At 40.1% G+C, this 144,179-nt stretch overlaps 2 protein-coding genes across 3 annotated transcripts in view; both read left to right on the top strand.

Moving 5' to 3' along the window:
- Positions 1-37,676: 37,676 nt before the first annotated feature.
- On the top strand, positions 37,677-116,852 carry ACVR1 (activin A receptor type 1). The gene is made up of 11 exons (XM_032216867.1): positions 37,677-38,186; positions 66,308-66,473; positions 80,879-80,952; positions 90,732-90,992; positions 92,895-93,112; positions 100,843-100,942; positions 103,285-103,431; positions 106,890-107,165; positions 108,897-109,094; positions 113,192-113,322; positions 115,066-116,852. The coding sequence occupies exons 2-11, from the start codon at positions 66,430-66,432 to the stop codon at positions 115,198-115,200; spliced, it is 1,584 nt and encodes a 527-aa protein (XP_032072758.1). The 5' UTR covers positions 37,677-38,186; positions 66,308-66,429; the 3' UTR covers positions 115,201-116,852.
- Positions 116,853-131,131: 14,279 nt separating this feature from the next.
- ACVR1C (activin A receptor type 1C) overlaps positions 131,132-144,179 on the top strand; it is a 51,503-nt gene continuing 38,455 nt past the window's right edge. The window contains exon 1 of one of the 2 annotated variants that reach the window (XM_032211257.1): positions 131,132-131,395. In XM_032211257.1, the coding sequence (XP_032067148.1) occupies positions 131,320-131,395 (76 nt within the window). In that variant the 5' untranslated portion in view covers positions 131,132-131,319. Of the gene's footprint in view, positions 131,396-132,002; positions 132,077-144,179 lie in introns of those variants that run through there. The other variant, XM_032211266.1, reaches the window with a different exon arrangement.

Below are 144,179 nucleotides of genomic sequence, written 5' to 3' on the forward strand. Positions count from 1 at the left end.
TGGTTGTTACTCGATTTATAATGTTTCTAGCAGAAAAGAGGGAAAACAGTACAAAGAGTTGCTACTTCTAAAATATCTTCTAGCTAATATCTCTGGCACCGAATGACAGCTCCTTTATCTCAAAGATTCTAGTGATGGTCCCTTAATACCAAGAGGCTCATCTGCCATTATCTTCTGTGGAACAAGACTTTATTTTGACATTTCTTGCATATTTTTTTTGGCATAAATGACCTTCATCTAAGATTTAGTCTTCTCCATCTGCAAGAGCTGAATACATCCTGGCTGCCTACAAATTTCTCAGCAGACTCTGACTCATCAATTCCAAAGTCTAGGGATGGTTGGGGTGGCCAACTAATTCTTGACATCCCTCAGACATATTCTGGTTCTGTGAATAAAAGAACAACAGCTGATAAACTCCTTCCTGCTGGACCATTTTTTACTGCTTATGGTTTATGGCAGTATCTGATCTTGTATATACAGGAGCTGCCCATTTGCCTTTCTGTACTGTTTGTTATCTGATAGAAGCGTATCAACTTATCCTGCTTTAGAGATTGTCTCCACTGATGCACAAATTCTTTGGCTTTTATTCCTTCAGATTTTTTTTTAATATCTTCTGCTTTTGAAGATCACTTCTATCTGTTATTCTATCTGAGTGCAAGGTTACGGTTGTCTCACCTCGCTCATTGTTTAGATGCTTCACAATCTCATGATTATTTGCTTTCCCCTCATGGCATATAATCATATCATCTACATACCTGAGAATAAAGGGCCATCTGTCGCTTCAGTTTTGAGTATAGATAGGGGACAGATTTCATGTTACATGATTACTTCTCAAGCAGCAATTGATTCAACTTCTCATTCAAAGCCCTTGCTACTTATCTCGGGCAATAAAGTGATGTTTGCATAAATGTCCTTCCTTTCTAAGCCCTTCAGACCCTGATCTATAGTTACTCTGTTTAAATCTCTTTCATAATGTCTCCACTCAGAAAGGCAGTCTTCACATCCAAGAGATCTATCAATCAGAATAGAGCTGGAAGGGATCTTGGAGGCCTTCTAGTCCAATCCCTGCTCAAGAAGGAGAGCCTATACCAGAGGTGGTATTCAGCCAGTTCTGACCGTTTTGGAGAACCGTAGTGGAAATTTTGAGTAGTTCGGAGAACCGGCAAATACCACCTCTGGATGGCTCCGTCCCCATCTATTTGCTCTCTCCTGAGTCCCAGCTGATCAGAGTCCCAGCTGATCAGAGTCCCAGCTGATTGGCTGAGTCTTCTTCTGTTGCCCTGTACAGGAGAACGGAGCTGGAAAGCAGGTTAGAGGGGTGGGGAGGCAATGGGGATTTACAGTATTCTTCCCCTGGAGAGAGGTGAAGTGGAGATTATGCAGTTTTCTTCTCCTGCCACAGTCCATCAAACCATACCCACCAAGCCAAACCACGCCCATAGAACCGGTAGTAAAAACATTTTGAATCCCACCACTGCATACCACTTGCACCTCTCTTACTGCTGTTCTATGCAGAAAGAGTTTGTGAAATTTTTGAGCAAATCTCCCATCATAACCTTTATTTTATTTAGGGAATATCCTTTGGCTAGTAATCTGACTTCTAATTGCTGGATGTCAACTCCACCTCAATATGATTTTAAAGAGCCATTTCCCTATGAAGTCTGTCTTTTTGTAAGTTCTGTAAGTAATATATGATTTTTTATGCTAATGATAACATCATTTGGGACATATCTCTATTTATGAGTGTCATTACCTGCATTCCTCTAATGGGTTTTGGGGTTTGGGGTTTAGTTTGGCAATAGAGGATGCTACTTGGGTCTTCTTCAACATCTCTTTTCAAATTCAGCTTTATATTTCTTTCTCATTCAATGCATTGCCTGATTCAGGACTTATCATGAATTATTTGTTACTGCTCTGATTCCCCTTTTAGTTAGATGTTTGGGTCCTTTCATTTGCTTCTCCTTCTAAAAACTAAGCAAAACTATTCATTCTGGGGTTTTTTTGTTGGCCAGTTCTAATATTTTCATAACATTCTGGGGGACCGTTTAACATCAATCCATGTAAGACTGCTTCAGGTAGAGTCACCCTTGGGCTTCCACCTGGCGTGATAGCTTTAATAGCTTGTTAAAAAGTACGGACAAGCACGTCACACATAGATTCTTCTTTGCATAGATACTTTTTAAAGGTTCTTATTCCAGACCTTTTTAACAAGGTGCATTTTAGAAATTATAGACTGACCCAAATCTTTTGCTCATACCTGAATTATACTGATCTCTGGCTTTGGAAGCACTGCTATACTAACTCTTTAGCTTCTCAAAATAATTGCTACTTTAAAGGATCTCACCGTGGATTCAGATCCTCCCAAGTTTTCAACCACCTGAAATCTCTTTCTTATCTTCTTTTACAGCCACGACAGTTATAAATCCCTTGGAGAAGGGAACAGCTGGTCTGGAGGCAGAGAAAACAAGAAAGGAGCAAGCAAAGAAATAGGACAATTCTCCATTGCAGTGTTAAGTTGTTTCCAAGGGCTAAACTCTTTGAGAGGCCCAGAATTTCTACATAGAGTAAAGCACTGAAATATTCAGTTCTATAAACTAGAAGTACTATGTGAGATATACACTGAAGTTTCTTCTTATGGTAAGAGTATGGCAGTAGTACAATAGTACCATTGGGCTCCTGGGATAGAATAGAACTTCATTGTTTTGATCTTGCATTGTGGAGATTCTCAGTCATCCAGGTCATAGTTGTCTCAAAGATGCTTTTTCAAAAGCCTTTTCCTTGAGGAGGAAGAAGAAAACACTTCGCTATGAAGCTTCATTGGTTCTGGGAGGATGGTACGGGCTATGGAGAGATTAGTTGTGGGGTGGGGGGGAGAAGGTTATTTCTTTGTAGTCATCTGATTTAGCACTCTCCCTGAGAGCTCCACATTCTGGATAGGGAGGACCAATTGGTTTGAAAGAAGGGTAAAAGAGCCCATTTATGTTAACACTAGCCAATAACCCAAGGTTGCCCTGGTATTTATTTATAGGGGGTAAATGTCCGGACCAAACATAATTTCTAATATTGGATTTTCCCCCTTACCAGAGGGAGCACCCTTGTGGAGTACTGTGAAGCTCTTACCGTGGCAACTCCACTGTGTTGTACAGTAGAATCCATTTTAAGGCACAACAGGCTGTATCTTAACAGAACACACACCTTGAGCGGTTTTAGGGGTGTATTGCCCACACAGTATTTGTTTACAGAGAGTAAGAAATCTCTGTACCAAGTTTGGTTGAAATTGCTCAAGGCGTTCCAGAGTTATGCTGGAACATACACACACACACACACACACATATATTGAGCAGCCCTCTCTCAACAGAGGGGGAGGGATAAGACAACACTTATCTCCTTTCTACAAGGCAGTCCTTTCAGCAGTTCTATTCCATCTTCTTTGCGCTCTGATACAGGTGACCCTGAGGGTACAGATAAACCCCAAAGTGGCCTCAAGAACTCTCAGGAAGAAGGGCTGCTTGAAGGTAAATTGAAGATGCTACATCATGCATTCCTGCCCACCAGAAACCATGGTGGCTTGTGTTTACCCTGATGTGAATTGGAAGTCTGAATCTGCCCAGAGATGAAAAGCAGTTTACCTAAATATAGTGAAACTGGCCCATATCAAATTCTTAGTACAAGGGGAAAAAGGGTTGGTATGTGTGTTTGTGTATGTGTAATAAAATAAAGGCATCATTCTTTACTCTTACAATGGACATTCAAGAAGCACTGGACAAGGTTTTCAGCAGCAAGCAAGAATCAGAACGTGTACTGCAAGCTTGCTTTTACATCTGCAATAGTAAGTGTTCCCAAGCAGGTGTGCTTAACTCATTTGAAAGCCTTGCTTCAGCCAGCTCAACTTCAGCCATATATTTGCAGTCAGAGGTGTTTCTCCTCTAGGCTTGAGAGGATAGGAGTCAATATTTTCTCATTCCTAGTTGTTTGCACACCTGGAGAAAGTTGTGTCCAACAATTCCAGTGGTGTGAGTCCACTGTTCTCAGTGGTTCTTGGTCCTAAAGAAGCAGCAACTCCTCCTTATCTAATTATGTCTTGGAGGTAGTCTTGACATACTGTATCCATATTAAATATTGTTGACTTTCTCTCAAAACTGGTCTCCAAACATTGATATCCACTAGCAGTCAAAAAGGGATACGGGTAATTGGTGTCAGATTTTTGTAGTCTGAAGACAATAACCCTGTTCTCCCACTTTTTAAATAATGTGATCAGATCTCTCCTTCACTGGACCCTTAATGGTTTTGTAAATAAAATATTGAGGTAATCTTGGTTAGAATCTTTAGGACTAGGACTCCAAAACAGTTTTGGTTGTCTTTCACTTTGCACTGAGAAGGAAAGGAAAAAGAGAGAAAGAGAGAAATGGGCCAACTATCAGGACATACTGGCCCAGTAAACAATACTTGGAATTATGTTGAAATAAGGTTCAGTTTTAAAATATGCTGTACTTGAATGAAACATGTGCTGCTCTGGCACATAATATTAAGCCATGACCAACTATGGTTACTTCTTCTTATTCGTTTCTATATCTAAACCCATTTTAAGAATGTTTTTACATTACAAACCATACTTACATAGCCTGTTTTTTTAATCTAGAATATTTGCACCATAATTAATCATGATAGATCAGACTAAAGAAATTCTTTGTCCTTCCTTCTATTTAAAATATTTTATTTTCATTTCCATAACATATAATCACATGTATATTATTACATAGACAATATCATGTTGTAAGAGAGGACAATATACATATGCAATCATACTACTTTAAAATCAAACCTGGAATAGTTCCCCCCCTCCCCCCTCCCCCCACAACCTACCCCCCCCCGACTTCCCATAACCATACACGGTATAGATATTTAACAACCACAGTCTAAGATATATTGATAAAAAATAAAAGTAAGAAATTAATAACCTCTTTACATTGAACTTAGCTCCTCCTTGCTAAATTAACTATAAACAGTTCAAATCATTCCTAGTCTTAAGCATAGGCTATCTGGAATTTCTTAATTCCATATTTATTTTGTATATAATCGATCCATTTTTCCAGTCTTGTTTGTATCTCTCATTTGAATGGTCTTTAAGATATGCAGATATGTTCGCCATCTCAGCTAAATTTGTGACTTTCAGTGTCCATTCTTGGATTGTAGGCAAATCTTCCTTCCTTCCAGTATTGCGCCACCAACAGTCTTGCTGCTGTTATTAAATGCAGATCAGATTAACCTCTACCACGTACAATCAGTATTATACCTAACAAAAATAACTGAGGAGTAAATTTTATCCTTTTTTTTAAAGAATATTTTGTATAATCCACCATATTTTTATCCAACATGCCTTAACCTTTTGTCCTTCCTTCTAGAGAGTGGGTCCATTTTCAATTATTCCATCTCCCTTCCTTTAAAAGGTTTAGGAGATAGGATTACCTATCAGTTTTTAGATATGTACGTTTATTTTATTTTTTCCCTCCTGTTTGATCATCAGTTATCTTAATCTTGTTAACGTGTTACATGTTTAAACAACTGAATTTGTAGGAAGAATACCTTTCTATTGGGCAGTTCTGGAAATACATTCAGAAACTGAGGCATACACTATTCTAATCCTACAGGGAACATAATGCACCTTACTTAGGAATTTGCCCTGCTTACCAATTGTTTTTCTGGATTCAATTCAAAATATTGATTTTGGATTTGGATTGATTCAATTTGTAGGCCGCCCTATTCCCCGAAGGGACTCAGGGCGGCTGAACAAAGCCAAGGGAGGGGAAATTGCAAAAAGTGAGACAAAGACAAACAAACAATACAAACAGTTTAAAAGCACAACAAACACAGCAAATTCGAGTAGGGGGGGGGACTCAACCCCAGGCTTGCTGGGACAGCCAGGTCTTCATGGCCGTCCGGAAGGCCTGAAGGGTGGATAGGGTCCGAATCTCCACGGGGAGCTCGTTCCAAAGGGCCGAGCAGCCACAGAGAAAGCCCTCCTCCGAGTAGTCGCCAGCCGACATTGGCCGGCAGATGGAATACGGAGGAGGCCTAATCTGTGGATCGAATGGGTCTGTGGGAGGTAATTGCAGAAGGGGGTATCTCAAGTACCCAGGTCCAATACCATGTAGGGCTTTATAAGTAATTTTGTTTTTTTGGATGACATAAAGGATAACCTATGGCTAGGTCATACTAAGAAATGACTGTTCCCACATCTGCTTCATGAGCTCAGATGCCATCAAGGTGTAGGCCTGCTTAGAGTTCCTTTATGTATAGATAGTTCTTGCCTTATGACCACAACTGAGTCCAACATTTCTGTTCCTGAGTCATTTGTTAAGTAAATTTTGCCCCATTTTATGACCTTTCTTGTCACAGTTGTTAAGTGAATCACTGCAGTCGTTAAAGTTAGTAGCATGGTTGTTAAGTGAATTGGCCTTCCCCATGGACTTTGCTTGTCAGAAAGTCACAAAAGGGGATCATGTGACCCCAGGACACTGCATAGGTACATGCCAGTTGCCAAGCATCTGAATTTGATCACGTGATTATGAGGATGCTGTAAGTGTGAAAAACGGTCTTTTTTCAGTCCTGTTGTACTTCAAATGGTCACTAAATGAACTGCTGTAAGTCAAGGACTACCTGTACTACATTAATGTTGAGCTGTGGATGAAATAAGGCAAGCTTTCACTGTGACTGAATTTTCTCTAATATGCTGTCTTGTCGGTTTGGGAAAAATGGATCGCTTGTTGAGAAAGCTTTTGGAGTCTATTTTAATCTTGTCTGTTGCTGCTATTTGCTACCTTGCCTTTGTTGTACCTTCAGTTCTCTAGCTTTTGTGAAGAGTCTGTCTTCTGAGCAAGTTGCTTAAGATACAAACAAACAAAAAAAAATCCAAAATGGGATTTGGAAGTTCATATAACAAGAGACAAATCACAATGGAGTTCATGGGAACACAGTTACATTTGGCTACATATATAATTTGGGGCTAGAGTTCCATAGATCTCTTGAATAACATCTCTCTTGAAGAGATAGGTATCATATAGATAAAGAAAATACTATCCTATGAGCTGATGGGTGGGCAACTTTTTTTCCAGTCATGGATGGTGCCAAATTTTGACAGTCCCCATTTCAAATTTTGTCAACAAACTTGTGAAGGAGCTATATGCCCTGTATATGACATTCACTTAAATATGAGCCAGCAGTGTGCAGCGGCAGCCAAAATGCTAATACATTCCTGGTCATATAAACAGAGGCATAGAATCAAAATAATGTGACGTATTAGTACTGCTTTATAAAACCTTAGTAAGACCACACCTGGAATACTGCATCCAGTTTTGGTCAACACATTACAAAAAAGATGTTGAGACTCTGGAAAAAGTGTAGAGAAGAAAAAGTGTAGAGAAGAGCAATTAAGATGATTAAAGACTTGGAGACTAAAACATATGACGAATGGTTGCAGGAGTCGGATATGGCCACAAGTCCAGGGAAAAGAAAGACTAAGGGGTGACACAATAGCAGTATTTCAGTATTTGAGGGGCTGCCACAAAGAAGAAGGAGGCAACTTATTTTCCAAAGCACCGGAGGGTAGGACAATGGTTGAAAACTAATCAAAAAGAGAAGCAAACTGGAATTAAGGAGAAACTTCCTAATAGTGAGAATAATTAACCAGTAGTTGTGGGTGCTTCCAGAAGTTGTGGGTCTCCATCACTGGAGGTTTTTAAGAAGAGACTGGACAGACATTTGTCTGAAATGGTTTAGAGTCTCCTTCTTGAGCAGGGGGTTGGACTAGAAAACCGCCAAAGTCCATTCCAGCTCTATTCTGACAATATCCTATATGTCCAGAAAGTGCAATCTGTGGATTAGCTACTTCTTTACTAGCTGAAAATAATATTACACCTCAGATAACAATCTTATGCTCAATGAATCAATAGTTTATTGTTGCTGCCTGAGAAGAAAACATCGAGCCAAAAACAAACATAGCCAGTGCTGTTTATTTGGTCCCTCCAGAACACTTACCCTAATTATCTCAACTAGTATTAAAATTTTTTCCATTAACTCGAGTACCCTCTGAACAGTCCAAAATGCTTTTGGGGGGAAAAAACACTTCCCCCTTGCTTGGAAGCAAGGGTGTATGTGCTTCAAGGATAACATAAATATTACAAGAGATGCATTTATATTCTCAAACTAATCCAGATGCTATAAAATTACTCCTCCTCAGGTCAGTGAGGGGTTTAAAAAGCCTGTGGTATGTGCCAAATGGACTGTACTGAAGTGAACACGCCCTGGAATGTTTCAAAGGAAAAGAGGAAAGAGAGATAAACGTAGCCTTTCAGCCTTTAGTTCCATTGTAATAACTGCTGACTTTCTCAGTTCTTCTGAAGGCCACCCACCAGGTGACCTGAGGAGAGGATAAACAGCTTATTTTACAAAAAGGTGTTTCTTAAGCAAACGGGCTTGTGATTGATCGGGTTCAAGCTCAAGAACTTTTGCAAGTGGCTTATCCTGTGAGTGTGCCAGTTATGAGTATTAATAACTTCTTAACTCCATAAATCAAAGCCATGCATCCCGACATATGCCTACACCCATGCCGTTAATAATCTTGTTTACCTCAGGTGCTTTATTAGGGATTTCTGAGGTTTACATCCAAAGTAGGAAAGTTGTGTGATGTCAGGAGGACACCCTCAGGGCACTGCCTTTTACTGCAAAGCTTCCCAATTGCAGCAAGAAGCAAAACAAACTTGCAGCTGTCCAGATTCTACAGCAAAACAAAACAAAAAGATCTTCTCAAGGTTGCAAAACCAGATTAGGCCAATTCTGTTGATCTGGGTATTATTCTGTTACTGATTAAACATACAGACATCAAGAATGAAAGAAAAAAACAGAATGCTTTTTGACTGCTTAAGGAATGTATCAGATTATTATCAAGTAACTCAGTATATTCCACTGTGGAATAGCGGTCACTATTTTGATACTAGTGAAAATCTCTTTCTGTCCAATTTCCAGTAATTGATTCTAAGCCTGCCTCTGGAATTAGAATAGAATAGAATAACAGAGTTGGAAGGGACCTTGGAGGTCTTCTAGTCCAACCCCCTGCTTAGGCAGGAAACCTTACACCACTTCAGACAAATGGCTATCCAAACATCTTAAAAACTTCCAGTGTTGGAGCATTCACAACTTCTGGAGGTAAGTTGTTCCACTGATTAATTGTTCTAACTGTCAGGATATTTCTCCTTAGTTCTAAGTTGCTTCTCTCCTTGATTACATAGTTTCCACCCATTGCTTCTTGTTCTACCCTCAGGTGCTTTGGGGAATAGCTTGACTCCCTCTTCTTTGTGGCAGCCCCTGATCTCTAGAGAGACCAGCTCTCCTCTGTTTTTTGCCCAATAGTCTTTTTAAGACCAGCTCTAATGTTAGATAAATTAAAAGCCTCAGGTAGTAGACTAATGTTTTTCAACCTTGGCAACTTTAAGAGTCATGGACTTCCATTCCCAGAATTCCCCAGCCAGCATATCTGGGGAATTCTGGGAGTGGAAGTCCTCTTAAATTTGGCTAAGGATGAGAAACCCTGCAGTAGACCCTTGTGCGCCTTTGAGAGATTTTCCTAGAGAGGCAAATACCATAGAATTCTTCGTGATGGCTGCACTCACTCTTGCTACCTTTACATGTAGGAAGACCCTTATCCTATTACCAGCCCAACTGACTTCAGTACAAGATTGATCAAAATGGGATTTTTCTCCCCTTTCTTCAGGAAAGAAATATGGTCAGTTGGCTTAGTCCCTATTTAATTTATCCATGCTAAGTTCTCTTGGACCTTCCAGGTTTCTTACTCTCCTGTGGTCTGCCTTGTATGCCCTGCAAATGATCATTGTCTCTATTAAGTGACATTCCAAAGTGAACTCTATATCTCAACCACATGCTAGGCCAGGGGTTGGCAACCTCAAACACTCAAAGAGCCACAAAGGTCCTAACCAGAAGCCCCCCATTCAATTCTGGAGCCAACTGGAAGTCTGGTTCCCCTACCATAGAGTCTCCTCCTACCACTGCGTTCTTTTTCCTCTGCTGATCGGAAGTCTGGTTCCTCCACCAAAGTCTCCTCCTAGCGCAATGTCCCTTTTTCCTCTACCTGTCCTAACCAAAAGTCCTATCAATTGTGGAGCCAACCGATGACAAGGTGCTGCAGCAGCAGAAGGTTGTTAGAGCCACATGCAGCTCCAGAGCCGTGGGTTGCTGACCCCTGCGCTAGGCCAACTCATTTTGACTGACCATCTTGGTATGATTTGAAAAAATGAGCTAAAACAGTAAAAACCATCATTGGTTAATTTATTTGTGATTTACTAAGCTATTACGGAAACTCTCCGGGCGGACTGGGCTAGTCAGCTTCTCAGCCTAACCAACCTCCCAGGGCTGTTGTGAGTAGAAAAAAAACCCTAGGAAACAGAATATTGTGTGTGCTGTTTTAACCCCCTAGTGAGAAATAGTATATAAATTTAAGAAAGAAAGAAAAATAATAACCATCAGTTTGCTAAGTATATAATAAGGAAAGAGCTTGCAGGATGCTTGGCTGAAATTGAAATATAAGATGCCATCCCCCATTATTTTGAGCTGGGAAATCAAAACAAAACAAGTAGTATAAGGCCTCAAGTATGCAAGTCTCAGTTAAAAAACAAACTACCTTAGTTCCCCTTGATACAAAACCCACCCACATGTGTGATGGGGTCCTGGTGCGTTGTGTTTTTGACCCCCACCAATACTAAACATGCTTCTTGGCCACAAAAAACCTGACCACTGCTCTCCCTATGCCTTTCACGTTCCCAGGGGCTTAAATATAGAGGTGGCCGTGGTGGCAGCCTCTAAGTGTTCATAGTCCTAAGTGACATCACATCTGAAATGAGCAATTAAAGTGACCTTTCTCCTCCGATTTGGTCTAGAGCTATTTTAATTTTAATTGAATATAGTGATAAATATTAGAGACTGTTCCAGAATCCGGAGATCAAAGTGTGGTATTCATCATAAGACAGTATCCAGATTTTTTTTAAAAAAACTTAAAGCTTAAGAATTGCTAATGAGGCAAATGTTTGGGTTTTTTCTGGAATATGATGATGAGGATAAGATTGATGCAATATAGATGAAGTGATATGGTATCAAGCTACCAACTCTATTCCTTTCACATTTTAATTGGGATTTGTGACTTGTTTGGCATCTCACCTGGGATCAATAGATAGGACAATCATTCTTCATCATTTCCTCCTGGCTATGGCTAATACTAATTATCCTGGAGAACCACATAATGAATTCACAATTGACTTTAGTTGTGTTCAACCTGAAGGTGAGGTTGGATCAGGGTGAAATGCTACCGGTTCAGACCAGTTAACCCAAACCGTAGTAAAAAATGCTACTGGTTCAGGCAAACTGGTATCTCCGACGATCAGCTGTGACATGCGATTTATATTAGCTAGAATCGTTGAAATTCCTGCTTTCTAGCTAATTTAAATCACGTGGCACAGTGGATTTCCCCCCCCCTCCTGTTCTACTTACCTTTGCAGGGACGCTCGGTAGCAGGCTCCGCCTACCCACCTGGACATCATCACATCCCGTTTTTGATGCCTCCGCACGAACGGAAGATCCTGCGCATGCGCGTGCACACATTTGCGAACCAGTAGCGAAGGTAAGTTGATTTCACCCCTGGGTTGGATGAGGGTTTTTTTTTTTTAATTTCTTTCAGGAACTGTATTGCAATTGTTGCCATGTGAATTGCAATTAGAATCTCAGCAGCAGTGCTGTTTTTTAGGACAATTGCTGTTTAGATTCTGTACTACGTGAGATTTCAGTTTTAATTTAATTTAAATCCCCCTTCTTTTGGTTATCTGAGTTCCCTCTTCTACATTTTTTCTTCCACATACTGGATCCTGATTTTTAAAGACAAATCAAACAAACAAATCAAACAAGAGTGCTGAGCCATAAATTAATCCCTCAGGGTAAAATGTGTTCTCCAGCAACACTTTTTCACTGAGACAATTTTTATAAAAATGGAAAGAAAAAAAAACAAAAACCCAAGGAATACATTTAATGCTATAAAAACAGTTACTTATATTTAATATCTCTGATATTGCAGAGTTGAATAAAAGTTGAACAGAAAGCTTAAACTTCTTTTTCTATTTTTCAGTTCACGTTCTATCTCTACTGAACTGTTTAGGCTTAAAGCAATTTTCACAGCCAAGTACAATTTTAATTTAACACCATTCTCTTCTGATAAGCAAAACTGCTTTTCTAAACCATGCTAAAGTGCGCCATCATGTGGTCAAATAAAAATTGCTATAATATGTTCATTCTGCAGAGTGAAGGCCTTTCTTGCATTTTGAGAAATTCAACTGAATAATTTTAGTTTTGTTTAGTTTACTTTATTGTCATTGCACATCGTACAACGAAATTAAATGCCATCTTAAGTGCACATTATAACTATAAAAACACAAACACAAACACACATAATGTCAATAAATGTACGTGTAGGTAATGAATTGTATTTTATGGTACGTAATAGTAAAAGAGTTCTAAATCCTTGTAATTCCTTTGAGTACGGAAGAGCAAAACAATGTTGCACTGGTGGCTTCTTTAAATAAAGTGCAGTTTAACATGGGGAAAAAACCCTGCAATTTTTCAAAACCTAGTCTGGGAATAGAATGAACCCCCAAATAAAACATAGGTTGGATCACCTCCAGATTCTGTATATCATGATCTATTAGGACAACAACTTGGCATGTGTTACTAAATGACTCAATGGCCATAAACGTCAAGGAAGTTCTTGAGTCAAGGAATTTGTGTTAGATAGAGCAGTACATGCCTGCCTGTATATGCTCAGACAGAGCCCCATTTAATTCAGTCTTGCTGTAAGCATATATCATCTTTCAGCCTAATGCTTTTGGGGTGAATTCCAAGTCAGATCTGAAAAGGAAAACTGCTGTCACAATTATTTCTTACCTCTGTTAATGAGCTTAACTATTTTCAAAGTCTATTCCAAACACAGCTGCAAACATTGATTTTTTCTCTTATCTATCCATACCACCCAGGACTGGATTCTTTCAGTATATAATTTAAATCCTATTCCATCAGTTCCAAGCTTTGTCTTTCATCTCCTCAATTCATCAAATGTCTTCGGTTATGTTTCCCTTCTCTGTGGTCTTCCTTTAACTTTCTTTAAAAAAAAAAAAGTGTGCCTATTATTTAGGCATTTCTTCCCCTCCTTTTAACCCATACCAGCTTCAAAGCATCTAATAAAGAATGAAGCATTAAAATCAGCAAAGAGCATTTATAAAAACAGCAGACATGAAAAAGGGTTAGGAGCTATTTTATTCTTCTTGTCTGTTAGCAATTTCTTGCTTCTTTCAAGCTCCTGATAAATTTTCCTCATTAAGTACGCATAGATGGCAGCTATTTTTACAGACATCCTTACCAGTGGTGGGATTTACTTACCTTTCCTACCGGTTCACAAATGTGAGCGCACGTGCCGTATCTGTACATGTGCACTGCCTTCTGCGCATGAGCAATGCTCGTGCATTACATCGGGGCGAGTGGGTTCGCCCGAACTGGAGAGAACCAGCTGAATACCAACTCTGATCCTTACCCATGGTTAAGTTAAGGATGGTTTCTCAGTAAAGCTAATCTTCTGGGCTTCAATGTCACGCTGAACTAACCTAACTACATAAGACATTAAACCAAAATATGGAGGGCCAGCTTATGATTCAATATATTGTAAGAGCAGAAAGTGTTGGGTTATACTTTGACTGAGGAGCCTGGCTGAAAAATGATCTGGACAAATATAGGAATTCATTTTCCACATTCTTTGATACAGGTAGTCCTCAACTTACAACCATTCATTTAGTGACCATTTGAAGTTACAACTGTGCTTTAAAAAACGACTTACGACCATGTTTCACACTCACAATTGTTGTAGCAATGCCATGGTCACATGATCAAAATTGAGATGCTTGGCAACTGGCATGTACTTATGCAGTGTCCTGGGGTCATGTGATTACCTTTTGTGACTTTCTGACAAGCAAAGTCCATGGGGAAGCCCGATTCACTTAACAACTGTGCTACTAACTTAACAACTGCAGAGATCCACTTAACAACTGTGGCAAAGGAGATCATAACATGGGGCAAAATGTCTTAACAAAATGTCTCACTTAGCAACATACATTTTGGGCTCAACTGTGGTCGTAAGTCAAGGACTACCTGTATGGTATTTGACCATCAGAGTCTATATTAAGTAAGCTCTTCTGCAAGCATTTTACTTCTTTGTTTCTTAGAGTAGTAATACCTACTGAGAAAATGTTAGGTGCACTAAAGAGTAATTAAACAGAGGGTGGTGTTGGCTAGGAGGAAAACCTTGTTGAACAAGCTTGCATTTATCAGATCTAGCTGTGCCTCTGTAAATAGGGACTATTAAATTACTGATAATTGCCAACTCTTTTTCCTTGAACATCACACAGCTTGGCTCCTACTACTACTTTTTAAAAGCAGCCTTTTAAAAAAAAATTTAAAAAATCCACCTAACTTTTGATAGCCTCTCTCTTCCAGAAAGCCAATCCTGCCTATGAGTCATGGATTAATGGTCTGTTAGGAACGTAACAGTGGTGGGTTGCAGACGTTACACCCGGGTACAGGCATAACAGTGCCTGCTGGGAGCAACAGGTACCGTTCCGGTACAGTGCTCCGGAGGGCCCACCCACCCGCCCGCCCTCCTTACCTGTATTTGCGCTCTTTGGTGCTTCTGCGCACAGAGCGTATGGTGCCTGCATGATGCTCCACCGAGCAGCTGGAGCATCGCAGAGGCGTCGCAGGAGGTACAGACACATGCGCGTGCTGCGTGTGTGTGCTGCGCGTGTGTGCATGCTGCACGCGTGCTGTGCGCATTCATGTGGTGGACGCTGGGCCCCGTTGCGCCGTACCGGTTGCAATGGGATCCAGAACGCACCACTGGAACATAACAATGCTGTACACCCTGTTGGAGCAGGGCTAGGAAGGACCAGAGCAAAGGGATAAACTGGTCAGCCACCCCCAACAGGCGAGTTCCTATTCATAGGTGAAAGAGGTCTGTTCAATCCAGCTGAGGGGTCTTTGGTGCTCTCTGAATTTGGTTGCAGACCTTTCATTACTCAAACTAGGTAAACCATCAGTGCTAGCTCAACCAAGCTCAGAGAATACCAAAGACGTCTCATTTCAACCTTGAGTTACAAATATTCTCCTTTATTGGTTAAATCCAGCTTGCAGATGTATCTTTTTTTAAAGCAGTTACTAAATATTCCATGCAGATATGAAAAGAAAAATTAATTTAAAAACCAATATGTACCGGCTAAGAGTAGATCATCCTGTCAGTTCACACTGTATTAATTAAGCAAGTGTCACTGTGGTTCCCATGGGAGAAAATGAGAAAGAAATATAGAACATTGATATGTTGGTTAAAAAAATAAAAAATAAAAAACTTGGGGAGAAAAAGGAATATAGAAGACAAATTCCCACTGCCTCTGTATTATAAAGCTGGCATTTGCAGAAGAGTGCCCAAAGGAAGCACAAATTACAAAATCCAACTTGGAGTAGTTGGATTCTTGCCTTGTCTCAAACCAAATCAATAGCAATAGCACTTAGACTTATATACCACTTCACAGTGCTTTGCTGTCCTCTCTAAGCGGTTTACAGAGTCAGCATATTGCCCCCAACAATCTGGGTCTTCATTTTAACCCACCTCAGCAGGATGGAAGGCTGAGTCAACCTTGAGCCTGGTGAGATTCAAACTGCCAAATTGCAGTCAGCCAGCAGTCAGCAGAAGTAGCCTGCAGTACTGCAATCTAATCACTGTGCCATCACAGCTCTTAAAATCAAGGCCTTTTCCTGAAAGACAATAAGCTCAAACTGCCCAAGGAGCTGCTGATACAGTTCTACAGAGGAATTATTGAGTCTGTCATCTGCACCTCCATAACTGTCTGGTTTGGTTCTGCAACCCAGCAAGACAGATACAGACTTCAGAGGGTAATCAGAACTGCAGAAAAAACCTGTCTTCCATTGAGGACCTATACACTGCACAAGTCAAAAAGAGGGATGTGAAAATATTTACAATAGCAATAGCAATAGCAGTTAGACTTATATACCGCTTCATAGGGCTTTCAGCCCTCTCTAAGAGGTTTACAGAGTCAGCATATTGCCCCCAACAACAATCTGGGTCCTCATTTTACCCACCTCAGAAGGATGGAAGGCTGAGTCAACCCTGAGCCAGTGAGATTTGAACAGCCGAACCGCAGAACTGCAGTCAGCTGAAGTAGCCTGCAGTGCTGCATTTAACCACTGCGCCACCTCGGCTCTACAGACCCATCGCATCCTGGACATAATTTTTTTCAACTTCTACCTTCAAAACAGTGCTATAGAGCACTGTACACCAAGACAACTAGACACAAGAACAGTTTTTTTCCAGAACGCCATCACTCTGCTAAACAAATAATTTTCTCACCCGTGTCCAACCATTCACTAAGGCTGCATTACAACTAATGTTAGTTGTCTCATCGTTTCTATCACCCATCTCCTCCCATTTATGACTGCAGGAATATAATTTTGTCGTTTGTATCCTTACAATTTATATTGATATTGCTTGTTTCTTGATTGCTTATTTGTACCCTATGACTGTCATTAAGTGTTGTGCCTTATGGTTCTTGACGAATGTATCTTGTCTTTTTATGTTCACTGAGAGCATATGCGCCAAAGACAAATTTCTTGTGTGTCCAATCACACTTGGCCAATAAAGAATTATATAGCAATAGCAATAGCAGTAGACTTATATACCGCTTCATAGGCCTTTCAGGCCTCTCTAAGCGGTTTACAGAGAGTCAGCATATTGCCCCCAACAATCTGGGTCCTCATTTTACCCACCTCGGAAGGATGGAAGGCTGAGTCAACCCTGAGCCGGTGAGATTTGAACCGCTGACCTGCTGATCTAGCAGTAGCCTGCAGTGCTGCATTTAACCACTGCGCCACCTTAGAATTCTATTCTATTCTATTCCTAGGAAAAAAGGAACAACTGTTGTGATTAGAACTTTCTTAAAGATAATGATTATGCAACCACCCCAAAAGACAATTATCTTGGATTACAGGCCATATTTCAACAAAGAGTTCCTGACTTTTTTGAATGAGGCACATTACTTAGACCCATTCATAAATGTTGGATTTTGTTTTAATCATAATGTACTGCTTTCCCTCCTGCACTTGATGACTGATGCTTCCTGCCTCTGCTCTTTTTCAATCAGCCTTTACCAAGTATGATTCAAAACTGTGACGCTTTCATCTAAACAGCTTGAGCATTCCTCCTGCATGTATCTGGATTATCTCCAGAATCGAGGCTCTATGGCAGGACTTCTAGTAATGACGAAGAGATTCTTCTAGAAACATCCAACCACCACCATGCTGGCAAAACAGCAATAAAACAAGGTCTACATTGCCTCCACAATGTGTGAATCACTAGCAAGGATATGGACCAGGTTTTTGTGCTTCTCACTATTGGCAAGCTGGTGTCATTTTCTATTTCAGTGCCTCAACCGTCTTTTAGACAACTGGTATCAATGTCTTTAGAGTGGTGGTGGCACAGTGGTTAGAAGGCAGTATTGCAGGCTAACTCTGCCAACTGCCAGTAGTTCAATCCTGACAGGCTAAGGGTTGACTCAGCCTTCTATCCTGCTGAGGTCAGTAAAATGAGGATTCAGATTGTTGGGGGCAATATGCTGACTTTGTAAACCACTTAGAGAGGGATGTAAAGCACTGTGGAGGGGTATGTAAGTCTAAATGTTATTCCTTTAGTGTTGGACATATCATCTCCACCTACCAACTTGTTTTTTTCCATGATGTAGTATAGGAGAAGGATCACCTAGTGTCCTACTTTTTGCCTTTATTCTTTGTCTGCTATGTATTTAAAAGGGTTAAAGTTGGCATAACCAAAGGCCCCTCAGTATTATTTCCAGTGGTTCTGGAAAGTTCTGTGCCTTTTGATAGATATAGATTGATCATATTAACTCCTCAACTTTTTAATATTTTTGCTTTGCTGTCCACCTCTCTTTCCTTGGTTTTTTCCTGTTGTGCCAAGTAACTGATTTTGAGGTTTATAAATAATAAATAAACAAACTACATTTTCTGCTAGCTGAGTTGAATAGCATCTATGCTTGCTCTGATTGAAAGTAGAGATTCACTGGGAGCACTCTGGATGCAAATTAAACTGGAAACTGCCCATAGAGATTTTCCATCACTTAGATGTCTGCAATGGCAGAGAATGTTTTTTTTTTCATTTGTTCAGGCCTTTTAGACCTGTTCGAGTTTTAGACTTTTTCCTTATCATTCTGCTGAGTTCCTTTGTTAACAAATTATTCTTCAAAAGAATGTGTGGATTCTTAATTTTTTTAAGTCCTTGAAGTTAAGATGTTTCTGTTCACAAATGGTAACAGAATTCAAGTACCATTCAAAAATGGTACTTAGACATTTAATAAATTTTATTATTTATATTTCATATTTTTAACCACCCATTTGGAGAGGGACTCCAGGTGGTGAGAGGAGCCTGTACTGTACAATAAATACATTTTTAAATTAATGATACTTTTTTATATAATGTTCATTATCTACGCTTTGATATAGTTTATGGCTTTTAATATATTGGGCTGTATCATGGCTACTTAACATACGTCATGCCCAGAGGTGGGTTGCTCCCAGTTCGGCCTGGTTCAGCCAAACTGCGTGTGGAATTCAGGCCTGGGTCACAGAACCTGCAGCAACCAAGGTCTACCATGCCCTCGCCGCCACTGGGCCACCACCATTTTGGTATTTAGCGTGTGCAGTTCACTGTAAATTGTTCTGCGCATGCGCAAAGAGCAATTTACATTGAACAGCGCACACAATAGCAATAGCAATAGCAGTTAGACTTATATACCGCTTCATAGGGCTTTCAGCCCTCTCTAAGCGGTTTACAGAGTCAGCATATTGCCCCCAACAATCCGGGTCCTCATTTTACCCACCTCGGAAGGATGGAAGGCTGAGTCAACCTTGAGCTGGTGAGATTTGAACAGCTGAACTGCAGAACTGCAGTCAGCTGAAGTAGCCTGCAGTGCTGCATTTAACCACTGCACCACCTCAGCGCACATGTGCAGTGCGCATCCGGCGTGCGAGCGAGTTGCCAACCAGTAGTAAAAGCAGCAGCAACCCACCCCCTGGTCATGCCATAGTTTATTACTAAAGCTACAAATGGCCGAGTTTGCACTATCTACAAAGCCTTAAGCTGTGTTTACAAACCACAGTGGTTGGGTTATGCAATGTGCTAAGGCAAAACCCAGCAAACCACAGTATGTCTTTGCCCAATATGGATGAACTCAGAAGTGCACATCAGTCTGTAAACCCAACTACCTTTTCTTTCCTACTCAGATGTAGAAAAATATTGTCACCTGTGCTTAGGTTCCTGAATATAATTATGTAACATCAGTCTTTGTGAGGCTGTTTGGATGAGTTATCAAAGTTCAAGACAGTCTTCCTGCTCTCCAGAAGCCACTTTAATCAGCTGCCAATATTGGTCATTTTTGTGATATGGGGGAGTAGCAGAAGAGAGGGGAGGAAATGCTTTGGAACCAATGCTCTAGGCAGGAGGGAATTCATTTATTTAAAACTGAAGTCATAGGAAACACTCCCACCCACTGATGAGTCTAATCAGAAAAAAAGAGAAAAACACCAGAAAGAAGGTTGCATGGCTTGAACGCCTCCATTCGTACTGTATGTATTATTCCACTGCTACAACCAGCCAGCCACCTACAAACAGCCTAACTTATCTAAGTGGCTGGTGGCAACCATAGCAACTATTAGTTTAGGTATCAGTTTTTGTTCTCTGATTTCATCACCGTCAAATGGCTTAAAGGCAGTACCCATTCCTCCTTTAAGATGTGTGTGCCTCACCTTGCTAAAAGCAGGAGGGAGGGAATGGCATGCAGCGGTCAGTCGCAGATCTGATCAAAAGCATTAGACCTCCGTTTCTGAGGTCTGGAGCCATAATAAAATGGCAACAGGTAGACAAAAAGTGAAATAATTTGAATGATTTAAAATGTTCCATATTGTCTGTCTGTCTCTCTCCCTCTCCCACCCTCCCTCTCCCTCTCCTTCTCCCCCCTCTCTCTATGCTTGTGTGTGTTTGTGTGTGTATCTTTCTCTTTCTGTCTCTCTCACACACACAGGGAGATACCTGCTTCAGATTTTTGGACAAACACTTTTTCTGACTCCTACACCAGTTCTTGGCCCTGGGTTGACACTGCTTTCTTGATACACATGATTGCCATATTTTTTGGAGTATAAGACATACTGGAGTATAAGACCCACTAAGATTTTGAAGAGGTAAATTTTTTTTAAAAAGTTTTTGCCCTCTGCAAACCTCCCCAAAATGCCAGTTTTTCGTGAAAACGGGCCTGTTTTTTTTTTCAAAAAAAGGGCATGTATAGCCCTTAGGAGGCTTGTAGAGGGCTGCTGAGGGGTGACCCCCGCAAAATGAGCAAAAAACGGTACATTTTTTGCAAAAATTGGCTCATTTTTTTGTCCCAAAAGGGGCATGGATAGCCCTTAGGAAGCTTATAGAGTGCTCTTGGGGGCTGGGTGTTTGTGTGGAAATTGAACAAAAAAGGCCCTTTTTTGCTCATTTCTGCCCTCCCCACCCCCCAGGAGCTCTCTGAAAGCCTCCTAAAAGCTATGCACGGCCATTTTGGTGAAGGGGGCGGGGTTTTGGGAGGCAAAAAATGCTGCATTCAGTGTATAAGATGCACCCAGATTTTCAGCCTCTTTTTTGAGGGAAAAAGGTGTGTCTTATTCTCTGAATAATAGTCTAGAGCAAGACACTTGTATGAAATAGTCCTATATTGCTGAATGTTTATTGGTTTTGAAAAATATTTGTATAGATGGCTACATGAGCATTTCCATCCTCTCCGTTAGTAAAAACCACAAATGCTGGAAGGCCAGGGTTGTTAAATGAGTTGTTCCTGATTTATTCAGTAGTTGCACTAGGAGGAGGAGGGCCAGCAAATATTTGACAAACGAATTTTGTCTGGTTCACACAGCCACTTCTTCTTTGCCTCCCTGTTATTATCCTGTGGAAATCTAATCACTCATGAGACCATACTGGACAAGGCCTCCTGTGCTTAAACAAATTGTGACCTTTTCTCTTTTTTTGTACTTTTGGGTCACTGTTGACTCCTGGCAACTCCTTGGGCAAGTCTCTGAAGTTTCTTTGTCAGGGATTTTCAGAAGTGCTTTGCCATTGCCTCCTTCCTAGGGCTGAGAGATAGTGACTGGCTCAAGGTCACACAGCTGGATCACGCAGGACAAGAACTCACCATCTTCCAGTTTCTAGCCTGCTGCCTTGACCATTATATTAAACTAGCTCTTAAATTATTGTTTCAAATTATTGAAGGTATTTTTGTTTTTAAAAAAACCCTTCAAATCTCTTTAGAATGTGTACTTTATAATATGGGGACTGGATTGGCTACATTGCTAGAACTGCTTGGGATGCTCTCTCAACCATGAAGAGAAGATGCTAATAGAGAAAGATAAACCCATTTTTGTTTTACAGAGATTTACATTCCTGGAAAAGCCACTAGGGAACAAGATAGAGGGACCTTTTCATTCACATAGAATAAAAGCCAGGGATTTCTTAAAGATAAGAGAATGTGCACTTAGGTATCCTGGAGACCCAAGATGAAAGGCTGCCCTACAGTGCCCCACTGCTTATCAGTTCCAGGAGCATATCCCCATATCATGCCAGTCAGAAGACAATCTTAGCAACTTTAAGACCCATTGATGTCTTCAACTCCCAGAATGAGGGAGTTGAAGTCCACAAGTGTTAAAGTTGCCAAGTTTGGGAACTCCTCTTTTAGAACATGGAGCTCAGGGACAGGAGATGGTCCTGTCCCAAGAAAGAATTAATGTGTCTTTGGTCACTTTTTGTATCTTTGTGAAAACTTTCCCTCCCCAATAAATGCTTCTTGACGATTTAGCAGCAAATAGTTGCCCATTCTTGATTTGGGCATTGCAAACTTCTGCTGAAGCTTTTCTCAGAAGAGCATCAGTTTAGGAATGTATCCTAAAATGAACTTTAAATGTATTTTTATAAAATGGTGAAAGCTAACCAGTGCTGGAATTCTCTGCAAGAGACTCATGTAAGAAATAATGAACTGTGAAGTGGTACTTTGTCTTCTCACTCAGCATTGCTTTGGAATTTGGAAGCATCATTTTTGGATAAAAAATAGGATTCAGTTCCTGACCATCTGTGGCTATTTAATATTCCATGTTGTTTTTGAGTAATGAGAGATAGCTTAGCAAAATGCCAGTATGTTTAATTATTAGCTTCCTGCCTACTTAAAACTTGCAGACCCTTTAACGCAAGTTGAATTACGCTTGAGTTGTAATGTACCGTGCAGGGTAAACACTTTAGAAATGTTTCTTTCACAGCAAGAAATGATATGTGATTAAAATAATTATTAAAGTAGCCATTGGTGTTGTTTAATGGGAAATTAGTTTAAGGAACGAATACTTCTGGGTGGGTAGCCCTAACACTTCCAGCTAAAAAAGATACAAGCTGGTATTTGGGGATTTGTTTTTCTAAAGTAAATGGCTCATCTATTTATTTATTTCAAGGGACACGGTGGCTCAGTGGCTAAGATGCTGAGATTGCTGATCAGAAAGGTTGGCAGTTGGCGGTTCGAATCCCTAGCGCCGTGTAGTGGAGTGAACTACCATTACTTGTCCCAGCTTCTGCCAACCTAGCAGTTTGAAAGCGTGTAATAATGCAAGTAGAAAAATAGGAACCACCTTTGGTGGGAAGGTAACAGCATTCTGTATGCCTTTGGCATTGAATCATGCTGGCCACATGACCAGAGATGTCTTCGGACAGCGCTGGCTCTTCGGCTTTGAAACGGAGATGAGCACCACCCCTAGAGTTTGGAACAACTAGTAAATATGTGCGAGGGGAACCTTTACCTTTATTTATTTATTATTAGATTACATTACATGTGCTTTGAATTTAATACTAAGTGACAATTGCCTGCATTAATATAAGAAATAATCCAAGGTTTAGGACTGGTTCTGCAGCACAATCCCCAACTGGTTTGGGGATTTGCAGACCAGTGCTACATGTGTGCAGGAGGAACTTTTTTGCCTTCAAATGCAACACTGTACACAGTCCAAAAAGCACTACAAAATGAAATGTCTATGTAGCCCATTTTGCAAATATGGTTGCTGTACATTCCACACGCACACACAGACACACATACCACCTCCGAAAATGATGATTGGTGTAAGCTGTACTGAAGCATTATTATCTTGTATTAATTTATTAGCCTGTGTAAGCTTAGAGGACATGCTGGCTGGCGAATTTTGAGAGTTGAAATCCGCCCATCTTCAAGCTGCCAAGGTTGAGAAACATGGAGCTAGGACCAAAATTCATTCCCTGCCCTCCAAGTAACATGCAGTTTAAACAAAAACAACAGTATCCAGTTTTCAGCCCATTTGTCTCATGATATAAACCAGCTTCTTCCCTTGCTTTGTGAGATTTGGGGCACTATTTTGTTTTAAAATTCTTTTTAGCCGTATTCCTGCATGCCATTTGTGTAAATCCTTTCTAAAAAAAAACCTTGTGAAAAGTCAAGATAACTACTGAAATGTTAACTCTAATGTGAGATTTTTTAGAAAAAAATGGCAAAATACTTTGATACCTCACCTTCTATCAGTACATGGCATTTTTTCAGTTTGTTATATTAATTTACTAACTTAAAAAAACTCTATAATGTGGGGAATAAAGCATCCCAATGTTGTTAGGTATGCTGTTCTTGAACAGTGTGAAAAGTCTGCATGTCCAGAGTTTGCATAGCCACAAGTATGGGACATACATACTTACATATTTGTATAGGACATACCTGTATAAACCAGAAACAGACTTGGCATCACGATCTCTTGATTTTGTTAAAATCTTGGCTAGTTGCTACCTCCCTTGGGGAGAGGCCAGATGGGAGCCAGCAGGCAGCCTTATCACACTGTGTTGACAGAGTTAATGTCCTGACATTAATTGATCCCCTCTTCCTCAATTCTAGTGGATAACTCTTGGTTATACGCTTATTAGGCAGCTTACTTATGTTATGACAGTAATGAATGCTCCACAGAGGCATCTAAAAGGTCAAATTGAAGACAGATCACTCTAGGGAGCTTCGTACCATGTGGTTGCTCAAACCTGATGCCACATAATCAAATCAGGTGTTTTACTCAATTGAAACCATTCAGCCTAATCTTATATACAATATGTTTAATCAGAAGAATTGGAATTTGGCTTAGTTTGAAGTATTCACAATATTTGCTTTTATGAACTTGTGTCTGGGGAAGGCCTGTATGCATGTATCTATGTAGGGGTGTGTGTGTGTGTGTGTGTGTGTATTTGAAGGATCAAATCTGTGTTTGCTACCTGAAAAGTTCCAAAATAATCTATTTTATATAATCACATAATACTAAAAGTAATGGTAGTTGAGTAAGAGAATGTGTAAGTAAAAGAAAAGTCAAAGTCAAAGAAAAAGAAAAATACTAAAAATAATGGTAGCTGAGTAAGAAAATGTGACCTTGAAAATAGAACATTGGGTTTTGTTTTATTTATTTTTTACATTATTTGATCTACAAATATTGTTTCAGTCCTTGGCTGTAAACTTAATAAATAAAGGAGCCACAAGACAAAAATATAATTGCCATAACACTGATTATTCTCATTTACCATGGGAGTTTTAATTGTTGATTTACTATTGTAAATCTGCTGGAAATCGTAGGCAGATTTAGGGTTAAACAAATGGAATCATTAAATAATCAGTAAACAAATTTTAGTCAGACACAGGCCCTTCCCTTCTACCCACAATCAAAAGAGCCTTTGTAGTTCTTAGTCAGCTGGAATTTACTTTTTAAAAAAAATTACGGTAAGGTGCTGTCCAAACTTTTGTCTGCATACTTTCAGAGTGAAAAGCAAACAGGAGGAGTGGAGATATTCCTACAAGCTACTCCTTCACTGCACCTTGCTTTCCTGGAGAACAATATATAGCTTAACTGTAAAACTGACATCTAGACTACAGTTAAGGCCTGTTACTGTAAAGCAAATCATACAAGCAAACTGTGGTTAACAGCAATTTCACCTATGGGCTTGTCTCAGGTAATGCAATAAGCACAGTCCTGAAATTTTGTTTGACATGTATAAGGCTGACTGACTTTACTGTGACTCTGGATGGCAGACATAATTAAAACAATTTAAAAATAACAAATAAAAGAACAACAGACATCCAGGAAAACACACACACACACAAGATGTGAAAAAACCCACACAGAAGGCCTGGGGGAAGAACCAGGATTTACAAGTTCTTTGGAGTAAGATCAGGACGCGAGCCAAATACATTGCAGGGATGATGTTTGATCCAGAGATCATGCAGTCAACAAAAAAGTTCTATTTCCTGGGTCCCATTAGATGATCATCATTTTAACCAACAGCATCATCACTATTGACAAACTACCAAATGGCTCTATATTATCTGCTGTTGTCCCTTGTCTTGCCAAGGGCGCTCAACACAAACACCAGGCCTCCGGAGCCTGGGGGAGGCAGTTTTCAGCCTCCCAGAGGCTGGAGGAAAGCCTCTGGAGCCTGGGGAAGGTGAAAATAGCCCCCCCCCCATGGTGCAGGAGGCCAACTAGGCCACACCCACCCAGCAACCGAGCAAAGAACCAGTTGCTGAAATTTTTGAAGCCCATCCCTGACATGCACCCTTTATTTTAAGTTTCTCAAGAAAGCTTATAGGGCTGTTTTGGAGTCCAAAGATATTCTGGGAAATAAGGCTGGTACTTGATTTGGTTTGTCAGGTACTCAGTTTTTTTTTAAAAAAATGTAAAAAAGGAGGAAGAGGAGGGAATATGCTGAGTACCAAGAGTAATACACATCAGGTCTTGGAATTCCTACACAGCACATCAGGATGCTAAGATTGAATTAATATTAGATACTACATTGTGCTTGTCTATATGTCACCAGTATGGTGTCCTTTTGCCTTTGTTAAATATGCTGATGCAGCCAGGCTACATAACTGAGAGATATTTATTGCAATTAAAATAACAATTCATCAAGTTAGCCACAGAGTTACTCAGAGGTTGGCTCTTTCAGCAGAGTTCTTGGCTTATGATAGTAAGATTATTCTGCTGTGCTGACTTTTGGCATTCTGTAGTGCTTCTCTTAGTACCTTATTATGAGCTCACCTTCCCTGCGATTTAGCAATGTTATTTTCAATGGTCTCAATATACCATTCAGGAAGGGTTGCTTTGCACAATGGTCCTTATGAAAAAGGTGGCTCAGTGACTAAAGAGACTGAGGTTGTCAATCAGAAAGGTCAGTAGTTCAGCAGTTAGAATCCCTAGTGCTGCATAATGGAGTGAGCTCCCATTACTTGCTCCTGCCAACCCATGAAAGCATGTAAAAGTGTAAGTAGTAAAATAGGTGGGAAGGTAACAGTGCTCCATGCACCTTCGGTGTTTAGTCATGCCAGCCACATGACCATGGAGACATCTTCGGACAGCTGCTGGCTCTTCGGCTTTGAAATGGAGATGAGCACCATCCCTAGAGCCAGAAATGATTAGCACGTATGTGGGGAGGAACCTTTACATTATGAAACAAATGACTACTTCCCCCTACTAGAACTCTAAAATATAACTATAAAAAGTTTTGGCAGTCCTGAATATTGTCCTGTACTATGTAAAAACTGGAGTCACTGTAAAAGAGCCTAATACTGTGAACGATTGATGGCAAAAGAAGAAGGAAACGACATAGAATGAGATGGCTGGATGGAGTCACCGTAGCAATAGGCGTGAGCTTAAATGGACTCCAGGAGATGGTAGAGGACAGGAAGGTCTGGAGGAACATTGTCCATGGAATCGCCATGGGTTGGACATGACTTCACAACTAACAACAATAAAATGTAAGAACTGTTTTATTCACTCATAGTTTAAACAGGACATACAAATGGGACCCTGAATACTTTCTCATACCTGAAGATGCTTCTCTTCTGATGTCTTGTCATCTGTAAACAGAGATGCAGGAAGGAATCCTGGCTGAGAGTCAGAGGTGAAGAACACTCCTTTTTCTGTAAAATAAGGGAGAGAATAGACTTAAACCGCAAATATAGTCCAGAATTGGTCATCCTTTAGATCAGGATTCTCCAACCTTGGCAACTTATGACTTGTGCACTTCAACTCCCAGAATTCCTCAGCTGGCTGAGGAATTCTGGGAGTTGAAGTCCACAAGTCATAAAGTTGCCAAGATTGGAGAGCCCTGCTCTAGATGATGATGGATTGTAGTTTAATCATGTTTAGTTTAATCTCTCAAACCCACACCTGAACTAAATTGTTGCATAGGAGTCTCAGTTGTTAATGCTTGTTAATACTTGTACCTTGTTAGTACAATTGGTAAAAGTAATGGATGAATTCCAAAGAGATAGGTAAAAGATTTCCTTTTTTAAAAGTTCTCTGCCTTAAAAAAAAATCCTGCAAGTAAAATAATTAGCACAAAAAGGAGAGAGCTGAACTAGAGCAGTTCTTCCAGGAAGAAACTTATTTGGATTTTCTAGCTTTGAATAACTATTCTCTTTACCAATTTTTGCAACAATTTGGGGCAGCATCTAGTAGTCAGCATGGATGGCCTGGCTTAATTTTGTGGTCCAAGCTTGTCTATCTGAGCAATTTCAGGTTTTCTTCTTAGAACAGAGTCAATTTGAAATGTTCCAAAAAGCCTGTTTTATCTTAAACTTGAAGCAAAATATATTTCCTGTTTTGTGGGCATGCCTAAAAAACGATTGCTGCTGAAATACAAGTCCTTTTGTCCGGGCAATTTGGAGGATTCATAAATCAACAATAACATATTCTTATGTTAATGATTTTACTTATTTTATCTTTTGAAGCTTAGACTCCCAGAAAAATAGTGCTGCATTGGGCGGGGGGGGGGGGGAGGGAGAGACACACTGAACATAGTTGTTCTTAAACTTGCGTTCATCATTAACTATATAGAAGCCCAACAGAGCTTCCAATGAAACGAACAGATGCTGCCTGACAGTTACACTCAGTGAATCTTGAGCAATATTAGGACAGGAGTAAATTAATTCACTTTTCACGATATGACTAAATTGGATGTTCTTTGCTGGCATAGATCAGAAGCAAATATGGCAATTAATTTGCATTCAGCTGTGCTCCTTGCCAGCAGGGCATTAATAATGTGTTTTAAAATGAACTTTGGAACCTAAATGATTTTGCTGTTTGAGGAGAAGATCAAGTGCAATGTTCAAATGCTAGATGGCAGAAGCGGTAGCCAAGGAAAGTATTTTCCCTAGCCAAATTGGAGGAGATATGAGTGGAAGTAAGCCAAAAGAATCAGTGATGTACAAACATCCCATGGTTAACTGGCTAGGTGGGGGAAATGCAGAATATATACAGGAACAAACAAGGTGAAGACAACTGCATTCTGGTCAATGCCCTCCCCCCCGCCCCGTTTCTTTTTGGGATTTGATTGTATATATCGTAACTGAAGGGACATGATGGCTCAGTGCCTAAGACTCTGAGCTTGTCAATCAGAAAGTCAGCAGTTCGAATTCCTAGCGCTGCGTAACGGAGTGAGCTCCCATTACTTGTCCCAGGTTCTGCCAACCTAGCAGTTCGAAAGCATGTAAAAAATGCAAGTAGAAAAATAGGAACCACCTTTGGTGGGAAGGTAACAGCACTCCGTGCACCTTTGGCATTTAATCATGCCAGCCACATGATCATGAAGAAGTCTTCTGACAGTGCTGGCTCTTTGGCTTAGAAATGGAGATGAGCACCACCTCCTAGAGCCAGAAATGACTAGCATGCATGTGCAGGGGAACTGTTATCTTTACCTTACCTTAACTGATGTGGGATGTAACAATCTGTACAATCTTGTACAATCTGCTCTTGGCAAGGTGAAGTGAGAGCATGCAACTTTCTTCTTGCCCAGATAAGTCAAACTCTGCCATGCTATCTTTCAAAGTGCCCTGAAAAATGCTTCTTTCCTATTACAGCTCTCCACCTCCATTTGTAGTAGCAAGCATTTGGGTGGGAGTGTTGTCATACTGAGCTGCACAAATCGTGACTCAGATGGTTCTAGGCAAAAAGTACTGTGCCCAAAAGTGACTCTCCCCAAATTTAACGCAATATGAATCTGAACTACTCATGAATATTCACACGACATGAACATGTTTTTAATTAAAAACAATTACCAAGAACACAATATGTTTACTGTGTAGATTGAATGTTTCTTTCTTTCTTTCCCAACCTTACTTTCCAAGTACAGGTAGTCCTCGACTTACAACAGTTCACTTAGTGACCGTTCAAAGTTACAACACCACTGAAAAATGTGACTTTTGACCATTTTTCACAGTTATGACCTTTGCAGCATCCCTGTGACCAAAATTCAGATGTTTAGCAATTGGATTGTACTTACGACAATGGCTGTGCCCCAAGGTCATGTGATCACCTTTTGCAACCTGTTGACAAGCAAAGTCAATGGAGAAGCCAGATTCACTTAACAACCAGTTTATTAACTTATCAACTGCAGCGATTCACTTAATGACTGTGGCAAGAAAAGTCGTAAAATGGGGTATAGCTCACTTAACAAATGAATTTGCTACTGAGATTGGAGGAAATACAGTAAGCTTCAATGCAGCGGAAACAAATGCCCGTCTCTTAGTTTTCTTGCCTTAATCTCCACTATCTAGAAGAGGGTATAGAGTAGGACTAGCAAATATATTTATATTTACTTCAACACTGAGGAGCTAACATTCACAGAAATGATTGTTGGGGAAGGGGAGGGAGAAATAGGCAGGTATTTTGTGGTACAGTGGTAGAAAAAACGACACAATTTAGCCAGTTTGTTAGTGAACTTTTGAAATACAGTTTCAGTTTCAGACACATTTTAATTTTGGATATCATGTTTTAGCAAATTTTTCATAAAATGGCCTTGAAAATCCACACTCCACATTTCTCATTCAAGTTCCCCTTGTTTTGGTTTAACACTGATTGTGTCTCCAGTGACTGATATGGATAACTCCCAAATGTGTGATTACTCACTGCTGCACACATTTGGGGATTTTGTGAGTCATATGATCATCTCCAGGGCTTATTTTCACCATGCATCCAGTAAGTGGGATAAGTACTTCCTCTTAACTTCAACAAAGCCCCCCCCCCCATTTGCAAAACAGAAAGGTGTCATAACTGATAAGGTTGTCTTGAAAACTAAGGAGATCAGTAAATAATTCACATTGTTTCATCATATCTGAATTAACAAAAGAACCTCCCAGTAGCAATGGGCCAAGGGCCAAATAGACACATTTTGTCCTGAGGTTTCAAGTAAGGATTGCAAAGGTAGATGAGCTTAGTCCCCACCCCCACCCTCTATATGTGCATAGCCATTATCTCAGCTTTTATAATGCAGACAACAACAGTAACACCTTCTTCCTGGAAGAATGGGGTTGATTAAGCATTTGTAAAGTGGATTATCTTCAAAGGATATTGGCAAGGCTGTGGGATCCCAGAGTTGTAATTTTGCATCACTTTTGTCATTGATTTTCCAAATGCTACAAAGGACTGCTGGCAAGAAGCAGATGCCCTCTTACAATTCACATCAAAATCTAAATGAGTTACATTCCAGGGATGTGCATATCACAAAAGTGCTCTGTGGCCAAGTTAAATCTCTCTCTGCAAAGTAACATAAAGAGCTCTTCGGAAAAAGCCTTTCATCAATTATGTAATCCTTTCTTGATGATTACCAACCCCCCCTCCCGGCCTGCCAAAAGAAATCCCAAAACCACCAAGCTTCCCATTTTAATAATAAACTTTCTTTGTCAAAGAAAGGATTCCTGTCACTTTAAAAACAATCAGTGCCCTGCTCCAGAAAACCAGAACAAAAACCCCACAAAAAGTGAATTTGCAGTTTGGGCTAGGCTACAAGGGAAGCAGAAAGAAGCATCCATAAAGAAAATGTCTGCAGCTCAGAGAAGTCCTTTTTCCTCCTAAGCTTCTTTGAATTCGTTTGTTTGCTTTTCCTATTCTTCTCTTTCCTCGGAAATCTCCAAGGCTAACATGAGAAGAAATAGGTAAGAAATGGCAGCCTATGGGTTACACATTACTGCTCTTAATTCTGCAATGCCTTTGTTCCAAAATGAACTACCTCCCTCCCTCCCTGGCAAAATGTTCTGATGGATTTCTGATTGTTTTTGTACAACATATTGAAATGCAATGTATCAACATGGCAGCAAATCACACTGTTCAGCCTTGGTCACAGGCTATTTTGGATGCTACAAAAGAGATATGAGAGAGAAAGAGAGGGGAAAGGAGGGAGTAAACTCTGTCAGATGTCATAAAGTATGTTTGGCAGTCCTACTGGGCATCTTGCACTTTTTGGCAGTTTTTAAGATGACAACAAGCAGAAAGTGTGGTCATGATTGAACAAAAACATCACATTGTCTGTCTGCCTGTCTATCTTTCACATCTACCTACCTACCTACCTACCTACCTACCTACCTACCTACCTATCTATCTATCTATGTATCTATCTCTATCATCTACCTACCTACCTACCTACCTACCTACCTACCTACCTACCTACCTTCTATCTATCTATCTATCTATCTATCTATCTATCTATCTATCTATCTGTCTATCATCTATCTATTTATCTATTTATCTATCTATCTATCTATCCATCCATCCATCCATCTTTCTATCCATTTTTCTTATTACGTTTTCATTAATTCAGCTGTCACAGAATGAAAGTCTACAGTAGAAGGTACTGATAGTTAGAGTTGTATCAATCTCAATGAATCTGGCCAATGTCTTTTTTTTTAAAAAAGGTATTGGTCAATTTATCCCAAAGAATTGTATCTACCAGAAGATACACCATAATATTCCAGCACAAACTTGCATAAATGTTTAGATCCCTTAGAAAAAACTAATGATACTATTTTAATTACAACATTTCCAGTTGTACAGATTCTCATATGTCCAGTAGATCACCTTCCTTTTTATTTTTTCCAACCCAATGCAATGCAAGTAGTGGTGGGCTACAATGTAACTTTCTCATGAATCCATCTGGTTGCCATAGGATAACTCTTCAAAAACTAAAAAGATTTGGACCATATTTTGTGTTGGAGGAGAAGCCAAGGGTGGCGGTGGAGTTTGAGGTTCAAAACTGATTGGGAATTGTCTTGGTGCTTGGGAGAAAAAAGCACTCCAGAAAAAAATCCCTCAAGGCATCCCTTTGGAAAAGGCTGCTGGGTGATGGCTGGGAATATTGCTGACTATTCCATCCTAAGACCCCCTTCCCTTCTGGTCACATGACCCAGAGAAGAATGCACACTCTGAATGCACACAAATAAGGAGAAAGAGGAGCACATACCTTGTTTATGCTGTTAGGATCTATAGGCCTGGCCATGTCTTTTCACAGAAGTTGTATGGTTAATGATCAGTTTCAGCTGAAATCTAAAAAGATTGATACAATTTAATGTGAGAGGAAGACCAACTTGTTCCTGGAATGTTGACATCAGATCCGATTAAAATAATAAAAGCAGAAGGTGAGAGTAGCATTGTAGATATTTTCCACCATGAAGATTATACAAATAAGATCCTAAATCCTGTAGTTTTCTTGGCCAGATTTCTTCGATGGCCATTTCTTGTTTCATAGGGTTGAGAGAGAGAGACTAGTCCAAAGTCTTCTAGCTGGCTTTGTGCCTTAGGTACAATGAATTCATGGTCCTTTGGTTCCCCGCCTAATGCCTTAAGCACCCCACTAAACTGGCTCTGTAGGTTATTTCTCAGTTAAAAGATAATACATCTGTTAGGGTAAGTCCAGATAATTGAACAAAACAAAAATCGAAACAGAGGTTTTGGAGAAAAATATCTTACAAGACACTGCATTAACAGAACACAGTTGCCTTTCAAAATCCACTGTGAGATTTTGCTTGCACCATTGTTTGCTTTTACCAAAGAATCATTAAAATGTTTACCCCTCCCTCCCCCACTTTCTTATCCTATTATCTCAGGAAACAGCTCTCTGCGGGAGCTTTTAGCTCTACACTTGAGGTTTTCCACCATTCCTTTCTTTTATAGAACTCTGTACATTTCATTCATAAAATCCAATCTTTCATTCTAATCATGATAGATGCTCCTTATATCCTAGTAGTCTAAGGAGGTGTTGCTTCATACCATGAATTACCGAAAAGAGATGGAGTCTGTATGTTTTGCCATCTTTAGCAGAAATAGTATTCTTCGGGAATTATTTTTCTTTTGAGAAGAACTATTATTGGCAAATCAACTTGCACCATGGACCGTGAAGCAGCTCAGGAATAATTTACTATTAGTACAGTTTCTAAGAAACTAATTCAAGTGCTCTTAAGAGGCAGAATTCTTATTGAGTTTAGGAGTGCTAAAGCAAGAATTATTAAGTGGAGGCTATCTGATCTGATTGGGGGATACCAATTTTGAAAAAGCAAAGGGATGATCCAGTGAAGAACTTGCAACTTGGGTACAAAAAGGGAGACATGGGTATAACACAATTGTTCAATGAATGCATTGCAGTTTGTACTTTTGGAACTGTTTAAAAATATACCTTGATGTGGTAAAGTCCTCTGTTTTGCACATAGAAGAACCAAGAAAAGGAGTACTTGTTAGAAGTGATTCAGTTGCAAGTAATGTTCCATAATAAACTGAATTATCATAGGATCTTCTCACCCATGTGGTCATTGTACTTATTTTAATTGAAAGTTTGTTAAGTATACAACAAGCTCCCCCTCACCCCCACCCCACAATCTAGAGAATGGACAAAGGTATTATTTAAAATAGTATATTCCAGTCCTGGCAACTTTATTTTGTGTGGACTTCAGTTCCCAGAATTCCCTAGTGACATGGGCATTGCTAAGAATTTTAGGAATTGGAGCAAGTACATCTTAAAGTTGCAATTAATGGGAAACATTGTCTGGAAGAGTTCATCACATGCAAGATTATTAATGTTTTGCATATAATTTAATTGGGAGCAACGGTTTGTAAGAGGACAAATGGACAAAATGACTGCACCGGAACCCTCTTTCCACCTTAGAGACTCAACTTTCTGGGGAAATTGGTCCTAGATTTAGAACAGGAGATATGTGTTGCAAAGACTATGTTGATGGTATTTAGCAGCAGTCCAATCTGGCAATCAGTCAGTTCTTCAAGAGTACAAAATGCTAGTGAGTAGCCTAGGTCTCTAGATGCAAAATGGGAGATGGGCCAAGGATGGGAATGGGGACTGGGAGATAAAATTAAGACTACTGGCTTCTTCTGCTGGTCGGGCCTGATGACCTGTTTTTTGAGTCTCTCCAGACAGCTCCCACTACTGAAGTGACAGCTGTCATGGGAGAGACTCAAAAAACAGGTCATCAGACCCGACCAGCAGAAGAAGCCATTGGGTTATGAGAGCCTGCTAGAGCAGTCTGCTGGAGAGACTACTAAGAGCCACAGCAATGGAGGCAGAAGGAAGGAAGACCAGGTGACCCAGAGAATTGTATCAAGAAAAGGCAACCTATAAAAAAGAGCTTCTAATCTAGACCATCAGGAGTTAGCGTGGATGAAAGTCCATGAAGGGCAACCTGGCTGAGTAAAGGTATTGAAGTGCTCCAGATGGAAGGCACCAAGGCAAGTATCAGTAGCCTGGGCAGAGGGTTACCCAAATCCCAACCCTTATAGCCAAATGCTTTCAGTAGTCTGAAATGAGGGAAACTTTGGAAGGACTCAAAGTTCTGGTTACAGGAAAAGTGTCGAGCAACACCAGAGCAGTTCTGGCACAAATTGGCCAGTTGCAAAGAGCCAGCTGGCAGCAGAGAGTAGCTTCAATTCCAACAGCAGTAACTGCTGGTGGGGAAGACAGTTGGAGATGTGAGGCCAGAGGCCAGGAGAAAAGAACATAGGATAGGATAAAAATTGGAAAAAAACAGAGAACAAAGTTCTAAGATGGAATTGATATGTAGTAATGACAGGAACTATAGAGATTCTAGAAAGGAGGGGAAAAAGCCTACATAAATTTTAGAGTAGGTAAACAGAAATCTTAGATTAACCAAGAATACTCTGTAAAATAAGGCATTCATCAAGAAAGTAGGATATACAGGTAATTCTCAATTTATAACCATTCATTTAGTAACCATTTGAAGTTACCACAGCACTAAAACGGCACCTACAACTGGTCCTTGCATTTATGAGCATTGCAACATCCCCATGGTCACATGATCAAAACTTGGACATTAGAAGCCAACATGTATTTTCGATAGTTGCAGCACCCTGAGGTCATGTGATTGTCCTTTATGACCTTCTCAGACAGTATCCAATAAGCAAAGCCAATGGGGGGAGCTGGATTTGCTTAATGACCACATGATTCACTTAACAACTGTGATAAAAAGGTTATAAAATTGGGCAAGACTCACTTAACAAGTAACTTGCTTAGCAACAGACATTTTGGTCCCAATTGTAGTCATAGGTTGAGAACTCCCTATAAAATAGAGATATCAAAAGAAAAGAAAAATTAGGGTGCAGGTTCATTCTCCAAGCTTGTGGGTTGGTGTTTGAAAGTTTCGTTACCAGGCTACGTAACTTCTTCAGTGGCATTTAAGCAATGTCAGTGTCCATGTTCTTCTGTTTATAACTTTGTGCCCTTTATAAACAGAAGCCCTTATAAACAAGAACACTGACACCCCCTAACTCTGCTGAACATGTTACCTAGCCTGGTAATGAAATGTTCTGACCAACCCACACGCTTGGAGAACGAACCTTCACCCTCATCCTACACCTGAGCTACAGCTATTCGCCACTATTGCAGAAAAAAAAGGTCTGAGGAAATAAACAGAAAAACAGTGAAACTACTGTGTAAGATTATAGGCAGAGTAAGTAAAGAGAATTGATAAGCAGAGTGATACATAATAATTGATGGGAATAATAGAATACTGTATACAGGAGAGGTAAGGGTAGCCTATGATATTAACAGGAAAAAATAATTTTGTGTTTTCACTTTTATTTTCTTATATTCTTCTTATATGTTGAACATGTATGTCCTGTCTGCCTTTACATCATAGCTGAACCAATGACAATATCCAAAGAATTTATACGGATGAGGCTATGATACCACTATAAATGAGGACATATAAGAAAACCAGAGGAAATTCTGTAGAGAAGTATTTAATGGGAGAAAAAAAAAAGACACCCGATTTTCAGAGTTACAATAAATGAAGTGTTATAATAAAAGACATTTACAGTATTAAGAAAGGGAAGAAAATTGATAGCCACTAAAATAGCTTAATCCCCTCAGGACTAAATGAAGACATTTAATATGGCAATTTGAATCCTGGATGTTTTTCCTCCCCCAACTTCTCCTAAGTATTTACCACAAGAAAATAGTTATCTGTACTTTTCCCCAGGCTTATTATTTTGTTCAGCCAGATATATTAAATTCATTCCCCCTTGAAAAATAGAACACTTTTTCATTGACTAAAAAAAAAAAAGCATTAACATTAAAACAGCTGTTCCTTTTCACGGCAAGTTTGCTAAGTAAGATAAAAGCATTGCCTAAAATAAACCTTTTATCTCTTGCTTTATTCTTAATTAGAAAAAGAGCAAAACTATGGAACTGTTGTAGAAATTGTGGGTTTGGATTGTTTTATATTAAAATGAAAATATAATAACAAAAAATGAAGCAAAAGATGTTTTGGAAACGTCAGTTTAATCAGCTTAGCCTTTTCATCCTTAAAGGTGGATGGTTCCCCCCACCACTTTGTAGAAATACTGGCATGAATCAGCTTTCGGTTCTTCTACAAGTTGAATAAAACACTCATTCTAAATGGGTCTTTTATATTTTCTGACAATAATAAGTAATTTCAGGGATGAAATTACATCTATCATTAATATTGCTTGCTTCCCCTTCTCCCCCCCCCCAAAAAAAACCCCGTGCTTGGAGCTGTAACACAAGATTATTTCCTGCTAACATTTGAGTGAGTCTCTCCCCTCCTCACTCCCGCCATTTTCTGTTTGGGTTTTGAGTGCTTATACTCTTTTTTTCTTCTTCTGTTCAACACACATGAATTAGTAGGTTGTATGTTCACACTTTGGCAGGCAAAGCCCGAGTCTTAGGAGATGCTTTCTTGGAGTGAGACAGTCTGTCGCTCCCAAATAGGAGCAATAGGTCATGACTGGAAACAGAAGAGAAAGCGTGGGTAGATAGATAGATAGATAGATTCCAGATATCTTGAACGCAACGGGTGCGCAAGGCAGCCACAAGGGGCTTCGTGGAAAAGACCAGACCACGAGACAGACAGACACCCGAGCCTAAAAAGCACGCTGCTGCAAAATAGAAACAGCCCCCCATCCCACGCGTGTGGGCGGGTCGCGTCGCGCGGGGAAGGGAGGGAGGATGCTGTGCCCCTTCGTCCCTGCAGGGGGCGGGGCGGGGCGGCTTTGCCGGCGCCTGGATTTGCGCCGGGAGGAAATGATGTGCCTGCCGCCTGGCTCATTCCAGCTCCTGAAGCCCATTGGCAGAAGAGGGAGCAGCCACTTCCTCCTCTCTCTCTCTCCGTCTCCCTCTCTCTCACTGCAGCTGGATTCCCGGCTGAGTAGCCCCACCTCCTCCTCCCCCCGCCGGAGTCTGTCTTGTCTCGGCTCGCCCGGCTGCTCTCTGGAACTTTGCGCTCGGCTCGCCTTCCCTTTTGCCAACTTTTCCCCCGCCGCCGCTCGACGAGAAGTTCTTCTCCCGCCTTGGCGAAGGGCGCCGCCGCCGCGGGAGAGCGCAGATCCCGCCAGAGGTGGGGAGGCGGCCCGCTGGGGAGATGCGGTCGGGGAGTGATTAGAGCGCGGGGCTCCTTCGTTTGGCCGCCGCCGCCTGCGCTGCAGCAACTTGGAGCGGAGCGGTGGTCGGCGCCGCTGCGGCAAAACCGGCGGAGGAGAAATTCTTGCTGCTGCTGCTGTTTCTGCTCCTCTTTTAACTGCGCCTGAAGCTCCCGCGCCGCCCGCTCGGTTGCTTTTGCCTTTGTCTGCTAGCAGTGCGAGAGGTGAGTGGATCTCCCTGTCTGGGAGAAGAATCGCCCTCTTGGCCGCCATCTGCCCCTCTCCCCTTCCAATGTTGGGCAGCTTTCTCTCTCCCCTGCGGGTCTTAAACGAGGAGGGGCTTTCTCCACCACCACCCTCTTCCTCTTCGGGACACAACCTGCCTTTCCAAACGGGGAGAGGCGGTCGCTCGCTCGCTCGCTATTTTTGTGGTTTAACCTTGCTCTTTAATCCGTCTCCTCTCCGCCCACCTTGTCTGGACAGAGAATTCCCCCCCCCCTTTTAATATATATGAATCGTGTTTTTTTTTAATGCACACAGCGATCGGAAAGGGAATCCGTATGGGTTGCTTAAAAATAAAAATTAAAAACCAGCTCTCAGACATGGGCGTTTCGGACGTGCCTTTACAGTTCTCCCAGCCAAAAAAAAGCTGGTAAACTAATGCTGCATCTGTATGTCCAGAGGTGTCTTTGGAAAACTTAAGAGATGGAGAGATGGAAGTGGGGGGGGGGAAAGAGAGACATCTTTTAATCGCTTCAGGGAGGCTGCCTTCCCTGAAAGTGGGGGGGGGGGAGGCTGTGTAGAGAGGAAAGAGAATCTGTATAAACTTTCCTTGGCTCCCTCTGGCTGGCTGCAGTCTTTAGGAGCATCAAAGGAAGGCAATGCCCACAGGGCAGCTGTGGTTACAGATGTTACTCATTACCCTGCCAAGTCTAAGCCCGCCCCTCTGTGCTGTAACTCTTGTAGGGGAAGAGGGGTTTTGCTTGGGGAAAGTCAGCTCTACAAAATGCAAAGATGATGGGTAGTTTTGATGGGAAGGAAGGAAGGAAGCCTTGTTACACAACACCTGTCTGGCTTGGTTTGTGGACTTTCCCTGCGCCTATAAAACCCCGGGGAAAGGAAGAAAAGTTGGGGCTGTTGTTTGTTTGCTTGGATTCTCATTTCTCTGTCTGGATATGCAATTGTCATTAAAAAAAAAGAAAGAAAGTTGGAATGTGACTAGCAGACTTGGCTTACCCTCTCGTGAGGCTGACCAATTTTTGAAACAGCAGAGCCTATGAAGGACATTTAATCCGTTCTCTGAAGTTCGTTTTTTTTTGTTGAAATAGCCCTTTGTTGAAAGCCTTTTTGATTGCTGACTTCGGGCTACAAACACATGCTTTTCAACTTGTTAAAGAAATAACTATGCCAGCATGATGTTTTGGCAGAATCCTTTTCCAGCATTCCTTCATTTAAACTGAGATCTGAAATACTTTTGATCTCAAGAGAAATAACTGCGCAAGTCTATTCCAGATACTGTCATGGGGTTCTGAAGGCTTCCTAGTAGTGGGATTCACACATCAAGTAGTGCAAAGATGCAGAATGCTTGGGTTTAGTGGATGATAGGTATTCCCAGTGGCTCAGTAGTTAAAGATGATATTGAGTTTCTCAATTGGAAAGCTGCCAGTCTGGGTTCAAGACCTGAGTGCAGCATATGATGGGGTGAGTTCCTGTTACTTGCCTCAGCTCCTGCCCACCTAGTAGTAGCTTGAAAGCATGCAAATGTGAGCAGATTAATAGGTACCACTTTGGTGGGAAGATAACAAAATTCCGTACACCTCAATGTATAGTCATGCTGGCCACTAGACCACGGAAAAGGCTTCCTGTACAATGCTGGCTCCTTCAGCTAAGAAATGGTGATGGACACCACTCCCTAGAGTCAGATACAATTGGAGAGGGGGAAACCTTTACCTTTATACATCCATCCATTCTGGTTATAACTACTGCTTATAATGTATGATGTGAACAAGGACATTCAGTAAATGAGGGGTCCCCTCCCCTGACCGCTTTTTGGAATTGGCCCGTGCGAGTGGCTGGCTGGAGGATGTGCATGCAGCTCAACTTGTGCAAGCATTGGCCCGGCAAGCCCGCTGTTCATGCAAGTTCAGCTGCACGTGCATGCTGGCCTGCCATTCACACAAGGGCTGCATGCGTGTGCATTGGTGCACTGCTTGCACTCCCAGTTCCCCCCTCCCTGGGCTGCCATGCACAAAGGTTGGGGATCACTGAAGTAAACCATGGTTAAGTGCTCTGAGGTTAATGCACCATTGTTCATAGTAGCTAACAGTTTTGTGTAATGGTTAAGGCAGCAGACTTGAAACTGGTAGATGCATGAGTTCTAGACCTGCCTTCGGCCCAAAGCCAACTCTCTCCAATAGGAAGGAGGCCATGGCAAGCCCCTTCTGAAATCTTGCCAAGGAAGTTTTCTAGGCAGTCGCTAGGAGTCAACACTGAAGACACAACATAAATTATGCATTGGCCACTAGCAGTAGATCTGCCTTTTCAGAAGAACATAAAATGTGTGTGTGTGCACATGTATATTTGTGGGAGTGTATTAATATTTACATGTTACTCCAAATGTTCCAGACACCTGGAATAAAAAAGCTTTCCCCCCCCCTCTAGTATTTGTCCATGTATTTGCATAGTAAACAGTGACTGATATGTTGTGGTATGTGTTCTTGGAAGCAACAGCTCCTTTTTGTCAAGCACACTTCATGCTGACTTATAACAATTGTCTTCAAAACTACCAAGTTTGTATATACTTCATTATGCCATTATTTCTGCTCTACATTTCTTGTTTTGATTTTTAGAAGGGCTCACTAATTTTCTTTTTGCAAGTCTATATTTTAAAGAGCAGTGATAATCTCTAATTGAAAAGGAGAACTTGACATAGTTTATTTGTACGCTTTTCAAGTAGTTAGTCTTGAGCAGGGTGGATAAAAATAAATGATTTTTTTAAAAAAATCAGATTTTTAAAATTTAAATTGGATTTTTTAAACTTTAAATTGGATTTTTAAAATCAAATTTATTTTAATAAAATTCTTTTGGAGTAAAAATCTATCTAAAGATAGTTTTACATTTAAGACACATTAATAATTTAGTTTATTCAGCATGAAATGGAGCTTAGTTATGTAGCATGAGGCTATATATTCTGCAATATTGGGACTGTTGGTGAGTCAACAACGGGTCAGAGGAGGAGCTGCTGCAGGACAGAGGTGACATTTGCTCTTTAAAAATTACAATTTAAATCAAGTTGATTTAAATCAAGCCTTTTTACTACTGATTTAAATCATGATTTAAATCAATTTGATTTAAATCAAATCCACAAATAACATTTAACCTGTTTCCCCAGCAAATAAACATGGAAATGAGCATGGATGTTAGTATAACTGAGAGAAGCAACTGGCAGTCCCTCTTCCCTGTATATTATTCGGATTGTGATGCTCTAAATTTGAAACCAGTGTTATGTTCTGCAGTTTTAAGAAGTGCAGAATTGAGTACGCCCTAATAAACGTTACCACCTCTGTGGATTCATGTTTATGGTTCCGAATTGGAAGTTCTGTTTTCATATACCTGTCTATTTCAAGTCTTTTGTTAAGCCTCATGTTACTGGTCTTTCTTACCTGCTTCCTTGAAGTTGTGGAAATGTTGAAAGGCTGGATTGCACAGCCATCAGTCTTGGTTAGTGCAAGTTTCAGTTGAGCAAAAGATTCTCCCCTTTGAATTGTACGGTGGGTGTAGGAATTTAGGAAAGAAATTTAGGCTTGCTATGAATTAGGACTAGCCTCATATTTGGTTTCAGGGGAAATTGCTTTTCCTTTACTTGGGAAGTGAAAAAAGAAGTCTGTCTTTGGAAAGATGTCTCTCCAATATTGCTGTAGTACACTCTTAACACATTGGGAAGGCACCATTTTGGGTGAAGCCATTTGAGAGGAAAATCTTTAGACACATAGAATTCAAATCTATATATACGGAATGATCTAAGACCAACACACATACCTTCCCAAAATAAAGTGTATTCTGACCATTCTAAAAGTTATGAATTTCCATCAGTTCTGAATGTTTCTTTTCCTTTTCCATCTCTTGCTCTAGTTTAAAAGTGAGGGGAACATTATATTGACATAAACAATAAATAAATAATCTGTGTGTGTGTGTGTGTGTGTGTAGGTGGAGGATATATAAAGTGCTCCTTACTCTTAGCATTGCTTTGTGTATGGTGGGAACTTCTCCTGCAGCGCACATAGAACAAACATTCAGGTAAGCCAACAGTCTTTCTAGACAAAAAAAAAAATGATAGCATACTGGGACATTCTTGTCTTCTATTCTTAGTGCAGGGGTGTCAAACTCAGGGTGCGCGGGGTTGCCCTGGAAACTATGAAGGACCAGAGAAAATGGAGCTTGGGAGGACTGCATGTGGCCCTCCTGAGCTCTGTTTTCGCTGCCAGAAAACATGCAGCCACGATGTGAGTGACACCCCCCCCCTTCCGAGATCAAACACAAACCTGATGTGGCCCTCAATGAAATCAAGTTTGACACCCCTGCCTTGGTGGCTTTCAAAAAGTTTGTCTAAAGCTGCTGCCTTTGCTAAATCCTTTAATGTGGCAATCAGTTGCTACGGGATATAATTTGAGTCTTTTACTTTGTAGGTTAATGGCTTTTATTTTATATATTTATTTTTGTATTTATGTGTTGGAACTAACTTGCTCAGAAAAGTTCTGAGTTTTTTGACTGATGGTTGAAGATCACATGATAAAAGAAAATACACATACAGATGTATATTATTTATATGCTGCATGTTTTCATTTGGGTTATGCTTACATAAAAGGAAAGTCAGCTAGTGCTAATAAGATGAATAATGTGAATTAAGATTCAAATTCCAAAACAACTAGCTGGAGGGTTTCAAGCACGGAACAAAAGAACCATATTCTGGAATTGTTGGGTCCTGAGTTCAGCTCAAATTGGGATATATTGTTCTATATTGCCTGGAGTGTTCCTATAGATTGTAGTTAGCTTCTGTTCTTAAAATTCCTCTAAGCTATGGAGACTTTTAAGACCACATTAGCCAGTAAAATAGCAGAGCTGAGTTCTCTCCCTCCTGCTGCTACCATTTAAATGTGGCTGAGTAAAGAAAGGTTAGTAACGTGAGGGTGAGTTAACCCTACAGTAGGAGGTAGGTAAATTTTGGAAACAGGGAATTTAAGGGATCAAGGCTTATATATAGTCTTTTTGTGTGTTCATTGTGTCTTTTTCAGATAGATTGTTATGAACTGTGCTTTACAGAAAAAGGATATCTCTGCTGGTAAACTTTCAGGCATTTGGGGTATACTGCTTTGTCTGAAGTTGTCTGTATTTGCTGAATGCAGAAATGTTATAGTGACTATGCATTAGGAAGAAAGTTACGGCCATGACAATTTTATCCCCCTGCTGTTAAATTGTGTGGGGGTTGTGCTGTAGTGATTCTATTATGTTTTCTTTTTGCTGGGCTAATTTCTGTGATTATTTGTGCAGACAGGCTATAAAAGGGTATATACTCAACTTGTTTACTTTAGGAACGTTTAAATATTTACAGTCCTTAACAATAATAATCTTTCAGTCAATGTAGTTATAGTTTGAGCAGTAGACAGCAATTAGCATGGGCTACTATTTTGCTTACTTTTATGACCCTATGATGAAAAAATAAGGGGCTTATTTTGTTGCCATTGTTCCCTATGGCAGAGCACTTAAAATGTTTCAGGTTTTGTTCTGTGGGATCACAAAGCACTTCAAAATGTTTCACTGAAACTTTCAAACTCCCTTGTTACAAGTTTCTACCAACACCCCCCCCCCTGCGCGCCATTTTATATACCTGTAGTGGGATTGCATATCATTGATTCCTTTGGCCTCTTCATTCTATCACCAGCAATAGCTAATTGAAAGGATTTCTTTGCACTTATGTAGTAATTGGTTTTGCTGAATCTGCATTCTAGGAATGTATTCTAGAGCACTTAGCGCTTCCAGTATATTGGAAAGTTCAAAGGTTTGCTCCTATTTCATAGTTAAGTTGACATATGCATTCTAATTTGAGCTATGAGAACTTGTATTTCTTTAAACTTTTCATTGTAGTTTGAGCTAGAGAGTAGTTGTAGTTATGGGTGTGTTGTGTATGGAGTATCTCTGAGGTTTATCTCTAGTCTTAATTTATGTGTACCAAAGTAGATTGGATTCAGGTTACTTTATAATTTGAAATTCATACTTTTTCAGAGGCTATTCTATTTTCCTATGGCACATGGTTTCTTATTTGAGTCTGTGTGCTCAAAAGCAGTGTGATGAGAAAATGGTGGTTACTGTATATACTCGAGTATAAGCCTAGTTTTTCAGCCCACTTTTTGGGCTGAAAAAAGCCGCCTCGGCTTATACTCGAGTCAGTGAAAAATTTGCCCGAAATGGAGGAGAAAAAGGGGCGGGGCCATGCCGCTGGGTGACACTCGTGAATGGCCCAGTGCCCCTGTGAGTTTCCCCTCCCTCTGTGTCAGTTTGCCGCGCAGCGCGCACCGCACCATCCCCCCTCCTCACGTTCTAATATAATGCAGGGCTGTCTTACGATTCCCCTTCCTCCCCCTCCTGCCGCTCTGCAACGATGTCCCACCTCCTCCTTGTTATGGCAAGCAGCCATATAGCGATGTCCCACCTCCTCTGGTACAGTGATCCAATGATAGGAATCACTGTGCCGTGTGTCATAGGAGGCGGGACATCGCTCCCGCGGCTGCACGGGACATCATCATCACAGCGGGACATCAGCATCATGAGGTGAGTGAAGTATTTCATTGAATACACCGCTAGTTTACTGTTTTTCTTTGAAATAAATATTCAAAAACATTATTGGTATCTATTTTTATTTTTGAAATTTACCGGTAGCTGCTGCATTTCCCACCCTAGGCTTATACTCGAGTCAATAACTTTTCCAGTTTTTTTGTGGTAAAATTAGGTGCCTCGGCTTATATTCGGGTCGGCCTATACTCGAGTATATACGGTATATTTTATCCCTCCTTTTATATACACGCACACATACGCACATGGGGGGGGGAGGTTAACTGTTCAGCAGAGCTGAAAGTTTGAAGAGCAAGGAGTTAGTGGGCACCACAAATTACAATTGTAAATCAGCTTGTGAACATGTGATTCCCACTGTCTCTTTACCTGACAATTATGTGGCGAGATCATCTAAATATTGGATGTGTGGGTTGACTATTTCACTTGCCATCTATAAATTGCTGTATGTTAATTTTTAGAGTTATAGAGTTGGTCAAATTATATACAGCTCTCTAGAAGTTATTTTTCTTTGGAATAGAACATTTAACTTTCTTAAATGTGAATTTGGAAAATGACATTTTTTTTAAAAAAATGAAAAGGCCTTGACTAATTTCATTCTGAAGGTATTTTTCAGACAGTTATTGTGCATACATTGAAAACATATGGTGGGTATATGTGGATGGATTTGATATGCATGAAATTGAATTGTCAGAAAGTAGCTCCTTCAGGCTTTTAAATGATGACAACTCATTTAGGTAATCTTGTGAATACGTCCTTGATTATGGCATGAAAGTTCATTACGGCAAGCTCTATTTCATGCACGGAATGGAGAGGAGCTACACCTGAAGCCCTTAAATGGAAACAAACCTTACAATTCTTACAGATTTTTAAGTACTTTACTAATAAAAAACAGTTCTATTTAAACTAAATTGTGTTGTTGGAATTTATGGGACAAAATTTGTCCAAATTTGAAAAATGATTGCACTAAAATGTTCTCACGTCCTATCTCCAAATTACCCTTCCTGTCATCTTTGTCTATGCTCAGAATTATCTTGATCTACTGCTGCTTCTGTTGTTATTATTGACAGCCTTGTCACTGGCGTTTCCAGCTTTTTCATTCTTCCACAGGAGGCGAGATATGAATATAGTTCTGTAGAGTTTGAAACAAGAACATTCTCTTAGGGTATGGCAGTCTATACCAAAGCTTTATGTCATCACTGATAATTACTTAAGTAGTCTCAAGGAGACACACCTAGATTTGGTTCATGCTATGTTGATACATAAGGTTGTTCATTTGATTTTCATTTAGTATGTTGTGTGAATTCAGCCAATCATAAAACTATTCTTTGGGATGCAAACCATAGCTTTGAATTATCTTGGAAGTTGATGTAAAAGTATAGACTGGTTCTTTAATCGATTAGGCATATTAAACAACATTTTTATACAAATTGGAATAAAGTAACATAAAACAAAACCACCTGTCCATATTTGCTAGGGCTGTTTAGCACAATAGAAATCTTATCAGAAAACTGAAATTAAAACAAGTTTTGTTGTTTTAGTTAAATATTGCTATGCAGTGTTTGGTTTGAAAAGATGTATGTTTGCCACAGTCTTACATCATGCTAACTCATGAATTGTTAAAGCCCTGAATCATTTCTGATTTGTTTTTCAGACTGAAAATAGTCATACTTTAGTTAGCCAGTTCCTAGTTTCTTCTTCACAGTTGCTCTTACCTTATATTTCTGGATTGGTTTGAACACAAAATCAAATCACAAGTAAGTAAAAAAACTGCAATGTAAGCCATGAGGTGTTACTTATATATATATAGTTTGTATCTATGTTAATTTGTACCTAAATCTATTTTGTGGTGTCTTACCTTTCTGATCTGATGGATGATTGATATTTCTGGATGTTATAGGTATATGAAAAAGGTGAAAGTGATACTGGCTTACCAGTGGCTGATTTGATATTTGTCAAGAAAATGACAAATTTAACAGGAAGTGGTTGTGTGGCCTCATCTCTTAATCATTTTCTCAATTCCCACCAAGAGTTACTACAGGCAGTTTCAGGAACTGCTTTGAGCAAGAAAGTAATGCCAGGTCTCAGCTTTCAATGCTGTTTTCATACTGAGAAGCTTATAAATGTCTGACTCATATACCTGAGCACAAACACTGAGGCCTCAGTTTTATTTGCTCTTTCACTCTTGAATTAAATGTTTTGAGTAGGAAAACCATGTTGCCTGCTTCAGGATTGCAGATCCTGCTTCAGAAAGGAAGTTCTGCTGCATTTCTGGAATTGGTGGCTTTCTTTGGACTCTTGGCTCTTAGGATAGAAATCTGTAGAATCTAAAAATCAACTTCCAGTAGTTCATTTTCCCTTTTATTTTGATATGAAATTACCCAGTCTGTAGAGCATCTTCAGTACTTGCTTGAAATAAAAATGATATATATTTTAAAAAATATTCCTAAAAATATACAGTATCAGTTAAAATACCTAAGCAGTATGAAGGAAACCTTTAAAACTTATACCAAAGTGAGGAAATATCCAAAGCCCAAGGACTATTTTTTTTCATTACTAAAACTTTTGTAGGCGATATCGTTTTACCATTGTTTAAAAACTAAGGATGTGGTATCTATTTTCTCTGAGATGCCATTATCCATAGGATTATTTTCAGTTATCACAAGCCTCCAGATTTGCCCAACTGGCAAAGTAGATTCCTCACTATAGTATCCAAGCATACTCTTCAAAGGCTGATTGCAATTCACGGCTATTTTTACATTTTAAAAATTCCGTTACCATTAAGCAGTTCTTTCGGCCAGGTGACTTTTTCAAAATTAATTTATTAATGTTCATCTGACTGTGCTATATTGATTTCTAATTCAGATTAAGATCTCAGGAGGCACTTCCTTGTACAAACATGTTCATCTAAATATTCGTACTCAAGAATAGTCTCTAATATTAATAATATTGGTTTTTGGTTTTATTGCTTTTATTGAACACTTATAGGCCGCCCTTTTCCCTGAGGGGACTCAGGGCGGCTTACAATAATGAGGGAGGGGAGTGCAAGACAAGACATAAAAGAAAATGTGAGTAAAAATAATTAACAATAAAAGCACAACATTCACTCGGCATTCGGGCAGGGAGAGAGTAAAGTCCTATCCCCAGGCCTGACGGGATAGCCAGATCTTAAGGGCCGTGCGGAAGGCCTGGACGGTGGTGAGGGTGCGGATCTCCACGGGGAGATTGTTCCATAGCGTCGGAGCTGCAACTGAGAAGGCTCTCCTCCGCGTAGTCGCCAGTCGGCACTGACTGGCGGATGGAATTCGGAGGAGGCCTACCCTGTGCGATCTGATGGGACGCAGGGAGGTAATTGGCAGAAGGCAGTCTCTCAAATAGCCAGATCCACTACCATGGAGCGCTTTGTGGATGGTAAGTAGGACCTTGAAGTGCACCCGGAGACCAACAGGTAGCCAGCGCAGCTCACGGAGGATCGGTGTTATGTGGGCGAACCGCGGTGCGCCCACGATCACTCGCGCGGCCGCATTCTGGACTAGCTGAAGTCGCCGGATGCTCTTCAAAGGCAGCCCCATGTAGAGCACATTGCAGTATTCCAGCCTAGAGAGCACAAGGGCTCGAGTGACTGTTGTGAGGGCCTCCCGGTTCAGGTAGGGCCGCAACTGGCGCACCAGGCGAACCTGGGCAAATGCCCCCCTGGTCACAGCTGACAAGTGATGGTCGAAACTCAGCTTTCATGGGATATGTGTAGCTAGGCTTAATGTGTAGGTGGATTTGTCTGCATTGAGAATGTAGGTTGGAAAAGTTTGATTTGGTTGACAGTATACTAATTTTAACTATGGCTAGTGAATAAAGTAAAAATATCTGGATACACCCAATATACTAAGCTGTAAGTAGTGGCTTATCAACTATAGTAGTTGACCTTAGATAAAATGTTATACCCAAATCCATCATGCCATGCAGTATTTGGCTGTGCTCTTTTGGGATGATGAGATTTCTAGTACATCCAGTACATTTGAAAGGCACTGATTTGTGAAAAACTATAGTTGGACAAGAAGATGAGTGACATTTGGGTATATTTGATTGGCACATGACAACAAAAATAGAAAAACTACTTATCATTTGATGTGAGCAGTTTAAATTGAAGAGATAAGCATCAGTGAGAAAGTTTTATTGTTCCCCTTACCTGTGTGTAAAGGTACATTGTTCTCTCTTTTAAACTACTATCTCTAACTGGGGACTAATGCATCTGTTTATTACTCTAACTTGTCTTGTTTGCTTAGCTGGTTCTGGGGTACTGGATTTGAAAACCAGTCTGTCTGAATTAACAGGATTTAGCAAGGAAGAAACTTTTCTACAGGGCAAGGCAGGAATCTGGCTTATTTTAGGAAATGGAACTAGTTTGGTGTAATGGTGAAGGCATAAGGCTAGAAACCAGGAGATTGTGAGTTCTCGTCCTGCCTTAGGCATGAGAGCCCTGCTGGGTAACTTTGGGCCAGTCACTCTTTCTCAGCCCAATTCACCTCACAAGATGGTGGTTGTGGGGAAAAGAGGTGATGAAAAGATGAAAAGAATATTAGGTATGCTCACTGCCTTGGGTTTTTTATAAAAACAATAAAGGGATTGGGGAAAAAAACTGTAAAAATATAGCTGGAGTTACTTGTGGAAAAAGCTTTGTCTTTGCTTATTTTAAAAATATCAAAAGAAAAATGAAAACTCTCTGAATCCAGCTGAGTTGCTTTTCCATTCAAACAAGAAAAAAAACTCAGCTTTTTTCCTATCATCATAATTCGAAAAGGAAAAATTTTCATCTAAGAACAATAAAATTACCTCCCCCCCCAAAAAAAAGCCAGGGTGAGTTTTAATCAACTTCATGAATTGTCAACTCCCCTTTCTCTTAATTTAAAGAGTTATGTGCAGCCATGCTAACTGGGATTAATTTATAGAAAACAATAAAGTAATTGTATTTTTGCAAGAGCTGTGGGGGCTTTTATGGTGAAAAATGTTTAGATATGGCAACCTGATGAACTAAAATGAGGTGACAATCTTTGATGTTGGTGTTTCTTTTGTGGCCTGATGGATACTGACTTAGATCACATAGTGTTAACATTGCACTGTTTTTAAACATCAACCGTTCAAAGATTTTATAGATCATATCAGATGCAGCCTTGAAATAGATTAAAGTTTCAATTTAAATGCAAACCACTTGTGGCATAGGATGTTAAAAATAGGTCACCTGGACAGTCTTTTTCTGTAATGTTTAATCAAGATTCTGTCACATTTAATTTTTGTTATCTTCAATTCTTCTACTTAGAAAAGAATGAGAATTTTAAAAAGTAGCCATGGATTTGTTTTAAATTTTGTTTTTTTCCTGGACAGTAGTGTCAAAACACTTTTTAAAATTTCTGTGTAAAATGGAATCAATTTTAGAATTCTTAGGGTAGAGAAGATTTTTAAACTTTTTAATTTTGTTCATATTGTTTTCTTTTTCCTTCTTCACAGATTTGATACATATTTTTAAAAAGATATTTGAGTTACTCAGAAAGAACCTCCCAAGTGTTTTACAGGGAAATCTAAAGCAATCAGCACTGGGAACAGTGTATTGAGAAGGTACAGCACAGTAATTAAATATATCTTCTGCAGCAGGGTGTCAAACTCGATTTCGTTGAGGGCCACATCAGGGTTGCTCAGGGGGCTGGAGTGGACGTAGCCAGGATGGGCGTGGCCAGCTCAACGTCATTTGTGTCAGGGGTCCATGTGGTGGCTCGAGTGCTCTACCAGTGAAAACAGGCTCCCAAGTTCTGTTTTCGGCTGACCCTCTGCCAGCGAAAACGGAGCTCAAGAGGGCCACCCACAGCCCTCCTGAGCTCTGTTTTTGCTGGCAGAGGCACCACAGGCCAGTCCTTTGCTGTTTCTAGGGCAGCCCTGCGGGCCAGATCTAATCACCCCGCGGGCCGAATCAGGTCCCAGGGCCTTGAATTTGACACCCCTGCTCTGCAGAACTGTATTTTGTGTTGCAAATGTGACTGCAGTACTGAATTTTGTGTTTTAAACTAAGACTAAATATTGGATCCCACTTTGAGAGAGTCCTTTTCTTTTAATTATAGCTTTGGCTCTAATAGCTGCTATGTTATATGACAGAACTGTGCAGAGCAGTGTAGAAGTAGACTAAAAAGTGTGCTGAGGCATCGTTTTTTTGCGAATACAAACATGTTATTGTGTTGACGTTCGTTAATTTTGCTTCCATAGAGCTGAATTGGTGGTGAGAACAGGCCTGAAGGCCTTGTCTGAATTATAGCTATAAAAATGAGTCATGAGATCAAGTTTCAACACAGTTTTCTAGCTCTCTGCGGAGGCTGCTGCTGAGCAACTAAAATGTGTAGAGTCATAGAACCTCTAAAGAGATTTGCTAAACTTTTTTTGTGCTGTGCGTGCACTTTCTTCCCACTTCAGTCTGTTGCAGCCGTCAATTGTATTATGTCTGGAACCCTTGGCTCTCTTTATAGTATGTTTATTCAGTTTAATCCGCTGAGCAGATTTAGAATCTAAGCGTATGCTATTAAAAGTGAATGGCAGGTACCTCAGAATTGATTGGGAAGTCTGAAATGAGGCAGGGCAAATGGGCTTTTAAGATGTACATAGGTCTTCTACCTCTTTTTTATTTTCCTTTTAAAGACTGTCCCTTTTACAGTAGAAACAATGATTCTTGTTGACTTTTTAAATTATTTCTGCAACCAAATAATTTGTAATGTGTAAAACATTCTGGTATTAATTTGAACATTTGACCTGAAGTCTGATTTACTGGATGTAATCTACTTGACTTTTAAAATAAAAAAAAGCAAATATAGGCATGAATTATTTGTGCTCTTTGTACAGAAAACTGTGAAGGTAATGTTGGGAAAGGCCATGAAAAATTCATAATCCATGTTTGGACCTTAGTATCGTTTAGCTCTCCTCTGGAGTGTCAGACCTTGACAGGCTATTTTGCAGGGCAGATCTTCCTGGAAGAAAACAAAAACAAACCATAACATCCTTCATCTGAAGATGCTCATTTGGATTAGACCTGATCCTTTTTTATAGTGGGCCAAGCAGCTATTCAAATTAAATCCACAAAGTTGGTTGGGTTGATAGTTCTGAATACTGGTCCTTTTTCTTTAGTGCTATTCTTGCTATTGTGTTTGCAAGTATTGAACCCAGTTATAAGCTCAGCAAACATGTGCCTGAAAAGGGTGCAATATTTTGGCTATTTTGACCGTGTGCCTTGTTGGTATGAAAAAAAGCCTTCTCCCTGGATCAAACCTTTGCATGTGAAGGTGGTGATGTAAAAGAGAATGTCTTTTGTATTACAGTTGTCCTGGACAGATTGTTTCCTGATTACTTTTAGATTTACAACTAGATTGGCAATTCTGAAAAAGGGAAGGGTTGGTTAAAATTATTCAAGATAAGAGTTGTTTTGTTCTGGATATAATGGAGAGAGAACAAGACAGAGAAAAAAGCCAAGAATATAAGTGGATTAGGGGGCAGGAGGGAGTGGAAGTTGTAGGATACATGTAGGAGAGTAGTGGGGTATTCCTTACTGGGATATTGGCAGCAACTAAAGGGGAGTTTTTAATACCATCAATCAAGTCATCCTTCTGAGTCATAAGGATACTGTTTTTCCTATCTGCTCATGTCAGCACCAGGAGACTGTTTTTGAGCACTTAGGTCATTGGCTTGCAATGTCTAATATTGTCACGTCTCACAAACCAAGGGTGACACATGAGTTACTGGTACTTCTGGGTAGCTTCTTTATTATTGTTTGCCTACAGACAGAATCTTGCCAGACTAAAAGAACTATCTGCACAATATAAACATTTTAGTTAACTCTAAACTGTATTTTGTGAACTACTAGGGGGAGTTGTCTTTGCTTCTAGCCTACCATACATTCCAAAGTCTGCTGCCTCTTTGCCTTCTGAGAAGCAGTTTCTCCCTCCTAGGACTCCAGACTACATTCTACCGCAAGTAGGATACTTCTGTGTTGTTCAAAATCTCCATAAAACTGGAGAAATCCTTTGGAGTTTTGGAGTAAAATGCTATCATTATGGTGATTATACCCAGTTCTACAACTCTAGGTCATTAAATTCCAGGGAAACAATAAGAATCCTTGAATGGTGCTTAAATTCGGTAATCAGTTGGAAGAAGGAGAACATTCCATAATTAAATCCACACAATATGGAGATGCTGGGGGTAAATAGGATATTAAACCTCAGGGAATTGAGGTTCAGCAGCTGGTTGCAGTCTTGTGAAAGTCCAGGTCCACAGTGGGACCTTCATCTTTTGGATTTGCAAATGATGTGAGCAATGTGTTTGCCTAATTCAATGCCAGTTGAAGCCATTCATGAAGGCAATTGAATTTTGGTGACACTTAGTCAGTTATCTAGTTACATCCTGCAAAATACCCTATGTGTGTCTAAAAATTGTGATTGGTGCATGATGTGGGAAAGGGGCTTCCTTGTTGGGCTCAATTGTGGTTGTAAGTTGAAAACTACCTCTAGATGGTAATTGACACAAACGTAAGTTCTTGGAATTGAAGCTCTAAATGACTCAATCTAAACTGTCCAAGAGAATTCACGTCTTTTCTGTTTAGATCTGCAGAAGTGGCACTTTTGAAGATGCCATAATTGCTCATGGCTCATTTTTGTAGTATAGCAGTTTTCTATATAGATACACTGTTCAGAAAATCTGCGAACAGGCATCTGTTCCACCAGACTCTTAACTGTTAATTTATTTTAGTGTTCATTTTAATTGTTGTTTTTAATTTTCTATATACCGTTTGCTAACCTGCTGTTAGCTACTGTTATTTGCCTTTTAAAACGTTTATTTTATTTTAATTTTTGTTAATGAATTCAGAAAGCAGAAAGAAAAAAAATAAAGTTATAAAACAAGAAGGAAAAGAAAAATGGCATATTTCAGGGTCCTCAACCCCAGGTCCGTGGACCGGCACTGGGTTGTGGCATGCCAGAAAACCAGGCTGTGCAAACAACAAAGCTTGCAGGATGAAGGCAGCATGCAAAACCACGCCCCCTTGGGTCCACGGAAAAACCTCTCAAACCAGGCCCGGGCGCCCAAAAGGTTGGGGGCCATTTGCATGCCTTCATAAATGATAGGAGCCAGTTTTGTCAAGTGGTTAAGACTAGAAATTGTGAAACTCTGCATTCTAGTTCCACCTTAGATTTGAAAGCACAGCTGGGAGACCTTGGGCCATTCACTCACCCTCTCAACCCAACCAACCCCATAGGATTGTCATGGTGGGGAATATAGGAGGAGGATGTCAAAATAGTATGTTCTCCTCCTTATTTATAAAAATAAAGGTAGGATGAAAATAAAAATTAAAGCGTGTATGTGTGTATATATATTCTAAACAAGATGATAACTTTCAAAACACTGACTTCTACAGAATTCCATACTCCGTTATAGTTAAAGAGTACTGTATTTTTCGGTGAATAAGACGCACTCCCCCCACCCAAGGTGGATGGAAATGTCCGTGCATCTTATAGAGCTAATATTGCTGATGCCCCACACCCTTCGGCTTCTGCCTCCCAGCAATTTACCTCTTTGCAGCAAACAGCCTGGTCAGCTTTAGCACATCCTAATTTAGCATGAGCAGCTGATTGGCGGTTGGATCTGCCTCCCAGAATACTATCTATCAGCTGTTCCAGGCTGCGGGGATTGCCACCGCCCATTGCCGCTGCCACATATCACCGCCTCCGCATGCCCCATTTTTGGCCTCCACGCATACTGTTTTCAGCCTCTACGCACACCATTTTCAGCCCATTTCAGGCAGCAGGGTTAGGTGAAAATGGGGCGCACAGAGATGACGATGGGCGGTGACGATCCCACAGCCTGGAGCAGCATTAAGCGGTATTCCGAGAGGCAGATCTAACCGCCAATCAGCTGCTTGTGCTAAATCAGGCAGTGCTGAAGCTGATCAGGCTCTCTGTTGTTTGCTGCAAGGAAGCAAATTTCTGGGAGGCAGAGGAAGAGAAAGATTTTTTTTTTTCTTGTTTTCCTCCCCAAAAGCTATATGTGTCTTATAGCCCGGAGCATCTTATAGTCTGAAAAATATGGTATTAAATTGAGGGCTAGTATTCTGAACATTTGTAAATGCATGGTTGGATTTTAGAGGTCTATTTTGAAAGAAACCTGTCAGCCGAGAAATAGCTCTAAATTATTTTAATTTGAACCAAATGAACTACATTTGTGAACATTATAGAATTGTTAAATAAGATTTTAACAGAGGACTATTATGTCAAATGCTAATCCCCATCCCAGGGAATATTTTGCAGAGCCCTGTAAAGAAAGGATTTTGTGAGTTAGATTTTCCCATCAGGTGAGCTGCTGAATCCTGCTTGTTGGTATGTACTTTCTGTTAACTTGGAGTTTTAAGAAATACATATAAAGTATGTCACAATACAGTTGATTTTCATATCATTTGTTCATTTTATAACCTTACAACCATTTGTTTAATGATTGTTTGAAGTTACAATGGAACTTTAAAAAAAACTAACAGGATCATTTTTCACACTTATGACTGTTGTAGGATCCCCATGGTCGTGTGATAAAAATTCAGACATTTGGCAACTGGCATGTATTTAGGACAGTTTCAGTGTCCTGGGGTCATGTGATCCTCTTTTGCAACCGTCTGACAAATTCAATGGGGAAGCCAGATTCATTTAACAACTATGTTACAAACTAAACAACTTCAGTGATTCACTGAACAACTGTGGCAAAACAGGTTGTACAGTGGGGCAAAATTCACTTAACAACTGTCTTAGCAATGTTGAGCTCAATTTTTTGCTCGTAAGGTGAGGACGACTTGTATAAGGGATTAAGTAAATTAAAAGTGCAATTTTGTACCATATGCCTGGGAATATATTCCATTGGACTTGGTGGGTCTATTTCTGAGTCAGTATGTTTACAGATTACATTGAAAGCTTATTAGATCATTATATTAGCAAGGATAAGTGCTGGCTTTGAGTGGCCTATTCAGCCAGAAAATTCACAGGATGACTGTGGCCCAGCTCTGTCCTTTAAGCTAATTTACTCATTGACTGATTTTACAGGCAGAGTTTTACTATATGAAAGCTGTGGTTTTGCTTAACCCTGATGCTGAATAAGTAACAGTGTCTGAAGTCACAAAACATATTAAACTATCAACCATAGTTTAGACCTGAGAGGGATTGGGCTGAAACAATATTCCAAAACCAAAGAAACCACATCATGGTATAGCATATGTATGCCCTTCCTATTGGAAGACAAATGGGGAGAAGCAGGTAACATTTTAATGCTAAGGCAGGCTCATGCAGCCTAGAACCACAAACTATACAGTAGTCCTCGATTTACAACAGTTCACTTAGTGACCTTTCAAAGTTACAACGACAGGGAAAAAAGTGACATAACCGTTTTTCACACTTATGACCGTTGCAGCTTCCCCATGATCAAAATTTAGACACTTGGCAACTGACTCGTATTTATGACGGCTGCAGTGCCTCAGGCTCATGTGGTCACCTTGTGCAACCTTCTTACAAGCAATGGAGAAGTCAGATTTGTTTAACAGAACCATGTTATTAACTTAATAACTGCAGTGATTCACCTAACAATCTGTGGCAAGAAAAGTCATAAAATAGGGGCAAAATTCACTTAAATGTTTCATTTAACCACATAAAATTTGGGCTTAGTTGGAGTCGTAAGTCATTCTGTGTACAGAATGAAAATTCCTTGTCAGGTTATATTTATTGTTTCATGTGCAGCTCCTGGGACACTCCAAAACAGCTTCCATCTAAGGTAGGTAAATAGAAGTCAGCCTTCAAATATCCAATGATAGATTCAGATTACATAGCCTGTCATTGAGGACATGGCATAATGCTCTAAACCAGGGGTGTCAACCTGTTTTCATTGAGGGCTGCATCAGGGTTGTGTTTCACTTTGGGGGCAGCTTGACATCACTTGTGTCGTTCCCGAGCTCCGTTTTCAGCTGTGATGGCCTGCTCCAGCACTCTGCCAGTGAAAACGGAGCTCAGCCCCCCCACCCCGAGCTCTGTGTCAGGGTTCCAAATAGCATCCAAAAGTAAATCAGAGTCCAAGGCAAAGTATCGTCAAAGTTCCAATTTATTTAGAGACCCATGTTGGTGCATCTGAAAAAAACCAAATCTGAAAGCTTCCCAGTTTCCCCCACCCAATTGAAAGTTCAAGATCTTGCCCCCACACCCACAAGCCTATCACATGGTCCAATGTTCCAGTGCCATGTTGGCAGCTTCCACTCATCCAGTTCCGGTCAGGTGCAGAGGTGCAAAGACAAATAATAACCATGGCTTTCTAGAAAGAATTTTGTTATGGCTACATAGCATCTAACTCCATACAATTCCTTCCTCCCATTTTCCCACAATAAGAAAACGCATAGTAGAATAATAGAAAGCATGGCAGGCCTGAGATCCTGCAAATATGGCTACATATGGCCTGATGCTCTGTTTTCACTGGCATAGGCACCCTGGCCAATCCTTTGCTGTTTCCAAGGTGGCCCCGTGGGCCATATGTAAGTACCCTGTAGCCTGAATCCGGTCCACGGGCCTTGAGTTTGACACCCCTGCTCCAAGTGAATGACCATGTCTCTGAATAAAGGTACTTGCAAATCAGGTTTCAGGTTTCCCCACCAAACAATGGATCACAAAATATGTCCCACTCTGGAGTAGTTTTCTATAAACCTGCTTCAAGTTAAAGCACCTTGAAATGTTTATCGATTTGTCCTGGTATGGCTAAGTGACCATGGAGGAATTCTAAGGAAGGATTTTAATTTTTTCTTTCTGAAAAGGAAGAAGTTGAGATGCTTCATACCTCAGTCTCAAATAGCTTCCCTTTGAAGGAGGGAGTTCCCCTAAGTTTAGGATTTTTAGTAAAGACAGGGAGGCCTGCCTTCCTTGTAAGTCATATGGAGTGGGATACAGCATGCCTAGAATTGGTGGGTTAGGGTTAGGGTGAAGCTGTCTTGATGCTGTGGTTCTGATTGCCCTCTTCTCAATTCAATTTTTTGCTGTAAGCTGCTCAGAACTACTTCAAAACGAGACAGGCAGCGAATAAATTTAATACACAACATACATAAACACACACACACACACACACGTACGTTCCTGCTCTGGCTGCTCTTTTGCATTGGTTTTAAATACACCCATGATTTCTAGTTGACTCTGGTTAGCTGCCTGCATAGCTTCTCTATTCTATATTGATTTTACAGAGGCCCTGAGGTTTGATTTTGATAGAACTGACACCGGAGACAGCTGTCTGTTAAGGAGGGTCATGCATACAAGCTACATTGATGAGAAAGATGTCTGGCGCCAGGGTACACATTAATAATAATATTTCAGTAAAGGGCTCTTTAATTTCCTCTTATTAAACTCCCTGACATGGTAGTCAGCATTCAAAGGCTTTTAACTCCTCCCTCTCAAACACTTCTGTCTGTAATGTTGGTGTTGAAGACGGAAGTATTATATTTATCTCTCTGTTTTGAAAGGAGGACAAAAAAGACAGCATATTTTGAGACTCTTATCAAGAGCTAAAAGAGAAATAAGAGTTTCATTAAAAATCTAGCCAGCCAGCAGGAAACGTGTTTATCTAATCATTTGTTTATGTGGAAAAGAATAAAAGTTTTGTTCCCTCTAAGCAAATGCAATTTTTCTCCTTTCCCTCTCGAGGATAGCTATAATTCCAGATGTTGTTTGGATTCATGATAGTGAATAGGGGGGAAAAAACCTTAATGATAATAACAGAGTCAGACTGGCTGGTTCTGTTTTGTCAGGGAAATAGAGAGATAAAAACTCCATTAATGGTGTGTGCTTTGCCTAAGTAGCTAATAAAACAATGCCTTCTTCACTGGAAATACGTCCAGAGATTGGCAGAGATCAGTGCCAAGAGCATAAAGTGACAGCTGGACAGGCTGATGTTGTGTTTGTGAGGCAGAAGTGATGGGTGTGAAGATAAGGTTGTTAATGATGTAAGAACCTTGCAAGTTTTTCTGTACAACCATTTTCTATCCCATTAACTAGTTATTAGTGATATGTATCTATCACTATGTGCAGCTAATTCTCGACTTATGACCAAAATTGAGTCCAGAACTTCTGTTGCCAAGCAAGGTAGTAACTGAGGCCCAATTGTATGACCTTTTTTCCATGGTTGTTAAGCAAATCACTGAAACTCAATGAAATCATGCAGTCATTAAGCAATGTTTGTCAGAAGCTGATTGGGAAGATCATAGATGGTAAATATATAACCCAGGGGACACTGCAACAGTCATAAATGCATGACAGTTGCCAAGCAACCAAATTTTGATCACATGACCAGGGGATGCAGCGATGGTTATAATTGTGAGGAACAGGTGCAAGGTCACCTTTTTTTCTGTGCTGTTGTAACTTTAAATGGCTGCTTTCACAGGACTAGACCCAAAAGTTGGAAACCCTGTTCTTCTAACCTGTATTGGACTAGCATGTTAGATAACATTCTGTAACCTCCTTCAAAGAATAGCCATCCTGTAATGGATTGATTTTAGGATAGCAGTAGCACGTAGATTTACATACCACTTCTAAGCGGTTTACAGAGTCAGCATATTGCCCCCAACAATCTGGCTCCTTAGATTGGACGAAGCTAAAGCAATAGTAGTGTTAATAGTGGCACCAACAGTAATAGATATCTTGGGTGCAATCTCCAAACAACTGAAGCACTACTCAAATACCATCAGCATTGACAAATTCACCACCAGTCAATTGCAAAAGGCAGCTTTACTCAGGATAGGTTATATTCTGTGACGATGCCTCTAGGGCCATAAAACATCAACATCTGCCTATTCCAGTTCTTGGGAAAGACTTGATAGGTGGATAAAAATGCCAATTCCAGTCTGAACATCTGGCTGACTGTGTGACGAACTATATACAAACAAAAGTTGTATAAAAGTAAGCACAGTAATCAGTTATAGAATAAGCTTCTAACTATAAATAGTTGAGATCTTACAACAGTTTCTTTAGTGACTGGTTGAAGTTACAGCGGCATTTAATATAGTGACTTACAACCAGTGGTGGGTTTCAATTTATTTTACTACTGGTTTGCTCGTGCACGCACGCTCGCACGATGCTTCTGTGTATGCCCAGAAGCGTCCCACTACCAGTTCGCCCAATCCAAGGGGAACCAGCAGAAGTCCACCTCTGCTTACAACCATTTTTCACACTTATGACTGTTGCAGCATCCCTATGATCACTAGATTAAAATTCAGATGGTTGGCAACTGACTCATATTTATGACGATGGCAGTGGCCTGGGGTCATGTGATCACTTCTGCGACCTTCTGACAATCAAAGTTAATGGGAAAACCCAATTGACTTAACAACTGTGCTATTAACTTAACAACTGCAAAGACTCGCTTAACAACTGTGGCAAGAAAGATTGTAAAATGGAGCAAATGCATTTAACAAATGTTTCGCTTAGCAACAGAAATTTTGGCCTCGATTGTAGTTTTTGAATATAATTCTATTTATAAAAAAAGCAGACCTAAAATATAAAGCGTCTTTCATGCTGAATTCGACTTCTGATCATTTTATGGATACATCTGTGTAGTTTTCTTGATAGCAATATAAATTAAGTGGCTATACACTATAAATGGCTTTGCCATTACCTGTTTCTGGAATATTTTTGGACTTTACACTTTGCACAATGCCTGCAGCATTTATACTACCAGTATATCATTCCAGTACTAACTAAATCCAATTCTGCTTAGTATTTTGGGGGTCAGCCATCAAAATAATCTTAGATATGCCAGTACAGACCTATATCTAGATTTATGAACTTCCATTAAATGATCTTGGAAGAATTGCTAAGCCACAATAGGTTAGGCTTGGAACATCATCTGAACCCAGACCATTAAGGGACTCTGCCAAGATTAATCACAGTTTATCCTTATGCTTGTGGTGCATTTAACTGAAGCATCACATGGCATATGGCCCAAACAAGAAAAGGGGTGGTAGCTTTATTGCTCAGTTTCCCTTCTCTCCAGACGTAGAGATGGGAGTCAGAAATGGTGTAAACTGTGTCTGCGTTTGTGTGTTTCTGTTTCTAGTATTGCTTCTAACTCATAGTTTTCCTCTACCACATGCACAATTAGTGTCAACTCCAATTAGACTACCCTTAGTTTGGGGGATGGGGGAGGAGTACACAAAGTGATATTAACCATTGGTGGGCACCCAAAGTAAGGTAGCTTAGCATTCATATCTCCCACTTGCTTTATAAAGTACCCTTTTCCCCTGAAAATAAGACCTCCCTGGATAATAAGCCCAATTGGGCTTTTGAGTGCATGCACTAAAATAAACCCTCCCCCAAAATAAGCCATCCCTGAAAATATTGCAACACAGCAGCAGCAACGAGGTGACCATGCTTGCTGCCTCCTGCACCTGAAAAATAATAACGCCTCCCAAAAATAAGGCCTAGCGCTTATTTAGGTGGGCAAAAGAAAATAAGACCCTGTCTTATTTACAGGGAAACACAATAATTGTGAGAAAACATTGTGGAGAAAGAGCCGTACTATATACTAACGTGAACTTCCTTTTGTCAAATGTTTAATATGCAGGTACTCCTTGGGTTACATAATAAATTGCGATTGGGATTGCTGTCACTAAGTGATGCAGTCTAAAGCAAGGTGGGATAGGGAGTGCTGCTGGAGATGGGAGAGACTGGGGCAGGGTCAGTGAAGCCATGTTTGAGTGGGAGAAAGAGTAGGAATGACATATTGGAGTGACTTGTGACCTTTCCTGCTGGCTTCCACATTGACTTCGCTTGGTGGGGAATGACGATCATGTCTTCACAGCTTCTTGCAACATCATAATCATGAACTGAGCATCTGGATTGCAATCACATATGCTGGTGGGGGAGAGATGCTGTGATGCTAGATTAGCAGTCCCCAATCTTTGGGGCTTGGTGGGCCACCTGGGGGAGAGGAGGGAGCTGCATACACGCATGTGTTCACCAGCCTTCTGCTTGTGCACCCCGGCCCGCCACTTGGACAGCCCGGTTGAGACTAGGCCGATATTAAATTGTGGCCAGGGGGTTGGGGACCCCCTGGGTTAAGAGGACTGGTCATAGGTCCATTTTTTTCCAGCACTGCCAGAACTTTGGGTGCTGAGCGAATGGACATAACTGAGGACATGTAATAAAATGTGATGAACTGTATTTTCTTTTGGGAGGACTTGTTTATTAACATTCAATGAAAAATCCAGAGTGAGGCATGCTGGTAGGTTTTCTCATTACTGTATAGGTAGGTCAAGGATTACAACCACAAATGAGACCAGAATTTGCATTACAAGTCGCATGGCTGTAAGTCAAGTTGGACCCAAAATTACAACAATGTTTATGGTAGTCACTAAGAGAATCGTCACGGTCATTAATCAAATCATGCAGTTATTAAGTGAATTCACTTTCCCCAATGGATGTTTTTTTGCTGGAAATCGCATTGTGATCAGATCACAACAGGATGCTGAAACCGGTTGTAAATACAGGCTGGTTGCCAAGCCCTCAAGTTGTGATCATGTGACCATGAAGGCAATGTGATGGTTTTAAGCTTGAGCACAAGTGATAAATCACTTTTTCTAAGGCCACCATAACTTTGAACTATAACAAATATACTAAGTTGTTGACTGCTTGTTGTCAGAACTTGTGAATAAGCATTCTGTAGGGAAGTGTTTTTAAAAAACTTAGCTTGTTTATTGTCTTTTTGGGGACAGTATACTGCCTGCTTCCCCGCTCCCCCCCAAAAGTGGCAAATTGGGCATTTTTTTGAACCAGAAAAACTGCAAGTTGTCTTTGTTTTCTTCCTTTTGTCTGGGGAATAAGATTTCCCAAATAATTTTGAAATGTAGGAAGAAGTTATGAGAACTGGTCATGAACTTTCTGTATTTTGAACACTGGTTCAAGGTTGTTTCCTTGCAAAACTACAAGACAATTTCCTTTGTAATGGAGGAAAAAACATATTTTTATTCGTTTTTCCGAAAACTTCTACAGTTCTAAGATAAAAGGGAAATGAAAAAGCACACATTGATTTCTGGGATGAAGTCCTATTTTACTCAAGTGATAAGTTTTTCATGCCTTTTTAAAGAAGAATTTCAGCTGCTGCCAATTTTAAGTTGTATCTGTTGAAGTCCTCAGCTAAGATAGCACCAGGATTTTCTGCTTAGAAATGGAATTTGTTTATTTTATTTTCATAATTACATGCTTTGTTCCATAGTCAAAAACCAAGGAATTCAATAAAATCTCAATAAAAATAATTGTAATAAAAATATTGAGAAGAGGGGCTGCTTTTTGTACTGTGTTCTAGATCTAATCAAGACTAAAATGACAACCAAAACATTTATTTACTTAAACATAAGTAATTAGGAATTGCTGCTGTTCAAAAGTTTTTAAAAGTCTATCTTGAATAGAGCTAATAACTTCATGGATAAAATCCATGTAGAAATACTTAATGATTTATATCTCCTTGCAATCTGACAACTCATAATGACACATACAATATAAAGAAAAATTAAAACATCTATATGGTATCTTTGTGGTTGCTAAGAGTTGTTAGCACACAATCACATAATGATACATTTAAAATTACACTGTAATCAGAAAATCAATTGACACCAAGAGATTAAGATCAAAACATATTTTGATCTTTTAAGTATGATAGTTATATTTATATTAAACATCAATATGGATATAAAATATGGGCAATATACAGTATCAGTGGAAGCCTCTCCAAAATATCTCAGTTGCCATATTAAATTGAATGTGATTTTTTTATTTAATTAATATCAACTAGATATTTTGGAGAGACTTCTAGAGATGCTATGGATTGCCCATTTTTATATCTGTATTAATACTTTATTTGTCATTTGTTTGTCATACTTAGTTGAGTGAGTTCAATTTCCTAGAGGCTATTAGAGAGGGGCCGGTCTATTCGCCACCAAAGAAATAGTCGAAAGCAGTCAAACCATTATGAGGAGCAATTCCTTTTTTTCTTTGGCTCTCCTCACCTCCTAAAAATATGGAACTAGAATGGGTTTCTCTCGTTTAAAAAAAAATATTTTTTTTATTTTTACAATATAAAAAGAGAGCAACAGTTTCAATGTCTATATAATTAACTGGTTACAGTTAATTTGAGCAATAGTCATCATAATAGAGGAACGCGGTGGTTCAGTGGCTAAGACACTGAGCTTGTCGATCACAAGGTCGGCAGTTCAAATCCCTAGCACCGCGTAACTGAGTGAGCTCCCGTTACTTTTCCCAGTTTCTGCCAACCTAGTAGTTAGAAAGCACGTAAAAATGCAAGTAGAAAAATAGGGACCACTTTGGTGGGAAGGTGACAGCGCTCCGTGCGCCTTCGGCGTTGAGTCATGCCGGCCACATGACCATGGAGACATCTTCAGACAGCGCTGGCTCTCCGACTTAGAAACAGAGATGAGCATTGCTCCCTAGAGCCAAAAATGACTAGCTCGCATGTGCGGGGGAACCTTTACCCTTAAATAATAACAATAACAGTAATGTTCATTAATAGTGATCATATAATAACAGTATTTTCTCATAATATTAATATGTAATTGTTGATATTAAATCATATTAATAATAAACCTTATAGTGAAATTAATCCTTCTCTTATAAGATATGGGATATTTTGAAACATGGGGTTCATTTTATCAATGGTTAAATAACAGAAACAGAAGTTAGAACATTTTGAATGGGTTTCTCCTTGAGCTGTCTCCTAAGATGGGCTGATTCAGGTTAGAAGTCTCTTGGAAGCAACATTGAAATGGCTTGCAATTGATTTCCCTCCCCCCCCCATCATATTGTTTCAACTGATATTGCGTATAATTCAGGTATTAAAATTTGGTGTCCAGTTCCGGTCATTTATTTTATTTTATTTAGAAATTTTATATTGCCACCTCCTCGCACATGACGACTCAAAGATATAAAAACGCCACATTAAAAAATAAAAATAATAATAAAATAAAATGCTAAACTTTTTGACACCAACCAAGTATGAAAAAGACTTGGTAAGGATCCCCCCCACCTTCCTTAATCAAGCTGCACTTTCAGAATGCTTTGAACCGCATTAACAGCAAGAGATTTGTCAGTGATGCAGAGAAATCAGTTGGGCTGAAGCAGTTTGTGGGGGTTTGTTTGTTTGTGATTCTGGTTATCTTCTTTAAATCTCTAAGTCGGTTGGTTAAGCCCAGCAGAGGGTTACAAAAGTTCCGTGATTAATCTTTCAATGGCAGTGAAAGAAACAAGGCAATAATCAGCCGGTTGAAAAAAATGGGGGTTCTCCTCTAAAGTTTGGCAATACAAACTTGAGAGCTGGGGGCTTCCTTGATCGTAAAAAATTAAATTGGGCCATATGGGGCCTGTGGATTGCCGATCCTTTCTCCAAAATAGGAGTTCAAAAAGAGCAGCTTGAGAACCACATGAACAAAACCAGACATTTGTGCTGCATTTTGTGGAGGATAGGTTGTTGCTACGGGTCCCCCCCCCCTTTGCATTTTGTGAAGTAAAATGGTGGGCGGGGAGTCCTTTGCAGATTCACTTTGGGTTCTGGTCCAACCAATTTTAGTTGTCCAGTGTATGGCAAGCATTCAAATATGATGGGGGCAGATCTGAAGGTAACTTTTAGCTTAACAGGTAACTTTTAGCTTAACCTCTCTTTGGAGAAGAGAAAATTCTGCAGTCTGAGCTTAATTGTAGAACAAATTCTGTCTCATCTCGTTTTCTGCTGAATTTCTGCTTCAAAGTTCGCCGGTGGAAAAGCCTGTGATGATAGCCATAAGCTGTAAACAGGCTTGTATGTGCACAAGTATCCCTTCATATAAGAGAGGATAGTGGAAGGAATTCTGGTCACCACTGCGGCTTTTCACAACTTAAAAAAAATTAGCAGAAGTCAAATAAAGTAGTTCAAGAGACATATATAGCTTATGGTACCCTTTATTTAAGGGGACGGGATGGCTCAGTGGCTAAGATATTGAGCTTGTCGATCAGAAAGGTTAGCAGTTCGACGGTTTGAATCCCTAACACTGCATAATGGAATGAGCTTCCGTTACTTGTCCCAGCTTCTACCAACCCAGATGTTTGAAAGAACATAAAAATGCAAATAGAAAAATAGGGACCACCTTTGGTGGGAAGGTGATAGTGTTCCATGCGTCTTCGGCATTTAGTCATGGCGGCATTTAGTCATGACCCCAGAAACGTCTTCGGACAGCGCTGGCTCTTCAACTTTGAAACGGAGATGAGCACCGCCCCCTAGAGTCGCGAACAACTAGCATGTGTGTGCAAGAGGAACCTTTGCCCTTTACCCTTTATTTAAAACAGTGTTCTTCTTTGATTAGTCACTCTTTTATTTGTAAAAGGAAACTATTTGTTCTCAGGGACAATATTGATCAGGTTATATATGTTTTTTGCCTTTGCTGCAGAAAAAAAGAAGCTTTACTTCATGGCAAGGAGTAATATCCTGCAACAGAAATTGCCCCCCAAACTGGGCAGAAGGAATCTTCATAAATTGTGACGTGCAGACCTTCAATCAGATTTTGCTGAAATGGGTTATACAGCTCGCAGTTCAGTCCTGGGATTTATTCTTAAGTAAGTATATATAGAATGGAAACTGCATTAAGTAAACAATACAGTGTGTCAGTCATGTGTGTGTGTGTGTACAGCATATATATATATGTGTGTGTGTGTGTGTGTGTGTGTGTGTGTGTGTGTATAAATACAGTATATATATATGTACATACATACATATACATATACGGTATATATGCTGGTCTTGTTGTATTCGGGTCTTTTCCCATGTAAGACCCGAATACAACAAGACCAGCATACCTACACCCGCGAAAATCTATGAAAACACACACACACACACACATGTATGTATGTTTGTGTGTGTGTGTATATATTTGGCGAGGTCTCACTCGCTATCTTCAGGCTGGGTTTTGGGCTTAAAGGTTTTTTTGGATCTGATTTGCCATTGCCTGTTTCCCAAGGACAACCAATTGCCTTTGTGCCTTACACTAGAACTCAGTCTGAAGTTCTAGTCTGAAGCCTTAAGCACTACACCAAACTGGCTCTCACTATTTCTTAGGGTAAAAGTAAAATATATTAAAATTCATGTCTCAACTCTTGAGATATGTTATAATCCAGGTTTCACGGGGGCTAAAGCAGAAGCAAAAGTATTTTAGCACAATATATCTGAAAGATATAAGATCAAAAATGGTTGCTTCAAAGTGAGATGGAATAAGTTTGACTTTCTATGATAGTCAATTAACCAGTGAAATAAAATCAATTATCCTTTGCACATTATGAGAAATTCAGGATACCATTACATTCAATCCAAGTCAATGTTGAGTTGAATGGTCTTCTGAATCTAATCTATAAATATTTTTTTTATTTATCTTTTAATGTATATTATGGCATAGCAAAATAACAATGAGGCTTTGTAGTGTAATTGTACCCATCTGTACTTTGCTTCTTATATTACTGTGTTCGATCATTTGATGTGTGGGAATATACCTGGGTGTAACTCCTGAATGATTACTTATGTTTCTAATGCCATACTACTATTATAAATAATTGACCACAGTTTGGGATCTAATATGTGCTTCTTCTCTGGGCAAACCTGGTCTTTATTTCAACTTCAGCCATGGAATCCTAATGTTTCTTCTTTCAGGGCCTGTTTTCTTTTTTTCCTGAACACCCAGCTCAAGTTGTCCTTTATGTCACCCCTATCAACATTGTGATGGCTCATTGGCTAAGACACTCAGCTTGTTGATCAGAAAGGTTGGCAGTTCGGTGGTTCGAATCCCTAGCACTGCATAACCGAGTGAGCTCCCGTTACTTGTCCCAGCTTCTTCCAACCTAGTAGTTTGAAAGCCCATAAAAAATGCAAGTAGAAAAATAGGAACCACCTTTGGTGGGAAGGTAACAGCATTCTGTGCGCCTTTGGTATTTAGTCATGCTGGCCACATGACCATGGAGACATCTTTAGACACCGCTGGCTCTTCAGCTTTGAAACAGAGATGAGCACTGCCCCCTAGAGTTGGGGACGACTAGCACATATGTGCGAGGGGAACCTTTACATTACCTTTACTGTTCTGACCCCCCTCCTCCATCCAGGAACGAAAGCCGAGACAAACGTAAATGAGAATGTTTTTAATAAGTCCAGACTCCCGGTGGCTGAAAGCCAAGTACACAAACAGATAAGCACTTTGGCAGCAAGTCCTACAAACCTTGGCAGCAATGCTAACAAACTCTGGCAGCAATCCAACCTGCCAAGTTTGTTTCTCGTTAGTCCCTAACGTTGACTTCTGCAAGAAGGGCGTGGCACAAGCAGTCTCTTTTATAATCTGGAGAGGAGCTTAATGAGCATTAGCTGAGCGTAATTACCTCCTGTAATTACGCAGGTGTTCTTGACGCCCGAGTAGCCCTTCGACGGCGTGCATCCCGGAACAACTCACAGGTGGTTTCTGGATCACTCTCCCCATTGATCCAAGACTCAGGCGCCACCTGGTGGCCAACCAGTCTCTCTACGCCCTGCTCGGAGTCGGAACCCTGTCCAGGGTCCTCCACATCCTCCAGGGCCGACTCATAAGGCCCCTCGCTGTCGGAGTCTGGTGGCAGCTCCAACAGCTCCTGCCGGGCCACAACACTTTACTATCAACATTGCGAGGCTGATTAGAGTCTTGTGATAATTTCAAGGGCAGAGCTCCAAAAGGGTCTCGGTAAGGGGTCTTTAGTTGGAGTTAAACCTGCAAGCCTATGGTTTCTCATCTATTACAGGGGTGGGGTACATTTTATGCCTTAATGGATAAATAGGAACCTGACCAAGCATGTTGAAGTCTCTCTTGGCAGCAAGAAAAGGCACAGCCCGCTATTGGTATGCAAGCCTCCCAGCGCACTTGCACAGATAGCCCTCTCCTGTTGGCATATACTCATATTCCTATATAACAATTGCCTGTGGTTCCCCTTAACAGTGAAAGGAGAGAGGAATCCCTGAGGGTTGCTCATCTAAAGTGTTCTACAATCTAGAAATAGCTTCACTTTCGAATTTTCCAGTTGAATAAAATGTGGATGAAATCTTCGAGGAGTACCGTTTCATGATGATCCAAGCACCTTGAAACCACTGAACGTTAGTTTTAAATTAACTTTAAGGGAAAATCATACGCTGGGAAATGATTGTTTTGAGTGACTGGAGTGGCAGTGTCTCCAGCGAAGTGCTTTTTGGTGGAGAAGCAAGAATGAAGTGAATCCCTGGGACACCTCCTGAACAGTGTTTCTCAACCTTGGCAACTTGAAGACATCTTCAAGTTGCCAAGGTTGAGAAACACTGGAATAGAAGAAATTAGCTTTTTTTTTTTGGAACCTAGATTGGATCCTTGATTGATTGTGGGCCACCAAATTCTCAGTTCCTAGCAACAGCATAACCTAACCTGATCTTTCAAATCCTCCAAGGGTGCATTTAGTGTTACTGTAACTTGAGTCTAACTATCTTGCTATTGGTCATCCTCTTCCTCTTTTTCCTTTCACCTTTCCCAGCATTAAGGCTTCTCCAGAGAGCTAAGTATTTGTATAATGTGTCAAAATAAGATAATTTGAGCCTCATCATTTGTACCTGGTATAAGACCCCTGGGTTGATTTTTTTTTTTTTTTAGTGATCTATTTTCTGGAGTGGACACTGTTCTCAGGAGTCTTTTACAACACCAAGGTTCAATAACCTTCCTAGCTTATTTCTTCAAAGTCCGACTTTCACTTCCATAGAGTGTCACAGGGGATACATGGCTTACATGATTCTGATTTTTATAAAGACATCTTTATAGAGATGTCTTTAAAGACATATGGATATCTTCCCCAAGGCCTTCATAGCTGCTTTACCTATTGCTAATCTGCAGCATATTTCTTGAGTGCTTGTTTCTTTATTATTGATGGTTCAGCCTAAAAGGTAGATACTATCTACCATTTTGACATCTTTATACCTGCTGTCATTACTGTGATATTCTTTATATTGAATTTTAGTCCCATTTTTTTTTCAGTGTAATCCTTGACTTTTATTATTGCAGTTTGCAAAAAGCCAATGTTTTCCTCTAAAAGTGCTGTGTTGGATTGATGGCCAAGCTGTTAGAGAATCTTGTAACTCTTGGTTCAGTAAGCAGTAGCGCCTAATAGTCATTTGGGTTGCTTTACCTAATTTCATGACAAAAGAAAGGCATGGAGATAGCCAGTTAAGATTTGCTTTCCCCCATTGACTTAATGTTGGTAACTGGACTACAAACTTGTATAAAATATATATGTTTGGAATTTATTATGTTCCCATTATACTAAGAAAAGATCTTGTGTTGAGCAGCGATCCTGATACAGTGAAAACTTTAAGCAGGACAGATCCTTGCAATAATGAATGCAATTAATGAATTAGTTAGTAATATTGTTATTAGGCTTATTGTTACTAGGCTTCAGTACTTTTGCAAAGTCCTTAGATAATAGTCTAAGTCCTGAAATGTACTAAATGTTCCTAGGAGGAGCAATACATGCAATACATAAGGAAATTTCTCTTAATTTCTGCTGTTCACTTCTCAAACATTTGAGAAGTGTTTGAGAAATGTTTGAGAAGTGAACAGCAGAAATTTAAGAGAAATTTCCTTATGTATTGCATGTATTGCTCCTCCTAGGAACATTTAGTACATTTCAGGACTTAGACTATTATCTAAGGACTTTGCAAAAGTACTGAAGCCTAGTAACAATAAGCCTAATAATAACAATATTAGGGTAACTTTGCACAGCGTGATGATGGTCACAAGTATTACTAATACAGTATTCCTTTTATTTGTCATGTATATATATTTGTCTCTAACTCTACTGACAAACTAACAGAGCCAAATTATTGTATTGTATAGAGCAGCTTTAAAACAAGCTTACATATTTCTTTCTATTTTCCCCAGGAAAAAAAAAGACCTCCAGAGACTTGGGGATCTTGTACAGAAATTGACTGATGAAAGGGCTCAATATTTTGTAGTTTAAGCACAAGTGTAACAGATATAGTTGAGAGCATTCTTACACCCATATGTGGTAAGAACTTTTATCCAGTGGTGTTTGCTCGCTTTCACTAAGTCCAGGCTGATAGGTTTTTTTGAAAGTAAAATAGCTGGGTGTTTTGAAAGCTTTTGATGGAGTGTCACAGGATTCCTTGTATTACAGGAAAGCTCAATACTTTCACATTCTATCACTGTAGATTGATTCTAGTTTTTTGTATTTTTATTAAAAGTAATCCTAATGTAGGGATTTGTTTAATGCAGAAGGATATAAAAGATGGGTTGAGTGTTACTTTTATGATAGAGTAACCTCACTTTGAAAAGTCTTCCCCATTCCTTATACAGTAGGAGGAAAGTTAGAAACATTGATATTATTAGTGGCTTCTTTGCTTGGATTCAGCCTGTGCAAAAATATGCTTGATTTCATCCAGATCGGGAATGAGAAATTGATATTTTTTTGCAAATTTTGTATACCATTTTATAATACTTCTATATAAAATTGATTGGACTTTTGGAGGACTTTGATCCCTACTTCACCAATGAGTACCATTTTGTTTCTCGTAGTACCCCTCCTGCTTGGTATCTGGTCCAGTGGTGGGTTTCAATTTATTTTACTATCAGTTTGCTCATGGGCATGCTTGCGCAACACTTCTGCGCATGCTCAGAAGCCTCTGGGTAGGTAGGCGGAGCCTCCCACCACAACCACTCTGGTTCATCCGATCTGCGGTGAACCGGCAGAAACCCACCTCTGATTTGGTATTAGGACTTTTTCCTTTTACTTGGCCCACTTGCTTCCATGTACTTAGAATGATGGTCCTTCATATACAGCATTCTCAGCCACATTTTCATTTGTCAGGATTCAAACCAAAAAGTTAATTGTACATAAGGAAGACTGCTGTAACCACAATCTTGTATCCATTATGTAGCATAGCTGCGGTCCAGCTCAGTGCAGCCATGTGGACAAATTGCAAGCTTACAATTGAGTAGTCTCTATTCTTCTGGGAAAATGAAATAGCTAAAGAGCAAACACAACATTAAGAACTTCTCCTCCTACAGTGTCTCTGCTCATCCCCCAAGGTTCTTTTTCAAAATAAGGGATTTAACCTTCTGGCCGGGGCATTGTCCTATACCTGACAAGTTTACTGAAGAATTTTTTCTCCATTGTAGTTAACAAACATAAAAAAGAACTGGTAGTTGACTAGTATCACAAAGTTTGCTGGGCTACGGTGAGAAGAGACAGCTATCAAAATCTAGCTTGTGGCTAGATTGTATTTACTGTGCAGCATTCACTAAGTAAATCTCTTGCCCATTGTCAGTGTTAACCTTACCCTTAGTATGCCGCAAAATGTATATCTATTATAATTCTAAGACAATAAGTTGGTCAGGCAAGGGTTGATATTAGAGCATGGTTATTAATCTTTAATTACAGGCTTAAATGCCATTATTTACCAGCTGAGTTGATTCTATCTCTTCTTTCAGATTAGTCTGAGTCTTCTTGCATTAAAACCTTCTATAATATGGCCTCTCTTTGGATTTCACTCAGGTTAGGAGATTTATTAAAGAAAGGCTTTTAGTCATTGAAGCCCAGGATGAAAGAGGATTCATTCCAAATTCTGTCCAAACTTAGTTTAACCATGTAAGGTGGCAACCAGCCAACTACATCAACTCACTCATCATTTCAACCCAATAAAGTTTCTTCTTCTGACACAGATATAATAGTATACACCCTCTGTGCTTTTACACAGTACATTCAGCACATCCACAATGAAACTCTCCTTATGTTTGTGGTTCATGTTGAGGCACTGCTCCTTTTACAGTGATATTTGAGGAAGACTCCTCTTCCATTTCTTACTACATACAACTGAATTGTCCTGAGGAATTTCTTATCATTTTTCTCTTTTCAAACAAGAAAACTGCTATCATCCTTAAGGTAGCAAAGTTCTATATTGTTGCTATGAATGTGCACAAACAATTGTCTATACTCAGTGGTGAGATTCAAATCTCTTTATTACCGGTTCTGTGGGCATGGCTTGGACGTGGCGTGGCTTGGTGGGCGTGGCAAGGGCAGGATACTGTAAAATCTCCATTCCCTCCCCACTCCAGGGGAAGGTTACTGCAAAATCCCCATACCCTCCCGATCAGCTGGGACTCGGGAGGCAGAGAATAGATAGGGCGGGGCCAGTCAGAGGTGATATTTACCAGTTCTCCAAACTACTCAAAATTTCCACTACCAGTTCTCCAGAACTGGTCAGAACCTGCTGAATAGCACCTCTGACTATACTGCACATGACTGATATCCTTATACCAGGTTCATTTGTCTTTTGGTTCTGTGGATGCTTTGTTGGTTTTCTCCTCTCTTTCTGCGGTAATTAGATTATGTATGTTCTATTTTATTCAGTCCCTGATCAAATAAATATCTCATCCCCTAGTACATCAAGCAGGCTCATCTGCCTTGCAATCCCAAAGCAGCTTTTCCTCTATTCTAGAAAGTAAGCATTCATGGCTGCTCTTTTCTAGCATTATATACTGTGCCTCAAAAAGCTTGTTGTGACAGGAAAGTTACAGGAAGAGAATGATTAAACTTTCTGTTTAATCTTGTGATGTGGCAGAAGTTACAACATTAGGGCTCCCTAGAGATTTCATATAAAGTGTCATGAATTTTAAGGGCAAGTAGAGAAAGCTGTTTATATGAAAGAACTTTCAAGAGTAAATAACCAAATGCCCTTTAGTGTGAGAATGTACCTTTTAGATGGAATGTTCCCCTTCTACATCCCAGGGCCTTTTGTTTTGTTTTTCCTGGTTGAGACAAATAAATAAATAAAAGAGTTTTTGTAGCAATTAAACCGAAAAAAGGACACCCTATTTTCAGGTGCCGAGGAAGAGCGAAGTAGCACGCACAGAGGCTGCATTGCAGCATTTAGATTTCTAAATGTGTTCTTGGCTTAGTCTATCATATTTGCAGATGGCCTACTCTCTGGGGATATGCTGCAACCTTTTTAAACTGGCTTCCCTCCTCCCTTTACTATTCTTCTACAATTAGCTTGCTTGTTGTCTCCCAAGATATTATACTGCTTTTCCCTGCACAGATTTGTATTTTGTGGTGAACATATTTAATGAACAGCTGTGCATCTGAGTCACGCTGCAAATTATCCATCCCCCCCTCCCTTTCCCTCTCCGCCTTTAGCAATAAGGTGAAACGTCTCAGCTGAAGTGTAAGTAAATTCTATCAGCTTCCCCAGTGGGATAGCATTGGGGAAACTGGAAAGAAAGGATGGAATTGCGGCAATTGCATGCATCAAGAGGCTTCTTCAAGTTGAGCTCAACTCCTAGTGACTACATAATACATCCAGATAAGCCTTTTGGCCACATACAGCATTGGTGTGCCACTCCTTCAACTTCCCAGTGTAAACTGCACCTAGGAACTTCTTAGTAGGGTCCCTTCTAAGTTATAACTGACTTTGACTCTGGTTTTCTTTTTCCAACATCAGCCAGCGTCCCTACGTGCTGCCACTTGTGTTGTGTTGCATTCTCTGTAACTTTTTTCTTTTTGACGGTGAGAAGATAGGACATATGAGATTACCGTCTTCCCCCAAACACTCAGGACGCAGAAGTTGTAATTGGTAATTTCTTGGAATGGGTGTTTGTATGTGTGTAGAAATTCTACTGGCTAGAATTGTTCAGGTTTCTATTTATGGCAGCAGTCCTTCTGTAAGTGTGAATGCAACACATTGTTAACACATTTTAAGTATCCTGCTGGCTAAAATAGCATGTCCTTCACTTATGGAGCAGCTATTCCACCAGAACTCAAGAGTGTCTCAGGTTAAAGGATGTCATGGCACCTGATAAAGGCTGACTCGTGTCAGTAGAAAAGCTGCCTTGCCCTTGTTACAGCCTGCCAGAATCTGTGTGCTTTTAAGTTTGTTGCATTACAACCTGCGAGCATTGGGAATTTGAGGGGCTGAGCCCTGAAATGCTCTCTTGGCCAAGAAGAAAACATCTGAGGCACATCTTCAACAGACTGTTTCTTGGCTTAAATATTCCCCAGCCATCAGCACCCAAGGCATGAATGTCTGCATTCCACTATGTGCAAATGCTTGGCTTAACAAATCATTGATGCGTCTAAGTTGTTCACACAGAGGGAGGAAGACCAAGAAGCATTAGCTCATCTTGCAAGAAAAGCAGCCCGTTAAATTCCTCACGTTGATATGGTACTGATAATGCTGATATTTTTTGCAGAAGAACTCATTTGCTCTTTTTTCAGACACGCTGCTTCTATTGCTATGCACGTCTTCTTGTATTGGAGGATGTAAAGAATTCTGGCCCCATAGATTTTAAGAAGCAGGAGTTGTGCATGAAACAAGTGTAAAAACACTAGAGAGTTATAATTAACATAATGGTGCAGACCTCTGTAGAGTCAAATATGTCCCTTTTTAAAATATATTTTTTATTTTATTTTAATACAAACAATCCATCTTCCATTAAACAGTGTGTTGTCTGGGTACAAATATCTTGTGCAATAACAATTAGAATTTACAACCATATTCATTATTTATCTGCTCATGACTTAATACTGATATATATAACTAATCTAATACTGTAACAATCCTCTTCTTAACTTATTTAATTCTATTAATATATTTTCTATATTTCACTTATCTACTTTCATTTCTAACTTTCATATTTGTTCTCTAATCATCGGTAGAATAGTTCCCATATGATATAATATTCAGTTTGTTCCTTCTCTTTAATTGTAAGTGTTAACCTATTCATTTCTGCACATTCTAATATGTCCTTCAGCAGTTTGGGAAAGAATCTGAAGTTAAAGGTTTTCCATCCTGATCCTATAAATCTAGTGAAAAGGAGAAACATCTACATTTTTGTTTCATCTTCAGTTGGTTTTCCTGAGTATCCAGTTGTACTATTACAACCTTGCAAGCATTGAATTGAAGCCTATCTGGAAATAGAATTGATTAGAAGCTATCAAATTGTCTTGCGCCTTTGTTCAAGGAGGCATCTATCCTTTCTCTCCTAAGACAGGAATGCATTGTTGTGGCATTTCCTTTGTTGCACTAAAATAGCTTTCCCTGACCCGGTGCTGTCTTGACATGTTGGGTCACAGCTGTGACCGTCCCCAGGTAGTAATACAATACATCTGAAAGGCGCCAGGTTGAGGAATGCTCTACTAGCTAACACACAATACTGGCTTAAATATTGCAAGTTACCTATGCTTGTGTACATTCTTGGGGTAAATGTGGAGTGCCAATTAGCTTTTTTGACTATCTATAGTTACCCATAAACTGACAAGCATGCAGGGGTCTTGAACCATGGCGGACAAATGATTTGTAACATGATGACATTTCAGAAGCCTGTAAGATTTTTCTGGGAAGAGGTTCTCTTCCACAGACTTAGTTAACAAACTAGCAACCCCTAGAATCAAAGATACAAGCAACATCTAATGTCCTTATGCTTATGAAGTATTATTTTTTGGAAATAATGATATATTAAGTGTACTTATTAAGGGGATAATCCATTCATTGCCTTGTAACAGCAATATCTTTAGAGTAAAGGATTCTGTCAGTATATATCTCATACTTATATTTTGCGAAAAGACAATATAATTAAATAAAAGTCTTGGTTCACATTTTAGTAATCACAATTTTTTTAAAATAAAAAATCTTCATTCGTACGACATTGTGATTCATGTCATACATGGAATGAAAAACAAAATATGCAGTGGTTTAATTTAGAACAAGCATTATTAACTCCTCAGTCTTTAAAGACAGAGTCAAATGAATGTTAATGGCTTCATCTTAAATATGCAGAATGGGTTTTTTTATAATAATAATGAACTCTATATTTTGATTATTCTCAGTGATAAAAGATGAAGCGGATTAATTTTATGTGGATATTTTCTCTCTGGTAAGTCCATCTATGGAAAGTTGTTCTGTAGCATTTTGCAAAGGGCTTTTAAGAGCAGCAATTTCATACTGTTCTTGCTCATCATTGCAAAAGGTCCGATTAAAAGGGAGCAGAAAGCCTAGTGGCACCTTAAAGACTGATAGCATAACCTTTTGTAGGCTAGAGTTCGCATCATCTAATGGTCTGACTCTGACTGTATCTTGTATAGATGTCATTAGCAATGCAAAATAAATGGACAAGCTTTACAGGAAATTCAGAAAGTTCAGGTCAAGGACACTTCAGTCCATAACAGTTTATATTAAAATTCATTTTACTAGTCTCTAAAGTTAAAAGAATGTTTGCGTAACTCTAGAACCATTTGCTTGGTGTGATTATATAATCCAATAAAATGAACAAACAATGCCTTTTTTTAAAGGTGTTTGCTTGTCAAAGGTAGTATGGCTTGCTTGTTGACCTGTCTGAATTGCCTTTCTAATGTAGATAAAAGAGCAATTAATAGGTAATACAGCAATTAATAGCAATTAAATTTAATCTTGGAAATAGCCTTTGTAAAAAGACAAATCCAACCCTGCATATTTAAATAAACACAAGTATGGAAGGTATAGTGGATTAGTAATTCTACATAAATTTAATCAAAATTGTATCTAGTAGTAATATATCGTGGAGAATGGGTGTTTGGATAACACTGCTGTCTAACACAACATTAGGTATGTTTAGCTCATAAGGGCTTTCTAGTCAGGACCAAAATACTAGGCCCAAGCCAGCATCACTTCCTGAAACAATTATTATTGTTATTATTCAATTGTGTTAAGACTTGTGCTAGAATTTACAACCTTAGAGGTAATATATACAGACAAAACTCGATATTAGCATTTCAAGTGATGTTATGGATTATCTGTAAATTTTGCTGAGGGAAGATGATGGTCATGGCAATGGTAGATCTATGTAGATGCTACTGTTTTTCTTCCAAAAGGACATATTATGCATATAAAAGTTTAAATTGAAACCAAATATAAAAACCAGTGAAAACAATTAATTCGCATAATAAAACCAAGATTGTTTTAGGATAATGAAGATGCCACACATGGTGCTACTTGATGTCGTACATGGTGCAGTTTTGGGTCTAGTCTGGGTTATCTTAACTGCGTAGTAGCGTTCTTTTAACTTTAGGGGTTAAATAAGGTAATTATGTTGACAGTGGTTTAGATAATGCTGTTGACATACAGTTTAGAGGAAAATATAACACAAAGTTGAAAACTGCCCTGTAAGGAATAGCTTGGGAGGTCATCCGCAGTCTGACAGCATTCCTTCTGTGGCCATAGAAGGTGCACTAAAACGTTGTAGAAATTGTGGGGAGATTTTTTGTGGGATTTAAGGGGAAAAACATTAGATACTTAATACACTGAAACCCCAATTATCCTTCCAGAATGTGTATTATCCTTCCAGAATGTGTCTCAGTACATCTTTCTAACAAATGAGGCTTGCCAACCCAACTTCTAAAACATGTCTTGGATTCAAGCCATTTCTATATTCCAGTGCACCCTAAGTCGTGGTCTTCCCCTCAGAAGAAGGCTCAGTTTTCATTGACCCAGAGGGTTGTATTTTTAGGCTTTGGTGATCTCTTTTTTTTTTTAACTTAATAATCATCCTCTTGGTTGTTTCATGTTTATCTAGGTGAAAGGCAGCAATGAAATTTGACTTCTTGGCTAACATTCTTGGCATCTGGGGAGTTGATATGTGTTTTCAAAATTAACAAGCTTTCTTTTAAGATCTGTTCTTACCTTGCTTGAATATAAAGGCTAGTTGCATATCCCACGTTCTCCGAGCAAAACGGCAGCCGGCAAGAAATCTTGACATCCCTTCCAGAAGTTTCTTGGCAGGACTTCAACTGCCTAAACAGTTTGTTGGCTTTAGTGTAGTAAGAGAGTTGAGCTCTATTTCTTCTTAAGCATTATATATCAAGAAGTGCTTGACATTTGCCTCCCTAAGGGTATCATTTAAACAGCTTGTCTTGATCAATAGAAAAGCCTTCCTGATAAAATGAATACAAAATCTGTATTTTTGGCAGGCTAAGGCTGCAAATTGTTCTTTCCTTTTGCTTTTGCTCCTGCAAGGTCTGTGCAGTAACCTAGCACTGCAGACCTGGTTCGTATTTTGCTGGGTGCATAAAGGTTACCATTAGTTTGCGTACATTTGGCTCACAGTGAAAATCATAGATGTAGCATTTCAGCAAAATATTCAAATGGCGTATAATTAGCTAGAACACATGCAGCCCAAAGCATCTATGAATAAAATCTCCTATTGCACAATTGGAATTTGGTAATATGATTTTCCCTTCCTGTTGCCCCTTCCCCACTTCTCCTTTTTGAAGCATACAGATAGTCAGTTGATAGCCTCAACTTACGACCACAGTTGAGCCCAAAATTTCTGTTGCCAAGGGGGACGTTCGTTTAGTGAGTTTTGCCCCATTCTACGACCTTTCTTGTATAGTTGTTAAGTGAATCACTGCACTTGTTAAGTTGTAACACACTTGTTAAATAAATCAGACTTCCCCATTGACTTTGTGGTCAGAAGGTCGCAAAAGGTGGTCACATGAGCCTGGGACACTGCAACCGTCATAAATATGAGTCAGTTGCCAAGCATCTGAATTTTGATTACATGACCATGGGGAGACTGCGATGGTTGTAAGTGTGAAAAATGGTCACTTTTTTCAGTGCTGTTGTAACTTCGAATGGTCACTAAGTCGAAAAGCACCTATATTTAAGGATTCATACTAAAAAAGTTGCAGCATTCTTTTTCCTTAAAAAAAACTATTAATGTAAGTTCAAAACGTGATCTAAGATTACACTTTAAAAAGAGGCCTAGAAAATTACAACGTTAAACAATTGAGTGTGTCCAGGTTGATAAAAGTTTTCTTCTTTTCCCTTTTGTCTAAAATATTCTGGATATTTTGATGGATTCCAAAACCTCGGAATGCACTGTAATCAACAGGCCTGCTTGATTCCCAGTGATGGTTAATGTAATTATGGACCAAGCTTGCCAGTTTGAACCCCAAATGTGGTAATTATAAAATGAGCCCAGTTCATTGACAGGAGATATCGCAGTGGGCCAACTTCCAGTCAGCATGAAATTGCAAACTCTTACATTATGGCCTGATAGGAATGTTACTGCTGACTCCACTGGGGTGAGTAGATTAGACCCCCTGGTGTTAAAAAGGGGGCAGAAAACAGGCCAAACCAAAACAGATCATTTTGTCTTTTTAAAAAAGTGATTAGTTCTGCTGCTACTCACAGTTTTCTGCTATGCGATTTTTCTAAAGTTGATCTGGTAAGAAATGTGGAATTCATACCTGTAAGACTAGTGTTGGGAAAAGCCTTTGAACAACAACATCCCTGGTGGGTAAGATCCTTTGATATTGGATGCAATGCTTTAGGTCTGGTTTGGATTGTTTTTTAAAAAAATTGGTCAAAATATCAGCCTTTGCTTTTGAAATCCAAATATTACACACTAAGCCAGTTTGGTGAAATGGTTAAATTACCAGGCTAGAAATTGGAAGATCATCAGTTCTGAATGACTTTGAGCCAGTCATTCTTACTCAGCCCTAGGGTAAAGGCAACGGCAACCACCTCCCAAATTTTGCCAAGAAAACCGTGGGGACCTGTCAGACAGTTTTCAGGAATCAACACTAACTAAAGGCAGGCACACTCTCCCTCCCCCCCTCTCTCTCACCATACCTCTGTTTACATTAACTGCTGGTAGCAATGGCTTGGAAAGCCACCGTCTCAAATTTGCAAGAAGGTTTCGTATTTGTAAATGCATTATTTTGTAGACATTTGGCTGCTCTTACAAGGTTGTATTTTTTGCTATTCGGGAATCTAGCCTTTTACAAACGCTTCATGTTAGTCAAGCGACTGTTAAATGTCGTTGGGAAAATGCTCATGCTTGTTGATTGAACAGTGCAGAACTATCAAATACAATTGGTATTCCGCTAGAGTATGCTTAGTTCTGATTTCATTTTTTAAAGCAAGAATATTTTTCCTCTTTTTTTAGATCTACAATGATAAATGGACTTATGATTGTTCCTGTTCTTGTGATGATAGCTTTTCTTTCGCCGAGCAAGGCTGGTAAGTATTTGGGTTTCAGATCATATTTTTCGATAGGTTATATTGATTCAGTGAGAAGAGCTAACTACACAGTGGGACATTCATGTTGTATATTCTTTTTGCTGGGGCGGGGGTGGGTGGGTTATTTGCTTCAATTAGCAATTCAAGGTTGCAGGTCTCATGTTGTCCCAAGTCCCTTCTGACTCTTGTCCTTCACGGGTTCATTATCATTTGAATTCCTGTGCTAAGCAGAAGGGTGGACTGGCTTGCCTAAATGACTGCTTCCAGTTCCACATCCTGGAAAAACAGAGAATTCCATTTCTGTTTCTAGATCATTAAAAACAAAATGTTCTTGGGGCCATGCCTTAGATTTTGTGTGTGATCCTCTCCCAACTACTATGAGATTTAGTTCTGTCAGCAAATTGGCCATGCTTTTGATGTCATTTTGGAGCATAGTTAAGATTTAACTCTTAGCAGGGCCTTCAAAAATTAAGAGTGAAGAGATGAGGGAAGCTACACCCGGAATATTGAATGGCAAATGCAGTGTTGAGTTTGTCTATAGTATAAAAGTAGGTCCTTTGGGATATTTCAAATCTATTTATTGTACACGGTTGTTATCTGAGGGGTCCTGGTGCTCTCTGAGCTTAGTTATTTTTAGATGTTTCATTACCCAAACAGGTAACATCATCAATGCATGGGTGGGTTCCTCTATCAGTTAGTACTGGTTCGCTCGCGTGTGTGCACCACGTGTTGCTCGTGCATGCACAGTTGACTGTAATTTGTTCTGCGCATGCGCAGGAACATGCCAGCAATGGCAGAAGAGACTGGGGAACCAGTTCGGGGGCGTGGCCAGCCTGGGTCACTGATGGTTCTGCGACCCAGGCCGAATCACCACTACCAGTTCAGCTTAATCGGGAGCAACTCACCTCTGAATCAGTGCTACTTTACTCCCTGCTAGGCCTGATTACGTTACCTAGTTTGGCTAATGAAATGTCTGCAAGAAAACAACCAAGCACTTCACAGGCTTTACAGCCCTCTCTAACCAAAGTCAGCCGATTGCCCCCAACAATCTGGATCCTCATTTTATTGACCTTGGAAGAATGTTAGGCTGAATCAACCTTGAGCTGGTGAGTCTTGAACTGCCAAACTGCTGGCACTCAGCAGAATTAGCCTGCAATACTGCATTCTAACCACTGTGTGCCATCATGGCTCAGAGGGCCCCACAGTTCAACCCTGAACTACAACTATTCTCCTTTATTAGTACTGTTGTTATCTGCTTAAAAGCTAGGGATTGAAGGCACATGAAAACCCAATGAATAAATAAATTTGAGCTGGAATCCCTTTATGTCCTGCTGTGCTGCTTTTCCTAAAAGAAATGGTTTGGGACAAAAAAGCGATGGCATTCAGCCCAGAAGAACTTGTCAGGTTATATAAATAGGTTATTGGCATAAACACTATTGTGCCATAAGTTAAATATGTCACCAAGACACAAAGCATGAACAGTTTAGCTAAAGTTAATGTAGGCGTAAAATTTGGTTTTTCCTTTCTCAAGAGTCCTTCATGTTTTGAGGGAGTTGTGTTTTGAGTATGACTATTTCTGTAGTATGAAATGAGTATGTTGTGTTTTCATATTCCCCTCCACCCTCTTTAAATTAGTGATAAGCTTTATTCTTTGAGTGCAGATTTGCTTTATTCTGAGCCGAACATAACTGAAAGTCTTCGATAGGGGAGGAATGTCTAGTGGTACCCATTGTACAAACTTCCCTTTATCTTGCTAGATTCCTGATGTTTATAAGGTCAGGTATTACTTAACCCCAATAAGAGGGGCCTTTTTGCTTGTTAAGAGTACTCAGCCTTTAAAGTTGCAGTAGCATAAGATTGCAAAAAAGTAACTTCTGGGATGTTTGAACAATAAAGCCTTTTATTATCTGCACTGAAGCTCTCCATTAGAAGTACCGGTAACTTATAAAATAGAAATCAGTGTCTTCAGAAATGAGGCATGTATCAGTCATACATTGCATTGGAATTCTGATAGTTGTAAATGATAATTACTGTACTTTTCGGAATATAAAATGCACCTTTTTTCCTCAAAAAAGAGGCTGAAAATCTGGGTGCATCTTATACATTGAATACAGCGTTTTTTTGCCTCCCGAAGCCCCGTCCCCTTCACCAAAATGGCCGTGCCTAGCCTTATGGAGGCTTCCAGAGAACTCCTAGGGGCTGGGGAGGGCAGAAATGAGCAAAAAATGGACCGTTTTTTGCCCCCAGCAGCACTCTATAAGCCCCCATAAGGCTATGCATGCAATTTTTTTGACAAAAAACAGGCCCAATTTAGGTGCTGCAGGTTGTCAGTGATTTCCTTCTCCAGCATATGGATAAATACACCTGGAAACATCTACCTACCTATCTACCCTCTCTCTCCCTATCTACCTACTATATTTCTCTCTCTCTCCCTCTACCTACTCTCTCTCCCTACTTACCTACTGTATTTCTCTCTCTCTCTCTCTCTCTCTCTCTCTCTCTCTCTCTCTCTCTCTCTCTCCCCCCACCTACCTACCTACCTAGCCTACCTACCTATCTACACACTCTCTTTCCCTACTTACCTACTGTATTTCTCTCTCTCTCCCTCTATCTACCTACCTACTTTTTTTAATTCGCCTCTTCAAAACCTTCGTGCGTCTTATACTCCAGTGCATCTTATACATATACATACATACACATACACACACACACACACACACACATATATATATACACATATACATACACACACACACACACACACATATATATAGATAGATAGATATATGTAGTATTTGTGCTGATAAATAAATAAAGGGAGACTAGTATAGATCTATTTCAAGCTATTTAGCTCTCATCAGCTAGCCATACCCTTACTGGGATTCGATGGTATGGCTAGCTGATGAGAGCTAAATAGCTTGAAATAGATCTATACTAGTCTCCCTTTATTTATTTATCAGCACAAATACTACACAAATGTAACAAAGGCAACAGTAAAATATTGGGCTTTCTGTCTGGATGGTCTCTTGTGACGAGCCGATGGACAGAGAATGGAAGCAGTTAGCTTCCTCCCATAATTGGGGCATACCAGGGGTTGTGACTTTATATATATATGTATGTATGTATGTATGTATGTATGTATGTATGTATGTATGTATGCATGCATGCATGCATGCATGTATGCATGCATACACACACACACACACACACACACACAGTATATGCATGCGCACTCGTACAATGAGATTATTTTAGATCCCAGATCAGGGGTCCTCAACCACTGGTCTGTGAAACCGGGCTGCACAAACAAGTGAAGCCCCATCCATGATATGCAGGCAGCACATGAAAGCATGCCCCCTCCGTGGTCTGCAGAAAAACCCCTCTCCACAGAACTGGGCCCTGGTGCCCGAATGTTTGGGCATCACTGTCCTAGATGTCTTCCCTTACTCCAGGATCCATAAAGTATTTCTCTCCTACTGTTCAGACAGATACTTGAACAGCAGAGGTGGGTTGCTGCTAGTTCGGCCAGACCAGTAGTGGAAGTCAAGCCTAGGTCGCAGAACTGGCAGCGACCCAGGCCTGCCACACCTCCAAACCGGTTCCCTCGTCACCACTGCACCACCGCCATTTTGGATTTTAGTGACTGCGCATGCGCAGTTCACTGTAAATTGTATTGAACAGCGTGTGTGCCTGACGCGCAAGAGTTGTGAACCAGTAGTAAAACCGGCAGCAACCCACCCCTGTCGAACAGTATCTGCTTTTCTTTAGGACAATTAAAAAACACTGTGCAGATAGTCCTCAACTTACAATCATTTGTTTAGCAACCCATCAGAGTTACAATGGTAGAAACAGAACGATTATGTAGCATGTTTATATAACATCTGCTGTGAGGATATTCCCCAGTTTGTCAGGCTGACCCACAGTTTTCACTATTATATTTTAATGCCCTTTTCACAGATTAATATAGACAGGCTTATCACACTGCTTTTAGGCATAATTTTTCTGCTGTGCTTTGCTCTTTCCCTTCAACATATCACTTTCAATAAATGCAGATCAAAAACGAGTATTTGCCAGGATAGAAAACTTAAGCAAAAAAGCTACACTATTCAAATACACTGCAGAGCACTGCAAACTGTGTCACAGCATGAAGGATAGAGTAATACATTTTCTAATGCCTGCTGTGTTATTTTGTACAGCATTTGTTAGTTCAGATGGTATGTTAGAACAAGTCATGTTGCTCTTTAAGCCTAATTCCACAGATAAGAAGTACTAAAATAAAAGTAGAATGCCTATTAAAGCCAGGGGTTTTATACTTCCCTTCTCCCAAGACAAGTGCTTAAAGATATGCCCAGGTGTTCTTTTACAAAGGGAAAAAAAGACAAGAAAAATGATTAAAAGTTTGTCAGCAGCAAAGCAAGTTGAAATATCTAAAGGACCTCTTTTTTAAAAGAAAAAATTATTAAAACATAAGGAATGTGAATCAATACGCAATCTATTCAATGATCATTTATTCTGTTATGAGAAACACTGTCAAAGGACTTGAGTGGCCACAGTGGAAAGAACAAATTTTTCAAATTTCCATTGAGGTCCTTTGAACACATTAAATATTTTCAGAATTGTATATTGCTGCAGACTGGCAAGGGATACGGAAAATTCAGTGGTAGTGTCAGAAAGTTATATTTATAAAGCCAATTATTGGCCAGAGAGTTACAGATTCAAAAAAGTTATGGATTAAGTCAAATATGCCTATGAACATCCAGAAATGAGGCACAAAGCTGACAAGGCAACTTTGCATATTAGTTGCCTTTATATCTTTCCAAAGTTTGGGCAGCCAGGAGTGGGATTTGAGGTTCTCCAAACTGCACAAAATCTTAGCTAGAAGATCTCCCGAACTCCTGCAAACCCCCAGCAGCCCACCCTGAATGTTAATGATTACTTCCATTTACAGTATTAACATTTCTGTGTCTACCTCTCTTAATAAGGAGACGTAAAGATGTGCTACGTTCTGTCAGATTCAGCAGTATATTGCGCCATTTAAAAAAAAAAAATCTTTTCAAGCTACATTCTAATCAATAACTCCATAATTATTGGCTGAGAACAAACTATGCTCATAAATATAATATACCAAACATTTTTTATTAATAAGCCAACTTGTAAATAACAAATTATGCAAAGTAATGCGGTTTTATATCTGTGAAATGTGCTAAATGTATCACAGGTTTATTTCCATTTGTTCCTCCACAAAATCTTCCAGATATCCCCCCACCCCTTTCAGCATTTTTGAAATTTTACATCTCTGCTGAAGGGGAGGTGTTGGCATCCCGTAAACTGAACCTTTTTAGTAGGGGACAGAAAGATTTCAATATTCATATCAAAGCCCCTCATCAGATGGTACAGCCAGGATTTTCTGGCCCTCAAGCTACTCTGGCTGTATTTTAAGGGTTATCTGGTTGCATTTGAAAGTTACATGTTGAACTTGCATTTGTGTTCCTGATGGGATGTTGGTAAACTTGTGGAAGAAATAATGCCACATTTACGCTTATTAGAACCTCGGAGCTGTGAAAGAACAATGGAGAGGTTATTACTATAAGCCTTTAAAGCGGTGGTCCCCAATCTTTTTGGATTTGCGGACTGGTGGCGGTGGGAGAGGGAATAGTTCTGCGCAAGCAGTGGGCACTTGTGGGCCCAGCTCCATTTGTGCAAGCGGTGGCCCATGTGCCCGCAGCTTGAACAAATGGAGCTTCACACGCAAACACTAGCATCTGCCACTTGTGCGGTCCGGGGGTTGGGAACCCCTGCTTTAAAGGAAATGAATAAGTTTAAATTTTTTTAAAAAAAGTTTCCCTTGCAAGTTGTGTCCAACTCTAGGGAGTCGTGGTCATCTCTGATTCACAGCTGAAAAGCCAGCGTTGTCCGAAGATGCTTCTGTGGTCGTGTGGTTGGCATGACTATACTCTGAAGGTGCACAGAACGCTGTTAACCCACCCACTGAAGTGGTACCGACTTACTTGCAATTATATGCTTTCGAACTGCTAGGTGGGCAGGAGTTGGGGCAAGTAAGGGGAGTTCACTCCATCATGTGGTACATGGGTCTTGAACTGTTGACCTTCCAGTCGACAAGCCCAGTGTCTTAACAGCTTGGCCACCATTGCCCCCAGGTTTAGATTAACAGAAGGCAATTTCTGCAGGCTCAGAAATCACGCCAGTCTTTGGTTGGCTTGCAAACTTTGCCAGACTCCAAAGCTGGACCTTAATGGAAGAGGTAAGGGATTTTGACCCTTAAACTCCCAAACTTCTGAAAAACAAAGATCTGCTACATAATATATGCACCATAGATCTCAGTGAACTTCAAAGCAAGGAGTTTCCACGTTCATTTTTAGAGTAGAGTAGAAGAGAATAGAACAGAACAGAATAGAATAGAATAGAATTCTTTATTGGTCAAGTGTGATTGGACACTCAAGAAATTTGTCTTTGGTGCATATGTTCTCAGTGTACATAAAAAGATACATTCGTCAAGAATCATAAGGTACAGCACTTAATGATAGTCAGGAATATCAATAGCAATCAGGAAACTATCAATATAAATCGTAATGATACAAGCAACAAAATTACAGTCATGTAGTCATAAGTGGGAGGAGACGGGTGATAGGAATGAGAAGACTAATAGTCATAGTAATGCAGCCTTAGTGAATGGTTTGACAGTGGTGAGGGAATTATTTGTTTTACGTGATTCACTCCAACAAATCCTTGAGTTATGAATATAATTGTCAGCCTCCATTACATTCGTAACTCGAGGACTACCTGTATTCCAGTAGTGAATATTTGTAGCTGAGGGCTGAACTGCGGAGTCCTTGGTGCTCTCTGAGCTTGGTTGTTTGCTTGCAGACGTTTCATTACCTGTTCTGACCCCACTCTTCATACACCAAAGCATGCTGAGACAAAGATACTTCAAGGATTTATTAACACACAGACTAGACCTTGGCAGCAATCCAGCACCGACTAGACCTTGGCAGCAATCCAGCCTGCCAAGATAGCCACAATAGCTTCTCCAGCTCTAGTAAATACGTTGATTCCTGCGACGAGCATGTGGAAAGTCATTCCTTTTATAGTCTTGAGAGGAGCCTAATTACCACCAGCTGAGTTCAATTATCCCCTGTAACTGCATAACTGTTCTTTATGCCTATTAGCCTCTGTTGCCAGGCATCCAGGACCAACTCCCTTGTCTCCTCCCCACTGCTCCAATGCATGATGTCAGGATCACACTCCCTTGTCTCCTCCCCACTGCTCCAAGGCATGACTTCAGGAGCACGCTCCCTTTGGCTTTCACCGCTGCTCCATGCCTCAGGCACATCCTGGTGGCCAACCAGCCTCTCTGATCCCTGCTCGGAGTCGGAACCCTGTCCAGGGTCCTCCACGTCTTCCAGAGCCGACTCATAGGGCCCCTCGCTGTCGGAGTCTGGTGGCAGCTCCAACAGCTCCTGCTGGGCCACAACAATTACCCAACTAGTTAATTTTCCTAGTTGGATAACAAAATGTCTACAATCAAACAACCAAGCTCAGAGAGCACCAAGGACTCCACTTTGATTGTTTATTGACAAATCAGATTTGTTTTGGAGTTGTAGTTTTAAAATACAAAGTATGGAATTGCAGTCAGGAAATAAAACATGTGCCAGAACTGAAAATCAGGGTCCATGCCATGAATTATTTTTAGATGTTGTTTTATGTAATTAGCTCTGTTTTTCCTTCAGAACCATATGTTCTTTTTCCTCAAGTTTAAAACTGTATAGCTTTGATTATATATAAATACACAGACATGTATAGATATTGATGCAGATAATGTAAGTTTCTATTGCTTTGCCAACAAGGCACCTTGCAGAATAAATTTCACTGTTTCCAAACATAGCTTAGCACTCATTGGATAAAAATATAATTTGGCTAATTTCCAATTAGTTTCAGTCTGTACATACGCAATTCTTCCATATCTCCAGAACCCCAGATGTATAGGATCATTAAGTGATCAACAGAACACTTCTAAGGTGTAGGAGGCATCCTCACATTCCTGTTCCCTTGGTCCCTCTTCCCCAAAGATCTAAAAACCACTATTTCATGGGACAATTTATCTCCTCTCCCCTCCTTCCCTCTCCTCTCCCCTCCCTCTCCCTCCCTTCCCACTCCTCTCTCACACAAAAGCAGGTGATTTTTTTTCCAGCAGATGCCCAGAAGGCTGGGATTCTCAAGAGTCAGCATATTTTGGTTGTCACAAAAGAGTATTATTTGGCTGCGTTGTTTTATTTTTAGACCTACTTGGGAGGTATTTGTTTAATGTTCTGCTTCATATGCCAAGTACAGTTGTCTTTCCTTGACAATGGTGTATGTAAGTGAGTAGATAAGGAGTGGCATTTAGTGCTACATCTTGCATGTTCTGTGTCCTATTCCAAGTGTGCCAGGTGGATGCCTTCTGTCTTTCTCCATGCTGTTTGCTTGATTATATTTAGATAAATCTATTCCCTTCCTCCTGATTTTTTTAAAGTGTAATTTAATATATCCTTTGGAGAAGATATTTGTTGCATGCATGTCGTGATCTCTCTTGCGTGGAGCTTGATAGTTACATTATTGATAGTAGCAGGGGTAGGTTCCGGCAGTCACTACTGCCAGTTTGCTCGTGATCATGCATGCTTGTGCTTGATGCGTGCTGTGCGCACATGTGCAGTGCAATAAAAATTGCTCTGTGCATGTGCGGAGCCATCTTGTTTTTTGCTTCTGCACATGCACAGAGCAATTTTGGAGAACCGCTTCAGGGACATGGCAGGCCTGGGTCCCTGGCACTGGGTTCCAATGACTCAGGCCGCCAAACCACTACCGCTTCTGCCAAACTGGTCTGACCCAGTAGGAACCCACCACTGGATAGAAGCCAGAAAAGCCACACAAAGCTGTGGAGACAAAGGGAGAAGATGCAAGGTTTTCTGAGAATGCCAGTGTCCTTGGGCAATGGTCTCCTTTAAACAATGTTCTGAAGCATCTTTATGGAAGCTTAACTATGGTGAGATGTGATATCAGCATCATCTACAGTGTGCTTTACAAATGGATGACAAGCTAGGATTATGGATGGACTTACATATATTGAACCGTTGTCTGTCCAATATTGGTTTATTGAATAAGTTTTTAATGAAAATAAGCCTTTGTGCCTAAACCAAGAAAGCTATACATTATGGCTTAGTATGATGTTTGATTAAGGATAGCTTATTGAGTAAACCTCAGTTGACTATGAGTTCAAGTCCTACATTAGCCATGAAAGCCAGCTGGTTGACTTTGGGCCAGTGACTCTCTCAGCCAATTAGCCTCCCAGAGTTATTGTTTTGGGGAAAATAGGAAGAGGAAGATGTGTTGGATATGCCTTGAGTTATTCATAAAAATAATAAAGGCAGGATACAAATAAAAATAAATGCATTGGGTTTGTGCATATATTAAATTCTGAACAGTGGTTTGCAAATCTCTAGTTGACTCCCTACCCTCATGGTAAGCCAAAGCCAAACAAAGCACATTTTGGCTTAACATGGTGTCTGCTTAATTTAACCTTAAAACATAAACTCAACAGAGTTATACACAAATGCTTTGCAGTTTGCATTTTCATGGAATTTTACTGCACTATATCTGAACCAAGAGGGGGAAATGGATTCTGCAAAAATGTCCACAAAACTGATGATATTTTTTGATGAAATGACTGTGAATGTATGCATGCACGTGGCTTAATAAAATGGTCTGTTTCCTTTTCTCCACAGACGACAAGCTAAAATTAATGACCGACTATGAATGTGTGTGTGAAGGCATGTCATGTGTGAACGGAGTCCGCTGCAGAGGACATAGGTGCTTCTCCTCCTTGAGCATCAACAATGGAGAAAGAGTTTATCAGAAGGGCTGCTTCCAAGTTTATGAGCAGGGGAAGATGACATGTAGAACTCCTCCATCCTCAGATCAAGCAGTGGAATGCTGTCAAGGGGACCTGTGCAACTTCAACGTAACAGCAGAGCTACCAACGAAAGGTGAGACTTTTTTGTTTCATTGTTAAAGAGACCTCAGCAGGGGTGGGCTTCAAAAATTTCAGCAACGGGTTCTCTGCCTAGTTGCTGGGTGGGCGTGGCCATGGTGGGCATGGCCAAGTCGGCCTCCTGCACCACGGTGGGAGGGTGATGCGTTTTCGCCTTCCCCAGGCTCAGGAGGCTTTCCTCGAGCCTCTGAGAGGGCAAAAACTGCCTCACCCGGGCTCTGGAGGCCCTCTGGAGGCTGCATTATTAGCCTTCCGGAATTTCCAGGAGGCCCAGTTTCCCGCCTCCCCAAGCCTCCGCACAGACCCCGCACTTATCTCACATTCAAAATGGGTCGTGTGGGATGGGTTGGCAGGGGTTGAGTGGGCAGAGCCAGCCAGGTGTGGAATTTGGAGGTTCTGCAAACCAGCCATAACGTTAGCTACCGATTCTCCGGAATCCATAGCAGGCCATCTCTGGACCTCAGAGAGGAAGGCCCTTCTACTGTTTAGTCCAGTAGTTCTCAACCTTCCCAATGCCACAACCCTTTAATACCGTTCCTCATGTTGTGGGGCCCCCAACCATAAAATTGGTGTCTCGGTTCCTAAGACCATCAAAAATATGTGTTTTCCAATGGTCTTAGGCGACCCCTGTGAAAGGGTTGTTCGACCCCCCCCAAAGGGGTCGCGACCCACAGGTTGAGAACCACTGGTTTAGTCTTTCATTGTTCGTTCGGCAGCCTTCATAGGAGATCCAAGATCTGTATGCTTGCTCAGAGCACAAGTGAGTTTGGGCAGCGTTCCTGCTTTCTGCGCACACCAGGCTGATGAGGAAAAAAAAAACATTGCTATAAATGGCCTGTGAATTCATGAGTGAGTGAGTGGTCACAACCCCTAATTTACACATATTGGTGAATAATGCTGAATTGCAAATTTAGAACCAATGACTAGTTGTCTGAGAGCAATAAACAACTGGAACATAAAAAATGGTAGCTTCATCTACCATATTTTTAAATTATTGTTAGTTTATTGATCAAAACAAATGTACAAGCCACTGTTTTCTATTCTCAGAAGAAAAGCTGCCCACCTCATGATTAGAGCAAAAGGTACAAGTGTCCAAGCAGGAGACTGATAATCAGCATAACTGACAAGGAAGACTTGATCTTAGTAATGGATGTTGTTACAAACTCCAAGATTAGTGGAATATTGAGAGAGAATGACTTTTTCTGTTTTCTTGCTTGCTTTATTTTCTCACTGATAGTAGCTTAACTCCTCATTGCACCAGGTTTGCCCTACTGTGCGTGAATTTGAGTATCCATGGGGAATTTTTGTACACCACTTTGCCCCCTACTGTCAAAACCCAGAGTATTCTTTTCCAGAGAGCGGCAGGAGAACAACACATGGTTTTTTATCTCCTTTCTCAGCGCTCTTCCATTGCAAGGGGAGACACCTGTCCTTGGGCTCCCCTTCTTCTAATTAGTCTTGCTCTTAGACCAGGGGTGTCAAACTCAATTTCATTGAGGGCCCCATCAAGGTTGTGTTTGACCTGGGGGGGAGGGTGCGGGGGGGGCATGGTTAGCTTTCCGTCAATCATGGTGGCCCAAGCACTCCACCAGCGAAAAGGGGCTCCTGAGCTCTCTTTTTGGCTGCAATGGCCTCCTGCAACCCTCTGCCAGTGAAAACAGAGCTTGGGAGGGCTTCCAGCAGGCCTCCTGAGCTCTGTTTTCCCTGGCAGAGGCATCGTGGGTTGGTCCTTTGCTGTTTCTAGGGCAGCCCTGCAGGCCAGATTTAAGCACCCCATGGGCCGGATCCAGCCCCCGGGCCTTGAGATTGACACCCCTGTCTTAGACCACGTTTCTCAAAGCCATCTCCATCAAGCTTTTGCCTAATCATATTTTTGGTGTTGTCTCTCTTTGTGAAGGGCATCCATCTCAAGGGAAAGCCGTGGGTTACACCATGGAAATGCTTGTCATTTTCATACTGGCTCCTGTTATGGTGCTGATCATATTTTCGGCAGCAGCAGTGCTGATCATCAGAAAGATTCGGCAGCGCCATATGGAAAGGCTGAATTCAAGGGACGCAGAATATGGCACAATTGAAGGGCTCATAGCCTCAAATGTTGGCGATAACACATTGGCAGTAAGTAAGCCTTGTCTTGTGATCTGTTGCTAAGCATCTAATAACACTCTTTTTTCTTTCTAATCAGATTGCCCGAAATGTGATGTGTACAATACGAGCACTGCATAGTCCCCCATTTATATTGCCTATACAGAATAGTGCCAGAACCAACCATAGGGAGCTGTCAAAGATGTGGCACATAGGAAGATTTGGGGGACACTGAGACACACTTAGATGGATGCACCGTTAAGTAGTTCTTGCTCAAGCCTTGTTCAAGGGCTATTCCAAGGGCTGTATTGGCACTGGCCTGACTTAGAAGAAAAACAGGTCCCTACTTATTAACCCACTTTTCCAAGTTTATCCACTCTTCCTTTAGTGAGAACCTCAGTTAGCAACCTTTTGTAAATACCATGGTAATAAAAAGATTCATTTCCCGACCAATGTGCACATTTACAGCCAAAATGTGTGTGCCTTGACAGCAACACACATTGCGGTGAGATTAATGCTAGTGTAGCTGTATGAGAAAACCTTTTCTGAATGAGACAGTAGCAAACTTTGATTTACACTGGATGGATGGATGAATGGATGGATGGATGGATGGATGGATGGGTGGGTGGGTGGGTGGGTGGGTGGGTGGGTGGGTAGGTAGGTAGGTAGGTAGGTGATAGATAGGTGCTGTAGGTAGATAGATAGACAGACAGGGGGGAATGTTTCTGTATTTTAATTTCTTTTTCCATCTTTTTTCTTTTTCAACTTACCTTGCTAGATTTTTTCTTCCTTTCTTATTATCTACTTAAACTCAATTAATACAATTATTTTTAAAAATGTAAGGCCTACAATGATGTCATGTAGGAAAGAAAAATGCTTCACATAATAATTAGCTTCCTACATTGGATTAAGCCAGTGATGGCTAACCTTTTTCTAAAGGTGTGCCAAAATTGTGTGCATCTGCACGCATGTCCCACCCACCTGCACATGCGCGTGGGGAGTTTTTACCCTCCCCAGGCTCTGGAGGCTTTCCTGAAGTCTTGGGAGGACAAAGAACAGCCCAACCAGAAGTACAAGAACAAATTCCCGGTTGGCCCATTGGGCCTCTTTTTTGTCCTCCGGAGGTTCTGGAGGCTTTCTTGAATCCTGGGGAGAGTGAAAATGGCCTCCCCTGGCCCTCCACAAGGCCGAAAATCAGCTGGCCAGCGTGTGCCGTAGATTCACTATCACTGGACTAAGACATAATGGGGAAGGTTTAATTACATACAATGCATTGGGCAAATTTCAGTTATTTTGCTATGCAAACAATAAGGTTTATTTAATAAATCATTCTTGATGACTTCAGGTGAACCCAATTGATCAATATGCAGGTATATATTATATGTTTGCATCCTATTGTCAATCCGTCATGTGTGTTACAAAATGCAAGGAGGCAATTCCTTAATCTAAGTTCCGGCAGTATAAAATATGTCACAGCAAAGTTAAACAAATAGGAGGCTTAAGGATTAATAGGAAAACAATATAGTTCTGTGTTAATAACTGTGAGGTTGGCTCCCATTAACAGGTTTATAGTGTTGTGAGTATGCAAATCATTGCAGTAAATTCAAGTGAGTTTTCTCCTGACTTTTGTGAATTCCCCAATGGAACTATGCCCTTATAACTGTACTTACAAGGTGTTGCAAGTGGCTCAGAATAGCTCTGGGTAGTGAGATGGACGGCATACAGATTTAACAAACAAATAAAATAATTGTAGCATCACAAATCCTTAAGGTGGGAACTAACTTAGCGTGTAGCAGTGGTCCCAGAACCTCAAGAGTTTGTGAACTTCATGGAAGAATACAGAGCCCCCTAACAATAATGATTTTCACCCCAGATTTTTTTTTAATCCTGTAGAGGCAGCTTTCCTCTTGTAGCAACTTTATGTGATCATAGTTGGCTGTTATAAGCAGCAAACAGGTAGCGTTTCCATAGTTACTGCAAGGTATCTCAGAAGTGTCCTTAAGGGAATAGATTAAGCAGTGTACACAGTTACATTTCTGTGGGGCAGGGTATATTCTGTTTAATGAGAACCAGGGAGCCCCAATGACTATCTAGGGAAAAAGGCTCGCTCTGGGAATTTAACATTTGATTCCTCCCTATTCCCAGCAGATTCCTGATCCAGCATATTTCTCTTTTCCACACCATATTCCTTTCTAAGAAGGCAGCAATGTATGTGTATGGAAGAAGGGAATGAAAGAAAGCATACAGGTGCACCTAGTAGGTGAAGGAGAAGCATGGCTCCAGGAAAAACTCTGCAAAATCTGTTGTTATGGGAACGGAACAATCTAGAAAGTTCTGGAATGTTCCATGTGTCCTTGACGGATCTGGCCAACACTCCATTTTGAGGGTGGTCTGGCAATTTCCAGAAGTTTTGTCCCTTGAATTAGAAACTTTTACACAGTGTTCCATTTTCAGAGAAAGTGTGAACACTATAAATGCTTTTGATTATTGTGAAGCTTCCAGAAAATGGCCAAGTGACTCCATAACAAATTGGTATGTCCAAAACAGGCTTTGCACATAATCAGTATCTCCCCCACATACAACTTGTGAAGAGGAATTCTGTTTGAAGAGAATGGAGAAATTTTGAAGACAGTAATGTGGCCCGTGTAGTATGTACAAGGAAATTGCATTTCTAGGAATCAGCAGTGGAATATAAGAAGTCCTTGACTTACGCCCACAATTGGGACCAGAATTTCCATTGTTAAGCATGGTAGTTGTTAAGTGAGTCATGGCCATTATTATGACCTGTTTTGCCTGGTTGGTAAGCAAATCATTCAGTTGTTAATATTGGATCATGTTGTTAAATGAAATCAGCTACTCCCGTTGACTTTGCTTAGTAGAAGCTGGTTGGGATTACTGAAATTCACCAATGACTGAAAACCTCTTATGGACTTTTTGCATGAGAAAGAAAATGACTTTGTGAATTATATTTCTGATGATTAGAAAGAATAGGTTATAGAAAGAAGAGAGTTATAATGAGAGCCTGGTTGAATGAGAAATGTATGTAATATTGTAATACTGGCATATTGGAACTCATATTCTCCCCCCCCCCCCCAAATGTGATCGGACAATATGCGATCACATGCCCTCTCCCTATCATAAATACATGCCAGTTGCCAAGCGTCCAAATTTCCATCGATGCCATTGTAACTTCAAGCAGTCGCTAAACCCAGTGGTTTACCGTGATTAAACCAAATGAGCCTGGGCAAAAATTCTCTCTGGGTTTCCTTGCTGGCAACCATTTGGCAACCAATTGTACAATTGAACTTCTAATGTTGTGCGATGGTTGTTGCTGTTAGCTACCCTCTGCTTTTAGTTCAGACTGCAGCAAAAGGAGAGTGAATAATTTTGAATAAAAGGAGCCAGTTTTCTATAAAATTAAGAGAATGGGCTTCAGTTTTTGAGTTCGAGCCCAAGGCAGCTAAAGCAAATTCTGAGAATCTCTGATTTCTATTAAAGTACTTAGGCGTTTTTGGCAAGGTTTGGTCTCACTCCATGAAACAACGCCGAATAGGATGGCTAAAGGAACATTATTACTTTTATCATTCCCCCAAAATCTGAAGGTTGCATACTAATTAGATCCTCAAAACTCTCCTGAATAGAGTATGGGCAGAAATATATAAACTAATCCAGAGGTGGTATTCAGCCGCTTCTGTCCTGTTCGGGTGAACCGGTAGTGGTGACTGTGGGAGGCTCCGCCCACCCGCCCCAATGGAATGCACGAGCACTGCGCATGCGCAGAAGGCGGTGTACAGGCACAGATGTGGCACGAACGAAGCATGCACACTCATATTTGCACACCAGTAGGGAAGGGAAGGGAATCCCACCGCTGGACTAGTCAAATCACCCAGATCGTGAACTACTCGGACACTAATTTCTCATCTGGCTTTTGGCCATCTTAATATAGATTAACTTGGTCAGATATTCAAAGTTTCTTGTGTTCCAGTTAAGAGAGTTTTGATTCAGGTTTCGGTTAATATTGGCCCATTTCTCCCAAAAATGGTGAGCTTGTTTTGAGAGTTTATAGTGCATACTGAACTCCAGTTTGAGAATGTTTTTGTATACTCCTTGATCCTGTGCCATTCTTTTAATAGTGGAAGGCTTTCTTCCCCTTACTCCTTTACTTTCAAATAAATCATTTTGCTGCCACCTTGTGGCTATGTTGATATGAGTTAAAATAACACATGGTTTATGACATCAGGTTGAGTCAATACTTTCTCCAGTTCTGACCCGTCAATTTTTTTTTTAAAAAAAACACTTTTTATCAAAATGCTAAACTCAAAATGTTTTCTGAGTTATCACATGTAGTCTTCTGAGATTATCTAATGGCCTTTTATGCACAGCACATCAATAGTTAGGCTTTGACAGCTTTTAAACAAATCTAATGAAAAGAATGAAATCCAGGGAAATAACAGTCCTTTCAGGGCTCCCCTCTGTATGGATATTTCTTCAGGAAAAAGCAAGACACAATAGTCATTGAAATTCATTGCATCTCTTCTATCTGGCAGACCTCCTAAATCGAAATCTTGACAACTAGGTGGTTATTAAAGCAAGCCTCCTTTTATACGTCTTGAATGAATGGGAATGTATTATCGTGCATGCTTGAAGCTTTAGCAGGATTGTTCATTGGACTTTGAGATGAGGGTCTTAATTTATTTCTTAACAAAGGATAATTGTATAAAACACATTTAGATTGGTATGAAGAGTTGTGTACAACCTCCGAATGCAAAAGACAAAATTGAAAAAAAAAATACTGTCCAAAGACATGGCAAAATACCTACCGGAATTGGGGGTGGGGGAAAAAGCACAAAATGTTGAAAGGGAAGTAGCCCAGTAATTGGAAGTGGGTGGGTATTGAGTTAAATGAGAATATTTGGCAGGTCGGTTTTACCCGGTGAATAAAACGGCAATCTCAACAAAACATTTTGAAGGCCTTGCATAACTTGTTTTTGAGACATTTAAAAGGGAATAGCATGGAAAATTTAGTAACATATTTATGCTGAAAATGCGTGGGTTCGAGGGCAGACAATTTTCATCTGTGGTGGGTGTGAAAAAAATGGAAGCATATTGAAAGGAGGCGGTTGATATCATGAAAAGACTCACTACGTGTGCTGTCTCCATAGTGCCTAAAATTGCTTATTGGATGTATCAATGATGCAGCAACAAACATATATATCTATAAATGCCAAAAATAATGTCTAAATGCCTCCCTATGGTAAGAATGCAAATGTCTTCTTTACCAATCAAGTTACATTTACCATTAATGATTTAGATGAATAGAAGGTGGACTTTACTAACTTTGGTAAAGTAATTCATAGCAATACATTGATGTCATTTCGTTTTATTTTATATATAGCATGAAAATAATTAATTTTAAAGCTGTTCCAGTTTTGTAAGTTTAGGTAGTTAGGTAGTTAGGTAGTTAGGTAGGTAGGTAGGTAGGTAGGTAGGTAGGTAGGTAGGTAGGTAGGTAGATAGATGATAGATAGATAGATAGATAGATAGATAGATAGATAGATAGATAGATAGATAGATAGATAGATAGATAGATAGATCTGGCTTATTGAAAAGCTGCAGCCTCTTAACGTTGTCTGGAAATGTGGGGAGCTCCACTGAAGCTTCATAAGAATTCTTAGACCATAAAAGGGATTGTTAGTTGCTTCCAGCAAATTTTGAAGCATGTTTATACAGGAGATGAGCAGGTTGCAATTCTTTGTTTTTGTAGTATGGTTTTGTTAAGTATTTTTAGCATATATATTCAAATTCATATTAAATGGTAATATGACACAGCATCATTGCCATATTTACTTTCTGACATAAATATACCGAGTGTAACTTGATGCATATCACTATAGATGTACATTTTAAAATTTTGTTATAGAACCTCTATATGCATCTCCAAACTAATGAGACTGATCCGTGTTTTTAATGATCTTTAAATTGTATTAAATAGGAAGGGTTTTCAGAATTGAGTAATACTTTGCATTTGAAATCTGAATAAATAATTGGAAAGAGTTACATTTCGTTATCATCTATATCTGGCATTCACGAAAGGCAACTGTGTTCTATTTGGCAGATTTCTGATAAAATACAATAAGTCTGTTATTTTCTACAGTAATAAATTTTGTAGTTTTGGAAAATCTAGAAAAATTTCCCTTTCATTTAAGAAAGATCACCATTTTCTGGGGGGGGGGGAAATTGGCAGAGGGTTCAAAATTAGTAAACCAGAAATGAAAACTGTATATGGTACGTAAATCGGAGAAATAATATGATACTGAAAAGTTTAGCTACAACTGTGATGAATTAAAAAGCGAGTAGGAATCTCCATTAGATCAGTAGCTCAGTAGATACTGAAAAATAATTACACAAACTTGTGTGGGAACTAAGGCTTCTATAGAATTTACTCACCAATAAACCTGTGTAAGATTGCAATGTTTCAGTATACTACTGAAACTTTAATCATGACCTTTAATTGGACAAAACGGTGCACCACAGGGCAGCAATTTTTGAATCGGGGTACCTCCAATGGACTAATTTACAGAATGAGTTCAAAATCTAGGACCCAGAGGGAATTAAATTTGGTGAAATTGTGGCTGCTTCAGTGTTACAGTGTTGGGACCACATGATCTTCATTTTCAATGTTCTATAACAATTTCCCAGCCAATCTTGCAATCCCTTGCTCCCACCCCCACCTCACAGCAGCCACCTGTCTACTGGGAATGGAAGGGGTAAGAAAGGAACAGGGAAGAAGGAACCTCCCCACAGCCTTCCTCGCCCATGCCACAAATGATCTATGCCCAACATCTTGCATCTTCCCTAATTTATGCTGCCACCCCCATTCCCTCGTGCCTTCCATAATTTATGTAGAACTTTCCCTGGCCCACAAAACAACACTTGCTCACCCTCATGCATCCTTCCAGATCCATGCCACCCCCATGGAGCTTACCTGACCTGTTGGCACATCCCCACACTCCATCCCGAACCCATGCCATCCCCACACCCAATATTCCTGGTCTGCATGGTACTTTTCACATAAACCCAAATACCTCCACCTTTCCCAACCTACACCATCGCACCACCATATGCCATACCTGACAGGCAACTCTCACACCCATGACCCCCCCACACCCTTCTTGACCTGTTCCACCCCCATGCGCACAGCATGTCTTGCACATCCCTACAAGACTCTTCCCAACCTATACCACCCACTTGCATCCCCTCTCCAACCACCTTGCTCCCTCCCCCACTCAGCAGCAGCTATTTACCTGGCTCCTGACCTTGGACTTTGTACTTCCTGCTGACTTGCCCAATGACTTTCTACCTGCAAACTTCCCACAAGGAAAGTAAATGGGGAAGCTGACACTAATTCGAGGGAGGAAGGAAGGAAGATTGGTTCTGATGTTTCCTGCTAGCTTTTCATGAGGAAACTCATTGGGGAAGCCAGTTGGAAATTGTTCCCGCTTTCACTGCTTTTTTGCCAACCAGCTGTGGTCATTCTGTTTCTATGGAATAGAAATATCTCTGAAAAGATGACCCAATGGATTATAGGTTGTCAAAGATACTCTATAAACTAGACCTGTCTGTCTGTCCATCCTAGTGCTAAATGCTTTTAACTAGTAATATTATTTTCACGTCTGTCCAATAAAAAAATGTTGCCTAAAGAGATAGAATGGCACGAGTACTTGCTTCCGTTGCAATAATAATGTTTTGTTATTTCTACACAGGACCTGTTGGACCATTCCTGTACTTCTGGGAGTGGCTCAGGGCTGCCTTTCCTGGTACAAAGAACAGTGGCTCGGCAGATTGCCCTGTTGGAGTGCGTAGGTTAGTCATCGTTTGATCTGTTCATCAAGAATAGCTCTATGAGCAATGGGACTTGGGTAAATGTTACAGCAGTCATCTCAGACTCCTGATTATTTGATTTTACCTCCCTTCTTTTAGCTTAAGGAAGATTGTGCTAGATGAATATAGGTGGATCACTTTTTTTTTTTCAAACGGAGTGAATCCAAATGGTGGACTTCCATCATTTTAAGTTGCTGTATAAGGCTACCCAGAGAAAAAAACAGACCATTTTTTTTCTTCTCTGCTTTTCCTGAAAGTGAAGTGTTTGGGATTAAGTCCTTTAAAAAAAAAACCTGGCAAGATTCAGCCTTAAGGGGGAAAAGTGGCAAAAAGGAATCTACTACTGAGTATTGCTTTCTCCACTGCTATGTATTTTAATTTTTGTATTTAGGATGTAACTGTTTTTATTCAATTGGCTATTGCTCACTGTCCAAAGCCACTAGTTGAGATGGACATTTTTACAAATTGATTAACTAAATAAAGACAATCCCCTGGGTTAAGAATGAAATCCATTTACACAGAATTTATATGTAAGTCAGGTACATCATAAAAAACATAAAAAGCAATTAAAACAATATAAAATAAATATATATGGTCACTGAATAAACTTGTGGACATGGGGATTAATATAGCCAAGAAATGGGACTCATAACACGGACCCATATCCATGCCCCTAATGGGACGCGTAACACACACCCATATCCATGCCCCTAATGAGATCCATAATGCACACCCATATCCATGCCCCTAATGGGACGCGTAACACACACCCATATCCATGCCCCTAATGAGATCCATAATGCACACCCATATCCATGTCCCTAATGGGACCCGTAACACAGACCCATATCCATGCCCCTAATGGGTCCCGTACCCCCCCCCATCAGAGTTCCGTGCGCCTTGGGCATTTAGTCATGCCGGGTACATGACCACAGAGATGTCTTCAGACAGTGTTTGCTCTTTGGCTTTGAAACGGAGATGAGCACTGCCCCCTAGAGTCAGGAACGACTAGCACATATGTGTAAGGGGAACCTTTACCTTTATTGAATATAACAAACAATACTAAACCTTGCAATTAACTTTGGACACTTACCGTTTTAAAAGAACAAGTCGTAAAGAAGACTTTGTTATATTCTTTATGATTTAACAGGTTGAATATATATAGTATCAGGAATTGATGGTTCTTAAGTGGTCTTAGCTAGCTTTTTAAATATACACACTGCACTCACCTATATCTAAAAACACTAGGAAACTAATGCAGCTCCATATAGGCTTGGAACGTGGCCTTTTCCTAAGATAGACAGCATCTGTTTTTAGAGACTAAATGGTTAGCCTGTATTACGTTGCTATTTTTGGATAGGAAGTCTCGTCTGGGTATTAGGAATTCCTCGTAGGGTGTCACGTGTCTCTTTTCCTTGAAACACATCTGTTGTTGAGGAACATGTGCCAAATATGAAGAAATGGGAGATGTATGTTTCTGAGAAACAGAGCAGGTGGCACTGCACTGAATTAAACTTGTTTGGGTTGACCAGGGATACTCTTATGTCAGGAGTCTCCAATCTTGGCCACTTTAAGACTTGTGGACTTCAACTCCCAAGATTCCCCAGCCAGCATGCGAAATGAAAGTGGCTGTCTCAAAAGTACAATCCATATTCCAGGCCTTTCCCATTAGACCAGTGGTTCTCAATCTTCCCAATGCCGCGACCCTTTAATACAGTTCCTCATGTTGTGGTGACCCCCAACCATAAAATTGATGGTACCTAAGACCATCGAAAATATGTGTTTTCCGATGGTCTTAGGCGACCCCTGTGAAAAGGTCGTTCGACTCCCAAAGGGGTCCCGACCCACAGGTTGAGAACCACTGCATTAGACAATCATTTATTTCTAGTCAAAAGACTTTCTGTTGTAGACAGAACAGATTAGAGAGGGCTGTAATTGTACTGTGAAGCGGTATATAAGTCTTAAGTGCTATTGCTATGATTTACTTGATCTCTGGGATAAAGGTAACTACTAAAAGTGACTTAATTTGTTTCTGACCCAGTTCCAACGCTGATGATACCATCGGGTTCATTCATGGGATAGGTGCATATAAGCTTGCCCTTCTTTTTTTAGGGGGTGTTAATTAAGTCCCTGCAAAGTTGACAATCTCTGCCATAAGTAGATGGTAGAGATTCAGAGGTCCACTCAGTCCAGCAGCGTAACCTTTGAAAGTTCATAAATATGGATGTTTAATACAATTTCTGGCGATAAGCCCAAAAAACTTTCTCTTTGAATGAAGAGCTGTTGATAAAAAAAAAAATATCTCCTTTGTTTATGCTTTCTAGGGAAAGGCCGATACGGAGAAGTCTGGCGAGGACAATGGCAAGGAGAAAGCATTGCTGTCAAGATCTTTTCTTCCCGAGATGAAAAGTCCTGGTTCAGGGAAACAGAATTATACAATACCGTGTTGCTGAGGCACGAAAATATTTTAGGTGGGGAAAAGAATGGCATTGCTTGGGGGGGGGGGGTAGATAGATGGGGAGAGAGCTCTGCGGACGGTCTGAGAGCCCAAATCTGCCGAGACCATCCAACTCAGTCTTTTCTTTAGTCCTCCTTGAAGAAATAGAGAAGTAAACAGTTGCTGGAATAAAAGAAAGGTTAGATGACACCCAATGATAGAGAATAACTTTTAGTTTAGAAGTAATATATTCTTCAGCCTGATCTCCCCAGAAAGCAATTTGAACCTGCCACTTTATACACATTTGTATGATTCTACAATTTTTTTAAAAAAAAGCAGACCTGCAAATGGAATAAAGCATTTATGTTGCAAATAAAGTGGAGTCTGTTGGTTGCCCTAAAAATGCCACGCAGAAATATCGACCGTGCTTGCCAGGTCTCATTCAAATAAAGTGTGGTGTTTCAAAGGCAGACCTTTTAAATCCAGACTCAGGGTCTGTGTCCTTTGCAGGCATTTTCTTCCCTTTGTGTAATAAGTTACAGGTATTTGGGTGATAGAACAGTAGAATGTCTCCTCCTTTCATTGGACAGATGAAAAATCAGAGTTTAATCATAGGCAAGCTGGGCTGTTGAATTGATGCCGTTTTTTGGTCCCATCTCAGTTCAGACCTGATCCTTCTAGGCTTTCTGCCTTTCTGCAGTTGTCCTTTGGCAATGATGTGTCATGTGAAGCCATGGATCTTCACTAAATCCTCTGCAAGGTTTAGCCCAAGGGTCAGCAACCCACGGCTCTGAAGACACATGTGGCTCTTTCATCCCTCTGCTGCGGCTCCCTATCACTCAGAATATGTGTCACAACCGCCAATGTGCTACACCCTTCAGCACGCAATTTATTTAGCTTTTTGACCCCCGGTAGGTTTTGTGGCTCCTGGTATTTTCTGTGGGAAACGGGTCCAAATGGCTCTTTGTGTTTAGGGTTGCCGACCCCTGGTTTAGCCCATTATATAGAGGCAAGAGGAGGATGAGTGCAAGGGCACCCAGCTTAGCCTAGGAAGGGAGACTTGCAGTGGGACATTGCTGGGGGTAGCAGAGATAAGATGGACTTTACATTGCTGGCTTAATGGTGTATGTGTTGGGAGCTATATGCATAGTATACAGCAGTGGTAGTCAACCTGATCCAGGGGTGGGTTTCTCGTCCCATTCCAACCGGTTCGGGCCAGCGGCGTCCTCGTGCACGCATGCAGCGCGTGCACGCGCGCGGCGCACACATGCATACTAGCATCTGTGCGATGCTCCAGCTGCTCCTGGAGGATCGCGCAGGTGCTGTATGCGTCCTGCGCATGCGTGGAAGCACAGAACTCGTCAAAACCGGGTAAGGAGCGCGGGCGGGCGGGTGTGCCCTTCGCCGTTCCCGGAACCAACCAGTTCGCAGGGACCGCCGCGAACCGGTTGAAACCCACCCCTGACCTGGTCCCTATTGCCCACTAGTGGGCATTCCAGCTTTCATGGTGGGCGGTAGGGGTTTGCTGTAACTCTATTTTATAAGGTAAAGTTACTTCCCTACTTTATAAATCACCATTACTGTGGAACTGGTGGGCGGTTAGAAAATTTTACTACTAACAGAGATACAAAAGTGGGCGGTAGGTATAAAAAGGTTGACTACCCCTGATATACAATATATATTTAAATGCTTTCTGTACATTTGTTTCCATATTTCACTGTGGTGGTGGCTAAAGCTAATCTATATTTACTTCAAGAGCCACTTGGAGTTTTGGGGAAGCATTCAAGTGCTTTTCTGTTATCTGAGTCCTTTGGTACATCTGGTAGATTTAAATGTCCCTGTTATCCTCCCATCTTTGTTTTTAATGTAGTGTTCTTTCTAGTGGAACTGGTGCTCTAGTTTCCATTGTCAATATAGGAAGACCCTTTATCAAGCTATTTCTCCCCCAAGTTTTAAATCCAGTTCAGTATCTTATTCCTCTAGTCTACACAAGCCTTTCATCGTTTCTGGGAAATGCTTTGGCTGTGCTTCCAACTGAGCACTTAAGCAAATGTAAGAGTTGGCTGGATTGGGTAGTCTGTGTGTATGTTTTGGTGCAGAGAAGAGCTCCCCACACTAGTGGCAAATTGTAGGTGCTGGAAAAAAATGCTCTTGGGGTTTCTGCCAGAGGAGATGAGCTCCAAGTTCTGGCATTTAAATGTTAGGTTAATACATCATTCTGTAGATTTCAGATTCAATTGAGAAAAAGTGCTTCAGAGCCCACAGAGGACTTGGCTGTGAATTCATTGCTACGCAGGCCATCTTGGAAAGTGAAGCAGCTGCTTCAATGAGTCATAAGCATTTGGTTTATTCATACTCCTCCAGTTTCCAAAGAATCTTTTCCAGACTGATCCCAAAGCATTGCACATCCCGATGATCATTTAACACAGGAATTGCTCACTTTGAAAAGGAGAGGAATTATACAAATAGTCCTCGACTCACAACCCACAATTGAGCTCACTATTTACGTTGTTAAGTGAGACATTTGTTAAGTGAGTTTTGCCCCATTGTATGACTTTTCTTGCCACAGTTGTTAAGTGAATCCTTGCAGTTGTTAAGTTAGTAACCTGGTTGTTAAGTGAATCTGGCTTCCCCATTGACTTTGCTTAACAGAAGGTCACAAAAACATTGATCAAATGACCCTGGGACACCATAACCACCATAAATATGAACCAGTTGCCAAGCACCCAAATTTTGATCACAATCATGGGAATGCTGCAACAGTCATAAATGTGAAAAGTGGTCATAAGTCACTTTTTTCAGAGCCGTTGTAACTTTGAATGGTCACTAAATCAACTGTTTTAAGTCAAGGACTAGATGTACTGATGAAAAGAGCAAGAAATTGCAATATTTTGAGTGTTTCCATGTCTTTAGTCCTAACTGTTTCCCTGAAAATACGACCTCCCCCGATAACAAGCCCAATCATGGTTTTGAACTCATGCGCTAAAATAAGCCCCCCTCCAAAAATATTGCAACAGAGTAGCAGCCATGAGGTGACCACACTCATCACCTCCTGCACCTCAAAAATAATAAGACCTCCCCAAAAATAAGGCCAAGTGCTTATTTCGGGGGACAAAAGAAAATAAGACCCTGTCTTATTTTCAGGGAAACACGGTAGTAAACACTTAATACCTTTTTTTTATAAGTCTGGGAGTAATAGAATTTGGCTTTTGTGCTGAGAATAGCTTGCATTCAGTTCTCACTGGTCTTAGGGATAATGGAGAATGATGCAGTTTGGGAGAGTTTAACTCCGAGTTCATCAACCTGGTGCTTTGGAGATGTTTTAGAAATCTTCCTCAACTTTGACCATGTTAGCTTCATTTGATGGGAACTAAAGTCCAACTCATTGGGATCCAAGGTTACGTATCCCTGGTTTGTATGATGAGGGTTATTAGAAGAAGAAGGAAATATCGGATGATTTGCCTTTCTTAGGAATGTTCCTGTCCCTTTCAGGTTTTATTGCTTCAGACATGACGTCACGGAATTCCAGCACTCAGTTGTGGCTAATCACACATTACCATGAAATGGGCTCGCTCTACGACTACCTGCAACTGACAACGTTGGACACTGTGAGCTGCTTACGAATAGTTTTGTCCATAGCTAGTGGCCTTGCTCATTTGCACATTGAGATATTCGGGACCCAAGGAAAACCTGCCATTGCTCATCGGGACTTGAAGAGTAAAAACATCTTGGTTAAGAAAAACGGGCAGTGTTGCATCGCAGATCTAGGTAAGTGGCTTCCTGGTTTTCCCCCCGCGTGGCTAGCATGAGTAGTTTATCGCTGGGAGAGTACCTAGGTTGCCAAACCAACCAACCAGCCAAGGAGCCGAGGTAGCGCAGTGGTTAAATGCAGCACTGCAGGCTACTTCAGCTGACTGCAGTTCTGCAGTTCGGCTGTTCAAATCTCACCGGCTCAGGGTTGACTCAGCCTTCCATCCTTCCGAGGTGGGTAAAATGAGGACCCGGATTGTTGTTGGGGGCAATATGCTGACTCTGTAAACCGCTTAGAGAGGGCTAAAAGCCCTATGAAGCGGTATATAAGTCTAACTGCTATTGCTATTGCTATTGCTAAAACCCATGGAGGATAAAAAAAGGAAAGCAAGAGCAAATGCAACAATAACAGATAGCTTTATATGTAAAAATAAGGTTTATAGGCTTTGAAGAGGATTAAAGATTATAAAGATGCTACATGATTTATGTAATGAACCAGGTATATATTGAAGAAATGTCATTCAGGCTTTCCTTGGCGTCACTCTGTAAGCAAGCTAGGAAGATTCGGCAGCCACTAGAGGGCGCTTAGCACCCAAAAGTTTTGCTGCTCCTGGGTGTATCTTGTACTATTTTCTGAACATGGAAGTCTGCCACAAGAGACTTCTTCCTCAATCTGATCTCCTCCAGGGGTGTTGGACCTCAACCCCTTGAACTCCCTTCCAGCATTTTATGTGGCAATAAATAATTACTGTTGGAAGAGCCCTGTGCTAGCTTCCTTAAAGCCTATAACATCACAGCATGCAATGTTGAGCCAGGTTTAGGATTATTAAAACAGACTTAAAACAGACTATTAAAACAGACAAAGTTACGGACTCTCTCCCTTCCTGCTGATTACTGTAAGGTCATATTTTTTGCGTCTTTTTATCATAGTAAAGTGTTGCATACAGATCAGTAATTGTAGTTAAAATTCATCATGGTTGTTGAAAACAAACCACCTTAAATCAATCGTGGTTTGAAATTTGCTTATTTCTACTATGTTATCCTGTCCACCTAACAGTTCCAAAAGCATGCAAATGCGAGTAGATTAATAGGTACCGCTTCAGTGGGAAGTTAGTAGCATTCTGTGCATCTTTGACGTATAGCCCATGCTGGCCACCTGACCATGGAAAATGTCTTTGGACATCGCTGGCTCCCTCCTCCTAGAAATAGAGATGAGCATCGTGCCCCAGAGTCAGACATGACCAGAGGTGGTATTCAGCCGGTTTGGACCGGTTCAGTCAAACCGGTAGTGGAAATTTTAACCGGTTCGGAGAATCAACAAACACTTGCTGGCCCCCTCCCCACCCCTTCCAGGAGTCCCCAAGCATCCTTTTTGTCTCCCAGGAAGTTTCAGGGAGGCTTATTAGGCCCAAATCAGGGCGTGGCATGTGTGCGGTGGCGATGGTATATGAGCCCAAGGCTTGCTTAAATTTCTTTCCACAGTAATGACTCTGAGTACCTGTGGGCTATTCAATTGCTGCTGCATTTGGTGTTCTCTTTCTGTTTTTCCAGAAACAGTCTGGAAAAACAGACTCTGGAATCTGCCTGTTTTCTGGATGGTAAACACTTGACTATATTTCTGAAGTATATTTCACATAGTAAACTCGGCCAACATCTTCAAGATTTTTTCCCCTTCCTAAATCTATTACAGATCTAACTTAAAAGAAAAGAGAAGCACATCACAATAACTCTTTTCCTTTGTGATTATAGGTCTCTCCGTCATGCATTCTCAAAGTACCAATCAGCTGGATGTTGCGAACAACTCCCGTGTAGGCACCAAGCGCTATATGGCCCCAGAAGTCCTGGATGAAACAATTCAGGCGGACTGCTTTGACTCCTACAAAAGAGTCGATATTTGGGCATTTGGACTGGTCCTCTGGGAAGTAGCCAGGCGCATGGTTAGCAATGGTAGGTAAATGTGAGTTTAGTTCAATCTATAAAGTTTAAATCCTTCATCTTGCTTTTCCACTTAAAAGCACTTTAATGTCCGGATTGAGCAACTGCAACTACTTGTATATGTCACGTTCTGGCTTTCAGCAAGGAATTCAGACAGAGCCAAAGATGGTTAACTGACAAACTTTATCCAAAATGCTGTAACAACCGTCACAGAGTGACAAACAGGAAACAGGCAAAGTCAGTGCTAACATGGTTAATCCCTCCATCCTTTAAACAGTGTCTGCCCCACGGCTCCACCCCTTGGGTCAGCCCCTATGACTCCCCACCCCTCACGTGGCGTCCTTAGGTGATGCCATTACAGTCCAGCATGCAGGCCATGCACGCTGCTGTTGCTCTGCGCAACCCTTGCTGCCCCTCCAGCCTTGGCAGGCATCACACAGTTCTGGAGTCCCCCACAGCAGGGGGCCCTCCAGGGCCACCCCACAGCCCAGTAAGTCCACTGTGAAGCCCTGTGCTGTTCAGCTGTGCCACGCGCAGGACGACATGCTGGCGAGCTCAGTTTCTGGTGCGGCATGTGGGCGTGGACATGTCATTCAGCTGTTGGCTCCTGGTGCAGCATGCATGCGTACATGGATGCATCATTCAGCTTCAGCTCCGGATGTGATGCAGTGTGCTCCCCGTCCGATTGGCAGCCTGGTGACCCAAGGGCTAACAGTGTAAACAAATAGTTTATTGTTGATTGCCTCTATTACAAGAATGTCACCAGACTGTCTACCTTCTCTTGGAAAACGATAGATATAGACCCAAGGATTTGACCTCAGTCATTTCCTCTCCTGTATAGACTCTAAGTTGGAATCTCTCTTTATTCACTCTAGCAGGGGGCCTTCAGCTGGTGGTTCCATCACATTTAGCTGGCTATCAAGATAAAATATGCTGGAAATGTATATGCTACCAGATAGCCAGAAGAATGAAAATTTTTAAAAAATCAACTAAAGGAGGGAAAGCAAAGGGGGAATGAAAGACAAATCTTTATCTTTACATCTGAAAACTGATGGAGTTGGGATGAGTAATCCAGGCAAGAAATTCCACGAAGCTCAAGGATTTCTCCTCCTCCTCCTCCTTTCCACAAACATGGAAAAAGCTTCCCTTGGAACAAGTATTAGGGTTTCACCAAGATGCCCTCCAGTTCTTCCAGGGCAGAAAAATTCACGTGGGAGCAAGAAATCTTCATTCTTATGGCAAGGCTGTTTTATGGAACCTTAGGGCTCTATGAGAACTTCTTCCATGAGAGGCTAGGGTGACAATTGTTGTTTAAATAAGAACAGCAACAATAATTGTTAGTTTATTGAGGTACTGTGGCAGATAAAAAGAGATCTAGAATGATGCCATAAATGGGCCTTATCGTGCACCTGGCAACAGAAAATAAATACATAAATTAATAAATGACTGTTAGGTCTCTCAGCTGTGGCAGCCTTCTTGGACCAGGAAGTACTGAAGGTAATGACTCTCATCCTTGTCATATTCGTGTTAGACTGTTGCAATTTGCCTTGCATGGGGTTGACCCTGGATATAACCTGGAAAACTTGTAGCTGACAATGGATTGGTTGGATTGCTTAGATTAGTGTTGGCTAACCTTTTGGACACCAAGTGCCGAAACAGGAGCGTGTGGCAGCCAGCTGTACTTCCAGGTTCCGTCTTGCTCATGTGCCCAACCAGCTGGTCTTCGCGCATGTGCGTGACAGAACCCGGAAGAGAATGGCTGGCCACATGTGCACCAGACCAGCTGACTGGTGCACACACGTGTGATGGAACCTGGAAGTGCAGCTGCTGACGGCGCACATGCCTAGAGAGAGGGCTTTGCGTGCCACCTCTGGCATGTGAGCCAGAGGTTTGCCATCCCATAGGTTTGTAGGAACTGTATTAGTTGCTGAGAGGCTTTTGGGCTCAATTCAAGTGCTGATTACCTGTATAGTCCTATATGGCTTGCCTTCTTGCTATATCTGGCACAATGACACCTCCCTGCCCAATGAGAACCAGCTGGGAGAAAATGCTATTGGTGCCCACACCCTGAAGGGAGCATGGGGTCACGATAACCTCCTCCATTTTGACGTTTAGAAAGACTGCAAAAAATGATCTTCTGTAGGACCTTGAGAGAAGGAGAATCTAATTAGGCAACCAAAGTGCTTTTTCAAGAGGCCACCGGCCCCTGGTTTTTCTTTGAAGACATTTCACTTCTCATCCAAGAAGCTGCTTCAGCTCTGACTGGATGGTGGGGAATGGAAGGATCCAGTCAGGGGTGTGTGTGTGTGTGTGTGTGTGTGTGTGTGTGTGTATGTGTATGTGTGTGTGTGAGAGAGAGAGAGACTGACTGACTGACTGACTGAGTCAAGCTAGACTTGGAAAGCTGTCTGCAAGAGGAAAAGAAGATGGGTAAGCTATTTTTGGGGCCGTTTTCAGGCTGTTTTTCTGGCCAAAATTTGTCTGAAAACAGCCCCCCAAAAAGCCCAAAACTCAGCCAGCTTTCACAGTCTCTCTGTCATACACACGCACGTATATGTGTGTGTCACACACACTCAAACAGGTTGGATCTTTCTTCCACCCCATCCCCCAACTGGAGGCCCCTGGATTCCCTCCGCTGTCCCATACAGGTACCATCCACACAACTGACATAGAGTTGGGCACGCCCACTCAGTCACATGACCACCACCCCAGCCAGCCCCTCCCCCAGCCAGTCATTAGGGCAGACAACTGGTTGTCAAAAAATTGGGAGCCCAACACTGCTTCTCAACAGTTAACTTTAGCCATAAAGGGAACAGTGCAATAAAATTTAAAACAGATAAATCATAAAAATAAAATAGCAGCAGTACAAGAACTCCCATCAGCAATATTGATGACATCCCCGTCATCCTCTTAGACTCTTCATAACAGTTCTGTTGTTGTTGTTGTTTTTTAAAAAAAAGTATAGAAAAGCCAGTGTGGGAGCTAGTCAGATTCCAGAGGGTGACTATTTCATAATGCAAGCACACTTAAGAAGCCATGCCTGTGAGACCCAGGGCCACCCCTCCTCTTTCTTGAGAAATAGAGAACCAGTAGTTTCTCCCAGGTGGGAAAATTCACGCAGATTGAATTTGGCTGGAAAAGATGGTCTTACAAAGTATCTTGGTGCCAAGCCATAAAAGGTTTTATAAGTTAAAACTGTTGTTTTGAATTGTACCCAAAATCCAATCAGTGCCAGTACAGCTTATACTGACGTACATGAACCAAGAACAGTAGTGCTGAATAGGGGACTTCAACTTCAGCTTCAAAGTTATCTTCAAAGGCAGACCTACTTAGGGTACCTTGAAGTAATCTAAGCAAGGGATGATTCGGGTGAGGTCCTCTCGTTTCAAGGAGGACCCCAAAGGTGGGCAAAAATCGTCATGGCTACCATCTGCCCCTGCTATCCGTCAGTAGCCATAAGTGCAGAGGACACCCCACCCCCACCCCTCCAAGTCAGAGACTTGTATTTTTGGGTTATTGCCATTCCACCAAGAAGCAACACCAGAATTATCCAAGGGCCTTGATGATGCGTCACCCAGTAGTAGCCAGTAAAATAACTGCTTTGTTTATAGGCAGTTGTGACCAACTTATTCTGGACTTCAGACTTGTTCTTTTGGGGAAGAGCACAATTAATCTTACACTGACTTCATCCTTTTCTTATAAAATTACTGCCCCACCCATTCAGCATCTTCTGAATCCTATGCTAGCTAATTTGGGTCTAGATAGTTAATGCCAAATATGTGAAAGTATAAAGAAATGTTAAGTTTTCCCTTCTTTCCAAATCTGTTAATAGTTTTGCTGCTTTGCCATATGTATGATTTGTGTTCTGTACATGCACATGTTTACAGAGTCAAACTTTTCTCTAGTCCACTGGGAGACCAAGTTGATTTAATGCTTTGGTTGTATTGTGCTCTTAGGGTTTCATTTCACAATATCAGTGAGATGTCACAAAAGCTTCCAATTGGCAAAGTTTAATCCCTTGGTAACAGTATGTGAACTTTGTATTGCTAATGGACGTCTTAAATCTATATTGGTGCAATATAACATATCCCTTGTGTTTTCGGTCACAGGTATAGTTGAAGACTACAAACCTCCATTTTACGATGTCGTTCCTAATGATCCTAGTTTTGAAGACATGAGAAAAGTAGTTTGTGTGGATCAGCAGAGGCCAAATATTCCCAACAGATGGTTTTCAGACCCTGTAAGTGCACTTGCTGAAATGGGTTGATGTATTTTCTACTCGATCATCTGTTAAGAATTGTTAAAACCATCTGCTGTTTAGGCTATAGGCCAAACTAGATGTGGCAGCAGTAATTACATTTGTTTAATCATCCATCTTCCCCATTCATAATACAGCAGGAGGTGACCATATTTTTACAATAAATCAGGCATGTGGGCAAAAGGAGCTGAACCTCTCACCCCTGAAATCTATTCACCTGTAGTACTTTTACTTGATCTAGAGGCTATCTGGAATACGAGGGATTTGGGTGAAAGTGCAAAGAACGTGGGGAAGTATTGGCTGCAGCTCTCGCTTCTGGTACTTGCCAGTCTGTTTATATTGAAATTGGCAAAAAAGGATCCATATGAAAAATCATCGTAGAAACAACTGTTCTAGTCATGATTAAGTGCTAGAAGAGAAAAATTTGCAAGCTAAATCATCTTTAAGAAAAATTGAAAAAAGCTTTTAGGGGTTCAAAAAAAAATCTGATTTTTTTTAAAAAACATACATTGTTGCTTCTCCCAATATAAAATATCATTACCAAGCTCTTGATACAATTGGCAGAGACCTATAGCCTATCACAGCCTAGGTCTGCGTAATAGTTTTACCATAAATATTTATAAATTCTAGAGCGGAAACGGAATATACCTATCTAAGGTCAGGGAGGGGGCCTCTCAATTGAGTGGCCCTGCAGAGGCAAACGAAGGCATAATCCATTGGGCAAAAGGAGACAGGAAGAAGATCTTGATCAGGTGAAAACCATCCTGGACTCAATTTCTCAACCAAAGATAAAACTGTTATAAAAACCTTGAGCTTTTTGCTCCAACCACCAGTTATCCTGGGGCCACAGAACTAAAGGAAGTATGCTTTACAGCAATTAAGGACTGTTCAATTATATGACCTTCTGGCTTCTGTGTATCTGTGTGCAACTCTTCCCCTATTTTGCATCTTCTCTTCCTACTGGTGATCTCTTTTCTCCTTCCCCACAGCATTAAGACAAATGCTTTTAGAAGCTCTTTGGAGAGGCCTTGGATACTCAGGGATAGCTGAAGGCTCCATTATTGCTTCTTTGCTTTAAGTATTGAAGCAACTTTTTAAATTAAAAAAGTTATTCATGAGTACTGTAGATAGAAAATGCGGAAGACCAAAAAAAAAAAAAAAGACAAAGAACAAGCTTTTAGGGTGAACCAAAAGGTCACTTGTAAAGTTCTCAACAGATTTGAATTATTTTTCCATACGACAAACAGGCCACTTCGTTTTCTTGAGCACTCTTGATCTTCCTGAATGTACTTTCCAGTTCAATATGAACTTGAGGAAAAACTGCTTTTTAATATTTTTCCATTTTATATTTTCATCATGTCTTATATTGGGATGGGGGTGTACTAAATGAAGCAAATTGAATTGACCAAGCATGATTAGACACACAAGGAATTAGAAACAGCCATGAGCCACCACTGATCATTTCTGTGTATGAATTAGCTTCAGTGTCGAAACTGGTTACATGTCCCAGTGTGGATCAGACCTTTGTTTATAGAAATGATTACTAAACATACAAACAATAGTTTAAGCCTCAAACTGTGGTTTGAGGCCACTGCTTTTCTGTATATTGTTTGGTCAGCAATTATTTTCCATGCTGCAAACAGAGCAGTGATAATCAATGTGGGATGGAGTAGTGCCATTAAAATATTCTACTCTGAATATATATTTCTGTGCTTACCTTTTCAGACATTAACTTCACTTGCTAAGCTCATGAAAGAATGCTGGTACCACAATCCATCGGCAAGATTAACAGCTTTGCGTATCAAAAAGACGTTGACCAAAATTGACAATTCCTTGGACAAGCTCAAATCTGACTGTTGATTTTTTTAAAAGCCACAATGCTGGCAGACACAAAGAAGGACATACAACTTGCTGGGATTTGATTCCAAGTGGCTTCAGGCATCGGCACAGTTGTATACCCAAACCAGCCATTTGAGAGGAAACAGAGCCATGAGAATCTTAATTAGCACCTGCCATGGCATTTTTGCAAATGGCCAATCATTAAAGACTTCAAGCTGAATCTCTGGTGGCCTATGGAAGAAGAAGATGACAAAGGAGCCCTAAGACAAAATCGGGGCATTACAACCATGGCTTTTAATATATATTTTTTAATTCAGAAAAAGAAACAGAGTTAATTTGTCTGTTTGATGCTCCCAACATTGACCCATGGGACTGGACAATTTCAATCCACATCTTTGCCTGCGTGTCTCTTCTTTGTTGCACTAAGGGATTCCTTGCATTCCTTCCTTGCACTGTTACAGTTTAATTTTAAGGAACTGACTTGCCAAGAGTAGGATTGGCTTTGTACACTTTGATCTATGTTTTTGGATATTAGGAAATCAGTTTGGGCAACTGAACCCATAACTGAGTCTTCTCCTCTTTCTCTTTTTATTTTGTTAAGATGCATTTTACATACGTGTACTGTTTACAGTAAGGCTGGACACTAGGAATTGTTGATGAGGAAACATGCAGATTTTATTTATTACTGGTGCATTTAACAGTTTTTTAAAAACTGAGGAAAATGCATACAGTTAAAGTTTATTTTTATGTAGTTTCTATCACTTATTACTGTCTCTTTTTTGTAATATCATATAATCAGAATTGGTTCTGTTTCTTTCCCCTGTTGAATCATTTAGACATTTTAATCACATTTTTAAGTGCTTCACATTTTATATGTGTATGGTCTGTAACATATATTTTCAGTTCAAAATATGCAAAACATTTATATATAAATATATATAAATATAAATATATATCTAAATATAAAGCCATTACTCAAATTATGTCACATCTTAGTACCTTATTGATTTAGAAGAACGGATTAGCAAAGCAAAAGAGCAAACAATAGTTCATAAGAAAGTGCTGCTTCCTCCCTCCCCCAATTTATACATAATGAGTGTTTAAATGTGGCAAGGAAGAAATTGTTTTAATTTGCTTTTTTTCCATATTAAGTAATTGCTTGTATAAATGAAAGAGAATGTTTCCCAGTGAAATGATAGGGAAGCATTCTGCTAGTGCCTCCTGGGCTTAAGGTGAAGGCGGTGTACTTAAATAGAAGCATCACCAACATATTTATCTGTGGGTGATTCCCATCCTGGACTGAGCTGTGCTGGAAAATCTGCCATCATACATTTTGGCCTATGTGATGGAAGAGTCTCTTGAGGTTTGCCATGTTGGAACTGTCCCTCAGACAGGGGATGCCAACATTGAATATTCATTCTGGAGCTGTGATTTCCTAATGGCATGGTTATTGAGTGATGTATGGATAAAACATGATGTCTTCTGGCTGCTTTTTTTATATCAAGTTTCCCAAGTAAAAAACTTTGATTCTAGTGCCTTGCTTTGTACTATAGTTACTCTCCTTCGAAGCTTTACAAGTAAAAAAAAAAATCTTGGAATGCTGACCTTTGAACATTAAACCAGGACAATGTCTGGAAAAAGGCTGAATGGACTTGGTTTAAATTGAGAGGGTTTTTTAAAAATAATAATAGGATAGGACAATTGAGGCTTCCATTATCCCCTGTCCTATCTTATATGCTTCAATAACAATTATTTGGGGGATGTATACAAGGTTTGGTTTGGACAACTGTATGCTGAGTGAAATACTGCTGCTTTTACTAAATGGAGACGTCACTATTATTCATATAGTATTGTATAGATATCCTGTGATTTGTTAGGATTTATTCGCATCCCCTATGCAATTCAGATTTTCAAATGTTATTTTTGCAAAATTTTGCCAGGTGATCTCAAAAGTAGCATTCGAATTGATTGTAGATAAGAACTAATTCCCCACCACAAAAATTCCCTGCTTGTGGAAAAATAGTTCAATCATTCTTCCTCATATTTTACACCAGAAAATACATATAAGGGCAACTTATATGTGAGTAAAGAGTAATGCTGGAAAGGGCGCATAAAAAATGTTGTTTGATGGCCTACATCCTAAGCTTTCTATAGTTTGATAAGCAGCTTGGCATTTTCTACGAGAATTGTAACTTGTCCAATTAACTTTCACTTGTTAAAATGCTTGGTGACAACCCAAATGAAAAAGAAATGAGAAATTACCAATTTTTAACAAACTCCATTTAATAATGATGAACTTTTCCATGAGGACTGGTTATCCATCTAATAAATACTCATCATTTGACTTCTTGTATGGCTATTTCACAATACTTAACAGACTGGTGGGGTTTGGTGCATCCATTATTTCTGACTTGCAACTTCAATAGTTTTTAATACACAAATTAATCTTGGATATATATTTTTCAAGTACTCCTAGGATGAAGAGGATTGCAATGCAGGTGACACAGTTACATAAATGTGGAAAATATCTTGCTGCAGAAATAATGGGTTTGAATTCATATATCTGGAATGAAGATATACAATACATTTCAAATTTGAAACATTTTAAGGTAGAAATACCCACATAGTATTTTCCCAGATTTCTTTGCAGAAGGAAAACATGCTCAGGGAGAATTAAGTAGTTGCCCAAAACTTTCCAAAGCAAATAGATTGGTGTGTCTCTCACCAGGGGAAATTAATATGTCATTATTTTCAAGACGCTAAGCAAGCATGTCATTCTAGGCACCAAAGTCCAAAGTTTATTCCCTAAGCAGGCTGGAGCAGATACGTGTGGCTCTAAATCTTAGAAGAGATTCATGGAAAACTTGCAAACAATACAAATACAGCATTTTAAGAACCCTGTCTAACATATACAGAGGAGGAGTGACTTCTAGGTCTTGGGTTGATTGCCCTAGCAGAGTTACATACAGTAAGTGATGCAATGCAAGTTAATTTGAGAATTCTGGTTTCCATTTCACAATTACAGTTCTTAAAAAATTAAAAGTTCTTTTTGCCACGGATATAAGTTCTGCTTAGGGCAGGAGGGTGGATTAGAAGATCTCAGGCCCCTTCAAGCTCTATGATTCTATTCAATTGGTTAATTAATTAATTAATTTAATTAATCAAGCAATGAAGAATGACTGGCATAACGGTGCTATACTTTTCGGGGAAATACACAAAGTTGCATTTCCCGTGCAATATGGCTTGCTTTACAGCAACCTGGTGCTGTTCTGCTGCCTTGAACCACCTTTCATTTATTTCTTTATTAATCAAATTTATACAGGCACCCATCTTATAGAAAGCCTATAGTGATTCTGGCTGGCATACAACAATAAATACAAAGCAATTATTACTTAAAACAATTATTTAAAAACTATAAAAACAGAACTAAAGAATAAGTTAATAATAATAGCAATAGCACTTAGGCATATACTGCTTCACAGCCTTCTTTAAGTGGTTTACAGAGTCAGCCTATTGACACCCCCCCCCCACCCAAAAAAAATTGGCTCCTCATTTTATCCACCTCGGAAGGATGGAAGGCTGAGTCAACCCTGAGCCTGGTGAGATTTGAGCTGCCAAATTGCAGGCAGCAGAAGTAGCCTGCAGTACTGCACTCTAACCATTGCGCCACCATGGCTCATCAGTAATAGTCCCCTCACAAATTCACTCATCCCCTGAGGTCTTCAGGTCTGCTAGCATAACCAGGTCTTGGGGGATCTTCAGAAGTGATGACACTGTCCTCATCTCTGTGAGCAGAGAAGATTCTGCTATGAGCTCCATAGCAGAAAAGGCCTGCTACTGAAGGCCCGCCAGTTCAGATGATCTAACTTCCTCATCTAAATTTCACACCCATTTTGTCACATTGTTGAAGAATGATGGAGTTGTAGCACAAAATATTTAGAAACCCACAGAAAGGTTCATTTGATCTATGGGAGGCATCCCTGATTTATCCTGTACCAGAATTAGATGATAAGCAAAGCCATTTCCGTTTCATTGAATTTCTAGAGCAAAAGAAGTACTGTTATGCCAAGGAAAACATTGGATATTCCAAGGATCACTTTAAAATGATGATTATTAGTAGAAAAAGACAAATCATGTATATCTAGTAAAGTAACAGAGCGGTGCGTTACACAGGATGCAGTGGCTCAGTGGCTAAGGCACTGAGCTTGTCGATCAGAAAGGTCGGCAGTTCGATGGTTCAAATCTCTAGCACCGCATAACGGAGTGAGCTCCCGTTACTTGTCCCAGCTTCTACCAACCTAGCAGTTCGAAAGCATGTAAAAATGCAAGTAGAAAAAAAGGAACCACCTTTGGTGGGAAGGTAACAGTGTTCCATGCGCCTTCGGCATTTAGTCATGTTGGCCACATGACCATGGAGACGTCTTTGGACAGAGCTGGTTCTTCAGCTTTGAAACAGAGATGAGCCGGAAACAATTAGCATGCATGTGCAGGGGAACCTTTACCTTTAACACAGAGCTGGCAATTTTATTTATTAACTACTTATTTATTGGCTGTTCACAGCCTTGTCTCAGCCCTTTGCCCCCCTGGAGCCAGTCTGAATTGCCATGTTCTACCCTGTGGTTTCCTTACCTGTGTATAGATTTTGCATAAGGACAATGAGATGTTTTTGTATTTCCATTTTTCCAAGGACATTCTACAACTTGTCATTGTCACAAACTCCTCCTATAATCAATGAAACACATACTGACTTTTGTTTGGTGTTATTTGGCTTGCATAATTATTGAACATGCCTTAGTGATGATGTCTCAGGTTTCTTAGCATTTTGCATACTCAGTTTCTATGTAGGGTTCTTCAATGTGTATTTTGCTGGCATGTGGAATTAAGGGTATCATACAAATTTGCACATCTATTTAAGTCTCTTTTTTTGCAATTGGTGTTTCAATCTGTTGGCCACTGTATCAGTCTTCAGATATGCTGGCATAGTTTGATTAGAACTTCTACTACATCCTTGATTTACAACTATTCATTTAGTGACCATTCAAAGTTACAACAGCACTGAAAAAAAGCAACTTACGACTTTTTCATACCTTAGTCATGTGATCAAAATTCAGATGCTTGCCACCTGACTCATGTTTATGACAGTTGCAGAGTCCCAGGGTCATGGAATCACCTTTTGTGATCTTCTGACAAGCAAAGCAATGGGGAAGCCAAATTCATTTAACAACCATGTTACTAATTTAACAACTGCAGTGATCCACTTAACAATTGTTAAGTGAAGGAAGGTCGTAAAATGGGATAAAAGTCACTTAACAATTGTCTCACTTAGCAACAGAAATGTTGGCCTCAATTGTGGTCATAAGTCGAAGATTACCTGTATTCTTTGAAGTTTAAAGTTCCTTTGGAAGACTTTCCTTGGGTTTTTTCTGTATATTTCTGTCTTTGAAATATTTACAGATGCCACTTCTTAATAAGTTGTTTCTTCCTTTTCTATTTTTCTTTAACCTTTTCCTTTTCTTCCACTTTTTGCTTTCCTTTCCTTTTCTTTCTCTTTTTTTCTTCCTTAATTTGTATTCGGTTATATTTTCTTTAGGGGATGTGGTGGCTCAGTGGCTAAGATGCTGAGCCGGTCAATCAGAAAGGTCAGCAGTTTGGCGGTTTGAATCCCTAGCACCATATAATGGAGTGAGCTCCTGTTACTTATCCCAGCTTCTGCCAACCTAGCAGTTCAAAACCATGTAAAAATGCAAGTAGAAAAATAGGGACCACTTTGGAGAGAAGGTAACAGCATTCTGTGCACCTTCACCATTTAGTCATTCTGGCGACATGACCATGGAAACGTCTTTGGACAATGCTGGCTCTTTGGCTTTGAAACGGAGATGAGCACCGCTCCCTAGAGTCAGGAACCACTAGCACATATGTGCAAGAGGAACCTTTACCTCTACTTTTACCTTTTATGCTTTCTTTTTTGAAGTTTAATTTTATACATACATTGTCACATACATACATACCAACATACATACATACTCTGGTCAACATTCAAGCTCTCAACCATCTAGGTTACTACTAGCTTGCAATGGCGCCAAAGAGTTCATTCAGATATTGATTTTTTCCCCACTACTTTGGTCTGCTAACTTGCTTTGAGTAATTGATGTTACAAGCCAACACAGGGACACTCAGACAGATTTAACACTTCATGAGAGCACCGACATCTTATTTCCAGTCACAAGATCAGAATTTTTAAAAGCAGGAACATATTGCTCTTCTCTGATGGAAGCTGATGAACATCCAGAGATGGATAATGGAGTTGATGAACTGTGCCGTCAAAGCTAATTCTCCAGATAGCCATTCCCACTGTCCACTTCAGTCCATAAGCAGCCACAAGGGACAGTCTTACAACAGCATGCAAAGCAAAAACAAAAAAGGGTAACGGGAAAGAGAAATGAATGGCAACACATTTTAATGGTGCTGTCCTGGCAATTCTTCATATTTTCATGGCGCACAGATAAACACGAGGATTGTTCTAAAACTCATGGTAAGGGTCAATTTCAATTTTGACATATACCTCACTCTACCCAAAAATTCACTTCTATGGTGATTTGATAGAGTTTTAAGTTTTTATCTTGCTAAGGAAAGGTCATATTGTCAATAATTCTAGCCAAAGACCACTATTACAGCTGTCCATAAATGTCAATAGCTTAGCATCTGTGTTTACTGTGTCCTGATTGCTTGACAAGAGATGTGTAGTTTTAGAGGAAAATTTCAAGCTAAATAATAAGTTGCAACTTTTAAGTCTCGTGTAGTCTTCAGGCTTGCTTTCTTTGGCTCCAGAAATCCTGGAAATGATATTGTCAACTTCGGTGGGGAATTACTTAAACATAAACAGATGCAGTTTGAAAATGTAAACGTAGTCCTTGTTTAGTGACTGCCTCATTTAGCAACAGTTTGTAGACACAACGGTGATGAAAAAGCAAGTTTACAACCAATCTTCACATTTATAGCACAGGTAAATTACGATCTCAATTGAGCACAAAAGTTCTGTTGCTAACAAGACATTTGTTAAGTTAAGTGAGTGAGCCCCATTTTACGATTTTTTTTGTCAAAGTTGCAAAGTGAATCAATGCAGTTGGTAAGTGAATCATGTATCTGGCTTCCCACATTGATTTGCTTGTTGGAACCCAGCTGGAAAGGTTAGAAATGGGGATCACATGACCCCCCCCCCCAGGATAGGGGAACTGTCATAAATGCATGCCAGTTGCCAAGCAGCCGAATGCCATGGGGATGCTGCAATGGTTGTAAGTGTGAAAAATGGTCATGAGCCACTTTTTTTTCAGTGTCATAACTTTGAACGGTCACTAAACAAATGGTTGTAAGCTGAGAACTACATGAATTCACATATCTGTTAATTAAAGGAAAGCTAAAATCAGATTTTCACTTAGTGCTTCACTTAATGACTTCATTGCCTAGTCATAGTAGCTAAACAAGGACTAGCTGTGAAGTCCCATATCTTCTTAATTTAATGATATTACATAGTCCTTATCTACAAAAGGAAAGGAAAGTACAGCCTCTTGATATTGTTGCTAATGTTGCTAATCTCTGAGTTAAACGTATCTCCAACATTTAGGATGATATAATATTTCTGCCTAAAAGACCAATTGGTTATAGACAAAAGTAGACAAACTCATAATTAAGCATAATTTAAGACAGAATAATTTTGCTGCTATGAATTACAATAAACTTGCAATAAAATAATTACAATAAACTTCTTGCAATTCCGGTAACATTACTTTTTTTTAAACCTGTATAGCTATATAATTTCTTATAGCAGAACTCATTAATTTTGAAGTACACTAATGCTTCCATACTTGTTAGCCTGAACATTGTTGTATTAAATGTTGGCAATCTCTCCCAAGAAAAATTATCAGATGTTATATTGAGGACTATATGGAGAGAACTGAGATCAGTAGGGAAAAATAAATCTGGTCTATCCTGATCCCTTGTCCTTTACATCTATTTCTGTCAAATGCAATTGAAAGATAAATTCTGGATTAAAAAGTAAATTGCATGCAACCATCTTAGTAACCTGGGAGACAAATACACTTACTACTAACAGCTATAATATTAAGTAGTTCTCTCTCTATGTATATGCATTTGTGGGCATGAGAGTGTATACATACATGGACTTAATATCTTGTTTTGAAGCTTTTAAGTGAAAGATTTTAAAATTAAGTTTACCCATATAAGTGGGATTCTTTTGATTAAAAAATGCTTACTTTTTGATAGCATGAAGGTGGCACCTGAGTCAGGAATAGCTGGTTACTATTTAATCCATCTTTTTAACATATGATGGTGTTTAGGTATGATTGTTACTTTAATACATGCCCATTTATTATTATTCCATTTTTCTACATTTCTACCTTGTGATATATTTTGTTGTCTGTTCCCCAGAAGATGAATTAAACACACAAGCAGCTTCAGTGTAAGTATTGCGTAGAGGGATTAAACCAAAATTGGGCACATGTTCAGATTCATATCTAATGATTATGTGCATTATTCTAAAGAACAGATATTTTATTACCTCACCTCCAATAAAGTCTTATGAAACATGATAATAATGAAGTACATCACATTACAATGTTTCAGATCATTATAAAAAAGGAAGCAAAGCGAAAACTCATATGCCCTTCATCATAGCCATAATATTCCTCCCCACTCCACCCACCCCCAAATGTACTTTACAAAAACGTCTCTGGAGAATTGAGAGAGTTTTGCGAAATCTAAAAGGTGACTGAGGGTTATCCTGGACAGAGGGAACATTGCCTAAAATTCAATGGAAGTGTGCCTGATTTGAAATTGTTTCCTCCATCCTATGTAACTCCTATGACTTATTTCAGATTGTTTCAAGCACACTTCATCTTATGTAGGATCTTTAATACGAAAACAGAAGGAAAGGTAGCATAAATTTACCATCAACCATTTAGCTTAGTAAAATTAGCCATTGCATATAATTGTGCATTTGTTGTCAGAACTACAACAAACTGCAACACTCACATCTTCACAGTGTGGTGGTATATTAAAGCCAAATAAACAACATTATGATATAATGCAATGTGCAATCTCAGTTACCATACTAGGACAATTTAATAGATTTGTCTATTGGAATTATTAATTAGATGCTATGAAATCATCTTAATTTATTTCAGTAGACAGTGTTTTTCATTGTTTTGAATAGCTAATAGAAAATACGCTGTGTACATTTATTGGTGACTTTAAAATTCTTATGGACTTTTCATGCTAAAATGAAAAAAAAAAGAACTTGTGATTTATGGCTTCGATGATTAGGCAGAATAGATTATAGAAATAATATAATGATGTAACTTTAGAAAGGGAAATTAAAATATAATTACTTGGAATTCCTGTGAAGAATATCAGAAACCACTTCTTAGTATTTTTTTTCTTTCCTTTTTTCTTTTCTTATACTTTTTTCTTTTTTGTTTTAGCTTGATTAGTTTTAATCTTTTTTTAAAAAAAAATGAATAAAAATTATATGAAAAAGGAGGCATAAAAGGGTTTCCATGTGTTTTATTGGAAAGTAATGTCCTGAAGAAATTATAGTATAAAATCAAAAGCTACTCGTCAGGACAAGCTAAAGGTATTGGAACAAAAAAATGTCTTATATTCAATACATAATAATTTTAGTGAGCTGAGCATATCTCTCAAATCATTTGACTTCCTCAAAACCACTAGTGTAAAGGGCTACTGGATGTCCATCAATCTTTGAGACATTATATACAACTGGCTGGGGGAAATCTAAATACAGGCTAGTGAAAATATTCCAGATACTTTGTAATTTCCTTAAGTGGCATCAAAAACAGTGTTGCAATGCTTCGTGGTTTTAATCTTAATGTCCAAAATGTTTGTGCTTTGATACAATGACAAAAATCAAGACTATTCTGGGATTGTTATGTAGCAATTTGTGCAGAAATTGTGGGTGCTCTATCACTGAGTTTTTTAAATAGAGTTTTGGACAGCCATTTATCTGAAATGGTATAGACCCCATATAGGGTCTCCTGCTCAAGCACAGGGTTGGACTAGAAGGCCTCCAGGATCCCTCCCAATGCTGATATTCTGTATTCTGAAGTTATAGAGTGAATACAATTGTGGACACTTAGTTGTCAAACAAATGCAGAACAAATGGACAGGCATGGGGGACTAAGTAAATCAGAACTATTAGGAAATAGAGCAAGTTTGAGCTATTCAGTAAGAACATAAAACAAACTATAGTAGTAGTATTATTATTATAATAAGCACACAGTGAAATAAAATAGTTTTTGGCAGCATAGTTCTTAACTATTTGAACACTGAGTTGACAACAACTGTTCACTGGGATCCTTTTACTCATGTTATATAGCTTATTCAACACTGCAAAATAATATAAGATAAACCATAAAATCAGGCTTCTTTGGGATTCAAGCCTGACATTTACTGATTTGTGTGTATTTTTTTAAAAAAGCATGTAGTTTAGTTTTTTTGAAGCTATAAAAGATACACTGAATTCAAATAGCAGTGCGCAGTGGTTAAATGCAGCACTGCAGGCTGACTGCTAGATCAGCAGTTCAGCGGTTCAAATCTCACCGGCTCAGGGTTGACTCAGCCTTCCATCCTTCCGAGGTGGGTAAAATGAGGACCCAGATTGTTGTTGGGGGCAATATGCTGACTCTGTAAACCGCTTAGAGAGGGCTGAAAGCCCTATGAAGCGGTATATAAGTCTACTGTTATTGCTATTGCTATTGCTATTGCTATACGATATGCAGAATTGTTGAACAGAATTTGTTTACATTTCAAAAACTGTGAAATGTTGAGACTTGGACACAATGACTTCCAAGTCAATGTTTAGTCCTGTTAATTCCATAGCCATATAGTTTTCTTGGCAACAGTATGGAAATAGTGTGTGTCAATCCCCACAATGGAAGAATGGATGGAAAAGGGGATGAATTGTGATGAAAGATAATGACCATTTATTCTGTTTTGTTTTCACTTAGAAACCACTTCTGGATTTCATGCTCAAAACAGAAAAAAAGAAAATTTGATTTTAGCTCTGATGACTAGATTAACTCTGTTATTTGTTGTGGAACTGGCTTGATTCTATCAGAAATGTAAAGCAAAATGTGGAGGGTGTGTTTTGCATTTTACCGCACCAAAAAGAGTTGGAAGTCACTATTTTTTATTTCCTTTCACTTTTTACCTTACAATTCTTTCCGCTCTCCCCTTTAATCTTTATTTCCATTTGTATTTTATATTATACTAACCTAATTTTTTTAAGGAAGTGTTTGCCACAACTTTGTTGTGCCCTGCGATTTCCTGCAAATCTCCCATCCAGTTACTAACTAGAACTGGCTATGCTTAATACTTAAGATGCTGCCACCTGCTGGGAACTTGAATTAGATCAACAAGCAGCCATGCTATTTTAATTTTACTTTGAAGCCTTCCTATCCTTGAACTGGAATATGATTTTATAAAGTGCCCTCTTATACTCTCCTCTGTATGCTGTGCTTTAAAGGCATATTATAAAGTTTTTTAGGTAAAGGCTCCCATGCACATGTGTGCTAGTTGCTCCCAACTCTAGAGGCAGTGCTCTTCTCTGTTTCAAAGCCAAAGAACCAGAGCTGTCCGAAGATGTCTCTGTGGACATTTGACCGGCATGACTAAATGGCGAAGGCGCATGGAATGCTGTTACCTTCCCACCAAAGGTGGTTCCTATTTTTCTATTTTACAGTTCGAAAGCATTTTTACATGCTTTCGAACTGCTAGGTTGGCAGAACCTGGGACAAGTAACGGGAGCTCACTCCATTACGCGGGGCTAGGGATTCAAACCACCGAACTGCCGACCTTTCTGATTGACAAGCTCAGCATCTTAGCCACTGAGCTACTGCGTCCACGAGTTTTTTATACGAATGTAATTTTTAAAGTATATCAGGTGTCTCTATATAATAGCTATTTGCAAAACTATTAATCCGATTCAGAACTCCTTGCAAAATGTATATTGACAGGAATAAATGGGCTTATTGAGCACTGTATGAATGACTGATTTTTATGTCCATGTTCAATGTTCAAGATATTTACAATCCTGAAAAGCCTTGGTCAACAAGAAAAACTAGCTTCAAATGATTATACAGAGAAGTTTAAGAAAAGTTATACTATTCTTAATCATCTTAATAGTATATTATAATAATAATTAAATATCAAACAGCTTTTTTGTGTCAATAAGTGAAATAACCTATTTTCATTATCCAATAATTGTCTTATATCTTGAAATCAGCTTTCCTGCAAAAACAGCTTGGAGCTGGTTCCCCTGTGTTATATAGAACAGGGTGGGATCTCAAATAAGTTTTTAAACGCTGCTGAAATAAAATGGAAAAGCTTTCACTAAAGCCATAGGCCTTGGAGGGCAAAAAAAAAATGCCCCTTACCATCTCAGCTAGTAAACAGGAAATGCTTGCGATATTCATATAGGGATAGTCTTCAACTTACAACAGTCCATTTAGTGACTGTTCAAAGTTACGTCATGGAAAATAAGTGACTTCACATCAGTGGTGGGTTGCAGGCAGTATGCCCCAGTATACCGGAGCCTGCCTGGAGCACCGGGTACCATTCTGGTACGGGGCTCCGGAGGGCCCACCTGCCCGCCCGCGCTCCTTACCTGTCTTTAAACACTTCGGCGCTTCCGCGCAAGTGCATGGTGCATAGAGCGCCTGCGCGATGCTCTGCCGAGCAGCTGGAGCATTGCAGAGGCTTGTGGAGGTGTCACTCAATGGTAAGACGCATGTGCATGCTGTGTGCATGCACGCACACGCTGCACGTGTTCAGGTGGAAGATGCCGGGCCCCATTGCAACCGTACCAGTTGCAATGGGATCCGGAACCCACCACTGTTTCACATGATCAAAATTCAGACAGTCAGAAATTGACTCATATTTATGACAGTTGTCCCAGTGTCCCAGAAGGCGTGATCACCTTCTGACGAACAAAGTCAATGGGGAAGCTAGATTTACTTAACAACCATGTTACTAACTTAACAACTACAGTGATTCACTTAACAACAGTGGAAAGAAAAGTCGTAAAATGGAGCAAAACTCACTTAATAAATGTCTTGCTTAGCAACATAAATTTTGAGCTCAATTGTGGTTGTAAGTTGAGGACTACCTGTACTTGCACATGCCACATAGAAATAGTAATTCATGGATTTTCTATGGTGGGAGGCCACATGGGAAACTGGAACTGTTGTGGAGGCCCGAACCAATAGGGCTGTGAACGTGCAAACACAAGCATATGTGTAAATTGAAAAAAAAAATAGCACGTTCAGAAGAAAAGCAATGTGGTTGTATTACGTACATGGCATACACGTGTATGGCATACACATACATTATTTACATTTGATTTGTAATTTCCAATTGACTTGTCCCTTGACTGACCCTGTCCCTTGGATGGATAGGGACAGCCAGAAGGCTGGCTATGGCCTGGAGGGCTGTATAATGCCCAGGTCTCTTTTATGGCAAATATTTTTCTGACTACAAAAACTCTTAATTCCAAGGGCCCCAAAATGGGGTATTCTCAAAAAGATAAATAATAAGTAAAATATGAGGGGGATTCCTGCATGATCCATTCCAAAAAATTAATTTATGGGGCACATTTTACATGAAACCTTCTTAAGTCCATTACATAAGTTAATTTAAGAAACAAATATGTAAGCATATAAAATAATGTTATGTTATAAACAGCCATGTATATCAGTGGTGGGATTCAAATTTTTTTACTACTGGTTTTGTGGGTGTGGCTTGGTGGGCGTGGCAGGGGAAGGATACTGTAAAATCTCCATTCCCACCCCACTACAGGGAAAGAAGACTGCAAAATCCCCATTCCCTCCTGATCAGCTGGGACTTGGGAGGCAGAGAATAGATGGGGGTGGGGCCAGTGAGAGGTGGTAATTACTGGTTCTCCAAACTACTCAAAATTTCCACTACTGATTCTCCATAACTGGTCAGAACTGTTGAATACCTCCTTTGATGTATATCTTCCCAATATATTTCCACATTGACTATATTTTCTTGGAAAAACTAAGGGACTAACCTAAAAAGGGGATAAATGTGAAATAAATCCGTAAGACTTTTAAAAAGTGTTTATGTTTATAACTTTGCTTTACAAAGGAAAATTCAAGAGCAAAACAATGAAAAAAAAAAAGAAAACTAAATTTAACGGAGAGCTGTCCTTTATAATAAGAAGTCTGCCCTTTATAATAAAAAGGTATATGCACGTATGTGTAGAGATATAGAAATAAATATAGACATAGATATAATTATATAGAAATAGAAACAGATATATTAGATATAAATATAGATATATAGATATCCAGCCCCTACATGAAAGTGGGGGAAGGCAAGAAACACTGCCAAGAAACACTGTTAAATAACTATCTCACATTTAATCTCAGATACTTGGTGAAGCAGCAACACTTCGGGTTTATATGAAGTGGAGAATGACATGCAGATTTTAGAGCTAAACACCCTGGCTGGCACGAAAGCCAGTGGGCCATTCATTCATTCTTTTTCAGCCCAACCCCACCTCACGGGGCTGTTGTTGTCGGGGAAAACAGGAGGACGGATTATTAGGTACATTCGCCACCTTGAATTATTTGTAAAAACTAACGAAGGCAGGATAGAAATAAATAAATAGAATTAGTCCCACTATTGTGGCCACCGCCATGCATACACATAGTCCTCAACTTACAACAGTTCCTTTAGTGACCATTCGAAGTTACGATGACACTGAGAAAAATGACTTACGACCATTTTTCGCACATATGACCGTTGCAGCATCCCCAGGGTCAGGCGATCAAAATTCCACTGTTCAGCAACTGACTCACACTTATGACAGTGGCTGTGTCGCAGGGTCATGTGATCCTTCCAATAAGGAAAGTCAGTGGGGGAAGCCAGATTCACCTAACAACCTGTGTTATCGATTGAACAATTGTCAGGATTCACTTAAGTAATGTGGCAAGGAAAACCGTCAAATGGAGGGAAACCAGTGGTGGGATTCAGCCAGTTCGCACCACTTCGAAAGAACCGGTTGTTAACTTTCTGAGCCATTTGGTGGATTGGAAGAAATGATTAGGGCAGAGAACCGGTTGTTAAATTATTTGAATCCCACCACTGGGCAAAACTCACTCAAAAGGCCTCATTGAGCCACGTAAACCTTGGGCTGTATTGCAGTAGTAAGCCTACCTGTATATCAGGGGTGAAATTCAGCAGATTCTGACAAGTTCCAGAGAACCGGTAGTGGAAATTTTGAGTAGTTTGGAGAACTGGCAAATACTACCTCTGGCTGGCCCGAATTTTGCAATATCCTTCCCGCAGGAGTGGGGTGGGAATGGAGATTTTGCAGTATCCTTTCCCTGCCAGCCCACCAAGCCACGCCCACAGAACTGGTAGTTTAAAAAATTTGAATTTCACCACTGCTGTATATCCTTTATGCTTTTATGTAAAAAAACCAAACCAACCAGACTCCAGAATAAGAAGTGCGCTCGAGAGAGGGGGGGGGGGCACCGAGGGATTGACAGGGCACTGATTTTGGCGCGCTCTTGCCACCTCGCTTAGAACTACCCGCCAGAAACGAAGCAGTCCTTGCGGCCACCAGCGGCCCCTTTGCTCGCGGGGTGCAACAGGCCACCCTTCGACTCGCTGTTTCCTTCCAGGTGGCTGGAGAGCCGCTTGTGACGAGGCACGCCGCCTCGAGCTACCTGCAGCGGCGCTTCCCTCCCTCTGCGCCCCGCCTGCCTGCCTGCTGGCACAGACCCTCCAGGCGTCTTCTTCACAGGGCAAGCCCTCCGCAGGGCAAGGGGGTGTGACCGGGCAAGGCGGAGTCGGGAAGGGGGGGGGGGCAGACAAACTGCATGCCCGCCTCTTTCTTCCAGCAGCGCCGAGAGTCGCTGGTGGCAAAGAGCTCGGCTTCGTCGCCCGGCTGGAGGGGAGGGCGTGGGGTGCGGGAGACCAGCCTCCGGGAAGCTCGCCTCTCCGGACGGCCCTGTAAGCCCCACACCCCCCCTCCGGCTCGCTCCTTCCCATCTGCCAGAACTTCTCCCATGTGCCGTCATGAGGCGAGCGCTCCGCTCCGGACTGGGCGCTGCTGCGGCGCTTGTCCTGACAGCCTGCGCCTCTCTCTGCACAGGTAAAAAGGAGCGCCAGGAGCCTGCTTGGGCCGGCGGGTCGGAGGTTATGCTCGGCGGTGCTTGCTTTCCCCCCAACCCTTCCCCTTGGGTCTTGGGAACGGCGAACGGGGCAGCGGAGTGTTCTCTCGGATTGCAATCGTCTTTTTGGCCCGATTGAAAATTATTTGCTGTCCGTCTCAAAGCCTTACAAAGTTTATCCAAATAGCGCTTTCTGGGTCCACTCGGGCCGACGGGTTTCCTGAGCTTTTTTAGCCCCGTTTGTGCCCGAGGTAAACAAAACCTCAACGTGGGCTTAAAACGTGCTTTCCAAGTTCGAGGGACTCCGTTTGCTTATAAATAACCTGGTAAATTAAGCTTCACGCAATCTTGCAGCGATCCCGCTTTGGGACAGTTAGATAAATAACACAGAGAGAGAAAGAAAGTTAAAGTGCCTCTTTAAAAAAAAAAAAAAAAAAGCTGTAGGAGACAACAGAAGAGCCGCGCTTATTTTAATCCTGGCGAATTTGTTATAATAAAATCTCAGTTGAACTGTGTGGCTGCGAGGGCAAAGGACAGCTAAACGCCTCCCGTGTCTTTAAAGGGCAAGTCCTTCGTTTCAAAACGCGTCTCCCTTGGCAGAAGGGACATTTATTTACCCGATCCAAGTCTCTCTTTTTTTGGCTCTCTGACATGATTTGCAGGTATGTCAAAACAATACCCGTATAGAGACGCTGCACCTTCTTAGAGATACGGATCATCTGGTTACCTCTCGACTATTCCAAGGCTTAATCTTAAATTTAAAAAAAAATGTTTACAGTATAGGCGACTGACTTAAATGACAGCTGTGGGTCCTCTTAATTTTATTCCAATTTGGGCAGAGGAGAGAGAATGAGGAGAGGTGTTTTATTGGAAAGGGATTAGGATTTTAAAAAAGCCACACATGGAGTGGCACTCCGTAACTCGCTCACCTGTGAGAGCAAACCCAAAATAAATCTCTTGACCTGTTTCTGAGCACAAATATGCGAGCTGTAAACCCCCTATTCAATGTTGGGTTATTTAATCCAAGAGTGCAGTCCTAGAATGTCTACTCAGAAACAAAATGATTTTTGGGAGGACTCCCAAATTGCAGCCAAACTGGGGCTTGTTTCGGATAATTTTAAAATAGACTTGATTCCAGTTAAATGCCCTTTTCAACTTGACTTTCTGTTCAATCAGCTATCTCACTAGAATGATTAGCATTCTGATTTCATCATTCTACCCATATTTTTATTGGGGTCCAGTTTTATTATTGCTTTCAAAATACTTGGGGGGGGGGAATTAAAGCCTAACAAAGTTGAGACATCCATTTCACTGACAAGAAAGTTAGTGCTGCGCACCAAGTGAGTAGATAGTGTAAAAAGGTAGAAGTGTTTCTTTTTGGTTAGGGCTTGATTTCAAACACTTTAGAGATGTATCATACCATTTTCGAGATCACCTGGGGCAGCGGGATGCTACATATCTAGCTTCTGAACAAAGAAACACAATGGCATAATTATATGTAAGAAAGCATGCAGTGGGGATGTTGGCAGAAAATGCCTAAAAAGATGTTTCTGGGTTTTTTTCCCCACCAAGGAAGAAATAGATTTGGAATGGAATGATAAGTAGTATGTGTATTGATGTGGGGACATGGAATGTTAGATGTAATGAAATGACCAGCATTTTTGGGGGATTTTTTTTAGGATTGGAGGAGATGGTGATTTTGAAACTAAGGCTATGCACTTCATAATGTTCTGGAGAGGAATTCTATAGTGTAAAGAGAAGATGCTGGAATAGGTTGAAGTTTGGGGGAAGGGAAGGGAAGAAAGACTGAGATTATTTGAGTTTGAGATATAATCCCTGTGGAAACAATCTGAATCCTTTGGAATACTGTATGCGTCAGTAGGAATCCTGCGTTGGGATCAGTCAACACATTTTCCCCAGAAAACGCAAATAAAGTCTTTAAAAAGTCTGTGATAGGAAAGGAAAGAGTTAAACTTCTGTTCCTGACAGTTCTAGGATTGCTCAGGTTGTCCCTTGGCTACTGTTTACTTAACCAAAAAACAGTTCCTAATTGCTTTGCTGCAATTCTAATCACATTTGGCCTTTAAGCTATTTTGCCAACCTAAGCAAATTATTTTGGCCCTTGTTTCGCATCTTGTTCCGAGGGCTAACTATGCCCTCATCAAATGTTTTTTCTTTACAGATTGATAGCAGAAAGAATATTCAGTCCTAATTCATGGAATAAATGTAATCAAGTATTATTTTCAGAAAGTCTGCAAAAAGAATGGGTTGGTTGGTGGATGCATCCACTTCTTTTTCTAATGTCATGTTCTCCAGTAAGTTTGGGATTATTCTTAGCTTTAGTTTTTGTTAGATTTCCTGGTTCTTCTGAACCATTATAAATTCTATAGCTCTAGCCATCAATTTTTAATGAGTTTTTGAATTGGATCAGCCCAGTGTGCATGGTGTATGTACATATATTTAATAATGGTAATAACATTATAAATCAAGGCTGCATATTTTCTCCAAAATATAATTGTAATTAAAAGCTTATGGCAAGGTAACATATATTATGTGCTGGAGGAAATTGATTCCTATAGTTTATACTAGGGGTGTCAAGCTTGATTTCATTGAGGGCCTCATCAGGATTGTATTTTAACTCGAGGGGTCGGGGTGGGTGTGGCCAGAGTAGGCATAGCCAGCTTGACGTCACACATGTCAGAGGTGCCTGTGGTGCCCTGAGGGCTCTGCCAGTGAAAATGGGCTCCCGAGCTCAGTTTTCGGCCGTGACGGCCTCCTGCAGCTCTCTGCAAAACTGCAGAGAGCTGCAGGAGGCTGTTGTGACTGAAAATGGAGCCTGGGAGAGCTGTGTGTGGCTTCCCGAGCTCCTTTTTTGCTGGCAGAGGCACTGAGGACCGGTTCTTCACTGTTTCCAGGGCGGCCCTGCGGCCCAGATCTAAGCACCCCATGGGCCAAATCCTTGAGTTTGACACCCCTGGTCTATACAAAGGGCAAGGTAAATATAGTACTGAAATATTTTTTAGGATTGGAGGAGATGGTGAACATCTTTGGTCAGATTTTGTTTGAAAGGAGACAAATGACACAGATCAGAGATTTCTTAAATGTTCGGTGTTTTGCACATCCTGAACCCTGATTAACACCATAAGGTTTTGCTTGCAAATTCTTTCCAATGTATGGGACTATAACCTTTCAGAATTAACAGCTCCCATGATTTCAGGTTTTATCATGATAATAAGTATGGGATGTAACTAATGTTCCTTTAATCAAACTTGTGAATGCATGTCACATACTGTACACAGTGAATGAGTATAAATTGATTGATTTTTTGATTGATTTGATTGATTGATTGATTTGATTGATTGATTTGATTGATTGATTGATTTGATTGATTGATTTGATTGATTGATTGATTGATTGATTGCATTTCTATGCCGCCCTATTCCCAGAGGGACTCAGGGCGGCTCACAAACCAAAGTAAGGGGGGGGGGAATGCAAACAGGAGGAAAAACAGCGGACAAACAACTACAACAATTAAAAAAAACACTCAACAACCACACAATTCGAGCGGGGGCAGGGAACTCGTCAGCCCCAGGCCTGTCGGAACAACCAGGTTTTAAGGGCTTTGTGGAAAGCCTGAAGGGTGGTGAGAGTCCGAATCTCCATGGGGAGCTCATTCCAGAGGGCCGGAGCAGCCACAGAGAAGGGGTTCCACCACAAATGCGCACACAACAAAAGCGTGCCTGACTAAACCGTGGTGTCTAAAGCGCGGTGACAAAACCGCACAACGAATGAGCAACTAATTAGCCCTAAAGCGCGCCGACAAAAGCGCGCCGACAGAAGCACGCTGTAATGTAACCCTAAACCTAATCCTAAACCTAACCCTAAACCTAACCCTAAACCTAACCCTAAACCTAACCCTAAACCTAACCCTAAACCTAACTGTAAATCTTACCTTAAATTAAATCACGCTTCTGTCGGCACGCTGTTGTCGGTGCGCTTTTGACATCGCGGTTTTAGCGCCGCGGTGTTGTCGGCGCGCTTATGATGTTCGCGCTTTTGACGGGTCACGCAGAGAAGGCCCTCCTCCGGGTGGTAGCCAATCGGCATTGGCCAGTAGATGGAATTCGGAGGAGGCCTAATCTGTGGGATCTAATAGGTCTGTTGGAGGTAATTGGTAATTGTACACAACATCCACAGTGAGGAATCTGAGACGGACAATTCCTGACTTCTTTGGGAGGAGTATGTTTGCAGATATTTAATTTGATATGTGTTTGGGTGAGGGGTGGAAAGCTCAAAATAGACTGAGGTGTGTAAAGTCCCTGCCGTGGTAGTAAACTATCCTTTGGGGATATTACTTGGTCTCTGTTCTTAATATTAAGTTTCTATTTTTTTTTTAATGACAGTAGTTATATAAAGGCTAGAAAACAAGCTTGCTTCTAAATGGGTATGACTCACAAGTCTATATTCCAGAAATATAGGACCAGAGGTTCAATAATTGGTAATTAGACAGTTCTTCTTCTAAATGTTTGTCTGTAGCTATTGTGGAAGATACAATCCACATTATTCCCATCTTATTTTTGTCAGTATTAATTGTTTTGTAATATTAACTGTTACTTATGGTTGGCATAACTTCATTGCTGTTGCTCACAGTTGTTGAGATGCTTTAGTATATTTGGTTAATATATTAAATATACTGTGAGCAACAGCAATGAAGATATACCAACTACAAGCAACAGTTAATATTAGATGGGCAATATGTATGGTATGTACATATACATAGACATAGGGAGAACTAAGTCAACTAGATTCTATAACAAATAATCTTTCAACTTCTGATATGTTTAATAAATGAACTGCTATATAAAAGTGATGCAATTTATACAAAACATGTGTCTGTTTGACTGAATCATGCAGAATACAAATAAGAATGTTTTTTTTAAATCTGGAAATTAACTATGTTTATTACCACGAAGTGTGCGTGGTTAGAAATGACTTTTGTTAATAAAAAGTTGGTTTAAAGGTTAATTAATAGCTGATAAATATTGGTAATCCAATTTTTAGTATCTTGGTACACAAGACTATTTCCAGGAACACATCTTTTGGCAATCATCCAAGCATTTACTCTTTAATTTATTCCCTAGAGGATCTGTTCTTCAACTTTCCTGCTCTTAGCCATTGCCAAGTCTTGTTGTTATCTTCTTTGCCTGCAAGTGGTTTTTTTAATGTACTGGCCCTGTAATACTTGGCCTTGTCATATTTTTTTCCTATTCTTTATTTAGTTTTTCTTATAGATCAACTTGGTCTTTTGGGGGTTTTGGTATACTACTTCCAGTGCATCCTCTTCATTGTCTTTCAGATATTCTTCCAATGCCCTTTTTTCTATTCAACTGCTTGGTGTACTTGTAACATTTGATTTGATGCCCTCTTATGCTCTTTGGTAATAGTGTCTATCAACATTGCTGGGTGGATGAAGGGCATGATTCCTTGTCGCTATTTTTCTTGTCTTCCTATTCAGGTCTTCTGCTTCAGCCTGAGTCCAGTCCACTTTGGTGTTGTTGACAGAGGAATCAATGCAATGAAAAGCAGTAGTGATGACAGTAAATTTCTTTGAATGATTCATCTCTTGATATTAATTTCTCACCATTGACCAGCAACTATGTCTTCTATTGTGCCATTAATCTTTGTACAAAGCTTCTGATTCCTGTTATTTATAAACACTTGATTTTCTAGTCACGTGCCAGCAAGTTGAATGCCTTCTTGTAATCAATTCTAGCTATTTCAGTTTGAACTTTTCTCACAATTTTCCACAATCATGTTGTCAATTAGGAACTGATCTTTTGTTCTTCTGCTGTTTGGGTGGTTTCCTTTTTATTCAGATGGAGAGAACATGCTTTCAACTAGTTCCTTTTGGATTACATCAGCTACAATGCCAGTTAGCAATTTGAAAGTTGTTGATAAGCAGATAATTGGCTTATAATTCCTGGTGCTGCCCCTTTTTTTGGATCTTTCATTATCAGGTATGTTTTCCCAGATGTTAAACAATCTTCAATTTCACCTCCATGCAGTATGTTGTGAAATTGCTTGACAGCAATAGCTAGATGAGTCAGATGTTTCAACCAAAAACCATGAAATGCATCTTCACTTGATACTGACCAATTCTTGATCTTCATTACCCTTTTCTCCACCATTTATAGTTATTACAAGTACTTACAATTCAGCTTCTTTCCCCCCTCTTCTCTACTTTCTTTTCTCCAAGCTACATTCATGTTGTAATTATTGGGTTGTGCCACAGCCGTGCCCAGAATTGTACTGTTTCTTCCTTGCCAGGTATTGACTAATACATTGCGCGCTCTCTGTTGATGGATTGGTTGAAATATTTCTGATTCAACAGAAATGGAGATTCTATGTGCAGTTTGAGCTTTATATCTACTGATATTCTTGGCTATGGCTGTTATTTGCTGCTTTATTATTTCTAGTTCTTCCTTAATCTTCCTTGTCTCTAGGTAATATTTCGTGATCAGATATGCTTTCAACTTCTTGTTCTTCAGCTTCATTTCTTCTAGCTTGTTTGCATCTGATATTAGCATGCTGATCTTATTCTCCAACCTGGTCTTCCATTTTGGTAGTGTTTGGCTTTTTTCCTTGTTTGTTGATCAAGAAGTTGCATCAACGAGTTGTGCTGCACATCAGTTGGTTCGTTTCTTGCAATGAGCTGGTGCTTACATTTGATATTACAGTACAGTAATCTTTCAATATTTCTTCCAGCTATTTCTTCAGAACAAGCTTCAATTTAGACACCCTTATTCAGTTGCTTTTGAGCTGTTCCTTATGCCATTCTTTGTTTTGATTATTCTTGTTTTTTTGTTTTGTTTTGGGGTTATTGTTGTTGTTTGGTTAGAGAGCTTTCTCAGGAGAAGGCAGAGGAGAGGATGCCTGGTTTAGGAATGAAAATAATGCAACAGTTTATGCTGGCTTCCTCTACTGCTGCCTCCCCTTGGTTTTGCCCCTAAAGTCTGAGCTACTTCTGTTAAGCCTTTAATTTCTTTTCCCTAGTTTCAATTAGGTTCTATAATAAAGATGGACATTTTTGGTGATTTATCACTTTACATATTCCTAACATTGAATTCAGTTGTTAATCTGGGTTTTATGTTGATTTTTTGTAGCATGATAGGAATATGGGATGGTAGAAATACTCTACTGGGTGAAACTACAGGAGATTTTGTTCCGCTTCCATTTTGTGACCAGAGGTGAATGAGGAAACTCCCAAGTAGGTCATGAGGAACATGGCCATCTTTTTCCCACACCGCTGCATAATCAGCCAACTAGCAATTCATATTCTGAACCTCTCATATCGCATATGCAAAACGTTAACTAAATAGAGTAGGAATGTACTGAACTTTTCCATCATTGTCATATAACCTTGTCATGTGGCAAAACTGCTCTTTTAATTGCTAAAAGGAAAACACATTTCTAGGGCAAAAGAGCAAACTCATCTTTAGATACTACCGTATGCTAAAATAAATATTGGTTAGTAACACTTATGTCTTATTTCACAGTTAGTTTCAGGGAGAATGAAAGTCTGTGATTTCAAAAATCCACCAAGGGGATGGGCGTTATTAAATGTGGTTGTGCTAAATATTTTATATATGTTTCAAATCAGGACTTTTGTCTGTAGTTCTGTAACAATTTGTTTCTTTTCTGATAAATATTACTAAGCGTTTAATAAAAAGGAAGAATATAGCAGTAGACTTATATACCGCTTCATAGGCCTTTCAGGCCTCTCTAAGCGGTTTACAGAGAGTCAGCATATTGCCCCCAACAATCTGGGTCCTCATTTTACCCACCTCGGAAGGATGGAAGGCTGAGTCAACCCTGAGCCGGTGAGATTTGAACCGCTGACCTGCTGATCTAGCAGTAGCCTGCAGTGCTGCATTTAACCACTGCGCCACCTTGGCTCTTAGAAGATTCAGGTTCTTAGCCTGTATGAAACTTGGAACAGAGGTGGGTTGTTGCCGGTTCAGCCTGGTCCGTGGTAGTGGAATTCAGGCCTGGGTCACAGAACCAGCAGCAACACAGGCCTGCCACGCCCCTGAACCAATTCCCTCTCTGCTGCTTGGCTGCCACCATTTTGGATTTCAGTGACTGTAACAGTCACTGAAACACATGCGCATAGAACAATTTACATTGAAGAGTGCATGCATGCACAGCACACATCTGGCATACATGCACATTGCACGTGGGTTGCGAACCAGCAATAACACCAGCAGCAACCCACCCCTGACTTGGAAGCTGCTGGCTGGATGACTTTTGGCCAATCCTTTGCTTTTAGCGCCAGACTGATAATTGAAAAATACTTTCTAGTAACCCACACTAAACTAGTGTAGTAGAGTATAGTCTTAAATTCAACTTCATCCTTCAGCAGATTGATTCAGGTTGAGATAGATAGACAAACAGATAGATAGATTGATGAAAGAAGTACAGTAGGATAATTTGAAGGCTCTCTTGGCCTCACTGATAAATTTCTATGCAAAGCATATTTTTGTAAAGTCCAGCTGGGAAAGGAAATAGAAGAAAAGAGATTCAGAAAAAGACAAACAAAATGGTAGTCCTACCCCCATTCCTCATTGCTCAAACAGACCACCTGTGAGAAATATAGGCTTTAAAAGTAAACAAAACTTAATCATCATTTATCCATTTTTAATCATTGCTAGAAAAGCTCAATTGAGTTGAATTGATTCCTGCATGAATATGCCATGCAATTGTCAATCAACATTACTTTAGTCTTCTTTTGAGACTTTTTTCAACCAGTCTACAATCTTGGGATTTCTTAATCATATCCCAAGCAAATACCAACCAACTATGACTATTCTTAGCTTTTTGAGATCAGCTAAGGGGCCACTACTTTGGGATTACTTGGATACAAAAAAAGGAAAATAAGGAAGTAATTTTAACAGTAATTTTAACAGATAGGATTTGTCGAACTTTACAACCTAGCAAAGTGTCACACTACTTGCAAACCAATTGTAGAAACCATATAAATTTGTAACTAGGAGAACACAGTGTTCCATTCAATTTATGATAAAGAGCATCACAATATTTTCAAGGAATGTAGAATTTGAAGTAATTTGTGGAATCATGTTTTTGTAATTCAATTGACCTTTTAGGCATAGGATAGAAATTATGCTGAAGGGATATTGAATAGCAAATGATATGGGAACAAGCATGAGTCACTTCTTCATGGAAAAAAGTTAAGTGACTATAAATGTTTTCCAAGCAGTAAAATATACTATAGAAATATTCAGTAAACAAGTACGTGCTCATAGTTGAGTTATGTTGAAATGTTGTTTCAAAGTCCATTAAGCTTATCAGCAAGCTTTCTGGGCAAAAGCAGAAAGATTTTTTAAAAATTAAGATCACTTTATAGTTTAAGAATTGCTACAATTCTGTCTGTTATGATGCATCTATATTATGTTATTTTTGGAATGGAACATAGTTCTGCTTATCTGTAAATGCTAGCACAAATTTCATTGCTGGACTGTGGCTTGTTTCAAGAAGCAAGAAATCCTAGCTTCACACATGCTAAAACGCATTTGGGAATATTTTCTCATTAGCATGTGGTCAAACCAAGTCCCTACTTCTTAGTTTAATATCAAACACAAAACAGGGAACTTTGCCTTCATGTCAACCAGGGCACCAATTCACTCTTGCAAATGAGAAAGGTCCTTGAGGTGACCAATTGTTGGCTTGCTTTCTCTCTTAGCTACTCCTGCATTCCAGTTCTGTGACCTGGTCAAAGACAGGGTCAGAGTTTACGTATCACATTAAACCTATTGGCAGAAGTGATTTCATATAATGCTTTACTATCCCAAACATATAATGGATAACTCATATTCTTTACACCACGTGGCTTAGCACAGTTGGTAAGTCTAGTTTTTTTTCCAGTGCAAAGTACACAACTATTTCAATATTCTCTAGTCCTACTAAAGTCTTGTGATTTTATTTATGTGAGGTAGGCAGGGTGACCAAACTGTAGCTTGGGGATCACCAGTCAGTGGCTCTTAGACAATTCATGCACAGTTTCTGAGCTACGAAGCATCCACACTGTTTTGCAATCTTCTCATTCCTGAAAGATGCTAACAGATTATAACCTCAGTGGACAATGGGGAAGTGTGTAACTGGCAGGAGAGAAAAGCAGAAGTTGCTTTGTAGTTGTAATCTACTTGAGAAGGAGATAGGAGATGGCTACTCCTTAAATGACATAGACTAGAGATAGAAACAACATAGCCCCAAAGGAGTAATCACAAGACAGTAGAAGAAGACAAAAAATAAGTTAACAATGCCTGGAAAAGAGCAATAGTCATTTAACACTGCATTTTCCAGGGAATCGTTGTTTTGTCAGGCTACCAAGAATTAGGCATATTGAGGAGGAGGAGCTCTGAGCTACAAAAGAGTTCAAACATTTGCATCAAATAGCATTGCACTGAGGTATTGAATTAGATATTTACATCAAGTTTGTTGCTTTCTACTACAACCGGAATGAAGATAATTACAGAATGTATTCATTAAAAAAAACATAAACACTTATGGTATTTTAAGTCAGATAGACCTTCGGTTTGTGGTGAAACAAATAACGTGCAGGATCTGAATTGTGCCCCAAGCTTCTTCCTCATTAGTGCTTGGAGCAAAATTATGACTTCCATGATTACAATCCAAAGATTGTACAGGCAAAAGTTCAATTAAGATGTCTATGAAAGTTATCTCCCAACATATTATAAAGTATCAGCAAAGGACATGATACTGGCAGGAATTCTGGAAAGAATCACTTGGGCCTTGGTGCAATTTGTAGTCAATCCTATTTATGATAAATGCAATGTCTTCATGTTCTAAAGCTTTCTCTAGCTGTTTACAAGACTATAAGTAATTTTATTTATTAATCATGACTAACTGAGAAAAAATTATCTCTGTAGCACTGCATAAGTAATAGTTTCAGAGAGCTTTTGACACAAGAAATACCTAAACTTTGTGGTACTAAATAACTGCAATAAATTATATGCTTTTAGGAAAATGGGTCTGTCCATTAAAAATGGTTTTTAAATATAAACAGCACATACAGCAATAGGCAATATATTGAAAATGACTGAGCTTGAAATAGTCCAATTAAAAAAGAGAGATCAAATAATTTTGTTCTTTTTCCCAAAGCCCTTTTGAATCTGTTTGCTGACAAAATAAACACGTTTTCAGTAGGTAGAAGTAGTATCTTCAGAGGTGCATATGTAGGTATGATTGTTTTGGTAAAATTTAAGAGATGTATCCTGTATTTTAATACAACTACTACACAATGCAAAATGTAATTCTACGAATATAGCATTTGGCAGAAATACAGAGAAATGTTCACACATCACCTCTGCTTCTTTTCTCTTTTTCTTTCTTGTGCTTTTTTCTTCCTTTTCTATTTTTCTTTCCGTATTTGTAAAAAAATAATAATCTGTATAATAGACCAGGGCAAATATTAGGAAGTCTCTCAACATATATCATTCAGTAATGGAGTTTTTATCAGCTGGTTAACCAGCCACAAATATGGAATTAGATAGTGTATAAATCTTCAATGAACAAATAGATAAAACAAGTTGGGTGAGTTATTTCTAAGGCTTCAATTTAAGATGACTTGTAGTTCAGTGATGCTTGCATTTTACTGCAGTGCTTTTAATTGTATTTCATAGAATGATACTACTGGTGTGCTATATTTTGTTAAAGGGAAATCCTCAAAAATATTTCAAAAATGTATGTATCCATGGGCAGGCTGAATGCTACTTTAGCACACCAGACTGATCTTTCTGCAATTTATAGACATACTGTAGATCATTTTCTCAACAATGATTGTTGAGAGCCAGATTGGGAAATTGCAGCAGGTAGGGGGTTAAATGTCTATGGAGATTCTCAATCACCCAGAACATAGTTATCCCAAAGATGCTTTTCAAAGACAACTGGACTTTCTTGTCCCGTTCCCCCCCCCCCCCCCAAGTGTTTTGCTTAGCTTCTCATCCAGGAAGCTTTTTCAGTACTAAAGAAACATTTTCAAGGAAAAATCCAAGAAAGTCCAGTTGCTTTTTGAAAAGCACCTTTGGGGTAAGGGATTAAAAGCCACGCCCATAGAACAGGTAGTAAAAAAAATGATCCATGGCTTTAATTTAGGATTTTTGATGGTAGGGTAAATTATATCTCCCTCAAAGGCACTGTATAAAAACATGTTATTTAAAATATAGGTAGTCCTTGACTTATGACTACAATTTCTGTTGTTAAGTGAGACATTTGTTAAGTGAGCTTTGCCCTATTTTACAACCTTTGTTGCCTTGGACGTTAAGCGAACTGGCTTCCCCATTGACTTTGGTTGTCAGAAGGTTACAATAGGTGATCATGTAACCTTGGGACACAGCAACCAGTTAGGAACCAGTTGCCAAGCATCTGAATTTTGATCAAGCGATCATAAGGATGCTGCAATGCAAAGGTCATAAAATGGTGTGAAAACTGATTATAAGTCACTTTTTTCAGTGCCATTATAACTTTGAATGATTACTAAATGAACTGTTGTAAGTCAAGGACTACCTGTATATTAGATCTGTTTAAAAATCTAAACAATTTCACACTGATCTTTCTTTTTCAGACAAATCTCTCCAAGTGCCATGTAGCCTAAAGTAATATGGTCTAGGTTGGGATTATTCTGTGCATTGTTTGGCATTGTTGTCTACCAAAGACTTAATTATCATT

This window comes from Thamnophis elegans, chromosome 1 (assembly GCF_009769535.1).
Source record: "Thamnophis elegans isolate rThaEle1 chromosome 1, rThaEle1.pri, whole genome shotgun sequence".
NCBI lineage: Eukaryota > Metazoa > Chordata > Lepidosauria > Squamata > Colubridae > Thamnophis > Thamnophis elegans.

Excerpts from the sequence above, each read along its gene's own strand:
- ACVR1 (XM_032216867.1), top strand. The coding sequence starts at position 66,430 with ATGGGTTATACAGCTCGCAGTTCAGTCCTGGGATTTATTCTTAA. Across the intron at positions 66,474-80,878 it reads GTCCTGGGATTTATTCTTAA|ATCTACAATGATAAATGGAC; the intron begins GTAAGTATATAT and ends CTCTTTTTTTAG. Across the intron at positions 113,323-115,065 it reads ACAGATGGTTTTCAGACCCT|ACATTAACTTCACTTGCTAA; the intron begins GTAAGTGCACTT and ends TTACCTTTTCAG.